The 144,179-nt window shown below is 44.1% G+C and overlaps 3 protein-coding genes across 6 annotated transcripts; 1 reads left to right on the top strand and 2 right to left on the bottom strand.

The window, feature by feature from the left end:
* Positions 1–40,551: 40,551 nt before the first annotated feature.
* On the bottom strand, positions 40,552–96,773 carry CCDC32 (coiled-coil domain containing 32). 2 transcript variants are annotated; one of them, XM_083173289.1, is made up of 5 exons: positions 96,531–96,773; positions 85,520–85,786; positions 82,853–83,009; positions 42,281–42,374; positions 40,552–40,791 (listed from the first exon to the last, which is right to left on the bottom strand). In XM_083173289.1, the coding sequence occupies exons 2-5, from the start codon at positions 85,770–85,772 to the stop codon at positions 40,750–40,752; spliced, it is 546 nt and encodes a 181-aa protein (XP_083029415.1). In that variant the 5' UTR covers positions 85,773–85,786; positions 96,531–96,773; the 3' UTR covers positions 40,552–40,749. The 2 variants fall into 2 exon arrangements, with proteins under 2 accessions (XP_083029415.1, XP_083029414.1); XM_083173288.1 differs by lacking the exons at positions 40,552–40,791; positions 42,281–42,374 and adding an exon at positions 62,975–63,386 and having other exon boundaries at positions 96,531–96,752.
* On the top strand, positions 96,673–115,227 carry UBXN11 (UBX domain protein 11). 3 transcript variants are annotated; one of them, XM_083173287.1, is made up of 14 exons: positions 96,675–96,929; positions 97,239–97,279; positions 97,914–97,982; positions 98,766–98,866; positions 102,046–102,103; positions 102,177–102,256; positions 106,590–106,677; positions 106,831–107,045; positions 107,119–107,196; positions 111,238–111,355; positions 112,224–112,327; positions 113,411–113,481; positions 114,659–114,784; positions 114,859–115,227. In XM_083173287.1, the coding sequence occupies exons 1-14, from the start codon at positions 96,847–96,849 to the stop codon at positions 115,040–115,042; spliced, it is 1,416 nt and encodes a 471-aa protein (XP_083029413.1). In that variant the 5' UTR covers positions 96,675–96,846; the 3' UTR covers positions 115,043–115,227. The 3 variants fall into 3 exon arrangements, with proteins under 3 accessions (XP_083029412.1, XP_083029413.1, XP_083029411.1); XM_083173285.1 differs by having other exon boundaries at positions 96,675–97,116; XM_083173286.1 differs by lacking the exons at positions 102,046–102,103; positions 102,177–102,256 and having other exon boundaries at positions 96,673–97,116.
* Positions 115,228–117,143: 1,916 nt separating this feature from the next.
* On the bottom strand, positions 117,144–122,629 carry SH3BGRL3 (SH3 domain binding glutamate rich protein like 3). The gene is made up of 3 exons (XM_083173284.1): positions 122,471–122,629; positions 121,143–121,310; positions 117,144–117,587 (listed from the first exon to the last, which is right to left on the bottom strand). Exons 1-3 carry the CDS (start codon positions 122,513–122,515, stop codon positions 117,519–117,521), a joined length of 282 nt encoding a protein of 93 aa, XP_083029410.1. The 5' UTR covers positions 122,516–122,629; the 3' UTR covers positions 117,144–117,518.
* Between the last annotated feature and the right edge of the window lie 21,550 nt (positions 122,630–144,179).

Raw genomic sequence — 144,179 nt, 5'->3', positions numbered from 1 at the left:
CTGGGCTTCTGGACCCAAAGGGGCGGGGCCTAACTAATTTAAACCCCCAATGCTATTTCAATGGGTTTAGGGGCTTTTAGGCAAAAGGGGCGTGGCCAAAAGTATCTCAACCCTCAGCTATGTCGAGGTCTATACTCTGAATGGTATTCTGGGCTTCTGGACCCAAAGGGGCGGGGCCTAACGAATTTAAACCCCCAATGCTATTTTAATAGGTTTAGGGGCTTCTAGGCAAAAGGGGTGTGGCCAAAAGTATCTCAACCCTCAGCAATGTCGAGGTCTATACTCTGAATGGTATTCTGGGCTTCTGGACCCAAAGGGGTTGTGCCTAACGAAATTAAACCCCCAATGCTATTTCAATGGGTTTAGTGGCTTTTAGGCAAAAGGGGCGTGGCCAAAAGTATCTTAACCCTCAGCCATGTCGAGGTCTATACTATGAATGGTATTCTGGGCTTCTGGACCCAAAGGGGCGGGGCCTAACTACTTTAAACCCCCAATGCTATTTCAATGGGTTTAGGGGCTTTTAGGCAAAAGGGGCGTGGCCAAAAGTATCTCAACCCTCAGCCATGTCGAGGTCTATACTATGAATGGTATTCTGGGCTTCTGGACACAAAGGGGCGGGGCCTAACGAATTTAAACCCCCAATGCTATTTCAATGGGTTTAGGGGTTTCTAGGCAAAAGGGGCGTGGCCAAAAGTATCTCAACCCTCAGCCATGTCGAGGTCTATACTCTGAATGGTATTCTGGGCTTCTGGACCCAAAGGGGCGGGGCCTAACGAATTTAAACCCCCAATGCTATTTCAATGGGTTTAGGGGCTTTTAGGCAAAAGGGACGTGGCCAAAAGTATCGCAACCCTCAGCCATGTCGAGGTCTATACTCTGAATGGTATTCTGGGCTTCTGGACCCAAAGGGGCGGGGCCTAACGAATTTAAACCCCCAATGCTATTTCAATGGGTTTAGGGGCTTCTAGGCAAAAGGGGTGTGGCCAAAAGTATCTCAACCCTCAGCCATGTCGAGGTCTATACTCTGAATGGTATTCTGGGCTTCTGGACCCAAAGGGGCGGGGCCTAAAGAGTTTAAACCCCCAATGCTATTTCAAGGGGTTTAGGGGCTTCTAGGCAAAAGGGGTGTGGCCAAAAGTATATCAACCCTCAGCCATGTCGAGGTCTATACTCTGAATGGTATTCTGGGCTTCTGGACCCAAAGGGGCGGGGCCTAACGAATTTAAACCCCCAATGCTATTTCAATGGGTTTAGGGGCTTCTAGGCAAAAGGGGCGTGGCCAAAAGTATCTCAACCCTCAGCCATGTCGAGGTCTATACTCTGAATGGTATGCTGGGCTTCTGTACCCAAAGGGGCGGGGCCTAACTAATTTAAACCCCCAATGCTATTTCAATGGGTTTAGGGGCTTGTAGGCAAAAGGGGCATGGCCAAAAGTATCTCAACCCTCAGCCATGTCGAGGTCTATACTCTGAATGGTATTCTGGGCTTCTGGACCCAAAGGGGCGGGGCCTAACGAATTTAAACCCCCAATGCTATTTCAATAGGTTTAGGTGCTTCTAGGCAAAAGGGGTGTGGCCAAAAGTATCTCAACCCTCAGCCATGTCGAGGTCTATACTCTGAATGGTATTCTGGGCTTCTGGACACAAAGGGGCGGAGCCTAAAGAATTTAAACCCCCAATGCTATTTCTATGGGTTTAGGGGCTTCTAGGCAAAAGGGGTGTGGCCAAAAGTATCTCAACCCTCAGCCATGTCGAGGTCTATACTCTGAATGGTATTCTGGGCTTCTGGACCCAAAGGGGCGAAGCCTAACGAAATTAAACCCCCAATGCTATTTCAATGGGTTTAGGAGCTTTTAGGCAAAAGGGGCGTGGCCAAAAGTATCTCAACCCTCAGCCATGTCGAGGTCTATACTCTGAATGGTATTCTGGGCTTCTGGACCTAAAGGGGCGGGGCCTAACGAATTTAAACCCCCAATGCTATTTCAATGGGTTTAGGGGCTTTTAGGCAAAAGAGGCGTGGCCAAAGGTATCTCAACCCTCAGCCATGTCGAGGTCTATACTATGAATGGTATTCTGGGCTTCTGGACCCAAAGGGGCGGGGCCTAACGAATTTAAACCCCCAATGCTATTTCAATGGGTTTAGAGGTTTCTAGGCAAAAGGGGCGTGGCCAAAAGTATCTCAACCCTCAGCCATGTCGAGGTCTATACTCTGAATGGTATTCTGGGCTTCTGGACCCAAAGGGGCGGGGCCTAACTAATTTAAACCCCCAATGCTATTTTAATGGGTTTAGGGGCTTTTAGGCAAAAGGGGCGTGGCCAAAAGTATCTCAACCCTCAGCCATGTCGAGGTCTATACTCTGAATGGTATTCTGGGCTTCTGGACCCAAAGGGGCGGGGCCTAACAAATTTAAACCCCCCAATGCTATTTCAATAGGTTTAGGGGTTTCTAGGCAAAAGGGGTGTGGCCAAAAGTATCTCAACCCTCAGCCATGTCGAGGTCTATACTCTGAATGGTATTCTGGGCTTCTGGACCCAAAGGGGTGGGGCCTAACTAATTTAAACCCCCAATGCTATTTCAATGGGTTTAGGGGCTTTTAGGCAAAAGGGGCGTGGCCAAAAGTATCTCAACCCTCAGCCATGTCGAGGTCTATACTCTGAATGGTATTCTGGGCTTCTGGACCCAAAGGGGCGGGGCCTAACGAATTTAAACCCCCAATGCTATTTCAATAGGTTTAGGGGCTTCTAGGCAAAAGAAGTGTGGCCAAAAGTATCTCAACCCTCAGCCATGTCGAGGTCTATACTCTGAATGGTATTCTGGGCTTCTGGACCCAAAGGGGCGGGGCCTAACTAATTTAAACCCCCAATGCTATTTCAATGGGTTTAGTGGCTTTTAGGCAAAAGGGGCGTGGCCAAAAGTATCTCAACCCTCAGCCATGTCGAGGTCTATACTATGAATGGTATTCTGGGCTTCTGGACCCAAAGGGGCGGGGCCTAACTACTTTAAACCCCCAATGCTATTTCAATGGGTTTAGGGGCTTTTAGGCAAAAGGGGCGTGGCCAAAAGTATCTCAACCCTCAGCCATGTCGAGTTCTATACTATGAATGGTATTCTGGGCTTCTGGACCCAAAGGGGCGGGGCCTAACGAATTTAAACCCCCAATGCTATTTCAATGGGTTTAGGGGCTTTTAGGCAAAAGGGACGTGGCCAAAAGTATCGCAACCCTCAGCCATGTCGAGGTCTATACTCTGAATGGTATTCTGGGCTTCTGGACCCAAAGGGGCGGGGCCTAAAGAGTTTAAACCCCCAATGCTATTTCAAGGGGTTTAGGGGCTTCTAGGCAAAAGGGGTGTGGCCAAAAGTATCTCAACCCTCAGCCATGTCGAGGTCTATACTCTGAATGGTATTCTGGGCTTCTGGACCCAAAGGGGCGGGGCCTAACGAATTTAAACCCCCAATGCTATTTCAATGGGTTTTGGGGCTTCTAGGCAAAAGGGGCGTGGCCAAAAGTATCTCAACCCTCAGCCATGTCGAGGTCTATACTTTGAATGGTATTATGGGCTTCTGGACCCAAAAGGGCGGGGCCTAACGAATTTAAACCTCCAATGCTATTTCAATGGGTTTAGGGGCTTCTAGGCAAAAGGGGCGTGGCCAAAAGAATCTCAACCCTCAGCCATGTCGAGGTCTATACTCTGAATGGTATTCTGGGCTTGTGGACCCAAAGGGGCGGGGCCTAACAAATTTAAACCCCCAATGCTATTTCAATGGGTTTAGGGGATTCTAGGCAAAAGGGGCGTGGCCAAAAGTATCTCAACCCTCAGCCATGTCGAGGTCTATACTATGAATGGTATTCTGGGCTTCTGGACCCAAAGGGGCGGGGCCTAACGAATTTAAACCCAAAATGCTATTTCAATGGGTTTAGGGGCTTCTAGGCAAAAGGGGCGTGGCCAAAAGTATCTCAACCCTCAGCCATGTCGAGGTCTATACTCTGAATGGTATTCTGGGCTTCTGGACCCAAAGGGGCGGGGCCTAACGAATTTAAACCCCCAATGCTATTTCAATGGGTTTAGGGGCTTCTAGGCAAAAGGGGCGTGGCCAAAAGTATCTCAACCCTCAGCCATGTCGAGGTCTATACTCTGAATGGTATTCTGGGCTTGTGGACCCAAAGGGGCGGGGCCTAACGAATTTAAACCCCCAATGCTATTTCAATGGGTTTAGGGGTTTCTAGGCAAAAGGGGTGTGGCCAAAAGTATCTCAACCCTCAGCCATGTCGAGGTCTATACTCTGAATGGTATTCTGGGCTTCTGGACCCAAAGGGGCGGGGCCTAACGAATTTAAACCCCCAATGCTATTTCAATGGGTTTAGGGGCTTTTAGGCAAAAGGGGCGTGACCAAAAGTATCTCAACTCTCAGCCATGTCGAGGTCTATACTCTGAATGGTATTCTGGGCTTCTGGACCCAAAGAGGCGGGGCCTAACGAATTTAAACCCCCAATGCTATTTCAATGGGTTTAGGGGCTTCTAGGCAAAAGGGGCGTGACCAAAAGTATCTCAACCCTCAGCCATGTCGAGGTCTATACTATGAATGGTATTCTGGGCTTCTGGACCCAAAGGGGCGGGGCCTAACTAATTTAAACCCCCAATGCTATTTCAATGGGTTTAGGGGCTTTTAGGCAAAAGGGGCGTGGCCAAAAGTATCTCAACCCTCAGCTATGTCGAGGTCTATACTCTGAATGGTATTCTGGGCTTCTGGACCCAAAGGGGCGGGGCCTAACGAATTTAAACCCCCAATGCTATTTCAATAGGTTTAGGGGCTTCTAGGCAAAAGAAGTGTGGACAAAAGTATCTCAACCCTCAGCCATGTCGAGGTCTATACTCTGAATGGTATTCTGGGCTTCTGGACCCAAAGGGGCGGGGCCTAACTAATTTAAACCCCCAATGCTATTTCAATGGGTTTAGGGGCTTTTAGGCAAAAGGGGCGTGGCCAAAAGTATCTCAACCCTCAGCTATGTCGAGGTCTATACTCTGAATGGTATTCTGGGCTTCTGGACCCAAAGGGGCGGGGCCTAACGAATTTAAACCCCCAATGCTATTTCAATAGGTTTAGGGGCTTCTAGGCAAAAGGGGTGTGGCCAAAAGTATCTCAACCCTCAGCAATGTCGAGGTCTATACTCTGAATGGTATTCTGGGCTTCTGGACCCAAAGGGGTTGTGCCTAACGAAATTAAACCCCCAATGCTATTTCAATGGGTTTAGTGGCTTTTAGGCAAAAGGGGCGTGGCCAAAAGTATCTTAACCCTCAGCCATGTCGAGGTCTATACTATGAATGGTATTCTGGGCTTCTGGACCCAAAGGGGCGGGGCCTAACTACTTTAAACCCCCAATGCTATTTCAATGGGTTTAGGGGCTTTTAGGCAAAAGGGGCGTGGCCAAAAGTATCTCAACCCTCAGCCATGTCGAGGTCTATACTATGAATGGTATTCTGGGCTTCTGGACACAAAGGGGCGGGGCCTAACGAATTTAAACCCCCAATGCTATTTCAATGGGTTTAGGGGTTTCTAGGCAAAAGGGGCGTGGCCAAAAGTATCTCAACCCTCAGCCATGTCGAGGTCTATACTCTGAATGGTATTCTGGGCTTCTGGACCCAAAGGGGCGGGGCCTAACGAATTTAAACCCCCAATGCTATTTCAATGGGTTTAGGGGCTTTTAGGCAAAAGGGACGTGGCCAAAAGTATCGCAACCCTCAGCCATGTCGAGGTCTATACTCTGAATGGTATTCTGGGCTTCTGGACCCAAAGGGGCGGGGCCTAACGAATTTAAACCCCCAATGCTATTTCAATGGGTTTAGGGGCTTCTAGGCAAAAGGGGTGTGGCCAAAAGTATCTCAACCCTCAGCCATGTCGAGGTCTATACTCTGAATGCTATTCTGGGCTTCTGGACCCAAAGGGGCGGGGCCTAAAGAGTTTAAACCCCCAATGCTATTTCAAGGGGTTTAGGGGCTTCTAGGCAAAAGGGGTGTGGCCAAAAGTATATCAACCCTCAGCCATGTCGAGGTCTATACTCTGAATGGTATTCTGGGCTTCTGGACCCAAAGGGGCGGGGCCTAACGAATTTAAACCCCCAATGCTATTTCAATGGGTTTAGGGGCTTCTAGGCAAAAGGGGCGTGGCCAAAAGCATCTCAACCCTCAGCCATGTCGAGGTCTATACTCTGAATGGTATGCTGGGCTTCTGTACCCAAAGGGGCGGGGCCTAACTAATTTAAACCCCCAATGCTATTTCAATGGGTTTAGGGGCTTCTAGGCAAAAGGGGCATGGCCAAAAGTATCTCAACCCTCAGCCATGTCGAGGTCTATACTCTGAATGGTATTCTGGGCTTCTGGACCCAAAGGGGCGGGGCCTAACGAATTTAAACCCCCAATGCTATTTCAATAGGTTTAGGTGCTTCTAGGCAAAAGGGGTGTGGCCAAAAGTATCTCAACCCTCAGCCATGTCGAGGTCTATACTCTGAATGGTATTCTGGGCTTCTGGACACAAAGGGGCGGAGCCTAAAGAATTTAAACCCCCAATGCTATTTCTATGGGTTTAGGGGCTTCTAGGCAAAAGGGGTGTGGCCAAAAGTATCTCAACCCTCAGCCATGTCGAGGTCTATACTCTGAATGGTATTCTGGGCTTCTGGACCCAAAGGGGCGAAGCCTAACGAAATTAAACCCCCAATGCTATTTCAATGGGTTTAGGAGCTTTTAGGCAAAAGGGGCGTGGCCAAAAGTATCTCAACCCTCAGCCATGTCGAGGTCTATACTCTGAATGGTATTCTGGGCTTCTGGACCTAAAGGGGCGGGGCCTAACGAATTTAAACCCCCAATGCTATTTCAATGGGTTTAGGGGCTTTTAGGCAAAAGAGGCGTGGCCAAAAGTATCTCAACCCTCAGCCATGTCGAGGTCTATACTATGAATGGTATTCTGGGCTTCTGGACCCAAAGGGGCGGGGCCTAACGAATTTAAACCCCCAATGCTATTTCAATGGGTTTAGAGGTTTCTAGGCAAAAGGGGCGTGGCCAAAAGTATCTCAACCCTCAGCCATGTCGAGGTCTATACTCTGAATGGTATTCTGGGCTTCTGGACCCAAAGGGGCGGGGCCTAACTAATTTAAACCCCCAATGCTATTTTAATGGGTTTAGGGGCTTTTAGGCAAAAGGGGCGTGGCCAAAAGTATCTCAACCCTCAGCCATGTCGAGGTCTATACTCTGAATGGTATTCTGGGCTTCTGGACCCAAAGGGGCGGGGCCTAACGAATTTAAACCCCCAATGCTATTTCAATAGGTTTAGGGGCTTCTAGGCAAAAGAAGTGTGGCCAAAAGTATCTCAACCCTCAGCCATGTCGAGGTCTATACTCTGAATGGTATTCTGGGCTTCTGGACCCAAAGGGGCGGGGCCTAACTAATTTAAACCCCCAATGCTATTTCAATGGGTTTAGGGGCTTTTAGGCAAAAGGGGCGTGGCCAAAAGTATCTCAACCCTCAGCTATGTCGAGGTCTATACTCTGAATGTTATTCTGGGCTTCTGGACCCAAAGGGGCGGGGCCTAACGAATTTAAACCCCCAATGCTATTTCAATAGGTTTAGGGGCTTCTAGGCAAAAGGGGTGTGGCCAAAAGTATCTCAACCCTCAGCCATGTCGAGGTCTATACTCTGAATGGTATTCTGGGCTTCTGGACCCAAAGGGGTTGTGCCTAACGAAATTAAACCCCCAATGCTATTTCAATGGGTTTAGTGGCTTTTAGGCAAAAGGGGCGTGGCCAAAAGTATCTCAACCCTCAGCCATGTCGAGGTCTATACTATGAATGGTATTCTGGGCTTCTGGACCCAAAGGGGCGGGGCCTAACTACTTTAAACCCCCAATGCTATTTCAATGGGTTTAGGGGCTTTTAGGCAAAAGGGGCGTGGCCAAAAGTATCTCAACCCTCAGCCATGTCGAGGTCTATACTATGAATGGTATTCTGGGCTTCTGGACCCAAAGGGGCGGGGCCTAACGAATTTAAACCCCCAATGCTATTTCAATGGGTTTAGGGGCTTTTAGGCAAAAGGGACGTGGCCAAAAGTATCGCAACCCTCAGCCATGTCGAGGTCTATACTCTGAATGGTATTCTGGGCTTCTGGACCCAAAGGGGCGGGGCCTAAAGAGTTTAAACCCCCAATGCTATTTCAAGGGGTTTAGGGGCTTCTAGGCAAAAGGGGTGTGGCCAAAAGTATCTCAACCCTCAGCCATGTCGAGGTCTATACTCTGAATGGTATTCTGGGCTTCTGGACCCAAAGGGGCGGGGCCTAACGAATTTAAACCCCCAATGCTATTTCAATGGGTTTTGGGGCTTCTAGGCAAAAGGGGCGTGGCCAAAAGTATCTCAACCCTCAGCCATGTCGAGGTCTATACTCTGAATGGTATTATGGGCTTCTGGACCCAAAAGGGCGGGGCCTAACGAATTTAAACCTCCAATGCTATTTCAATGGGTTTAGGGGCTTCTAGGCAAAAGGGGCGTGGCCAAAATAATCTCAACCCTCAGCCATGTCGAGGTCTATACTCTGAATGGTATTCTGGGCTTGTGGACCCAAAGGGGCGGGGCCTAACAAATTTAAACCCCCAATGCTATTTCAATGGGTTTAGGGGATTCTAGGCAAAAGGGGCGTGGCCAAAAGTATCTCAACCCTCAGCCATGTCGAGGTCTATACTATGAATGGTATTCTGGGCTTCTGGACCCAAAGGGGCGGGGCCTAACGAATTTAAACCCAAAATGCTATTTCAATGGGTTTAGGGGCTTCTAGGCAAAAGGGGCGTGGCCAAAAGTATCTCAACCCTCAGCCATGTCGAGGTCTATACTCTGAATGGTATTCTGGGCTTCTGGACCCAAAGGGGCGGGGCCTAACGAATTTAAACCCCCAATGCTATTTCAATGGGTTTAGGGGCTTCTAGGCAAAAGGGGCGTGGCCAAAAGTATCTCAACCCTCAGCCATGTCGAGGTCTATACTCTGAATGGTATTCTGGGCTTGTGGACCCAAAGGGGCGGGGCCTAACGAATTTAAACCCCCAATGCTATTTCAATGGGTTTAGGGGTTTCTAGGCAAAAGGGGTGTGGCCAAAAGTATCTCAACCCTCAGCCATGTCGAGGTCTATACTCTGAATGGTATTCTGGGCTTCTGGACCCAAAGGGGCGGGGCCTAACGAATTTAAACCCCCAATGCTATTTCAATGGGTTTAGGGGCTTTTAGGCAAAAGGGGCGTGACCAAAAGTATCTCAACTCTCAGCCATGTCGAGGTCTATACTCTGAATGGTATTCTGGGCTTCTGGACCCAAAGGGGCGGGGCCTAACGAATTTAAACCCCCAATGCTATTTCAATGGGTTTAGGGGCTTCTAGGCAAAAGGGGCGTGACCAAAAGTATCTCAACCCTCAGCCATGTCGAGGTCTATACTATGAATGGTATTCTGGGCTTCTGGACCCAAAGGGGCGGGGCCTAACGAATTTAAACCCCCAATGCTATTTCAATGGGTTTTGGGGCTTCTAGACAAAAGGGGCGTGGCCAAAAGTATCTCAACCCTCAGCCATGTCGAGGTCTATACTATGAATGGTATTCTGGGCTTCTGGACCTAAAGGGGCGGGGCCTAAAGAATTTAAACCCCCAATGCTATTTCAATGGGTTTAGGGGCTTTTAGGCAAAAGGGGCGTGGTCAAAAGTATCTCAACCCTCAGCCATGTCGAGGTCTATACTCTGAATGGTATTCTGGGCTTCTGGACCCAAAGGGGCGGGGCCTAACGAATTTAAACCCCCCAATGCTATTTCAATGGGTTTAGGGGCTTCTAGGCAAAAGGGGCGTGGCCAAAAGTATCTTAACCCTCAGCCATGTCGAGGTCTATACTCTGAATGGTATTCTGGGCTTCTGGACCCAAAGGGGCGGGGTCTAACGAATTTAAACCCCCAATGCTATTTCAATGGGTTTAGGGTTTTTAGGCAAAAGGGGCGTGGCCAAAAGTATCTAAACCCTCAGCCATGTCGAGGTCTATACTATGAATGGTATTCTGGGCTTCTGGACCCAAAGGGGCGGGGCCTAACGAATTTAAACCCCCAATGCTATTTCAATGGGTTTAGGGGCTTCTAGGCAAAAGGGGCATGGCCAAAAGTATATCAACCCTCAGCCATGTCGAGGTCTATACTCTGAATGGTATTCTGGGCTTCTGGACCCAAAGGGGCGGGGCCTAACAAATTTAAACCCCCAATGCTATTTCAATGGGTTTAGGGGCTTCTAGGCAAAAGGGGCGTGGCCAAAAGTATCTCAACCCTCAGCCATGTCGAGGTCTATACTCTGAATGGTATTTTGGGCTTCTGGATCCAAAGGGGCGGGGCCTAACGAATTTAAACCCCCAATGCTATTTCAATGGGTTTAGGGGCTTCTAGGCAAAAGGGGTGTGGCCGAAAGTATCTCAACCCTCAGCCATGTCGAGGTCTATACTATGAATGGTATTCTGGGCCTCTGGACCCAAAGGGGCGGGGCCTAACGAATTTAAAACCCCAATGCTATTTCAATGGGTTTAGGGGCTTATAAGGCAAAAGGGGCGTGGCCAAAAGTATCTCAACCCTCAGGCATGTCGAGGTCTATACTCTGAATGGTATTCTTGGCTTCTGGACCCGAAGGGGCGGGGCCTAACGAATTTAAAACCCCCAATGCTATTTCAATGGGTTTAGGGGCTTCTAGGCAAAAGGGGCATGGCCAAAAGTATCTCAACCCTCAGCCATGTCGAGGTCTATACTCTGAATGGTATTCTGGGCTTCTGGACCCAAAGGGGGGGGGCCTAACGAATTTAAACCCCCAATGCTATTTCAATGGGTTTAGGGGCTTCTAGGCAAAAGGGTCGTGACCAAAAGTATCTCAACCGTAACTATGAAAAAATCCCCCCCCCCCCCCCCGCCACAACTCTTTTGCTCGCCCCCCCCCCCACACAAACACACACACATCGACCCCCCCAACCCCCTTACTCCTCCACATAGTGCCGCTGCGTCTGCCCCGGGACCTTCCGTCTGCGAATCAGTCTGCGCTGCGGCTCTCCGTCTCCCTGCTCTCCCGGCTCCTGCTGTAATAAAAAACATGTCACTCAGAAAATGGCTCCCCCCATACAGCAGACTGGCCTCCTCTAGCATCCTCAAAAACAGTCTGCATTAAGGGGGCAGCCATTTTCTGCATACATATTTTTTATTGCAGACGGAGCCGGGAGAGCAGGGAGAGGAGTCAGAGAGCCGGCGAAAGGTCCCGGGGCAGATGCAGCAGGTAACAATAGCCCCGCAGCCCCCTCCCCGGCGACCTCACCTTCCCCTCCGCAGCGGGGGCTGCGAGGCGATAGTTACGCCACTGGAACAGACATTGTTAACACTTAAGAGATCTACAAACTCCTTAAGAGTGCAATAGATACAGTATAACATAATACATTGCACATATTTAACGCCTATAAAAATAAGCAGGTTTTTGGGTAAGGAGGCAGATGATTCCGTGACGTAACTATAAATTTTGCTCCCCCAAGCCAAAATAGTTCCCCCCCCCCCATAATGCCCCTTACACATTACACCACACACCGTAATTCCACATGCCGTAATGGTTACGTACTACTACTACTATATGCCCACTGCCACCAATGTATTCATTTAAATGCATCAACAATATATTATATTATATAATTTATATATACAGAATATATATATATATATATAAACAATATGTGTGTGTGTGTGTGTATATATATATATATATATATATATATATATATATATATATATATATATATATATATATATATATATATATATATATTGTGGGGTTTTAGCATCAAACGGGTAGGCACAGGTGAGGATTTGGCACAGACTTAGACAGTGACATCACGGCTTGGGTCCAAAACAGGGCTTGCCTGAGTTTTATTGCAGCACTCAGAGCAAGAAACTAACAACAGCCTTTACACTTCAGGCAAAACAGAAAACAAAAACCTGCTCGTCTGAGCTCTAACTAAACAGAATAAACGTCCCTCTCTATACCAGGGCCACACTATGTGACACTGGACACACACAGCAGATATAGACCAAGTAATGCAGTACTTACAGCCTTGTCTCTCTCTAGCAGCAGCTTACTGCCTCCAACACCCAGGGAGAGAGAGAGAGCTCTAAGGAGAGGGCTGACTCCTTTTTAAAGAATCAGGTGTTCTCCTGATTACCAGCCCAGGACAGAACACCCTTTGTAAGCCGGAGCTTACCACACAGATTGAAATAGCCTGCAGTCTATATGCCATAAGACAGGATTCTAGGGGAAAAGTACCTGCCGTCTATGACTTTCCCTGCCACTGTCTTACATACCCTCCCCCTCTGTTCGAACCTGTGGGGTCGGACACTGTCTGCCAACTGGCAGTATGTTCGGGATAGGGCATCGGCATTACCCTGAAGCCTTCCTGCTCTGTGTTCCACTGTAAATTTGAAATTTTGCAAATTGAGAAACCATCTCATGACCCTTGCATTTCTCTCTTTGGCTTGGTACATCCATGTAAGTGGGGAGTGGTCAGTGATTAATCTAAAGGAGCGTCCTAAGAGATAGTACTTTAGGGATTCAAGGGCCCACTTGATTGCTAAGCACTCCCGCTCGACTATACTGTAGTTTCTCTCCGTAGGTGTGAGCTTCCTGCTCAAATATGTTACCGGGTGTTCCTCTCCACCAACTTCTTGGGAGAGGACAGCACCTAGTCCCACATCAGAAGCATCAGTCTGTACGATAAACTCTTTTTTAAAATCTGGAGTGATCAGGACTGGTTGATTACAAAGGGCCACTTTTAATTCTTGGAATGCCCTTTCAGCCTCTGGGTTCCAGCTGACCATAACTGCCCTACCTCCTTTGGTAAGATCGGTTAGGGGCGCTGCTATGGTTGCAAACTGGGGAATGAACCTACGGTAATACCCCAGAATTCCCAAAAAAACCCTGACTTGTTTTTTTGTCGAAGGACGAGGCCAGTCTTGAATAGCCTCCACTTTATTTATTTGTGGCTTTATTATACCTCTCCCGATAACATACCCCAGGTAACGTTTTTGGACCTCCCCAGATATGGCCTGTCTACGCGCTTCTGGTACTCTATAGGGTTTTAAGCGTACCCGAACTCCAGGTTCGGTGACAATGTCATGTTTTATGGCTGTGGTGCGCCCTGGAAGTTCTGAGAACACATCATAATTCCTTTGTACTAACTCTTTAGTTTCCTGCTTCTGGGATTTGGACAGGGTCTCTGACACCCGCACCTCTGGGCTATCACTAGAGGGGGCACTTACAGCTGTCAGAGTCTCTCTGTCTTTCCAGGGTTTAATTAAGTTCACATGGTACAACTGTTCTGGCTTCCGTTTACCTGGTTGATACACTTTATAATTTACACTTCCCACTTTTTTATCTACCCGATACAGTAGATCCTGGTTAATGGCCATCTTTGGGAACTCTTTGTCAGCATTGGGGTATTGGGGCTCACCATTTATGACTTTAGGATTTTCCCTAGCTCTTAATAAGGTGGGATCTCTAAGTTGAGCAGTCCCAAAATTATCACGTGACATCTCTAGCTCAGGCATGTCACACGCTTCTTCCTGCTCCTCAGCTTCACCTGCAAGAACAGCTAGGGGAAAACGGTCAGATTCAATAGTGGTCACCCCTACCGTTTGAACCTCAGTATCCTGATCAAAAGGCTCAGGACTAATCACAGGGCACACACTCTCATTATTAACAGCATTTCTAGTGCAGTGTACATTCTGTTTCCACAAGTCCCAGAACAATGGGAAGTCTCTTCCCAGGATCACACTATGCATCAGGGTCTTTACCACGCCCACTTCATGGGACACAGTTCCACAAGTACTCTTTAGCTGGACTAAAGCTGTGGGATACTCCTTGGTGTCCCCATGTATGCAGAAGACCCCTATGTAACGTCCTGTGAGTGTCCCAGGGTCTACCAAGCTGGCATGGACGAGAGTAACTAAACTCCCAGAGTCCAGTAGAGCCCTCCCGGGATAACCATCCACCTTTACATGACATATTTGCTGTCCAGTTTCTGACACAGTCTCAGCAGAGAAAACAGAACGTGCATATAAAGAGCTTCGCCAGGCTGTATCCCACTCCATTGGCTCAGAAGTAAGGAGGCAATTGGCAGCAATATGCCCAGGTCCATGACAACGCCAACACTGTATGCGGCCCCAGTCTTTTTGCGACCCAGGTTTGGACCCTACTGTCCCTTGGGAACGCCTCTCCACTGTTTGTTCCCCATCTAGGCCACCTCCCTTTACAACATTATTCACCCCTCTAGTAAACGGAACAGTCTTACCAGATGATCCGGCCGCTTTGCTGTTCTTGAGGGTGGAATGTCCAGGAGGCACTTCTTGGAGTAGATTTTCAGTAGCTCTGTACCTCTCAACCAAGTTGACAAGCCCCTCGGCATCATTAGGGTCGCCCTGACCGACCCAGCGCTGAACCACGATCTGCGCTGGTGTAGACTCCTCTGGCTGTAGCCATTTCCTTACCAGGTGGACCAGGTCATACATTTGGGACCGCGCAGGTAACTGTTCAGAAAAAGTCCAGTTATGCACCTTCCGGGCACGCACACTCATGTTTACGCCTAAGCGAGCAAGGATCTCTCCCTTGAGTTTCGCGTAGTCCTTAGCATCCTGCTCACTCAGATCAAAATACGCCTTTTGTGGTTCTCCAGTTAGAAAAGGTGCTACCACACCTGCCCATTGATCCATGGGTAACTGTTCACGCTCTGCTACACGTTCAAACACCGCAAGAAAGGCCTCTACATCATCCGTGAGAGTCATCTTTTGCAGAGATTTCTGTACTGCAGCCCGTGTGTTTGGAAGCAAGGGTTGGGGTGTTTGCACACTCTGCGCCACACTCTTAGCCACATTCTGTATTTGCTCTTGTAATTGCAGATTAATTTGCTGCTGTTCCTTTAAGGCTAGTCTGTTGGATTCAAGCAGTAAAACATTGGTTTCAGCCTGGGCACGCATGGCCTCCTCATGCACCTTTTGCTGACATGCGTTTGCCTGCACCAAGTGTTTTAAAAGGTCCTCCATTTTAACAGTCTCCTGTTGCAGTGTTACAGCAGCCTTTAGCCAGGACATGCAAGTATCAGTGCACTCCAGACACTCACTTGTGGCTGGTTGCCTTTAGCAACAACTTCCAGCTTGCTGTAGCAAAAGTCCTATAGTTCGATGTATGTCTCTTTAAGTGAGATGCTTGCTCGCATTCTCCACCATATGTGGGGTTTTAGCATCAAACGGGTAGGCACAGGTGAGGATTTGGCACAGACTTAGACAGTGACATCACGGCTTGGGTCCAAAACAGGGCTTGCCTGAGTTTTATTGCAGCACTCAGAGCAAGAAACTAACAACAGCCTTTACACTTCAGGCAAAACAGAAAACAAAAACCTGCTCGTCTGAGCTCTAACTAAACAGAATAAACGTCCCTCTCTATACCAGGGCCACACTATGTGACACTGGACACACACAGCAGATATAGACCAAGTAATGCAGTACTTACAGCCTTGTCTCTCTCTAGCAGCAGCTTACTGCCTCCAACACCCAGGGAGAGAGAGAGAGCTCTAAGGAGAGGGCTGACTCCTTTTTAAAGAATCAGGTGTTCTCCTGATTACCAGCCCAGGACAGAACACCCTTTGTAAGCCGGAGCTTACCACACAGATTGAAATAGCCTGCAGTCTATATGCCATAAGACAGGATTCTAGGGGAAAAGTACCTGCCGTCTATGACTTTCCCTGCCACTGTCTTACAATATATATATATGTATATATATATATATATATATATATATATATATATGTAGTCCAGGGGGTATCCACACCTGACAGGTTGTGGAATGTCAGGCACTCGCCTAATAATAAGTCCAGAAAAATATGTAAAAAAAAATCCAAAGAATGTTTTTTTCTTTTTAATTCCTTATTCAATCAGTCACGCAGGTTTTATCACAAGTAGAAATTGGTTATGCCCCGAAGTTTTGGTCCTGCATGGACCTTTTTCAAGGAGCTTTATCAGCAAAGTTCATCCCAATCAACGGTGTGAAGGAGGACAAACCCCAAGGTAACTGGAGCAGCTGCTGTATGTATATATATATGTATATATATATTATATTGCTGGTGCATGTAAATGAATATATTGGTGACAGTGGGCAGAAAAATATAAACATTGGTGGCCAGGAGGCGGGGCTAGCAGGGTGCACTGTGTTGCGGGCAGGGAGCAGTGCTGTCCACTCCTGTGTTGAGCAGGGCGGGGGTGGGGCAGGGCACCGGGGAGCAGGAACAGCAGCAGCAGCCGGCCGGAGAGAAGATCACTTGAGTGGCGCGTTGCAGACCAGCTTGGTGAGTATGACAGGCGAGGGGGAGGCAGCAGGGCGGTCTGCCGGGCTGAAAGTGGTTAATCTTTCAGCCCAGCAGGCAGAGCCGGCCTTAGGCATAGGCAAACTAGGCAATTGCCTAGGGCATTTGGAATGCCTAGGGGCACCAACAGCTTCTGCTGATTAAAATGATATGCAGCATGCCTATATTCTGTGTGTGAGTGATGATGTATCTGCATATGAAATAGTGTCATTATGGAAATCACTGTAACATAGCATTCCGTATGCAGTAACAGCCACAGTCGCACACAGAATATAGGCATGCCACATATCATTTTAATCACCGGAAGCTCCTTGTGTGTCCTGGTCACATAACAATGAAAATAAGACAAATTTTTAGCAAAAAAGGCACCCAACGTTAGCAGAACTGGCCAGGAGCTGCATGGACTATTGAGGCAAGATGTATGAGGAAACATCTGTATCCAAGCAGAGGCAGAGGTCACAGTGCTATTGGCTGTGCGAGTCCTGTCTGCGGGTGGGTTGGTTGTGCAATAGTGTTCAGCATATGTGTAAGGGGCATTATGTGTGTCATGTATAAATGCATTAATAATGAGTGACATATGAGTAACAGGCATTATGTGTCATGTGTATAAGGGCATTAATAATGTGCAACATATGTGTAATGGGCATTATGTGTGTCTTGTGTATAACTGCATTAATAATGTGCAACATATGTGTAAGGGGCATTATGTGTGTCATTATGTGTATGAAGGGCATTAATAAAGGTTGGCACAATGTGTAAGGGGTATTATGTTTATAAGGACATTAATAATGTGTGTCATGTGTAAGGGGCATTACTGTGTGGTATTATCAGGGGTGCAGAGAGAAAGGGGTAGGTGGTATAAATTACCCAGGCCAAAGTCTGATGGAAGGCCCAGTGGGGGCCCCGGGCCCCATCCCCTTAAGTGACAGCAGCAGCTGCAGCTCTTCTCCTCTGCACAGCAGGCATTGCTTTGTGCTGGGTTGCAGTGTGGCCATGGAGGTGCTTAGAATACAATATTTTCTGAGGATTTTTTTCCAAGGGTATAATGTGAATAATGTGAGGAGTAGTGTACATAAGGTAAAGTGGTACTACTGTGTGATGTAACATGAATAAGGGACACCATCGCATGATATAATGTGAATAAAGTTGCACTACTATTGTGTGGCCATGCCCCTTCCCAGCAGGAACACAGTCGTTTGGGCTGCGACCGAATGTGTGCGCTGTTTCTATTTATAATATTGCGGGTAGGAGCACCAAAATGATGACTGCTATGATGAGGGTTGATGGTACTGGGAAAGGGGAGCAGGGTCAGAGGTGGAACTAGTGGCGGTGCTAGGGGGCACCAACCAAAATCTTGCCTAGGGCGTAATTTAGGCTAGGGACGGCTCTGCCGGCAGGCAATGATGGATGAAAAACCATCCATCATCGCCACATCTGCTGGTAAAACCAACAGATGAACCACTTTCCTAGCGATGATGCGGGAGCGCGCATCATCGCTAGTCGGCAATCTCTGGGGCATACACAATGGGCGATTTTCATCCGAAAATCGCTCAAAATGGCAGTGTGTATAGGCCTTATCTGTTTTTTTTTATGACAATTATGTACCTGAGATTTTCCCCTTTGATTTATATAGTCAGAATTATTCATATATCCCTGTGGATAAAGTGACCAGTGGAAAAAAAGAAATAAAAAATAATTCTCTGGATGCTAATATTTTATCTGATTTATCAAAACGGTATTTTGTTGAAGATTTTTATCCTACATGTTTTGTTAGTTTAGGATGTTTATCCAATTAATATGAACCTTTTGCCGCAGAGCTCTCTATGTGGATCAATTAAAAGGACATTGTTGCTTATGGATAAAGAGGCTCTTAATATATTGGATATTATTGAGTTTGTGAATCCTCCCTTAGCATTGCCAGCTTAAATATATTTCCTCTATGAATATTCCTTACCACCCCAATATGTACAGTATTTCTTTATTTGGGGGAATATTCAATTTATAACTGGAGCTAGGGCATTGTATATTAGGAGTTGCTGTTATCTACGGCTATCACTTTATATTCTATAGCGCTAATATCAAAAGTGTCAGTTTATTGCTCTGGAGTAGCTGATCGGATTTAAATCTACCACTAATGTACAGTAGTAGTAGTAGTGTGCTGTCATACTTCATCTTCCTCGCAAAGGACTGTTGGACAGTCAAATGCTTGGCTAAAGTAGTAGAGTTGGTATACCAACATTTGACTCACAGCAGCAACAGTAGGTGTAGCACTCAAATATCCTCTGGAGGAATTCTGGATAGGAGGTCAGTCATGCCAGTGACATGGCTTGCAGGACTATTTTCAATCCTGATCAAGGAGGAAATTGATGATAAGAGAATTGGTGATGTGGATTGTAGGTGCTTGGATACAACAGGAAAAAGCGATATAGGTATCACTGGACTGCTTAGGCTCTTAGCTAAAGTTTCTGAACTTAACAATGACTTATAATGAATGCACTGCTGGTGAAGTATAAGGGAGGATGTTCCTAGGTGGTTAGCATCTTTACCCCCTACTTATTATGCTTCTACAAAGACTACATTTTGCGAGACAGTTGTCCGGATTTGGATAGAAATAATTCCAGAACGAAGAGGTGGATCTTTTGACCAGGCTTTTCCCTCCCACGTTTTGTCCCACTGATTTAGCAGTCGGTGCTATTTCCTATATTTTAAAGGTAGTAATTGTGCACAATTTCACTTCTGATCATTTTAATTGTTGTGTATTGTATTGTATGTGGATTTAGGGCTTATTCAGATCTGCGTGCATCCGCACACAGTTCCGATGTTGGCCGTCTGCGCATGCGCAGGCGGGTATCTGCGCATGTGCAGGCACCCATGGCAGCATGGGGAGGGGGGGCGGAGATGGGCAGGGGGCGCCGGGCTGCCCCATTACCAAATGGGAATGCCCAGAGTTCCATGGGCATTTCCATGAGAACGCTTGGCGTTCTCATGGTAATGAGGCAGTGACGCGGGTGTCGGGGGCGGGTAGCTGACATCACCGGATGTCAGCTGCCCGCCCATATCCACGCCAGCATGCACGCAAATGTAAGTGACTGAAAAGTCACTTTTATAGGTGTGCACTCTAAACATCATTCGATGGTCGGTGGCCATCGAAAGATGTGGGCGGTTACTCGAGCAATGCGAATGGATGTTTATGCAAAACATCCATTCGCAGCTGGTTGGGCGAAGCCGCACTTTGAGGGGGTGGCGGGGGGGGGGTCGTTCGCCGGGCGGGGTTTGGTGGACTCGCAAGGCTGCGAATTCAACCTGAATAAACCCCTCATTGTATTAATACATTTTATTTAATATTATGTGTACATTTGAGCGCCCCACGTTTTCTTTTTCTTGTTTTTCCCTCCCACAGCCAACAACTGTCTCCACTAGTTCCTGATTCAAACAAACCCCATCACAATCAGAGTCTTCCTCATCAACTTCCTCCTCCGCGCCAGCTACACCAATATCCTCATCCTGGTGTACTTCTACAGTGACATTCTCAATGTTAATATTAGCAACTGCACTGGCGGTGCTCCTCCCAGCACTTACAGAGGGCATGCAAATGGTGGAAGGAGCCTCCTCTTCCCGTCCAGTGTTGGGAAGGTCAGGCTTAGACATTGCAACCGCGGGCACACTTGGACTGGGGGATTTGTGATATCTCTGTAGAACGCACAGTTGTTTCCTGTGCTTTTGCCAGCTTAATTTTTTTTGAGATGGAGGAGGGCTTTCATCTGCATGAGAAGCTGAACCACTAGTCATGAGCATTGTCCAAGGCCTTAGCCTTTCCTTACCACTTCGTGTTGTGAATGGCATATTGTCAATCTTTCCTTTCTCATCAGATAATTACACTTTTCTTAGGGTTATTAATTTTATCTTCTTGGATTTTACATGCCCTCTATGGCATTGGGCATCAGCCTTAGTAGATGACATTGATGGAATTGCTTCATCAATGTCAAGATAGCACACCTTTATTTTTATAGCACACAGGGAAGGACCCCTTTACAGCACAGGACAGCACCCTTTTACTCAGGACAGTACTACTATATCTTTTCCAGGACATTGCAGCGCCCCTTTATTTATTCAGCATACAGGGCAGCGCCACTATATATTATTTAGAAAAGGACAGCTTTCTTTTAATTTTTACAGCACACAGGACAGCACAATTTTATTTTTATTTTTTACAGAACACAGGACAGCACACCTTTATTTTTACAGCTCACAGGGCAGCACCTCTTTATTTATACAGCACACAGGGTAGCTCCCCTTTATTTTTACAGCACCCCTGTACAACACATGAGGATAACAGCACCCCTGTATAGCACAAGACAACAGCTCTCCTGCAGAGCACAGGACAGCAGCACCCCTGTACAGCCCAGCACAACACCCCTTTACGCACAGCACATGAGGACAGCAGCACATCTGTACAGCATAGCACAACACTGCTTTACACAGAACACAGCAGCACCCCTTTACACACAGCACAGGAGGACAGCAGCAGCCCTGTATAGCTCAGCACAACACCCCTTTACACAGAGCACAGCAGCACCCCTGTATATGACAGCACAACAACCCTTTTACACTGAGCACAGCAGCACCCCTGTATAGAACAGGACAGCAGCACCCCTTTACACAGAGCACAGGAGGACAGCAGCACCATGTACAGCACACCCATACAGAACCTACCCCCACGCCACCTCCGAGTCTGGCAGGAAAACCCGGGTCGGACTTGCATCACACATCGGATCAAGAAGTTCGGGGGGGGGGGGGGGGGGGCCTGTTCGAATCTTGGAGATCTGAACCCACTCATCTCTTGTTTAAAGCAGGTAAAAAAAACTGGCTAATATGATTTTAGTCTGTTATGATTTGGCTATCTTATTGTAGCCTGTTATTTTGCCACGCATTAAAAAACCTGCTATTGCCCAGTAACAAATGGGTTCTCGGATAAGTTCCCGGACCGATTTGTTTTAATCACAAAAAAGGGTATCCAGTGGCTGCTAATTGGGGGGGGGGGGGGGGGGTGGGAATCCATCCTTTGTGCGCCTGAGGCATGCAAAGCATAATACCCAATAAGTGCTGGCATCATTGGAAAATCACTCTGCATCGGAGAGAAAAACTGTCCCCTGGCGAATCGATAAGCAGCGGTAAACTACCTATGCGAATTGGATACCCCCTAAATTAGTATTTATAAAGTTAGAAACATGTCTTGATATTTACTGCCCTACTAGTGGTTCACCAACGCTGTTTGTAGTTTTGTTTTCAGTTTGAATAAGGAGAGGAAGTAAGATTTGGAGATAAGGTAAATATGTAACCACCATAGCAGAAGTGGATACAGCTGCTTTAGGCTGTCTTTCCTGTCAAAGCTCTAATATATATATATATATATATATATATGGAAAAAAGTACTTGTGAGCTGCGCTCAGTATAAAAAGTCCAAATTTGGTCCAGCAAATAAATCCTTAATAGGAATTCCAAATAAAAAGTCACCAAAGTCCACAATTAGACCTGCAGCTCCCTTTGAATAAATGTGGCATCCAGGGTCAGGATTAATGGATATCTAAAAAATACAGAGAACAAAGGGGCGCTCCATAGTGCATGTAAATGATGTTTAATAGAGCATACACACTCCAACAACGATAAAAGCAGTTGCTTGTACCATATAAAAAACTGCTGTGGGCTGGTTACCACAAGATGTTAAACAAATACTCCAGGCACACAGGGGCAGATGTACGAAGCAGCGTTAAGTGCATAAGTAGCACTTAACGCCACTAAATGGTCTTTTTAACGATTTGGGCAAATGTATGAAAGTGACTTTTTACGTCACCCTGAGGCAGCCCTGAACTTAACGTTCAGGCGCTGTCCTCCTTTTTGAAGATATGGCTTTTATGTCGCAGGCAATGTATTATTGCCTTCCCCGACGTTAAGCCTGCTGTTTCTCTTCGCCAGCCTTAGGCTGGCGTTAGGTGGTTTTTACCACCACCACCCCCGGAGCTCTCCGGCCACCGCCGCATCTCCTCCCATGCCGCCAGCATGCCGACACCAGTAGACGGTAGACCCCTCTAACCCGGCTTCCCTGCACCCCTTCCATTTGTTTATTTTTATTTTTTATTACTCCCCCCCCCCCTTCGATCCGCCAGCATGCCGACACCAGTACACAGCATGTTGCTGCTGCCGGCTTCCCTGCACCTCTCCCCCCTTCGATCCGCCAGCATGCCGACAATTGTCTCCTGTCAGCATGCTGGCACCGGCGGCTGTCCCGCTCCAGTCCCCCGCCCCCACAGCTCTCGCGCATTGGACCCCGCTGTTTTACTATACTGTGCCGCAGGGTCCCCAAGAGAGCGGGGACGCGGCGGGAGGGTTGCCACTCACTTACATATGATTTAAAAGACCGGGCGGCAGATGCGGTCTAGTTGCTAGCGGAGGAGACGCGGCGGGAGAGCTGTCAGATACCACATTCAAAAGACCGGGCGGGCGGCTGATGATTGGCTGAGAGCTCAGCCAATCATCAGCCGCCCGCCCGGTCTTTTGAATCTGACAGCTCTCCCGCCGCGTCTCCTCCGCTAGCAACTAGACCGCATCTGCCGCCCGGTCTTTTAAATCATATGTAAGTGAGTGGCAACCCTCCCGCCGCGTCCCCGCTCTCTTGGGGACCCTGCGGCACAGTATAGTAAAACAGCGGGGTCCAATGCGCGAGAGCTGTGGGGGCGGGGGACTGGAGCGGGACAGCCGCCGGTGCCAGCATGCTGACAGGAGACAATTGTCGGCATGCTGGCGGATCGAAGGGGGGAGAGGTGCAGGGAAGCCGGCAGCAGCAACATGCTGTGTACTGGTGTCGGCATGCTGGCGGCATGGGAGAAGATGCGGCGGCGGCAGTGACTGGAGAGCTCCGGAAACCGATCGCAGAGAGGGGTCCCTGCGGTGATGTGTTTTCACTCGGCGGGGTCCCTGCAGTGCATTGGAATTAACTACTAGCACTATCCCCCGGGCGGCGCGGGAAGGCTGGGCTTGAAAACCACTTGCTGCACGCTGATTGGCTGAATCTCAGCCAATCAGCGTGCAGTGAGTGTTTTTAAACCCAGCTGCGCTTCCCGCGGGGATAGCGCTGCTACTTAATTCCAATGCACTGCAGGGACCCCGCCGAGTGAAAACACATCACCGCAGGGACCCCTCTCACCTCGGCTTCCGAACATCGCCGCAGGGACCCCTCTAACCCTGGCTTCCAAACATCGCGGCAGGGACCCCTCTCACCGCGCCGCCACGGCTTTTAATTTACACACTGCTGCACTGACTCCCCTGCCAGCTCCAATAGCTGGGGGGGAGATTTTTCACTTTTCTTTTGTAAAAGATTATTATGCAGCCTACCGTGGGGATGGGGGCAGCTGCTGCGGGCAGGGGGATAGTGGCGGCTGCTGTTGCCAGGGCAGCGGCTATCATGTCCCAGGGAAAGGGAAGGAGCTGCCTCAGGCAAGGTGAATGGGAAACCGTGACCGCGGCAGACATGCGCATTGCATAGGAAAAGGAACGTAAAAAGAGAAAAACAAAAGAAAGGACAGAGGTGAGTTAACGATTAACGTTACTCACTAGCGCCATCTTAATACATTAGGTTGAAAACTGTCCCTTCTCCTGAGCGTTATGCCAGGAGAAGTGTGACACGTTAAATTACACACGTTAAGGGCAGATTAATACATCTGCCCTACTGATCCTGATGATATGCTCACCACCACCGATGGGAGGGATTCCGCACACGCTGGGTTGCGCTGCCGGGACTCCTGACCACTCGTCGGGGACACAGACACCAGGCTGGAGACAGGGTATGACAAGACGCGGGTATCACAGGCCACGCCCTAACGCGTTTCGTCAGGGACTTCGTCAGAGGGCGTGGCTCTGTGAATACCCGAGTGCAATATAACAGGCAGAGCCTCCAATGAGCTTCGAGCCTGACGGATGACATCACCCGCCGGTAACAATGTACATTTAAACAAACCACACACAGTTTGTAACATAAAAAAGCAACAAAGTGACAGCAAATGGCAAACATACACAAGTGCCAAAAAATACTGTACATGATACATATCAAATTATGAATGACACGGATAAAACAAAAATATAGTTAAAAATATCGAATAAAATCGATAGATCATAAATATCCATTCATCCTGACCCTGGATGCCACATTTATTCAAAGGGAGCTGCAGGTCTAATTGTGGACTTTGGTGACTTTATTTGGAATTCCTATTAAGGATTTATTTGCTGGACCAAATTTGGACATTTCATACTGAGCGCAGCTCACAAGTACTTTTTTCCATTCATTCTGTGTTCGTTTGTGGGTCATTTGTGTGAGCTCAGCTGCTTGTGCAGGTTTCTGCTAATTGATATTCATCATGTGGCGTAATGGAGACCTTACAAATAAGAGGTCAATTGAGTGTTGTAGTATATTTAATGAAGATAGTAATGTTTTATTATCAAACGTTAGTCAGCCACAAAAAACTGATCTTTTACTTAGCCTAGAAAAATTACATGTTAAAGAGGCTAAATTGTGGTGGGATATAAAAAGTTTGAGCAATTATGTTGATTGCAGGAGAATCCCTAGGGGCCTGCGTCTGCTTAAAACACCCACAATAGGTAATGATTGTGAGCAATTTTCTAAAAGTTGGTTTCACATTCTTGATGAGTGTTCGTTTGAGCTCATGCGGTTATTGGTCTCAGAAAATAAAAAGATGCTTACTGAGACTGAGAAACAATTGCAAGTGACTTCTACTGAATTGGAGAAAATTCTTGATAATGAGAAAATTGCACTGGCTAAAATTGAGATTGAAAAAAAGGTCTCTATTATAGAAAGTAAGGTAATTGAAACTAAGCAGAAGAAATTTTTACGAGACAAATTAGATTATGAACAAAATATGGTGCGGTCTTGGTCAAGTAAAAACAATGATACTGCTGATGTTGATTCTGGTAGACCTGTTCCTGCTGCCACCAAACATAATACACAGAAGCCTGTAAACAGGGCGTACACACGTGGCAATCGGAACCAGTTCTATCAGAAAAATGACTATGTCGACAGAAATGGTGTAGACTCTCCCCATAGAAATGATTGGACGGTTGTACATCCTAAATATAGGAAAAAATAATCTTTTGGGGATCCCAAGAAACACTGGGATAAACCTGTATTTGATGAACCTCGGGGCTTTATACATAATAATCGTTTTGAGAGGTTACGCTCAAATAACGACAATAGCGACCAACGTCATCATTTTTTAGATCAAGGTTTCCAGCAAAATACTCATGCCCAACCAACCCCTGCCCGGACCCCTATAAGGTTAAAAAGAAGATTAGAGGTGGGAGGGGATCTGGAATTACCAGGAAGGCAAACAAAAAAACGAATTTTGTAGGAATATCGACTTCAGAGACCCCAGTAGATCTTGAGAAAAATGGGATCTATAATCTCTCAAAGAAAATACTTACCAACCATGAGAAATCTTTACTCTTAAAGGGGCTGTCTTTTGCACCGTCAGCGCTACCTAAAAAAGTCGACCTTCAGGTAGACCTTAAATTTATTTGTGAGAAAAATGACGCTAAAGCGCCATTTTTACAAGAAAGACGGTGAAAATTCCCCTCCTACACCAACATCAGGAGTTCAAAATAACTCAGGGTTAAAATTAAAATCCACCTTTTACCCTGTGGAGTCACGGGGCCCCTACTTAGAGATGTTCTCTGAGTTGGTTAAAAATGATCTTGATAAGCTAGATTTGTCACATAGAGATTGTTCCAATTTATCCTTTAAAGAGAGAAAGGCTCTCAAAAATCTAATGGAGGATACATCCGTTGTTATTAAGAACGCAGATAAAGGCGGAGGTATCGCCATTTTAGACCGTGATGCATATATAGAGGAGGCTCATAAATTGTTAAATGATGAGGTGTCTTACAAAAAACTTGACAAAGATCCCACTCAACAATTTTTAGGTGAACTCCAGGTTTTACTAAATCGTGGTTTAATGGATAAATCAATTAATATGGATGAATTCAAATATCTAAATAATGTGATGCCAAACCTAGCCACATTTTACCATTTACCAAAATTGCACAAGAGTAAGGTTCACCCATCAGGGCGACCCATTGTGGCCGGTGTTGGTTCACTGACCGCCCGGCTGTCAGAATTTGTTGATTCATATATTAAACAGTTTGTACCACTACTGGACACCTATGTGAAAGATTCCACGCATATGTTGCAGATTTTACAACATCTTGAATGGGAGGATGGTTACAGCTTCGGTACCATCGATGTTTCATCGCTTTACACGGCGATTCCACATAAGAAAGGTGTGGAGGTCATTGAGAAGGTTCTTAGAAAGAATAGTGCATTTTCTGAGCCCATAATTAATTTCATCTGTGATTACTTATTGTTTTTGTTAAAGCACAATTACTTTGATTTTTTAGGGACTTGGTACCTCCAGACTTGGGGCACGGCGATGGGGACGATCTGTGCCCCAAGTCTGGCTAATCTGTACCTGGGTGACTGGGAGACCAGTACATTAACCCCTGATGTCATGGAGAAGGTGGTTATATTTAAAAGATATATCGATGACATCATTATAGTGTGTAGAGGCGATGAGTCATCTTTTAATGCCTTTGTAACTGGTCTCAATATTAATTCATATAATTTAAAGTTCACTTCTAACTTTAATGAAAAACATATTGAATTTCTTGATTTATATTTGAGCGTTGACAAATTCCCCATGTCACGCTCTATAGAGACATCCACGTTCTTTAACCCCTTCCCGACATTTGACGTATATATACGTCATGGCCGGGATGTACTTCCCGACACATGACGTATATATACGTCATGACTTTAAAGTGCCACCGCGTCCAGAGACGCGGTGACAGAGGGAGGATGTCTGCTGTCCCTGACAGCAGACATCCTCCCTCATTGCCCAGGGGGGCAGCTATGCCCCCCGTCATGGGCGATCGCTGTGATTGGCTGTTCAAACATGAACAGCCAAAAACAGCGTTAAACTGCGTGTTGTGTAAAAATTAGACGCTGCTGCCCCCTAGTGTCCAAAAAAATTAAAGGAGGTTAAAATAATGATTTTTTAATAAAGTATAGATATGGTCTTTGTTAGTAATTAACTATTTTGAGTGGTATGATTATTTGTCTCACAAGCAGAAAATGTAACATTTTGCAAATAGCAAAATGTTCCATTTTTTTACGACATTTTGGTATTTTTCACAAAAAAAAAAAAATTGTATCGACCAAAATTTACCACTAATTTAAAGTACAATGTGTCACGGGAAAACAATCTCAAAATCACTGGGATAAGTAAAAGCAAAAAAAAGTTATCCCCACTTAAGTGATACATGTCAGATTTGAAAAAAAGGCCTCTGTCAGGAAGGCAAAAACATGCTGCGTCGGGAAGGGGTTAAATCTGTTGATTGTAACAGCTATTTACAATTTGAAAGCTGTCATTTAGAAAATTGGAAACAGAACATTCCTTTCTCTAAGTTTGTGCGCCTGAGACGGAATTGTTCTGATATTACTTTGTTTGATTCCCAAGCTACAACATATACTCATAGGTTTAATGAGAGGGGATATCCTAGTAATGTTGTCACCAAGGCACGTGAAAGAGCTCGTGCAATTGAACGTAACAGCTTGTGGGAATATAAACATGCTACACCAACAGCTAATTCGACTAACAGTTTTGAATGCCCGTTTGTCACTCAATTTAATGATAAGGATCATGAAATCAAGCGCATATTTGAGAAAAATTGGCATATTCTCAAACTTGACCCTTTGATGAAAGAGTGGCTCTCAACAAAACCTAGTATCGTATATAAAAAAGCTAGAACGTTGAAAAATCGATTATCCAAGAGTCAATTGCAAGAAGTGAACATCAGACCTCCTTCATCCACATTTTTGGATTTAAAGGGGTGTTTCCCATGTAATCACTGTAAAGTCTGTAAGCATATTACTCGTGGTTCAGATTTACAGAATCCTAAACTTTCCTTGATCAGAACGCACAGTTTTTTAAATTGTAATTCCTCTTATGTAGTGTATGTACTATCTTGTACTTGTGATTTGCATTATGTAGGAAAGACAAAAAGGCCGTTGAAAATTAGGGCACTTGAACACTTAAGAAACATTAAGAATGGTGTGACCAATCATAGTGTCCCCAGGCACTTCAACTCCTTTCATAATAAAGATCCAAGTGGGGTGAGGATTCGAGCAATTGAACATGTGCTGCCCCCACTACGTGGGGGTGATAGAGATAAGTTGCTCATTAGACGTGAAACCCATTGGATCATCACACTTAACACACTGGTGCCTTTTGGATTAAATGAAGGCTTTGAAGTCACCCCTTTTATCAACCAATAGATGGCAGCTATTTGATATGCTTCGCTCCTTGTGTTTTGATTGATTGTTTTTTCATGTATATTTTTAAAGAAATTTTCATACCATAATATGAAATTTTTTTATGATCTATCGATTTTATTCGATATTTTTAACTATATTTTTGTTTTAACCGTGTCATTCATAATTTGATATGTATCATGTACAGTATTTTTTGGCACTTGTGTATGTTTGCCATTTGCTGTCACTTTGTTGCTTTTTTTATGTTACAAACTGTGTGTGGTTTGTTTAAATGGAATGGGATCATTCGTCAGACTGCATTTAGGTCTACAGTCATTAGGTCGACCCCACTAGGTCGACTGGCAGGAAGGTCGACCTGACTTAAGGTCGACATGGGCCAAGGTCGACATGACTTAAGGTCGAATTTGCATAAAGGTCGACATGAGAAAGGTCGACTGGTCATAAGGTCGACATGTGTTTTTCACTGTTTTTTTTATCTGAATGTCGACACAGTCGACATAAACACAGTTGGCAATGAGAATCGGACCCTCGCATCGCTCGCTTCGCTCGCAATGCTTCGGGCACGGTGCCTCACTGCGCTCGGCACACTATTTTATTCTCCCACCACGCCCTAGTGGATGGTAGGGCATGAAATACCGCCTGTCGGCACATGTCGGCTCAAAAAACAGTGAAAAACCCATGTCGACCTTATGACCAGTCGACCTTCCTCATGTCGACCTTTATGCAAATTCGACCTTAAGTCATGTCGACCTTGGCCCATGTCGACCTTAAGTCAGGTCGACCTTCCTGCCAGTCGACCCAGTGGGGTCGACCTAATGACTGTAGACCTAAATGCAGTCTGACGAATGACCGCATCCCGTTTAAATGTACATTGTTACCGGCGGGTGATGTCATCCGTTAGGCTCGAAGCTCATTGGAGGCTCTGCCTGTTATATTGCACTTGGGTATTCACAGAGCCACGCCCTCTGACGAAGTCCCTGACGAAACGCGTTAGGGCGTGTCCTGTGATACCCGCGTCTTGTCATACCCTGTCTCCAGCCTGGTGTCTGTGTCCCCGACGAGTGATCAGGAGTCCCAGCAGCGCAACCCAGCGTGTGCGGAATCCCTCCCATCGGTGGTGGTGAGCAGATCATCAGGAGCTGTGTGCCTGGAGTATTTGTTTAACATCTTGTGGTAACCAGCCCACAGCAGTTTTTTATATGGTACGAGCAACTGCTTTTATCGTTGTTGGAGTGTGTATGCTCTATTAAACATCATTTACATGCATTATGGAGCGCCCCTTTGTTCTCTGTATTTTTTATATATATATATATATATATATATATATACATTTACACACTCTGTGCCCGTGATGGCTAAACTATGACACGCGTGGCACGCCAAGGCACTTTGAGTGACACACGTCTGACCAACCGGTGTGTGGAGAGGAAAACCCAAAAGTGCGCAAGTGAAGCAGCTAAGCCAGCACGCATGCTGCGCTGCCACCTGGAAGGGGACAGAGGGCGTGTCGCCTGTCCACTGGAGGGAGCAGAGCTAGCTCCCGCTCTCTATAGTCAACCCCCGCTGCTGTAGTCGGGCCTGTGCTGGGGACTACAGACCCACCTCCTGCCGCAGAGTCCTGGCACCTGATCGACAGAGGCTACCAGAGGAGCTTTCAGTGATTGTATTGGCACTGGTAGCTGCCTTTTTGACAGACAGTGGGCGGTATTCAATGAGGCTGATTCGCCAGGTTTTTATGGCGATTTTGTGCTGTTAGGCGAATTTTTGACTAAAACGGTGAATCACCCTATTCAATGACCAGATGGCGAATACATTTCAAGGTTTTTTCCGCCATGATTCACCGAGTAGCAATCGCTATCTTTTTATGATGAAGTGAAATGTGAACTCTTTAAATAAAGTGTTTTCATTTTTACATTTGGTGTCAAAAAATCAGGAATTTTATTCTGAGGAGGGGCATGCTATTTTTATTCATGTGCTGTAAGCACATGAATATATATTTAATTTAAAAAATATATATATATATATATATATTTTTTTTTTTTACACAGACCAGCCAGCAGTGGGCCGGAGCCGAGCCACTCATTAGATATTCATATATTCACTTCACCCGATCATTACATATGCATGATCGGGTGTAGTGAATATACCCGGTCCCCTGCTGGCACCCCCGGGAGGCAGCCTGTGCTGCCTGGCACCCGGGGAGCCCACCTCCCCCCCACACAGACTTCCATCTCCCTGCCTGCCACCGTCCTCAGGCTCCATGCGGCATCGCCGCAGGAGTTAAAATTCGCCGGTCAGGGACAGCGAGCCCCTGACTCGTTGAATACTGGAGCCGGCGAGACTCCAGAACGCGGCGACCAGTGGCGAATGTGCAGCGAATCCTAAACAGGATTCGCTGCACATCGCCAAAATCCTCATTGAATACCGCCCACTGTATTAGTGCAGCCTTCTTCAATTATATCTTGCTCTTTCATATTGACTTTCATATTTATAATGGGCATCACGGTGTGGGGCACATGTAAAAATCTAGGAATTATTATTATTATTATAATTTTATTTATAAGGCGCCACAAGTGTTTCGCAGCGCCGTACAAAGGAACAATACAGGGAGACAAAACTTGGCATAACATTGAATAAATAACAAAAATACAGTACAAATAAAGAGCACCACAGTTCAATACACATTACAGCTTAAATGTAAGTAGTGAGGACCCAATCAACATACAACTAGAGGCTTGAGGCCAATGATGGAGATGAGTATGCAGACGAAGATGGTCACTGAGTGTTGGAGTAAAGGAGAGCTGTGAGTGAAATGTGAAGAGAAGTGGGCTTTGACAACAGGAGGGAAGAGGGCCCTACTCAGAGGAGCTTACAATCTAGTAGGAAGGGGAGACAGACAGATTACAAGAGGTGCAAGCGAGGGGGTGGTGGTTAGATAGCAGGATGTAAACAGGCAAGGGGTCGGAGAACCAGCTGGTTTATGCAGTGGAAGGGTACGCTTTGATGAATAGGTGAGTTTTCAGTGCCCGTTTGAAGCTTTGCAAGGTCGGGGAGAGTCTTAAGGAGCGAGGGAGTGCGTTCCACTGAAGGGGTGCAGCATGGGAAGCAGTGATCAGGGTGGAGGAGAGACTCTAAAGTCACTTATTATATGCACGGATGGGCAGCTGACATCCAGTGATGGACATTAGCATGGGAACGCCCAAGAAACGCTGGGCATTCCCATATGCTAATGGACAGTCTGCTGCCACAACCCCCCCTGGCACTCCACACGCAAAGATGGGTGCGCAAACAGATTGTTCACCGTAGACGCACACACCCAGCGCATGCACAGAAATAACAAAACATGCGAACGAGCGGCCACAGTGAACAGACCTGAGTAAGGTCCCATGTGTACTCAGAGAGTTAAATTTGGGTGGGGTGTGCTGAAACTGAAATCTAAATTGCAGTGTAAAAATAATGCACATGAAAGAAAAACGTGGGGCGCTCAAAGGTGAACAAGAAGAATAACAATTTATTAATAACAAAGAAGCAGCACAAAAAACACATATAAATCTCTAAAACCACATTATATCAATAATACATAAATTTGTAAACACTGGATATGTAAGCACATGTATAATGGGCCTTCTTCCCTTTTAAATTGGGGAGGGATGGCGGAAATGAATCAGTACAAGTCCAATTCCTTTTGAGACTAAAACGTCCACTTTTTATTTTTAGACCATATGGATTTTAATAGGATGGCTGGTGTGCACACTTAAAAATATGCGGCAATAGCGCCTTGCTTTGATATGGGTTTGGAAACAAAGACTTCTGTTTTTAGATAAATATCAACAGTGTCCGTCCTGTTTCCACAGGTAGCTATTATCGCTCTGTAGAATAGGCAGTTTTAAGGGTAATTTGCAGAATGATTTGCGCCGCAGCGCCTGCTCTCTCCATACCTCTCGGCTCACCTGTGACTTTGAAGAGATCAGCCGGCTGTAGTTTCCTGACAGAAGCGGTCTCCTCACTGCAGCCTTTCTCTGCTGTCAGTCCCGCACGACGCTCTGCCACAGCGTCTGTGATGTTGGGTAGAGTCTGCGGCTAGTGGAGGAAAAGCAATTCCGGCTCTGTGTGAAGTGGGTGGTCAGATTACAGGGGCAAACCTTCAGATGACCTTTGGAACGCGTTTCGCCGCACACTGGGCGGCTTTCTCAACCAGATATTGCAGCCAGTATTTACCCTGCACAGAAACAAAATAACATACACAAATCTAACTCTCTCTATACAGGTTACATCTGCCTCACCTGCAGTGCACATGGTGGTACTTGTTTCCTAGCACGGCGCCCATCGGGTCCCATCGCATACCTTAAGTTAAGGTATGCGATGGGACCCGACTGACGTGATTTCGGGCTTTTTTTCACCTTTCCCGACAATTGTAAAATCGGGTCCATCACATGCCATTATAATGGCATGCGATGCGACCGAAGCGTTTTTACATTGTATGCATTGTACTCCATGTTAAATTCCTATGTAAAATCGGGTCCATTGTATGCCATTATAATGGCATACAATGCAACCAATGCGATGGACCCAATTTTACATAGGGAACAATGTTATATGGCCCACCATACCCGATTTTGGATTGTATATCCACCCTGATGGGTAATTTGTATGTAAAATGCCCCCCATTGTTAACGCCACCCCACGATGAACGCCAACCCAAAGCGTGGTGAGCACAGCGAGCCCGCGAGGGGCGGCGGTACGCGTCCTCCGACCTTTTCATACCCCCACTATCCATGTTGGCGCGGAGTTGTTTTTATATGGTGTGGCGAGCCCGAAGCGTGGCGAGCGCAGCGCGCCCCGCGAGGGGACACGTAATACCTGTGAAGTAAAGCGCGGGGCACGCTGCACTCGCCACGCTTTGGGCTCGGTGGCTTGCTGCGCTCGCCACACTATATAAAATCAACTCCACGCCGACGTGGATAGTGGGGGTACGAAAAGGTCGGAGGACGCGTACCGCCGCCGCTCGCCACGCTTTGGGTTGGCGTTCATTGTGGGGTGGCGTTAACAATGGGGGGACATCTGACCCATCAGGGTGGGTATACAATGAAAATTGGGGTCTGGGGGGCATTTAACATTGGGTCCAATGTAAAAATCGGGTTGATCGCATCGCATGCGATTTGGTTGCATGCAATGCGATCGACCCAATTTTTTCGGACCCGATGGATACAGTTAAAATCGCTGGCGCCGTGCTAGGAAACAAGTACCCACGTGGTTTTGTCCATTTTCCAAACAAATTTATACTGAGCTCAGATCTGCATAAAGCCCTATGTGTGGACACCTTAAGGAAGAGATTTATCAAAGCTTGGAGAGGTAAAATACTAAACAAATTATTTTTTTAAAAACATTTTTTTATTGAAGCAAATGCATAGTTGTAGACATTGAAATTGGTAAATACAGTAGGAAATCAGAATAGAAATTCAACATTAAATCAAAAGGGCTGGATTGCAAGATACTTCAGTTTTGTTAAATTGCACAGAAATGAAATCAAGCCGATTAGCTACAAATGAAATACAATTTAAGATTAAAATAGCAAATAAACATTAAAGCAGATGGAATTAAGTTACAGATTTCAATTTTATTAGTTCCTACATAAAATAAATCAAATCAATTATATAAACATATTAAGTTGTCGGTCAAACGCATAATAAACGCCTATGCATTGCTTCTAAACCTCTTATTTTCCCAACTTTTCAAACCCTAGGAAGGAAAGAACAGGGATTGTGTTAACAATCCATGTCCAAATAATTTGCTAATAAAGTATAGTAAGTGCTAAACTATATTGTGTATGTTACCTGTATGAAAATAAATGTTAGTGGACATTGATCTATTACAATCCAGTTGTTACAGGGTTCGCTATGTCAGGGGGATGCAGTCAATTTGCCGGCGGTCGGGATTCCGGTGGTCGGAATCCCGACACTGGAATCCCGACCGCCGAAATCTCGAAACTTTCTCCCTCCGTGGGTGTCCACGACACCCATAGAGGGAGAATAAAATAGCGTGCCGAGCGTAGCGAGGCACCGGGCCCGCTGCGTGGCGAGCACAGCGAGCCCGCAAGGGGGGGGGGCGCTCCACGTCCCCCCCATGTCGGGATTTTGGCGGTCGGGATTCCAGTGTCGGGATTCCGACCGCCGGCATTACATATCGGATCCATGTCAGGTGATATAAAGTGTAGTCATATGAAATTTTGGTTTCAAACTAAATACACTAAAACTGGAGGAAATAATATTTCTATCTTTTAAAGAATGAATTCAGGTGCATAGTCAAGTGTGAGAAGTGTGTTCGATGATCGAGAGTCAATTGATAACAATTGAAGTAAAAATTCACTCATGTTACTGCCCCTATGCAGGCAGTGAGTAGGCGCAGAACCCACGTGATGGGGGTTAAAGGTTGAGGACTGTACCAAGCAGATTTGTGTTTGCCATCTTTCACCAATTCTTTCAGGGGGATACAATATGGATTCGTTTCTAAGTAAACCTCCCACTCATTCTGTACCATTTGCATTGCTAGTGTGTCTTTAGTGAATAAGGACTGAGAGCTATGCAGAGCATAGTGCAGTACATTATCCTTAACTATCCCAGTTTGGGGAATACAATGGGGAGTTATCCCCAGAGAGACTTCCCAATTGTCATGCACCTTCAGTGTTGCTGATGCGTGTATCTGATCCACGTGGTGAGTAAGCGCTTCAGGAGTATCTGAAGCGTCATCAATGGTATATGTGAGATCAGTGTCATAAAGGTTGTCAGTGTCAAAGACAGTCTGAACAAGACCAGGTATGTCTACCCTATTATTACCATCAATTAGAGGAGCCGGTTTTTCATTGAGAAGTTCAGTAATCTGACAAATTCTCTTTTCAAGATAAGGCAGTAAGATTTTTGATCTTTCAACTGCCACTTGAGCTGCAAACTTAATGGGATCCTGAGTTACCTGTCTAGCCATAGTTTCCTTACCCTATTGTATTTAGTGTGATAATAAATCAAAATGAATACAAAATGTAATAATGCACTAATTTATCCCATTAAAAAATGGAGCTTTAGGACAAGATAAATTGTTCTTATAGTTACATTAAACTGAAGTGGTGAAGTCTGTCTATGAATTATTCAGTAGATTACAGTGGAAATCTCAGCAATCTTCGGCAAGCCAATGATACATTAGTAAACAGTAATTTTAATGCAACTTTCAGAAGAGAGCACTAGCTGTCAGCCTTGCATCACTCTTCACAGATAACACTTACGTGGTGTAATAGATAATTGTTATAAGCTGCAGAGAGAATGGAAAATATTGAAGTCTCTCCATAATAGAGAATAATATGCAACTGGTATAGCAGTCCACAGTAAACCGTTTAGTAGTCCAAATATGTCAGCATTGAGAAATAATAGGAGATGGGAGTTCACATCCCCTCGTTCTGATGGTGATAGGCAGGAAGAATTGTAGCCTGTCAATGATGCGGCCACCTCGGCTAAGTCCCTCAGGGTACTGCACTGTAGGAATATGGGAGGAAAGATGAGTCAACCCTCCCTGTCTCCCAGACACATTTACCGCAAATGGAGCTGTCCTGTAAATTAGTATTAGGATGGGGATCAACTAATAGTAGAGGTACAAAAGTCAGTCACAGCCCTATGATTTCCCGGCCAGGCAATGATTAACTGTCCCCACTACACGCCACCAATTCGATGCTCCTCACAGAAGGTGTCAGGCAGAACAGACCTGTGGGTGTCTGTTTTATATCCCACCAATCTAAATCCCATAAGGTTAGGCACTATTAGATAAAGGGGGAGAGAATGGGAGAGTGTTACCACTTTTTTGGCTGCCAAGTTATTGTCGCGCTTCTCCAACTGCACCCAACTGAGTGCTACTCAGTGCTCCGGGAGCCGCTGACTCTCTTTATAAGCACTATGCTGCCACTTCTCACCCGTGATATCTAAGTCTTGCACACTGGATTTCACCTGTGCCTCGCGTGGTGTCTCTGCTGCAGCTCTGCCACCCTGGTTGCACAGTCCATTGCCAGGCACTGAGGCTATCCAACCTCCTCGCACCAGAGAGCCCAAAGAGCTCTTTCGCTGGGATTGAGCAGCCTTCACGTCCCCGCCGATCAGCCGATGCTCCCTGCTCTGACACCCTAAATACAGGTGAGACTGTCAAGTGGGTCCCACAGTCAGGTCACGCAGCAATCTCCTAGGGGATTTACAGGGGGCACGAGTAACTCCTGTAAGGCCGAGTTGCAGGGGTCGTCTCCTCCCGGACAGTCCTTCCGATTTGTAGGACATGGGGTGATCCGAGGGTTGCCCGCTTCTCTACATGTGTGTTGCAGCCAGCTAATAGAGCGGTCCCATGTCAGAATGGGATGTTAAAAAGGTCCAGAGCAGTTTCTTCAGCACCCACGTCAATAGCATGGCGGTCATGCAGGCCGCCAACATATGCGGCCAGACATCAGTGGAAAAATGTGCTCCGTAGCAGAGAGAGGTATCTATAGACTCCTCAGAATTTGGGCTTTGCGGTGAAGAAAATATAACCACTAAATTTTACCAATGAGTAAGGATAGTTGTGGATTCTCTAAACCTGCCACGGGAGCAAAGTTAAAATGCGGCCATGCTAGATGCCCCGCGAACCGGAAGTCTACTAAACAAATTCTATTAATTTACAGGTTGTGTTTGAAAAGTAACAGGTAGAAGATGATTGGTTAGTACTTTATCTCTCGCCAAAAAATGCTGATACTGTAGGGTACTTACGGTGCACATAGATGCATTGCTGTACACTGTAGCTATATGCAATTTTTTCTACTTAAAAAAATCTACTTAAAAAGAAGTGCTGCATGGTGTGGTGAACTGTGTCTTCATCACCCTGTACCACGCTAATCAATACAGCAGTTTGAGACAGCAAAGTGCAGACCAATGATGACAAGGACCCTCCTCCTTCTTACTAGCGAAATCTTCCCAGGAACGTTGGTGCTGGAGCCAGGTGGAAAATATGTCTACACCTGTGTGTTTAGTACAGTTCTCTGAAATGTGACAATCTCCTGGAAATTCCTGATGCAGAAGATTAGGGAATGCATTCTATTCAGGTTGCTGCAATATAAACCATAACCAATACACTGTGGGTGCAAGACAGTTAGCAGGTTTGCCTGTGAATTGGGGGGTTATTTTGGTTAATTCGCTCAGAAGCTAATTTGAATCTTTGCGAGTAAACCAGATACCGCCTTGCGAATGGTGGTACGCCAGTGTTAAAGCCTAATAGATCCCAAACTGAATTCAATAAGTGACTTGCGCAGTTTATGTACTGTATCTGCAAAGGTATTACCTTTATACCTAACTACGGGTGAACCAATGCATAGTGCCACGTAGTGAACCTGATCATCTTTTCACTCACGCTGAACCGATACCCTTATGGCGGTATCCTTTCGCAGTAATAAGTACTTAAACACACAAATACACCAGGTATAATTTCCTGAAAACCCTTCCACTTATTGCGAATAAGTACACGAGTCTTGGTATAAATTCTGGAGTAAGGGTACAAAGTCCTTCACCGTATATTTAGTCCCTAATGGACAAAGGGGTAACAGAGTATGAAATAACAACACCATATACAATTTTCTACACAATTCTTAACAATAACTAAATGAAAAAGGGGGAAAAACAGATGCAAACACAATCAGCCACAGTACAAGTACAATACAAAAGCACAGTTACCGTCTCTCAACACACGGCGCGGTACTTGTGTATTATCACGGCGCCCCCGATATTTAGTTGCACGATTTTTTATCGCATCGCATCACATGCCATACACCCGATGCACTGCGATGCGATGTAAGCCCCTTATACGATGTTAAATTGTATAAGCACCATAATGGGTGCTTTTAAGCACCCTAATGGGTGGTTACAATGTTAAATGCACCCCCACACCACCCCCAGTATGAACGTGAACCCGAAGCGTGGCAAGCACAGCGGTACGCGTCCTCCGACATTTTCATACCCCACTATCCACGTCGGCGTGGAGTTGATGTTATATAGTGTGGTGAGCGCAGCGAGCCACCGAGCCCGAAGCGTGGCGAGCGGACGCATATACTTGTGAAGTAATGCGCGTCCCCTCGCCACACTATATAAAGTCAACTCCACACCGACGTGGATAGTGGGGGTATGAAAAGGTCAGAGGACGCGTACCGCCGCCCCTCGCGGGCTCGCTGCGCTCGCCACGCTTCGGGTTCGTGTTAATAGTGGGGGTGGCGTGGAGGTGCATTTAACATTGTAAGCACCCATTCGGGTGCTTATAAGCACCCATTAGGGTGCTTATACAATTTATAATTGCATCGCATTGTATGCCATATACAATGCCATACAATTTTAACATTGTATGACATTGGAGGGAACATTGCGCGATATCGTATCGCATACCATCGCATGCCTTATGGTCTGCGATGCGATGGGCGCCGTGATAATACACAAGTACCCACGGCGCTACTCGGTCCGAGTATCTGTATTCAGTCCTTAGCACAGTCCAAAATAAAAAGTTAGAAGAGAGAGTCCTGATTCCGTGCACAGCATTAAATAGGGTCCAGACAATTGGGTACAGTAAAGTTCTTCATTGGCCAAGAGTTCAGGTTTTGCTTTTTCCTGATTATTACAGTAAGGATGCACAGCTGTGTCTTTGTCCAAAGCTTCGTCGTATATCTAGGGGTCATGCTGTGCATCCGGTTTCAGCTGGATCTTTCAATTAACCCATTCCCATGGCAATGTGTAACATAAGATAAGTATTTTGTCCATAACTCCTGACTGGTAAATGTTGCGCACTTCAAACAAACACCGGAGAGCTTCAGTTGAGATACTGAATACATAGATACTAAATATGTATAGGGGTCATTGTGTGACATATGTGTACCGATTTTAAACCATATAACTATATCTTATTATTTGTGAGTGTCAGTATGGGTTTATGTGTAATAGTATGGCTGCATTTAGGGTTCGCACAATTATTCCTACTTGTTTCTATATTCTATTTACGTAACTATGCAAACCAAAATGGCGGCCACAACAGCAAAAATAAAACTGTCACATTTCAAAATATCTGGGAACAGAAAAATTGGTACTTATGTAGTATCTGGGCTGCCGATTTTTTGATTGTATGCCTTAAGTTAAGGCATACAATCAGATGCGATGCGATGCGATATCGCATCGCATCGCATCCGATATCGGATGCGATGACCCGATTTTTCCATAGGAATCAATGTTAAAATGATTCCTATGGAAAAATGGGTTCTTTTCATACCCCTACTATCCAAGTGGGCATGGAGTTGGATATAAACCTGTGGCGAGCGTAGCGAGCCACCGAGCCCGAAGCGTGGCGAGCGAAGCGAGCCCCGCGAGGGGACGGTATTCGTCCCCTCGCGGGGCTCGCTTCGCTCGCCACGCTTCGGGCTCGGTGGCTCGCTACGCTCGCCACAGGTTTATATCCAACTCCATGCCCACTTGGATAGTAGGGGTATGAAAAGGACCCATTTTTCCCATTGAATTCCATGTTAAAATGGACTCAGTCCATTTTAACATTGATTCCTATGGAAAAATCGGGTCATCGCATCGCATCGCATCGCATGGTCGCATGCGATGCGATCTCCCGATCCGACCCGATTTAGAAATCGGCAGCCCAGATACTACATAAGTACCGAAAAATTTATAACATTACTGAGGAGAGAAAAAAAATGTATGAGATATATGGTTGTATATTTAAGGAGAATGAATCATTATGCGCTCTGGCTAATCCTAGATTATGGATAAATAGGGAGCACATTTACCTAATGATTTATTCATTGGGGACATATGAGTGGGAAGGGGAAACAACTCTTATATGCATGGCGCGATACCTAGTATCATTGATAGGATGTGGGGACTTCACCTAACCTAAAAGAGATGTTGGGGACATGGCACATCAAGAAACAGATTCTGGAGACAAAAGAAAAGAATAGGGGTGTTACAATTATATACATTTTCGGTACTTATGTAATATCTGGGCTCCCGTTTTCCTTATGAGACTGCGTCCCCTCGCGGGGCTCGCTGCGCTCACCACGCTTCAGGCACGGTGGCTCGCTGCGCTCGCCACACTATATAAAATCAACTCCATGCATAGTTGGATAGTAGGGCTATGAAAAAATGGGGTGCATTTAACATGGGAGCCCAGAAAAAACATAAGTACCACATTTTCTGATATGGTATCCCTCAATGGATGATGGTTTCGATCATAGGGTCATATACTAAACCCTCACCTTTCTTGGTGTCTCTCGTCCTTACACTCATGATTTCTGTATGTTTGGTTTTTCCCCGGGTCACCACTCTAACACACTTAACAACATGATAATTATGATAACACCACAAATACAGAGAAGCAGCTTCCCCACACTGGCTGATTTCTTGTGCCCATTCTCCTAGTCCAGAGAACCATTTCATGGGATTCAGCCAGGATGTCCATTCGCTGACCTTGTCACCTATCTCTGCCAGACTGATATTGTGTTCCCTTGTAAACTCCCATTTCAGCTGAAGGATCTCATCTATCTGGTGATCGACGATTTCCTCCGGGTCTTCGGTGTTGTTGGTAATGTAAGTACAACACTTTACCCCATACTGAGGGGAGAGGGTGACACAATATTCTCCTGTCATGGCCGTCAGATAGTTTAATACGTTACTTGTGTAATATCTGGACGCCTGGTTATTTGATTGTATGCCTTAACTTAAGGCATACAATCAGATGCGATGCGATGCTCCGGTAAAATTGCGTCATTCGCATCACAACGCGATTTTCCTTAGGATTCAATGTTAAAATGGTCCTGTTCATTTCCCCACTGTCCAAGTGTGCATAGAGTTGATTTTTTATAGCGTTGCAGCGAGCCACTGAGCCCGAAGCATGGCGCGCGTATCGCGCCCCGCGAGGGGACGCGGATTACTTAAAATGCATTCTGGGTCCGCTCGCCACGCTATATAAAAACAACTCTATGCCCACTTGGATAGTGGGGAAATGAACAGGATCATTTTAACATTGAATCCTATGGAAAATCGCGTCGATCGCATCGCATGCGATTTGGTTGCATGTGATTTTTTCCGACCCGATCTCAAAATCGGGCGCCCAGTTATTACACAAGTACCTTTAATACCATCTGATGTTGCACTAACTCTCTCTTATAAGCTCCTTTCTGGTGTATCTGAAGGTGTCATCATAAATTTCCGTTATGTTGTCTATCAAGCTTGCTAATGTTTGAATATACTTAAAGTTTATGTCTCCTCTGGTGGTATGGGTGATGTCTAATGCAATGAGGAGCTGGATCCCAAAGGATCCATGGATCAATTCTGAGGCTACGGGTTCCTTTCTAACTGTCAAATCCCTTTTATGAATTTGGTCATAATGGGTGTGAGTGCAAGGAGGAGGTATATGAATATTTACCATCACATCATGGATAAGGGTCATCTCTTCGGGCAACACTCTGCCCAAATAACACACTCCGACGTAGTTCATGAAGAGCCATTTGTATGCCCGTCTACCACAAATATAATAAATGTCATCAGGGAGAAAATAAGGGACAGAATACTTCATAATCTTTTCACATAGTATCCACAAAAACATTCCTGTCCCCTCCTCCCTTATCTGTTCCGCACAGGTTTCTGGCTGCAGGGTGTTTGTACAATAGCCCGCTGATACTCTGCCAGCCATCACCTTTTCTCTCTTTACCGTGTAAATATACTTATGGGGCCTCATTCAGATCACATCGGTCCTGCGTGCATTTGCACGCAGAACCGATGTTGCGCGTCTGCGCATGCGGGTATCTGCGCATGTGCAGGCGTATGGTGCGTGCACCCACGGCGACCTTTCGGTTCACCGGGTGCACACACCCATGGCAGCGTGGGGAGGGGGGGGCAGAGATTGGCGGGGGGTGCCAGGCTGCCTCATTACCATATGGGAACGCCCAGCGTTCCAGTGAGAATGCTGGGCGTTCTCATGGTAATGAGGCAGTGACGCGGGTGTGGGGGGCGGGTAGCTGACATCACCGGATGTCAGCTGCCTGCCCATATCCATGCCAGCGTGCACGCAAATGTAAGTAACTAAAAAGTCACTTATATATGCGTGCACGCTCAACGTCATTCGATGGTTGGTGACCATCGAAAGATGTGGGCGGTTACCCGAGCCATGCGAATGGATGTTTATGCAAAACATCCACTCGCAGCTGTTCGGTCGAAGCCGCACTTTGAGGGGGTGGCGGGGGGCAGTTGTTCGCCGGGCAGTGTTTAGTGGACTCGCAAGGCTGCGAATTTGCGAATCAACCAGAATACCCCCCATAGTGTCTTCCACTTGTACGGTCTTCTTGCAGTGGGACTAATGTACCCAAGTCTCTCTCTCTCTGCGACTTTTGTTGAGGTAGTGCTGGTCAACAAGACTTGGTATGGCCCTTCCCAATGGACTATCAAGCAACCTGAGCATAGAAAATTATAGATCATAACAAAATTCAAGATTATGACAGTTCTCAACAGGCATGTCAGGTGTCAACAAGTTCAATTTCTTTTGCTGGATTCTCAGCTTTCGGTTCATCTTTCAAATATATTGCACAGTCAGTTTGTTGTTACATTTAAGATCATCCTGCGGATCTATCATAACGTGTGGCTGCCGGCCAAACAATATTTCGAAGGGGGTCAAGTTAAGCGGAGCTCTGGGTGTGGTTCTTATACTATACAGCACAATGGGCAGTGGCTCTGGCCATAGTAGCCCTGTTTCAGCCATAACTTTACCAAGTTTGTTCTTAATAGTACCATTCATTATCTCAACCTTTGCACTTGCTTGGGGTCGATAGGGAGTATTAAGTTTACTATTAATTTCCAGGAGTTTACACATGACTTCTCCTGTGAAATGAGTGCCTCTGACACTCTCGATAACCTTTGGGATACCATACCTACAAACAAATTCTTGACATATTTTCTTTGCAGTGAAGGTAGCAGTGTTGGAGGCAGCAGGGAATGCCTCTACCCAATTGGAAAACATGTAAACACAAACTAACACATACTTTAAATTCCTACTGGGTGGTAACTGTATGAAGTCGATTTGTATTACCTGGAAAGGGCCTTCTGTAGGAGGGATGTGGGATGGCTCTGTTGGAATGGTTTTCCCAATGTTCTTTCTCAAACAGGTGAGGCATGACATTGCCACTCTACTTGCTTGTGATGTAAACCCTGGGGCACTCCAGTATGCTTTGACCAATTTGCAAATACCTTCATTGCCAAGGTGGGTCAGCCCATGGGCCACCTCTGCCAGGCCAGGACAGTACACTCTGGGGGCAAATAGTTTTCCTAGCCCATCTCTCCAGAGTCCAGTAGACTCTTGTCCACATCCCTTTGACTTCCAAACTGCCCTCTCCTGTGGGGAACACAAATTCTGCATCTCTCATCTGATACCAAGGGACACAGGATCCTTAACCGATGTATGGGCCTTCCATTTGATAACAGCCACCCTGTGTGGTAGCTGGATAGCCACCAGAAGTTTCTTAATGTATGATGCATGCGCCACTGGTGTGCCAGCTCCCATCATGAAATTTCTGAGGTGCCTAAGGGCCCCGAAATTGTGCACAAAAGCATATCTAGAGTCGGTATATATATTGACTGATCTCCCTTTTGCCAGTTCACATGCCCTGGTCAGTGCCACCAGTTCACAAAGTAAAAAATATAGGATATGGCCACCTACTGGCGCCCTGCTGCCTAGGGTCTGTACTGGCCCGCAGTTATCACCCAATAACAATTTTACCATACAAAACAACAAATTGGGGGTTCCAGACTTATAAGGCGCAGGAGGTTGAGAAGGTGTTTCAAACGTTGATATTTCAAAGGATCTTGTATTAAGTTTTGAATGTCCTCTCTCAGTATGTTCCCAGAAATATAGGAGAAACCAACAAAGGAGACCAACGATTACATATCATTCCATGTGGGTGGAAATATTTATAATCAATAGGCATGAGTGAAAATGATATTCAAGATGGGGTTGGGGGGTATGGGAAGAACCTCTGCACAAGATGCACCTATCGATGGTAAACTTTTTATGATATGTAAGTTTTAGAATCCACAATAACAAAATATGTATATATTGATATATTTTCGAATGTATCACTCTTGTGGAGGTGCACCCCTGAGAGTAGAAAGCGTACAATTTTTAAAGGGAAAGAAAAAAGTACTCCCCTTTGTTTGGGGGCACGCTTGTCAGAAAAAATAAATTTTGGTTATGATTGTAAGTTATAAAACGTAACTTTTAATTGGTAATTCTAAAAAAGGCTATAATATGAACAAAAGACACAGACAAACTACACATAACATAAATAGTGGTAAGGAACCACTTATCGGACTCAATAGAGTCCCTCCAGCGATTTATCGCTGGTATCAAGTATGTATATTGCCGCACTAATGGGCAAGTATTAGATATGTCCACAAATGTGGGTCACTTCAGTACAAAGGGTTACAGTGAAGTGAAAACACTGGTAGCGAAATGGTTAAAAAATATTAACAGGTTACATCCAATAAGTTGTATGATGTGTGTCCAGTTCACAAATGTATAAACCATGCAGAATCAGCATATAGTTTGGTAAAAAATTGGACAGAGGACACAAACAGACTATACAAAAATTAAATAAGTGGTCAGAGCCACTAGTTGTACTTCAGTTGAGTCTCTCCAGTCATTTGTCTCTGGTATCTCAAATGTATATAGCCACAGGTGTGTGTTTTGCATAGGACACTGGTAGCAAGAGTAGGATGGATATGTAGTCATAGGTAACATCCAATAAATTTGTGTAGCTTATGTCCAGTTCACAAATATGTGATGCCTACAATAGATTGTATGGTGTGTGTCCAAGTCACAGATGTATGGTGATATACTGAAACAGTATTAATTTGTGTGACAAATTGGACACAGGACACAAATAGGCTACAAAAATTAGCTTGCAGTAGTCAAAAAAAAAACCTTATCTGGGCATCAATTGAATCCCAACCGTGAGTGGTCTATGAAATTACAAAAATATGTGACCACAGGTTTGTGAGTCAAATTGATATATGTGTATGCCCACAGTTGTGGGTCGCTTTGATACACTAAATTTCAAAAATATATATATGAAGACACAGATTACAAAGATAGGATGATTTGTGAATTGTGTACAATAAATTGTATAGTGTGTGTCCACTTCACCGATACATAATAAATAATAATGCGCTCAATCGGCGTAAATTTAAATGTGATAGATGCAGAGCTCCAAATATAGGCAAACAAAAGGGTAATGCAGTGATAGCCACCTACAAGAAGTGATACTGAAGTTTTAATTGGATTAAGAGTAGTATCAACATAGGGACTCCACAGGAATGCACACAATTACTACTGCTGTGTCAAACGACTAGTCCTAGTCCTGTGTTGACACAGTGAGCGGATTGTGTTGTCAGACCATCAATGGGGAATAGAGTTGGGAACTATATAGAAATAGCATCTGCTGTTTCTTCCCCAGAAATAAGGTGCCCTGTTGTCACCGACAGTGCAGGGTCTAGCCGAATTTTCTGGGTGGAGATGAGAGTGCTAGAGAAAAGGTCATATATGGTGCTATAATAGTGCAATACAGGAGACGACTTCTGCCTAGTGGGTTAGTAGGCTGCTGCTTCCCATTGATAATACATTGGTGGGAAGTGAGCGGTACTCACCACTGGCTGTGTTTAAAGTATAGAGTAGAATATCAGTAATCACTTTAAAAGGGTATATGGTGCCCTGTTGACTGATAGTCAGAGCAGGGTCCTGCCAAAACCTCTTGCACTGATCCGATAATTCACGATAATGCACTCTTTCTACTCATTAATCTTTGAGGAGTGTCCAGAAAATCTTACACCTCTTGTGCAAGATTCCCAGGAGCACCTAAGAATACACCATCTGGAGTACAGTATATGACACAGACCATTTTACAAAGCAGGTCTCTACCTAAAAGGTTGGTCTGGGCTGCTGCAGCCAACAGAAAGGAATGTCTGGTATGCAAGGGCCCTATGGTAACTTCTGCTGGTCTCGTCAATGAGTGATGCTGCACTTTTCCTGTTACCCCAATTGCTGCTACCATTTGGTTTGTACAACCTAAATTAAGAGGAGTGTTGAGAACAGACCTGGATGCCCTTGTATCAACCAAAAAGGTTAGTTTTACACCTGCTACACTTACCCGCACCTGAGGCTCTTCCTTCAGATGTTGAGTTAGTCTAACCGGCTGTAGGATACAGGTATGACCTGTTTCCTATTGGGGCATCTGAGTTGCCCTTAAGACGCTGTCTGCTAACAGGTGAGGTGGAGGCATGTTTTGTGACTTATCTGTTTCCTCCCACAGTCCCAATGTGGTTCCCAGTCCCTTCTATGTGTATCAACTTTCCTGGGGTTCCCGATATGCAGTTTCTGGCTATGTGTCCCTCTTTTTTGCACCTGAAGCACACTATCTGCTTCCTGCCAACATCCTAGGTGCTGTGTATTGTGTGCGTTTGGTTGAGGCACTACTAAAAGCCAGAATGCTAACAATCATCAAAGTCTGCAATTCTTTGTTTTTCAATTAGGAAAAGAAGTATGTTCTCTGATCTTCATGTTTTCCTTAAGACCATCCACTAGTACAGAGACAATCATTTCCCTCATGTGTGGGTTGTCCTTGGGGTGAGAGACACCAGTGTGTTTTGACACTGCCTATAATGCCCGGTTGAAGTATTCACTAGCAGATTTGCTATATTTTTGTTTGATATTGAATATTTTAGTATATTCAACTGCCACAGGAAAATGTACACCCAATTGTAGATTTATTAGGCATATATTTTCCTGGTTGCCTTCATCAGTCATTTCCTTATCCTCCTTCAAACCACTATCCTGAATGACTCATTAACCCTTGTAAAACTGAATGTTCTGAATAAGAAGCTAGATCTTGAATAAGAAGTGGATAAGTTAGCTGAATAAGAAGCTAACATCTGCCTCATTTGTTCAGCATATATAAGCTGGGCACACAAAATACCATCCAAAGTGCTACACTTCCCTCCATTTATTTTTTCAACTCTCAAATAAATGCTAATAACTGCACCCAGGGCTGGCAACAGTATTCTTGGGGCCGGTACACTGATATCTCTGGGGCCCACTAACAACACCCCCTTGAGCAGAACATTTTTTGTATACCGCTTATTGAATGTGTTTTTTTATTATTACAAAAGACACAATTAATATTCACTAATACTGGAGGGGTGTCTGGGTAAGTACCCTTACAGGAATCCAGGTGGGTGCCTTTATAAACCATTTCTAGGCACTGCCGCAGCTATGCTTACAGACCGTCAGAACTTTGGGGCCCCTCATAAGCTTGGGGCCCGGTACAGGTGTCCCCCTTGACCCCCCGTCACCTGCCCTGACTGCACCGGAGACAGAAAGATAAGCCATGCATTGTGCAGACGAGCAAGTCACTACCAGAGTCAAAACTCAAGACCAAAATCTCCATTGCACCTAAAAAACTAGAGACCGTAAATAACTATGACATGATGCAGCAACGAAGGACAAATGAGTCCCTATCTACCATGAAGGGATTCCTTGCATTATATATGTGTATACTACTGGCGGCTATGGAGGAGAAACATGAACAGGACACTGGACACCAGAGGACCGGGCGGTAGCCACAGCCATATTACATCATACATAGCAGACTCGCTCTGTACATAGGTGCCACAATGAGCGGGCAAACAGCTCCCTGAGTGGCAGGAACAGTCTACAATCATGGTGTGGACTTGGAGGTGTGGCCAAGGCTCAGGCAGTTAAATTTGAAAATGGAAGGATATGCTGTTGTGTAATAGTCACTGCTGGTGCTGAGAGACCATCTAGTAGTGTGCGGCTAGGGACACAGGGACTGGTGAGGTATAATGTCAGAGCAGCAGGCCTGAGTCAGCCTGCTGCTACGTTATCCAGCAGGTAGTTGTTCTACTAATATTACAGCCATAGCCATACACCTCTCCTGTGTGTAATAATAATACTATTACAGCCATACACCTCTCTTTGTGTGTATACTGCACTCATTATGGCTGCCTTCGAGCCACCGAGCCTGGCGATGAATAAAACAATGCAGATTAATTGACGTGTATTCCGTGTCCCTCGCTGGGCACGCTGCGCCCGCCACGCTTCGGGCTCGTTTTTCGCGGCCCCTTTGGTGGCTAGAACTTGGATGTCGAGAATAGGCCCTGACATTAATAAATGGATAGCACTAGTTATCTACACAGAGATGCACAAAAAATATTTCTATATTAGTAGAACCACAAAAGAAAAACAGATAAAAACTTAGTATAAATGGAAAATGTCAGAATATAGCAAACAAGAGTATATAATATGTATTAACTGTTAGGGATGGCACCTAAGTGGTATAGTTGGTGCTATTGCACTTGCCCCGCAGTCCTAAAAGCCTCCTGCAGGCTAAAGCTTCACCTCTAACAGCGATGTTCAAAGGGGTAAATTTGGGTAACCCCAACCCCGGTGTCACCAGGACTTTTGAGGGCACAAGGCTTCTACAGGAGGCTGGGCAAGGCAAACACAGGACTGGAGTCAGACTGGGACAAAAAGAAAGACCAGAAACACAAGACAAATACAAACTTTAGCACATTACCATGTGTGACTAGCATGGGACCACTGCAGCAGATGGTATACACGAGCACCACAGCACTGGAGATGGGATTACCAAGCACTGGGTACTGAACCGCAATGGCATTAAAAGTGCAGTCCCAAGCAGTGTCTAAATGCAATATTGTACTGACATACAAGTGACAGGACCAGATTGTGGAGCGGGTACATACAGACAGTACATTATTTATTTATTTATTATTTATTAACAGTTTCTTATATAGCGCATACATATTACGCAGCGCTTTAAAGAGAATATTTGAACATTCACATCAGTCCCTGCCCCAGTGGAGCTTACACTCTATATTCCCTACCACATGTACACGCACACACAGACATTCTAGGGTTAATTTTGTTGGAAGCCAATTAACCTATCTGTATATTTTTGGATTGTGGGAGGAAACCAGAGTACCCAGAGTAAACCCACGCAAGCACAGGGAGAATATACAAACTCTGCACAGTTAGAGCCATGGTGGGGATCGAAGCCATGACCTCAGCGCTGTGAGGCAGTAATGTAACCATTACACCATCCGTGCTGCCCAAGAGCAGGACCAGACTGTGGTGCAGTTCTGGTTACAGACAGACAAAATTGGTGAAAACACAGGTACATAATCAGAAGCTCTATTGGAGCAAGCAGAAACTGGGACAAACAGGACCAAACACAGCACAGGCACATGAACGGTCAAACAAACTTTGGAAAACAGGATCCAGGTAGGTACAAACTCAGGTCTGGGGCAGATAGAGTATACAAGCAAGGACTAAGTACTGGAGATAAGCATAAGGATTGGTAAGGAAAGCATGCATGTGCTCTGCTGCAATGGCTTGATACAAGCAGTACAACCAGCACAGCGCTTAGAGCAGGCTGGGTAATATAAGGAGCAATGTCCAATCAGAACAGCTAGAATGGACGAGCCCCCTTAATGAGGAAAGTCACTGCAGGTGCACAGCCTGACACAAGGCAGAGTGCTAATTGCCTAATTATAAGACAGGTGAAACTGAAAACAGAACAAATACAGGAGTCAGGCTGCATTTACACAGACCCGCCAGTCGGCTCCTAACAGTAACAGCACTGAGACAGTAATGAAGGGGGTGTAAAAAGATAATCCCACAATATATAAATAAGGGTAAGATCAAATAAATTAATGGAGAGGGAAAATTGATTCAATTAAAAATATAAAAGAAGGATAGTGGGAGATCTTAATAAATAAGTTATTTGAAAAACGTACACAGTTCATATTTTAGAAACAAAGGGATGAGAATAGAGTGCGGCTGTCCGTCTGTCAGCAAGCGGCGCCAGACCCCGCCGTGAGTCTGTGAGTTCCTAGCTGTTCCTGCTGTGATTGTTCGGATGGCGCTAGCGGGGACTCCCGCTCTGCTACCCGCCCCACACTACATGGGATTCACCTTCATTGCGCAGTACTAGCGGCACCTATTAAAAGTTAAAGCCGACAACAGGGACACTCCAATGCTCAGAGGAGGACAGCAACCAGCACATGGATAAATTCCTGTCACCAGCGACACCTGTAAAAAACCCTCAGAGAAAAACGCTGTGCTGAGCAAAATATGGCACCGGGCAAAGAAACACCATCTTCCTCCCGGCCTCAAAGAAAGTTGCTGCAGCTTCAAAACATTCTGACACCCCTCAGGTATGTGAAGCCCAGGAAACCCCTCTGACATATGCCGACATGGATGACCCAATCAAGTCAACAGTAGGTCCTCTATTAAACCAAGCAGTGGCAGATATTACTTACAACTGCAGAATTTAACTCATAGAGTCACAGAGGTAGAGCAACATATTGGAGGCTTATCTCACAGCATGGCCACAGCGAAGACAGACATATTAAAACTCCAGAAAGAGAACCATCAGCTTTGAAATAAGCTTGGCAATATAGAAAATAGGGCACATAGAAATCTAAGAATTGTAGGTATACCTGAAACAGTTAAAGATCAAGCTCTTCTTCAGCTTTTAAAGGTCACCCTGCCCAAACTTCTGGGAATCACTGCTCTGACTTAGTGATCGAACGTATACATAGAATTGGTTCCATCAGACCTAATGACAGGCGTCCTAGAGTAGTAATCTTCCAAAGTATGAACTACTTACATAAACAAGCCTTTTGGTCCGCTTCTAGGAAAATACGTCCAATTGTTTGGGATAACAATAAGCTACTATTATTCCAAGATTTCTCTGTAGAGTTTACAAGATCCAGGAAGGCATTTGCGGAGGTGTGCTCTAATCTAGCTCCGAATAAAAAGAAAATTTGCCCTACTTTACCCGGCGAAACTGCGCCTTTATGATGGAGATTCCCATCACGATTTCTCCACACCCTGTGATGCAGAAGAATTTCTAAAAGAAAAAGAATCAGCCACTGAACAAGACAATACTGACCCCTGATTGAAGATACATTTCTGCAAACATTTTGGTCCTTACATTACCAGGTTTTAACGTATAGTTTATTTCAGTGTTTTTTCAAGTCAATCTTTTTCAGCAGATGCAAATTATCTGGTCTTACTATGTATGGTAATAAGTTTGACACAAATCTTGTTATATTTAGCCATGAGGTTACCGTTTACCATATAAGGTCTCCCTACCCTTCTTAATTGTTGTTTTATTGAGTTAGAGGTGGTAACTTTTAAAAATCTTTCATATTATAGATGGGGACTTAACCGGAGCCCTCATATCCCTTTCCCAGCTCCTAATCCCCAGTCTCCCTTTACCGGAATATAGAAAGACATTTTGTCCTTCCTTTATATTTTTGAACATTTAATTCCCCTGAAGTCACCAATTCTTTATGTTGTAAGTTTTTTTTCAGATTGCTGCAATCTAGGCAATATATGTATGCTTTTTCTTTCTCTTTTCTCTCTAGATCCTTTTCTGTCATGACTCTTTCCTTATTTCCCGCTAGACAGGATATTTTTAGATTTGTGATGGTTAAACTATGTAAACACCCTCATCCAAGATGGGCGCCTTAAGTTTACGTATTGGTTCTCTTAACGTAGGAGGGTTTCACTCTCCAGCTAAGAGACGCAATGTTCTCCAATACCTGATGGCGCAGAGAATAGACATAATTTTCCTTCAAGAAACACACCTCACCCATAAAGAAACATTAAAACTTTCATTGTTCGGATGGATGGTATTAGCTGCTTCCCCATATAATTCTAAATCCAGAGGAGTGGCTATTTTAGCCAGAAAAGCCCTACAATTAATTCTGTCCCAAGTTATTAGGGACCCGGAAGGACGGTATGTCTGTGTGAAGGTTGACCAGGCCGAAAATTCCTTTAAACTTTGTAATATATATGCCCCCAATTCTTACAAAAAAAAATAAAAATTTTTAAGAGTACTCCTACGCATTCTTTTTCCATTCACCAGTGAAAATGTAATTATATGTGGAGACCTTAATTTGATTTCCTCATCTTATCTAGAACGATCTATCCCAACTCACAGACATGTAACCTTACCAAAACTAGGTATACCCTTCTTCGCCTCCCAATTACACGTTATTGATATTTGGAGGGCTCTCCACCCCACGGAACGTGAATTTTCATATTTGTCGGCTGCACATTCTACACTGTGTAGGATTGACTACACATTTCTTTTGGCCCACCTTCTTTCCAAAATCTCAGAATCAGAAATGGAACCTATTGCGGTCTCAGACCGTGCTTTAGTTTGGTTTACCCTTCAATTAGGAACCCCCACGAATACAATAAAACCATGGTGATTTCCTGTCTCTTTAGCTAAATCCTTACATTTCCAGACCAAATTAATAAAAGATTGGGAACAATTCGAAAAAGACAATCAGTCGCAGGCTAATACCAACCCTACCTTAGGGTTGACGGCTAAAGCGGTCTTAAGGGGTAACATTATTGCTTACTCCGCTTCTATACAAGCCAAAAATTCCAAATCATATATCTCATTACAAGTTTCCCTTACAAACTCTTTTACACAATATAAACTATACCCAAAACCCAACAGAAAAACAGAATATCTCAGAGCTAAAACCCAATTCGATGACTTTTCTTCAAACAATTGATTACAGATTTCATAAGTTCGGAAATAAGACGGGCAAATTAATGACCAATTTACTGAAAGGTTTGCGACAAAACATGTTATTTCATCCCTTGAAATTAGTAGACGGAACAATCACTAACGACTCTACACAAATAGCCCAATTAATGTCCTCCTATTATACAACTCTGTACCAACACCATCAGCCGACATAAACTCTCCCCATACTCCTTTAGACTCCCTCAATGTCCCTTTTGATTCTATAAATGCAACCCTTTCTTACCCACAAATTTCGCCATTGCAGTCGGAAAATCTGAAAGCCCCTATTTCAACTGTAGAGGTCTTCAGGGCCATTAAACATATGAAACCTTTAAAAGCCCCTGGCCCCGACGGTTATACAATTGCATTTTATAAAATTATGACTCCCTACATAATAAGTCACCTCACCGCATCTTATAATCAAATTCTAAATGATGGTAACTTCCTTCTCTATTTCAATTCTGCCATAATTAAGCTGATCCCCAAAGCAGGCAGAGATCTCTTTTCCCCTAGTACTTACCGCCCCATTTCTTTATTAAATTTAGAATATAAGATTTTAACAAAAATTCTGGTACTTGTTTCCTAGCACGGCCACAATCACGTCCATCGTGTACCTTAAAGTTAAGTTACGTGATGGACCCGATTTCCTTTGAAATCAGGTCCATTTTGCCGGCAAAGGCAAAATCGGGGGCATCGCGTCGGTCGCGTGCATTAACATGGCCCCCGACGCGACCGACGCGATTTTGCCATAGGCTTCAATGTTAAAATATTATTAACATTGAAATCGGGAGCATCGCGTCGGTCTTGTGCCATTATAATGGCACAAGATGAGATGGACTTGATTAAGTCCATTTTACATAGGAAACAATGTGAAATGGGCCAATATGACCCATTTCACATTGTATATGGCCCCCGTCATGGTGTAAAAGTTACGCAACACCATTGTGAGCGTCACCCCACGATTGACCCGAACGTCGGCGTGGAGTTGAGAATACAAAGTGTGGCGAGCGCAGCGAGCCACCGAGCCCGAAGCGTGGCGAGCGCAGCGAGCCCCGCGAGGGGACGCTTATACCTGTGAAGTTATACATGTGCGCTCGCCACGCTTCGGGCTCGGTGGCTCGCCACACTTTATATTCTCAACTCCACGCCGACGTGGATAGTAGGGGTATGAAAAGGTCGGAGGACGCGCACCGCCGCCGCTCGCCACGCTTCGGGTTGGCGTCAATCGTGGGGTGACATTGAGGGGGTAAAATTGGGGGTCTGGGGAATACTTTACATTGAATCCAATGTAAAATAGGGTCCAAAGGGCCCTATTCACATTTGATTCAATGTAAAAATCGGGTCGATCGCATCGCATGCGATTTGGTCACATGCGATGCGACCGACGCGATTTTTCCGACACGATCACCCCGATACAAATCGGTGTGGCCGTGCTAGGAAACAAGTACCAAAATTCTTTCTGAAAGGATAAAGCATATCCTTCCGTCACGAATACACCCCGATCAAACGGGATTTATTACTTAGTGCCACTCTGTGGTAAATGTCAGAAAGGTACTTTCGGTCATCCAACATTCAAATTGTATCTCACCTTCCACAAGTAAAGTAATTTTAGCACTAGACGCCGAAAAGGCATTTTATTTGATCTTATGGCCCCATTTACTTTCCACCCTTTCCCGTTTTGGTTTCCCTTCATATTTCATTTCCATCCTCAGAGGGCTGTACAGTAATTCATCATCACAGATCTTCTGCAATGGACATTTATCCACCCCCTTTCCTATTGCCAGAGGAACGAGGCAAGGTTGCCCGCTCTCGCCATTACTATTCGCTATTGCAATTGAGCCACTGGCAAAGGCAATACAGAATACTTCCTCTATCTTGGGCATACAGATCAGAGATTCTGTTCTCAAACTTTCATTGTTTGTAGATGATATGCTGCTCTTTATCTCTGACCTCTCAAAAAGCATACCTGTGGTGATGGATCTGATAGTCCTTTGAGAAGATTTCAGGCTATAAAATAAATCTTGAACAATTCGAACTACTCCCACTTACACCGTTACCTAACTCCCTTCTGCTTGCCCTTTATATATCATCCTTTAAAATCGTTCATGATTAAATATTTGGGCATATATATATCAGCGGGCTGACGGGCGGCACTCGGAAATAATACACCTCAGCAAAGTGGTTTAAAAGGTCAATGTTTCAAAGCCTCTTTATTATGGCTTCGTCATCAATACATGTACTGATGACGAAGCCATAATAAAGATGCTTTGAAACGTTGACCATTAAACCACTTTGCTGAGGTGTATTATTTCCGAGTGCCACCCGTCAGCCCGGGCAAGCTGCCAAGCCGAGGAGTCCGCATCCGTGTATAATTATATATATATATATATATATATATATATATATATATATATACATACATACATACACACACACACACACACACACATATATATATATATATACATATATATACATACATACATACATAAACACACACACACATACATATATATACACATACACACACACACACACTGAATTTCAATCCCACCCTCACAAAAATCCCATCTTTAATTGATACCTGGTTTTATTTACCCTTGTAAATTCTGGGCCGTGTAGCAGTAGTTAAAAGCATCTTATTTCCTAAAGTTTTTATTTGATCCAAATGCTTCCTATAAGCCTATCAAGATCCGATTTCATCCTTTTCGACAGACTTATATCTAGGTTTATCTGGAAAGGTATGAAACCGAGGATCGCTTTAAAAAAGTTACAACTTTTACGATCTGGAGGAGGTTTAACCCCTTCCTGACGCAGCTAGTTTTTGCCTTCCTGACAGAGCCATTTTTTTCAAATCTGACATGTATCACTTAAGTGGGTATAACTTTTTTTTGCTTTTACTTATCCCAGTGATTTTGAGATTGTTTTCCCGTGACACATTGTACTTTAAATTAGTGGTGAAATTTGGTCGATACAGTTTTTTTTTTTTTGGGGAAAAATACCAAAGTGTCGTGAAAAAATTGAACATTTTGCTATTTGCAAAATGTTCCATTTTCTGCTTGTGAGACAAATAATCTTATCACTCAAAATAGTTAATAACTAACAAAGACCATATCTATTCTTTATTTTTAAATCATTATTTAAACCGCCTTTATTTTTTTTGGACGCTAGGGGGCAGCAGAGTCTAAATTTTACACTACATGCATTTCAACGCTACTTTTGGCTATTCACTTTTTAACAGCCAATAGCAGCGATCGCCCAAGACAGGAGGCATCGCTGCCCCCCCTGGGCAATGAGGGAGGATGTCTGCTGTCAGGGAAAGCAGACATTGTCCCTCTGCCACCTCGTCTCGAGACGGGGTGGCAATTTAAAGTCATGACGTATATATACGTCATGTGTCGGGAAGTACTTCCCGGCCATGACGTATATATACGTCAAATGTCGGGAAGGGGTTAAAACTACCCAATATGGAATTATATTCCTAATCGGTCTTCTTCAGATACATAAAGGACTGGCTTTTAAACTCCTCCACTTACTCATGTTCAGCTTTAGATCAAGATTTATTCTATCCTTATTCTCCTGCAGGGCTACTACACTCCGATCCCAAAGACATACCCGACAATATTCTTAAACATGTTATTTTTCAGGATACATATTATGCCTGGCTCTCCTGTAACAAAAAATTACACAGGGACTCCCACAACTCTCCCTATGTACCATACTGGGGAAATCCAGCCTTCCCACCATCCTTAACAAATCCTCATTTTTACACTTGGAAACACAAAGGTCTAACTAATATAACCAAGGTATTTGGCCCAGGTGGACAGATTGTTTCTTCCTCTGCGCTTCAGGATAAATATGCAATTATATCTAATCAATTTTATATGTACCTACAAATCCACCATTATACACGCTCTTTAAATAAGAATGGGTATACACTGAATTCTCCTGATATTCTGAATACTATCTTAAGAAATCATTTGACCGTCCCTTTCCGTGCTAGAGATCTGTATATTCAATTGTGAACCCTTTCAGCACATATTCTATGGATCTCCATTCTCTCAAACTGGAAAAAAAGACTCTCCAAATGTTCAAACGATATCCAATAACTCCAAATGTTATACAATGTCTACAAACATCTTCAATCGACCTATTTGCAAGAGGTCCATTTCCAATTTCTACACAAGGCATATATATCCCCTGCGCAAAAGAAACACTGGGTCCCGGAAGGAACAGGAGGAGCTTGTCGTAAATGTTTCCACTCATCTGCCACCATGTTTCCACTCATCTCCACTGTGTCTGGGAATGCCGGAAAATCAAGCGTTTCTGGTGTAAAATATTTTCATACATAAACCAACTTCTGAAAACGGCTTTAGTTCCAGACCTACGCGCAATAACTTTTCTTCATCTTGATACCTCAAATCAGACACAGAGAAACTTTCATCATATCTAAATACCTTCACATATATTCACATTCTTTATACTTAATCATCCTGTCTAGCTACCATTACTGTCTGTATCCCCTCTTCTTCCCCTCCCCTTCCTCTTTAATTCCTGGATTCCTGCACCCCCCCCCCCATTCCTCTCTTTCTTCCCCCCATTCCTCTCTATTTACTCCTTTATATTTATTATTATTTATTTGCAGTTTCTTATATAGCGCAGCAGATTCCATTGCGCTTTGCAATTATATACTTTCCTTTTCTTCATTTAAAGGTTTACAGTTCTCTAGTCCTTTGTTTTTTCTGGTTAAGCTAAGCATTGAGATACATTATTTTACCTAACTTCTATGGATTGTGGCTGTGTTTGATTGGATGAGTTTTCCAACATATTTTTAGATCATCTATTTTTAAAACACAGACTGGTCAATAATCCATATGTATACTGAGCCTTCATATCATGTGATGTATGTATGTATGTATGTATGTATGTATAGGTGTCCTTTGCCGAGCTTTGTTCATATTTGTGTGTATGGCAAAAAAAAAAAAATAATAAATAAAAATTCTATTGAAAAAAATAAATAAAAAAATTGAAGGCTAAGGATAGTGAAGGGACAACCCCACGTTAATCATAGTCAGGAACTGGGTAACAGTCTAAACGCCACATTGCAATGAATTTTCTTTATGTATATGTGAATTAAGAATTAACTGCTGCAACTGTATTTGTTGTATGTCTTATTTATGTGGATTTAGTGTGCCTAAAAACAATAAGGATGTAACAAATCTATTTTAGTTGAATGTGCATGCATTGTACTTGTTAAAATGTAAAATATTAAAGAAGAATTTATAAAAAAAAAAAAAATTCAGCAATAAATCAGGAATAGAAACTTGGCCAGCACTTAGCTAAAGAGATGATATGCATTTATGATTTTAACACCGAGTGGCCTTATATTAGATTGTGAAGTAAAATGGTTTTTAGAAGTATCCTTCTTTTACCCTTTTCTTATTTTCATATATCAGATTTGATCTTTTAACTAATAATGGCTATGCTAGTTCCTTATTTTATATATTTGTATAATGTGTTTTGTACACACGATGATTTATGTTTTTTTATCATTATGTTTCTCTTTCTGAGGGCATCATTCTATGTTGGAACTAGATTCCACTTCATGTTGGGAATGGATCAGGAATATACCCTGAAATGGGTTTACATGGTCTTAATGACCCAACAATAAATGGGATTGCCGTGACCGGAAGTGGGGCACTATAGAACTGCCTTATGTGACATCTTAAATCATCATAGCTACTGGAAGTGGGGCATGGTGCGGCAAACTGGGATTAACATTAATGCTACTCACCTACGGCGGAAGTGACCCCAACCGGAAACTGACATGTCGGACCAGCGTCATAGCATATAGAGAGCCGCAGACCGTCGGGAATGTCGTATATTAGTTTGGGGATGGGCTTTTTTTTTGTCCACACATCATTGCTTATGTGATCTGTCTTTTAGGTTTGTAGTTTTTTTCTCATTGGACATCACTGGTATATAATCTACCAGCGTTTTACTAGAGATATTCTCCTTGAGAAAGACCACAGGCATGGACTTGTAGTGTGCGATCGTGGCTGGAATTTGGACCTTTTGCCTGCTGTAGATGGTATATCCTGGGTTATCACCTTCCTCTGGTAATTGGCCATTTGGTACTTGGGTAGTTTCACGGCGCACAATATATCGGATGCGATATCGGCCGATATATCGGATGTGATCAAACGCGATTTTTTACCTGTTCATAAACCCACTATCCACTACGCACGGAGTTGATTGTATATAGTGAAGCGAGCCACCGAGCCCGAAGCACGGCGAGCCCCGCGAGGGGACGTGGATTACTGCGCTCGCCACACTTTATAAAATCAACTCCATGCGTAGTGGATAGTGGGGTTATGAACAGTTAATAAAAAAAAATCGCTTTGGATCGCATCCGATATATCGGGCGCCATGAAACTACACAAGTACCGGCCATTTTTTATCATCTGTTCCACTCTTTTATTATGTGTGCTATGTTTATGTGAATAAAATGGTATTACACATATACCATTTCTTTGTTTATTTATGGTACCAATCTGAGCCTCCTTGGGATATCCAAGTCATATTGCAGTCGGTTCAGGGGGATCACGTTTTACCTTCATTTTTTTTACGAGTTGTTGCAAGTAGTGGTCTATAAGTGGACAGGTTGGATGTGATGCTATTTGTCCCAGAGATTAACCCCTCAAGCCTCAACATGCAAACAAAAGATGCCTGACCTGATGAAGCTGCCAGGTTCCTTGCACCTCTGCTAGCATTGGGCGCCTTTATTTTTGCAGAAAATGTTTCTTAACTGCAATGCAATGCAAAAAAATTACACAGCAGGAGACTGTGCTGATTAATTTGATGTGACACTTGTACAAAGGGTGACAATCTGTATGTGTAGCACAATGGAACTTGCAATACCAAAACTTTACCTGTACATTTAGCACTTTGAAAACAGATTCACTAAAGCTTTAAAAATGAAACCAGGTGATGTTGCCCATAGCAACCACTCAGATTCTGTCTATCATTTTCTAGGACTCAACAGGGAAATATAGACAGAGGGGAGTATTCAGTGTTGCCGAACCATGGCAAAATGGCGTCCATTTTTGCAAAATAATAGTTGTCATTTTCATTCCATCTATTCTATGTTTATTTGTTTACAATTGTACCTAACAAATCCATAAACCGGAAAAAACGCGGATTTGCAGATCCACATAGTTTTTTGTGGAAACGGACACTAATTTTTACATCTTGTGCCCATTTTCGTGACATATTCGACATTTTAAAAGAGCCGGATCTGCAGACGTGAATCCCAGCCGTTTCCCTGGCAAAATATTAAATACTCAAACCGTGAAATATCATGAAATATTAAATACCCCCCAGAATCACCTCTTCTAATTCCTCTTTTTTTTTTTTTTTACCCCAGAGACTCGCACACAGATATACTCTACAAGTGCCGCATATCAAATTAAAGAACCGTTTCCTTGTCCAGTATTTGCTGTTTAATGCCCCTTTCCCACTGCAGGTCTAAAACGGTAAATTGCCGATTTTTCAGCGCAATTTACCGTTTAAGGCTGCAGTGGGAAAGTGCCAGAGTTGAAATACCGGTTAAAGATAACCGGTATTTCAACCCGTTTTAAAAGCCTACACGGTTAAATACCGTATTTGAGGCAGTGGGAATGCCTCTGAAACGGTATTTAGTTATCGGCGTGGGGTCCCCCCCACTGCCATAACCAGCTCCAGGCTGAAAGAGCCGGGGCTGGCATTAAAAAGTCAGGAAACCCGACAAATAGGGCTTCGCTGATTTTTTAAAACCAGCCCCAGGCTCAAGGGCCAGGGCTGGTTCCCAAAATACGGGGGACAAAATGAGTAGGGGTCCCCCGTATTTTAAGAACCAGCCCCAGGCACAACCAGCCAGCAGGGTAATGCCACAGCCGGGGGACACTTATTATATAAGGGCCCGCGGCCAAAGCATTAACCCTACCGACCAGTCAGCCTGGCGAGGGGTCCTGGGGGAGTGGGGACCAAAGGGCCCCCCCCCCCCCCCTCCAGGACTTACCTGACCAGGCTGAAGCCTGGTGCTGTCCCCGGTGGCCCTGTGCGGTGGCCACCGGGCTGATCATTGTGTAAAAAAATAGATGAAAAACCTATTGTTTTAAACTGTGGAACTATGAGTCCCAGCAAGCCTCCCCCGCAGGCTGGGACTTGGAGAACCACAAGTCCCAGCCTGCGGGGCATTAAAGGGCCCGCTGGGTCTTGTAGTTCCACAGTAAAAAAAATAGATAAATAAATACACACTGACACATTATAAAAATAAAAGTTTAATACATACATTACACAAACACACTGATACTTACCTATCTTGAGCCCGTAGGTAGGTCCCAGGGTCCAGTCCGGTGCCTTGGTTCTGGAGCCTTGGTTCCGGGGCTGGTCCGGGGATCCAGGGCTGGAGAGTCCGGGGTCCTGGATCCGTAGTAATTCAAAGGGGTACCTGGGGAAAGAAATCCTACTCACCTGTCCTCTGGCGTCCACCCTGGCATCTTCACTTCAAGACGCGCTGCTCCCGGCTGCTGTGGTACCCGCTCCGCTGTATACTAGAGACGCAGAGATCCTTCTTCCTCTGCATCTCTGCTCAAAATGATTTCTGGCCAATCAGGAGCCGAGAAAGTTGGCTCCTGATTGGCCAGAAATCATTCAGCCCATGATCAGCCCGGTGGCCACCGCACAGGGCCACCGGGGACAGCACCAGGCTTCAGCCTGGTCAGGTAAGTCCTGGAGGGGGGGGACCCCTTTATTGGGGGGGGGGGGGTCCCCACTCCCCCAGGGCCCCTGGCCAGGCTGACTGGTCGGTAGGGATGAATGCTTTGGCCGGAGGGACTTGTATAAAAAGTCTCCCCCCGGCTGTGGCATTACCCCACGCTGTGTTTTTTTTTTAACACCCCCCCCCCCCCTCATATTTTTTTTATGGGTTAAACGGGTTTTTAAACGGCAGTGTGAATGTGCCAAAAACGGCTTTTAAACGGTAATTTACCGTTTAAAAGCTGCAGTGGGAAAGGGTCTTTATGGCTCTTGCCGTTTAAAAACCCGTTTAAAAAAAACGGGTAATGACCCGTTTCAGCAGTGGGAAAGCAGCATTAATGGGGTATCCTGATTGATTATTCAGAACCACTGTTTATAGTTTATCCATATTTATAACTGCCAATAACACAGACAACTCTAAGTAGGGATATAAAAAGGTTCTTATAGGAAATGACACAATTATAGCACACTGAACGTATGTGATCTCTTTGGACACTTGCATAGTTGCCTGTGGGTGATTTTTTATTTTATTTTTTAAACCAAATACTTTAATAAAAACACATTTCTGTTATTTTTGTAGGCTTTAAATAACACACAAATTGTAACAAAGTTAATACTAATAGAAACAAAGTATAATATTTTGGTTTTATTAGTCTAATGTATGACATTTGTTTGACTGTAAGACAGTACCTCACCCACCACAAAAACAAATATAAAATGGACGGATGCGGCAATTCATATGTTGTCCTTGATAAAGAATACTTGGACTTAGAAGAAGTTCAAGTGGGATATCTGAGCGGGAAAATGAGTGTCTTGTCGATTTTTTAATTAAATGTAATTACCTCCGCTACAATGGACTGGTTATAGGGACCTTGCAATGTCCAAAAGGAAAGACGATCTCAGTGTTCAGTAGTGACAGAGTCCTGGTCACTTTCAACATTTACCGGGAGAGATTCACCAGGAATTAGATGCTGCACTTCCTCTGCACTTATAGCAACTTTCTCTGGCTGCAGCCACCGCTTCAAATGTTCTAGCGTGCTGAAAATGTGAAAAAAGAAAAAAAAAATGTAATCAATAAAAGTAAGCAGCTTTAAAAAAGCCAGAACAGTAAGACTTAGCAAGAGTAATGAGCCCTCACTTAGGCCCTTATTCTGGTTGGTGCGGTAATATCCGCGTGCGTTCGTGCCGCCAATGTTTTGTGTCTGCGCATGTGCAGATGCGTCTCTGCGCATGTGCGAGCCGGACGCACGGCCACATTCTGCATGAAATGTGTACACTACGAACATGGGGTGGAGAGGGGTGTGAAGGGCTGTTTGGGCTCATTACCATATGTTTACACCCCGCGTTTCATGGGCGTTCCCATGCAAACGCTGGGCGTACGTATGGTAATGCGGCCGTGACGCACGTGTAGGGGGCGGACATATGACATTGCCGGATGTCAGCTGCCCACCCAGATCCCTGCGACCATCGAATGATGGGGGAGGTTCCCTGAGATGGAGGAGGTGAAAATACAAGTGCGGTCCGTTCGGACAGCTTCTTACCGCGTACGGACGGAGTTGGCGATCCGTATGGAAGGCGGGGTTTAGGACGCACGGTGCTGGCCGCATATTCGGATCCGGCCGCACCGATCAGAATAAGGGCCTTAATGTCATGAGATGCCATGCTGAGATAGGGGATTTATTTAGGAGCAAAACGGGAGCATCCCAATAGGAGACGGGAGTATAAGAGAGGAATCTTTTCCTGCTCCATTTATGTTGTTTAAATCGCTAAATTACATAACAGGAAAATTGTTGACACACAACATTTATATAATTTGTAACATTTTGGGGACATCTATTTGGGGGAGGACCACTGTTGCTAGTGGAGAACACATATCCTTATATGACAGTGAATAGATTGGCATGTAGTCACAGGTTAACCCATGTATAGGTGAAGCATAATAGAGCAGCACAGTTAAATCAACAGTTATTCAAACTATAAATCAATTGCCATTATTGAAGCAGCTTGCTTCCTTGCTGTGTATCTGTATAATATGTCTTTTCCAGAAATAGCATCCGACTGGCTTGAAATATTGACACTGTTTTTTTGTTTATATGCTGGTATTTACTAAATATATTTTCTGACAGGTATCTGCAAAAGCGATTATCATACAGATTGTCTTAAGGTGCCCATACACGAACCGATTGCATCTAGTTCAAAACGCATGCGATGGGTTAAAATTTTGAATTAGATATGATGCAATCTAGTACTAAAAGCACGGGCAGCACATACTTTATGTGCTGTGCGATGGGATGTGCCCCTATACAACTACTGTGGGTCCTGACAAATTAATCTTCTGGATTTACGTTCAAATAGTTTTCTGTTATTTATTTTTCATGTGTATCTTTTATAAGCTATAAAAGGTGGATATTATCAATGTCCTTTTGGGTTTTTAATATACATGTGCATAAAAAAACGTGTGCAACTGTTCTGAATTATTTTAGCACCACAGTTTTATTCCACATGCCAACAGAACAGAAATTATATATAACCAAAAAACATCAAAATAGGAACAAATATAATACACTGTACGCATGGGATATGAAAATGATCTACAATACAGCAAACATCACATTAAGGCAATGGAAAAGCAGTAGTAGATAAAAGTCATAGGGGGAAATTTACGAAGATGTGTATTCTACTTCACATGTGATGTTGCTATGGGCAAACAATCAGAATCTACTTCTTATTTATTTAGCACCCGTCTAGAAGATAGTAGACAGGATCTGATTGGTTGCCCATAGCAACATCACATGTGGAGTAGAATACACATCTTAGTAAATTTACCCCATAATGTTGACATTAATCATGTAGACACTGATGTTGACATGACAGAAAGTTACCACAGGAATCTACAAAAATCTGGATCTCTGGAGGAAAATGGTCCCTTCTAATGGCTGCAGAGGCTCCAGTGTTTCTGGGTCCCACCTGTCATATAACCTTCACTGGCAAAATCATCTGATCCTTTAGGATTCTCTTTAATCCTTCCTCCTGGTGCCTAACCATCCAGACCTTCAGCCTAGTCTAGATTTACTAAGAATTATGTTTTTTGACCGAGATCAAACACGGCTGATTTTATAAAACTAAAATAAGGGAATTTACTATGTTTCGGTGTTTCAATTAATTGTGTTTTTCAATAGTGTACATGCATGTGGTTGGCTGCTTTGTTTCCTGGCACCCGTACATGGGGCCCAATTCAGACCTGCACGCAGGTCTGTGAATTCGAGCCCTGACTGTTATTGGATGGCTGCGCATGTGCACGGTATGCTTTGCGCATGCATGAGCCGCCCCTGCGAAGACAGCCACCGATGGCTAGCTATGTAATTGACACCCTGTGACCATTTGGGGGCGGTAACCCGGTGTTTACTAAAGGTGCCCATACAGGTGTGATGCGCTTTCCCCTGCACATCCCATCGCACAGCACATAAAGTATCTGCTGCACATACTTTGGGAACTAAATTGCATCGGATCTAGTTCACAATGCATGGTGCTTTAGCATATTGCATGCGTTTTGAACTAGATGCGATGTGATCTAGTTTAAAATGAAAAGTGCGCATCGCACCGTATACGGGCACCTTAATAGTGTTGGGAGGCATTCCGCGGCCTCCTTTTCCCCATGGCCCTCGCAGGGTCATGCCCTGGCTTACTCGCTGCTGCAAACAGAGGGAAAACCATTAGATGGTAAGTGGTTCTGAATGGTTTTTCACTCATCTGCATGGCTGCATATTCACAGCCATGGTTGGGGCAGCGTTTACCTAATCGCTGGGGTGAAAAGGTTCACAGACCAGTGATCATGTCTGAATCAGGCCCATGAAGATCACAATGAGATCTGTACAGTGCTTCTCTGTGTAAAAAAAAATAAAGAAATTGGAAAACATAATAAAGGGCCCCGGGCTCTCAGACCAGTCCTGGTTCCAAAGATACTGGGGAAAAACAATGTAGGAATCCCCGGTATTTCTTCAATCAGTACCGAGTTCCAGGAAGGTAATGCCACAGATGGACACATTTATATTGTACCCAATGACTAGCACCACATTCCCCCCCAGAAACAATATTGTATTATTCAGGTCATGAAAACAGTGCAAAACCCCATGTTGACCCTTTAACTGTCAACCTAATGCTTGTGTCGACCTAATGACCTATCGACCTAAACCCATGTCGACCTTTCTCCATGATAACCTAATTCTTGTCGACCAACCGATCCCAATCCGGACTACAAGTACAGGTTGAGTATCCTTTATCCGAAATGCTCGGGACCATGAGCATTTTGGTAAGGGATTTTTTTCGGATTTTGGAATATTTTTTACATTTTTTTTACATAGTAGGTGAGGCTGAATGAAGACTTGCGTCCATCTAGTTCAACCTATGTTTACAGTAGCTTATCCCTTGTTGTATAGTATGTTCTGATATTTTAAAGACAGATTATGTTACTTATTCATACCAGTGGATGTTTTTAAGCAATAAATGTTTATCCAACCTTATTTTAAACTTATTTATAGTGTCTGCCGACACCACTTCTCCAGAAATGAGAGTTCCAAAGTTTGACTGCTCTGACTGAAAAATAAATTTTTTCTTCTAGATGAACAAAATCTTTTTTCGGTACTCTTTACCTAGAACGGCGCCCACGATTTGGATCTTGGGCATCGCAAGGTAAAAAAATTGCGTGCGATGCGACCGACGTGATTACCGCGATTCTACATAGGGAACAATGTTAAATGGCCCAATTGACCTGATTTTACATAGGGAACAATGTTAAATGGCCCACAGACCCCAAATAGCCACCCTGAAGTGTGAAATGGCCCCCCCAATTGTTAACGCCACTCCACGATCAATGTCAACCCGAAGCGAGGCGAGTGCAACGAGCCCACGAGGGGCGGTGGTATGCGTCCTCCGACCTTTTCATACCCCCACTATCCACGTCGGCACGAAGTTGAGAATAGAAAGTGTGGCGAGCGCAGCGAGCCCAGCGAGGGGACGCGGATACCGTCACAGGTATCCGTGTACGCTCGCCACGCTTTGGGCTCGGTGGCTCGGCGCGCTCGCCACACTTTCTATTCTCAACTCCACGCCGACGTGGATAGTGGGGGTATGAAAAGGTCGGAGGACGCGTACCGCTGCGCTCGCCACGCTTCGGGTTGACGTTGATCGTGGGGTGGCGTTAACAATTGGGAGGGCCATTTCACACTTGAGGGTGGCTATTTGGGGTCTGTGGGCCATTTAACATTGTTACCTATGTAAAATCAGGTCAATTGGGCCATTTAACATTGTTTCCTATGTAAAATCACGGCAATTGCATCGGTCGCATCGCATGCGATTTTTTGGCCGCATGCGATGCGACCGATGCAATTTACATTTTAACATGCATTTCTATGTGAAATCGCAGGCATCGCATGCCATTATAATGGCATGCGATGGGCGCCGTTCTAGGTAAAGAGTACCCTTTTTTCTTCTAATCTAAACTCGTGCCCTCGCGTTCTAGATTCCTTTCTAGCAGAAAAAAGGGTGTTTGACTGTTCCTTATATTGGCCCCTAATATATTTATACATGTTGAGCATGTCCCCTCTTAAACGTCTTTTCTCTATTGTAAATAGTCCCAAATTGCTTAATATTTCCTCGTAGCTTAAATTCTCCATTCCCCTAATAAGCTTTGTTGCTCTTCTTTGGATTTTACTAATTCTATATGTCCTTTTTATAGTGTGGGGCCCAGAATTGTACTCCGTATTCGAGGTGAGGTCTAACCAATGATTTGAACAGAGGCATAATTACTTTTGAGTCCCTAGTTTCCATGCCCCTTTTAATACATGCTATAATTTTGTTGGCCTTTTTTGTTGCTATATTACATTGACCATTACACCACAGTTTGTTGTCCATTTGGACTACTAGATCCTGAATTACAAAATTCCCCCCTGCTTAGGTTATAACTAGCACACTGGTTATGTCTTCCAAGGTGCATGACCATTATCCACATTGAACCTCATCTTCCACTTTTTTGCCCACTCATCTAGATTGTCAAGATCATTTTGAAGCATGGTGACATCTTCTGATGATTTAATAACTCTGTTCAGTTTTGTATCTTCCCCAAAGATGGATACATTGCTGAGTAACCCCATCCCAATATAGTTAATAAAAATGTTCAATAAAATGGGCCCTAGAACCGAACCCTGTGGCACTCCACTTAGTACTGATATCATATTTGATACAGCACTGTTCACAGCCACTCGTTGTTCTCTATTACACAGCCAGTTCTCTACCCATCTACAGATATTTGCTCCTAATCCCAGGTCCTCCATTTTATTTATCAACCTCTTGTCTGGTACGGTGTCGAAGGCTTTAGCAAAATCTAGGAAAATCCCATCTACAGCGTTTCCATTATCAAGGTTTTTGCTAACCTCTTCATAGAAACCAAGTAGATTAGTTTGGCATGAACGATTTTTCACGAACCCATGCTGGTTATTACTGAGTAAACTATGAAGGTCTAAATATTCCCGGATACCATCTCTTAAAAACCCTTCAAATAGTTTACCCACTATTGATGTTAAACAGGTCTGTAATTGGATTCAGTATTGAATCCCGGCGGTCGGGATCCCGGCGTTCAGAATCCCGACGCCGGAATCCCGACAGCCGAAATGCCGACAAGGGGGGGACGTGGATCGCCCCCCCTTGCGGGCTCGCTGCGTTTGCCACGCAGCGGGCCCGGTGCCTCGATACGCTCGGCACACTAATTTATTCTCCCTCCAGGGGTGTCGTGGACACCCCAGGAGGGAGAATGTGTCGGCATTTCGGCGGACGGGATTCCGGCGTCGGGATTCTGAACGCCGGGATCCCGACCGCCGGGATTTTAACTGCATCCCCTGTAATTAGCGGGATCATACTTTTTTCCTTTTTTGAATAATGGCACTACCTCTGCTATTCTCCAGTCTTTTGGTACCTTTCCTGATGATCGTGAATTATCAAAGATATAATGGGGAAGTTAATTCCTCCCTTAATTCCATTAGTACCCTAGGATGAATCCTATCTGGCCCAGGTGATTTATTTGTTTTGATTTTGCTGATCCTCAATATTATTTCCTCGGTAGAGAAATCAATATTGAGGTCCGGCTTGTTCATCCCATTTGTGGTATGTGTGCGTTCCACAGTCTGCTCTCCCTTAGTAAGCGCTGATAAGAATAACTCATTTAACAGTTCTGCTTTTCCCTTATCCTCCGTAAAACTTTTTCCAGTGATATCGGTTAGTGGGCCTATGTTGTCCTTAATTATACATTTGCTATTTATGTATTTGAAAAACTTCTTGAGGTTAGTTTTGCTTTCAGTGGCTATGCGCTCTTCATAATCCCTTTTAGCTATTTTGATTGCCCCTTTGCAAATTTTGTTTGATTCTTTGTATTTTGTGAACGCCTCCTCATTTAAGTTATTTGTATAGAATTTAAATGCTCTTGTTTTATTGTTGATTGCTGTCCTAACTTTTTTGTCCAACCAGGGTGGCTTTTTTTTCTTGAATTTACCCTTATTTACTTTAGGAATGTATTTAATAGTTAATGATTCTAGTTCATTTTTTAGAGTATCGCACATTTCCTCAGCATTTTCCCCCTCAAAAAAAACAGTTTCCTACACAATTCTTTTTAGGGCTTCTCTAAATAATTCGAAGTTAGCTTTTCTGAAGTTTAGTATTTTTGACGATCCTTTATGATATATAGAATGTGCTCATTTCTTTCTCACACGATGTTAAGTTATTTTTTACATTTAGACACATCCCCGTCCTTTCTATTTTACCTGTCTTTTCTGTAGAGTGTATATCCCTCCATGCTTAATGCCCAGTGGTGCGACTCGTTACACCATGTTTCTGTGATACCAATAATGTCATAATCTTCCCTAGTGACCACAGTTTTTAAAGTTGCATCCCTAACATTGTGTTTAATTTCTCCTCTGGGCTTTTGTATTCCTTACTAACTTCCTCGTACCCACCTCCCCCTCAGTAGTCTCTCTACAGCCCTCCCCACCATGGCCACTGCCCGACCTATTTACAGTTTTGAAACTTCTTCCTATGTCATTTACTCCTTCCCATACCCTAAGATCATCTGTACCTAAGAGCTGTAATGAGGTAAGATTACGGTTATTACATAATATTCCTGGAGCACCCTGGGAATTACCCACTTTATTACCTTTATTAGTACCCCGGACATTGCATGTAACTATGTCCTCCCCTCTCCTCCTCACCCAAATTGATTATTGACCCCAATCCTACTATTCTCACTACGGGTCCCATAGTATCTAACTACCCCACTCCCCCATCACCTAGTTTAAAATCTCCTCTAACCACCCCCCCCCCCAGCACCGCAGCCCCCTCCTCATTCAGGTGCAATCCATCACGGCAAAAAAGATGGCGCCTGACGAGAAGTCCGCCCAGTGTTCCATGAACACAAATCCCTCCTTCTTACACCAGTCCTTTAGCCACACGTTTACCTCCCTGATCTCCCTCTGCCTCCCTGGGCTATCGCGTGGCACTGGTAATAATTCCGAGAATATTACCCTAGATGTCCTCGCCTTTAATTTCATACCTAATTCCCTATACTTTTTCTTGAGGACATCCCACCTACCATTAACTTTGTCGTTGGTACCGATGTGTACCAAAACCGCTGGGTTGCTCCCAGCCCCTTCCAACAATCTGTCTACTCGGTCCGCGATGTGCCGTACCCGAGCACCCGGGAGACAACAGACTGTACGGCGATCACGGACCCAATAGCAGATTCCCCTGTCTGTTCTCCTGACGATAGAATCCCTGGTACTCTTTACCTAGCACGGCGCCCACGATTTTGATCATGGGCATCGCAGGTAAAAAAATCGCGGGCATTGAATAGGGAACAATGTTAAATGTCTCAATTGACCCGATTTTCCTGTTCAATGCCTCAATTGACCCGATATTTCCATAGGAAACAATGTTAAATGGCCCACAGAGGCCAAATAGGCACCCTGAAGTGTGAAATGGCCCCCACAATTGTTAACGCCACCCCACGATCAACGTCAACCCGAAGCGTGGCGAGCGCAGCGAGCCCGCGAGGGGCGGCGGTACGCGTCCTACGACCGTTTCATACCCCCACTATCCACGTCGGTGTGGAGTTGAGAACAGAATAGTGTGGCGAGCGCAGCGAGCCACCGAGCCCGAAGCGTGGCGAGCCACGCGAGGGGACGCGGATACCTTCACAGGTAAACGCGTCCCTTCGCGGGCTTCACAGGTATCCGCTGCGCTCGCCACGCTTCGGGCTCGGTGGCTCGCTACGCTCGCCACACTATTCTATTCTCAACTCCACGCCGACGTGAATAGTGGGGGTATGAAAAGGTCGTAGGACGCGTACCGCCGCCGCTCGCCACGCTTCGGGTTCACGTTGATCGTGGGGTGGCGTTAACAATTGTGGGGGCCATTTCACACTTCAGGGTGCCTATTTGGCCTCTGTGGGCCATTTAACATTGTTTCCTATGGAAAAATCGGGTCAATTGAGGCATTGAACAGGAAAATCATTTCAATTGAGACATTTAACATTGTTCCCTATGGGAAATCGCGGGCATCGCGTCGGTCGCACACGATTTTTTAGTGCATTCAATGCCCGCGATGGCCCCGATGAGCGCCGTGCTAAGTAAAGAGTACCGAATCCCTTACCACCACTACTGACTGGTTGAGGGGGTAACGCTATGGCTGCCAAGACCAATATGTACATGTCCCCCAGCTGTTGCATTACCGGTACTTATGTATTATCTGGGCTCCCATGTTAAATGCACCCCATTTTTTCATACCCCTACTATCCAACTACGCATGGAGTTGATTTTATATAGTGTGGGCGAGCGCAGTGAGCCACCGTGCCCGAAACGTGGCAAGCCCCGGGAGGGGACGCGGTCTCATAAGAAAAACGAGAGCCCAGATATTACATAAGTACCTCATTACCTAACTGGCTAGAAGAACGAGGTGCTGAGGAAGATCTATTTTCTAAGTATTTTTGGAACCAGGACAGATCCAAGAGCCTAGTGCTGGATCTTTAAATACAGGATGACCTCACACATTCTTTTCCCATGCATTTTTAGAACCAGTACTGGCTAAAAACTCCTGGGGCTAGTAATGTTGAAGGGTGGGGGCCACAGGTTTTGTTTCTGCTTTTTAACCATTTCAACACATTTTTACAGAGCACACAACATATCTTATTGAACATGCTGCTGAATGGGATGTCTGTTTGAAATTGCAATTTATTTTTATCAATTCACAAGTGTGTTTGCTGAAACATTCTAGGAAAATTCACGTGTTTCAGAGTTCTCTATGGAAATTAAATCTAATGGCCAATGGTATATTTAATTGTATTTGACAAAACGTGTCTGTTCTTTGGTAACTTTTCTAAACACTGAAATCCACCAAGTAAACACTCACGTTTGCCAACTCTGGCAACCGCGGGGCTTAGTAAATTTACACCCTAGTGCAGTGGTTCGCAAACTGTGTGATATGGCACCCAGGGTTGCCTCAGGACACATGCAGGGGGTGCCCTGGGTTGGTGGTCACGGACCAATTAAAACTATTTACCAAAACCAATAATGTTCCTTATCACATAATTGAACCACATAATTGAACCTAAGAATGACATATAATAAATACACACACCACTTAATTCAGCCATTTATTTAAAAATTCATCAATAAGAAACTTTTGGCCTAAGGGTGCCGTGAAAAGAATTCTGATTCTCTAGGGTGCCATGATTCTAAAAAGTTTAGGAACCTCTGCCCTACTGTAGTGTCAACATTTTGACAATGTGGACATATTGCCTTTTCAAATATTAACAATGTTGAAATTGTAACGGTCATCCTAATGGACTACATCCCTGTGGACAGGGATAATTCCTTTAAACACATATATCCACATCATCCAAAAGGTGAATTGTAATTTTACGGGTTATTCTTTGTCCATCAACGTTTCGGTCTGTGTAAGAACTTTGTCAAGATAGGAGTTCAGGAACCATCATGGTACAGGTTGAGTATCCCGTATCCGAGTATCCGTTATCCAAATTATTCCGAAAACCATACATTCCAGAAAGTGAAAAAAAATTTTTTTTTTTGCTAAAAACTCACTGGGGACATTTGTAACAGCACTACTGGTGACATGATATGTAACTGGCACTATATATGTGCAAGAAAATGATTGCTTGGCATTCAAATTCAATATCTGAGATAGTACACAAATTTTGTTTCATGTTTTGAAACCTTGTTTTTTGAACAAATAAAATATATTTGTGTATATTTTATGTGGTAATAAAATATATTTGTGTGTATTTTATGTGTTTATACAGCATACATGCAAGATACTTCAAAATACATAATTGAAATATTAAAATATTCCGAAATACGGAATAATCCGTTATCCAAAATTCTCCTGGTCCCGAGCATTTTGGATACGGGATACTCAACCTGTAGTATAAACAAGACAACATCCCAAGGGGACAAGTGAACATACTGAACTAGATGTCAGGACTGTAGACTGAACTGTAGACACTCACACTGGCATTTTGTGGGTACCATTTAATGAAGCTGCCAGTGAGGCATTTACTTATCAAACTTGAGACTCTAATGTATTTGTCTTCTGGCTCAGTTGTGCATTGATCCTCCACTTTTTTCTACTCTGGTTAGAGCCTATGTGTGCTGTTCTCTGAAGGGAGTAGTAAAGAACAAGAATAGACTGTCAAGTTTCACATGAAAGTTTTTTTTCTATCCATTTTAAGATTATAAATCGAACCCCCAGGTGTGATGCTCCAAATACTCAACTAGCTCAAAGGAATGCCAGTTTCATAGCTACTCTAAGGAGCATCCCATTTTGTGCTAACATAATTGCACAAGGGTTTTCCAATCATCCATTTGTCTTCTAATGCAATTAGCAAACACAAAGTACCATTAAAACACTGGTGTGATGGTTGCTGCTGGAAGTGGGCCTCTATACACCTATGTAGATATTTCTTTAAAAAGCAGACATTGCTGCTAGTATAGTCATTTACCATAGTAGCAATGTATAGAGTAGATTTTTGATTATTTTATTGTTATCTTCACTGAAAAAAAATTAAAAAGTGATTTTCTTTCAAATATAAGGAAATATCTAACTGACCCCAAACTTTTGAGATATATATATATATATATATAGATATATATATATATATATATATATATATATATATATATATATATATATATATATATATATATATATATATATATATATATATATATTCCTGGAAATTCCGCACCTATCACAAACGAGTCACCACTGTGGTGCTCACTCCAAGGATGAAGTATCCAAATAACAGAGAGCAAAAAAAAAAGAGGGCACTCACCAATCGTTGAATAAATGTGAAGAAAAAGCGATTTATTGTTGCTTACATGACAGGGCTAATGTTTCGGTCTAAACAAAGACCTTTGTCAAAGCCAAGCAATATCAAGAGCAGGTCCTTCCACCATGAACACTATATATATATATATATATATATATATATATATATATATATATATATATATATAGATAGATAGATAGTGGGTTGATATATAGCGCCACTTGTAAGTACTGGTTGTATATATAAAAACACACCTTACTTCTAAGGGCATCTGCTACACCTTAAATATACAAAGTAGTGGTAAATTACTAAGATAAAAAAATATTTTTTTACAAGAATAAGGGTTCAGCGACTGCCTGTGTTATAAATGATAAAACCTTTAAAAATAAATTAAATGAAAGAAATATATGGTAGTAAGTAAATATGGTACTTATATGTTAGTTGCCCAGTAAGCTATTTGCTTAGTTTTATGCGTACGCTAGCCACGCTTCGGGCTCGGTGTATCGCCACCACAGGATCCAACTCCTCCTCTTCCATATCCTATATAACTGAGCACCTCCCTCCTGATGATAGTCTTTTGAATGTCTCCGCCCAGATCCTAGGGAAGAAAGAAACAGGGAAGGCTAAAAAATATAGGCTGCCATGAAGTATTCTGAAGAAAACGTATTATCGTGAGTATAATCCTTGCTTTCTCCTTCATACTTCATGGCAGCCATTACATTGAGATGTACCAAAGCAGTAGGGAGGGTTATACAATACCTCAAGCCAACGCTTGTCTCAGGACTTCACCTCTAAACCGCAATTCCGCCACATCCAGGGCGTAATGCTTGGAAAACGTGTGTAGTGAGGACCAAGTGGCTGCTTGGCATATCTTTCTGGCTGACACATTCGCCTCTCTCGCCCTTGTTGAGTGTGGTTTAATACCCTCAGGCACTGGACGCCCTACTTTTCTGTAGGAAAAGGAAATAACTTCTTTAAGCCATCTCGAAATTGTTTGTTTTGCCGGAACGAATCCTTTCTTCGCACCCTGCGGAATCACAAACAAATTCTCTGACTGTCTGAAAGCTGCAGACCTGTCCAAATAAATTTTGATGGCTCTAACTACGTCTAAGGTGTGTAAATTATCTTCCTTCTTACTTGACAGATTCTGATAGAAACAAGGTAATATAATTTCTTGATTTAAATGAAAAGAAGATATTACTTTTGGTAAAAAAGAATGTTGTTTGGTCCTTAGGACCACTCTGTCTGGAAATATTTTCAGATACTGATCTTGTATACACAGAGCTTAAAGTTCACCAACGCTTTTGGCTGAGGTGATTGCCACTAGGAAGGCTACTTTCCATGTCATAAACTTGAGACTTGCTCTATCTAATGGCTCAAATGGTGCTGACATGAGTCCATTCAGGACCAGATTAAGATCCCATTGGGGAACCATAGATCTAATTCTAGGACGAATACTCTTAAATAGCCTGGCAAAACCTTTTTATCAAACTATGATCAGCAAGCTTTCGGTCAAACAAAACACTTAATGCTGAGATGTGCACTTTCAGTGTAGACACTGCCAATACCTTGTTGAAGCAGTCACATAGGAATGTCAGTAAATGCGACATGTTCGCCTTGAGAAATTGAAATTTATCTTTGGACCACTTCGCAAATATTCTCCAGACTCTGTAGTAAATAGCGGATGAAACTTTTTCTAGCCTGAAGTATTTCAATTACCTCTGGCGACAAATGTTTTTCTCTTAATTGTTGCCTCTCAATTTCTGAGGATCTTGACATCTGACTGGGCTCTGGGACAGAAGATCCACTGATACTGGCAGAAACAAAGGCTCTGCCACCGTCATACTCTCCAGCATCGGGAACCAAGCCCTCCTGGGCCAGAACGGCAGGACTATTATTACTTGACACCTTTCTGTCCTGATTTTCCACAGTACCCTGTGGATGAGGGAGAAAGGTGGGAACACATATGCCAGGGCAAAGTCCCACCTTTGAGACAGGGCATCGACTCCGCATGATCCCTGAGTTGGGTACCTGGAGAAGAATTGAGGAACTTTCTTGTTGACTGAGGACGCCATGAGGTCTATTTCTGGCCCGCTGAAATGCTCTACTATCAGCTGGAAGACTGATTGCTTTAGTTCCCATTCGCCTGGAATTAATGTACTGCGACTCAAGAAATCTGCAATTTGATTTTCCTCTCCTGGAATGTGCAATGCTGATATAGACTGGAGATTTGCTTCGGCCCATGACATTATGTTCTCTACTTCTTCTATCAATACCTGACTTCGTGTCTCCCCTTGACGGTTGATATAAGAGACAGTTGTGAAGTTGGCTGAAAACACGTGAACATGAGACCCTTTGATGTCTTCTGCGAAGAATTTCACCGCCTGCCACACTACTCTCAGCTCTCTGTGGTTTGACGACAACTCCTTCTCTTGAAGTGACCACCTTCCTTGGCACGATATTCCCAAGCCATGTACCCCCCAACCTGTGGCGCTGGCATCTGTAGTTATTACTTCAAACCTTGGACTTTCTAGCGACAATCTTCTTTCTTTCAGCAGTTCGTACCCCCACCACGTCAGGGATTCTCTTACTGCATCTGGAATTTTTATCATCTGATCCAGTGATGTGTGATTTCTGGAAAACCTTAGAAGAAACCATTGCAATGGCCTCATCCTCCATCTTGCCCAGGGAGTTACATCCACCGCGGAGGCCATCATCCCCAGCAGACTCATCGCGGTTCTTAGGGATACAGGAGGGTCGTCGCAAATGAACGTAACCAACTGCTGGATCTTCTCGCACCTTCTTTCTGAAAGGGATATTTGAAATGAAACCCTGTCTACCAGGATGCCCAGGAATTTAATATTTTGTGAAGGAACGAGCCGACTTCTCCCAATTGACCAACCACCCGTGGTCTTGAAGAAACTTGATGGTGTAATCTCTCGCGACAATACTTTCCTCTTTGGACTGAGCTGCTATTAAGATGTCGTCTAAATACGCCATATCATGATCTTCTGTTTCCTTAATCTTTCTATTAACACCACCAGAACCTTCGTGAAGACTCGAGGGGACGAAGTTAGGCCGAACGGCAGACATGTGAACTGGAAATGCCTCTCTTTTATGGCCAACCTCAGATACTTTCTGTCGCTTGGAGCAATGGGAATGTGAAAATACGCATCCTTTAAAATCGATTGCTACTAGATAATCGTTTTTTCTGATTCCCATCAAAATAGATTTGGTTGTTTCCATATGAAACCTCTTTTTTCTTAGACGGTCGTTCAGATTCCTTAAGTCAAGGATAGTTCTGAACCCGCCGGACACTTTGCTTATAACAAACAAACAGGAGTTATATCCTAGCCTCTTTTCTACTTCTGGGACTTCTTCGACTGCATTTGCGTCGATCAGAGCTTGCAAGCTTAACTTTAAGACCTCTTTTTTTGTTTCTAGTAGAGGAACTCTGGAACTCAAAAATGTCGCCAACCTTGGCCTCGAAAGAAACTCTAAATGGTAACCTTCGGTTACCATCTCTAAAACCCATTTGTCCCTGATGCTTTGTTCCCAGATATGAGCAAACTCCAAGAGCCTTCCTGCTACTAGGATCTGCTCCATGGGACATCTGGTGTCACTGCTTCTGACTTGCACTGGAACTTTCTCCCCTCTTCCTGATGGACTGGCGAAAAAATGCATGCGTTGTACCTGAGGTGTATCTGTCACGAAACGGCCTACCAGGCCTGTATGATCTGGCTTGTCAGTATGACTGCCTACTGGAATAAGAAGGAAATCTGCCTCTCTTATCCTGAGGCAACCTCCCAGATTTGCTTCCCGACATCCTCTGAATCATCTGATTGAGTTTACTTCCGAATAGAAAGGCACCTTCAGCTTATTCTTAGAATGAGAGTCTGCCGCCCACGATTTTAACCACAGGGCCCTTCTGGCCACTACGCCCGATGTCAGGGATTTGGCAGAAAAATCCAATACATCTAATGATGCCTCACAGACGTAATTCACTGCCAACTGGATTTGCGCCAGACTTTTGCTAATCTGGTCACGTGAGGTTCTGTCTTGCAGGTCATCTTGCAATGAGGCACACCAAATTCTTAATGCCCTAGAAAGGGACGCTATGGCCACTCCTGACTTTATAGACACAGATGTTGATATGTGTAACCGTTTTAACGCACTCTCTATTCTCTTCTCCATGGGGTCCTTTAAGGACGCACCGTCCTCCAATGGTATGGTTGTGCGAGTGGTGACTTCAGAGACAGCCGCATCTATCTTAGGGATGCCACACCATTTTAAAAAGTCCTCATCCTCAATAGGAAACATCCTATCAATCCTCTTAAAGGAACCAACTCGCTTGTCCACATTACTCCACTCCTTTGTTAATATATCCTTAACAACTTTATGGACAGGGAAGCACCTGCCTTTTTTTGATCTGTCCTCAAATAAGGTATCCAACTCTGTCTTTTCTGGTTGCTTATAATTAAGTCTTATAGAGGTTTTTTAATACCACTTCCACTAACTCCAGATTAAATAAACGCTCATCTTCGATGACTTCCCCTGACTCCGCAGTGGAACTACCTGAGGTGTTATCATCAGAACCGGCAATCACTGACCCGCAATCATCATGTCTGTCCAAGCTAGTATGTGACCTAGACCTTTTACTACTAGTTAACTCATTTTTAGTCACAAAGGGCCTTATTTTAGTTCACTCTTTCTGACAAAATCCTTCTTAGATGGGCAAAACCATGTGCACTGCAGGTGGGGCAGATGTAACTTGTGCAGATATAATTAGATTTGGGTGGGGTTTTACTTCAAAGTGAGATCTATATTGCAGTGTAAAAATAAAGCAGCCTGTATTTTCCCTTCACAGAAACAAAATAAGTCACCCAAATCTAATTCTCTCTGCACATGTTACATCTGCCCCCCTGCAGTGCACATGGTTTTGTCCATCTAAGAAGGATTTTGTCAGAAAGAGTGAACCAAAATAAGGCCCAAAGTTCTTTTCCATCCAATCTCTAAGCTCAGAGATTTGAAAAGATCCAGAAGCAGCCTCTTTCTTCTTCAGACAATCTTTACACAACACATCTTCACCAATAAATGATTTGTCACATGCCGGGCAAATTTTATCCACTCTCTTCTTAGAAGTTTTCTTTTGGGCAATTACAGGCACGCTAAAAAGAGAGAATAAACAGACTAACTAACTTTTCCTAACCTCAGGAAAAGTAAAGAACCAGTCCTCACAGAGGACTTACCTGGGCAGCGGTTCATTAGGTTTGGGAGAGGCATCCTCCATGATGTGCAGCGCTTTTCCAATGTCCAACTGTGAATAACAACAGCAGCGCCTGTTACACCGGCCAGGCGCTATAAATACCGGCACTTCCGGTATTTGGAACGCACGCGGCCTGGCTGTGGAAACAGACCGCGTGCAAGCGTGCCGGAAATACGAATCACTTACCTCCGGCGCTACTGCACAGAGCAGCTATAAACAAACGCCGGGAACAGTGACCACGCCGGACATGCTGCCCCTGCCTCTCCCACTGCTCCGGACAACCACCACTCTAACCCCAGCCAGAACCGCTTCTTGGGCATACATTTCGGGTGAGTCCTACGCACAGAACACCCGGGCAAGTTTTACATGTTCTGCCATGTCTTCTTTAGGGTAAGGCACCGCCAATCCCCATAATATTTATAAAGCAGAAAAAAGATCCATGCCGCCGGCCTAGATCAATATTCAGGGTAAGGCACCGCCATCCCCCCGCTGCCAGGTCACCGTATATAGCTTCACCTATACTAGTAACCTAACTACCTGTTTACAGATAGAGGAGACAGGAAAAAAGACTATGGTCAGGAGGGAGGTGCTCAGTTATATAGGATATGGAAGAGGAGGAGTTGGATCCTAGGGGGAAAAAAAAACTACCTGTCTAATTGGGAGAGAGAGAGGGATGAACCCAATGTAATGGCTGCCATGAAGTAGAAAAAAAAATAATATATATATATATACACACACACACACACACACACACACACACAAACACACACACACATACATACACACTTGTGTAAAAGGTCACTATTTGCGCTAAGGGGAGGGGGTAATGGATAGGGCTGCAGGCAGACACAATGGTACTGCTGTTGTAGAGAAAGAACACTTCTTTCTGAGACCAATTTGAAAACAGGTCAATTTATTCACCTGAGATAGATGATTTTTATTATCTGTTTCATAAAGAAGATTATCGGACATTCTGAATTAAATACCAGAAAGTCTTGTTTTTGCTTTACCCCTGATGAAGTCATTAGACGAAATGAGTTGGATTCTCACTAAAGCAACTAGTTTCTATATGAACCATGTTTGAAATCACAACGTGTTAACATCGGATATACAGTAAACTCCACCTTGAATTGTTTATATCAGAATTATTAAAATGTTTTTTATGCACTTATTGTTTTTGTCGGTACTTCTTTACTTTCACGGCGCCAGCATGGCGCCGCGCGTCTGAGTCCCCTTGCGGGGCTCGCTTTGCTCGCCCATGCTGCGGGCTCGGTGGCTCGCCACACTATTTAAGATCAACTCCATGCCAACATGGATAGTGGAGGTATGAACTATCCATGTTGGCATGGCGTTAAGTTCCTTTATTTGACATAGTTTGTGGCGAGCATACAAGCCGGAAGTAGCACGGCGCCATGCTGGCGCCGTGAAAGTAAAGAAGTACCCTTTTGTCTTTTTACTGTCTGTCTACAGCATTTCGGGCCGTTCATGTCCTGAAGACGGGCTACAGCCCGAAACGCTGTAGGCAGACAGTCTGTTTTGGTGGTCCAATCACCTTTATCAAGTGCGCTTGATAAAAAGGTGGTTGGACCACCGAAACAGACTGTTGAGCCATTAGCCATGGAGCTTTCTACAGGCCGGTGCACCAGTACCCATGTGGTGTCTCCTCATGATAAGTAATCTCTTTCTCTTTTTTCCATTATATGCTGCCTTGTGTTATACTATTTTTGATACAGGCATGATATAAATAACTTTTTTGTTATTCAATATGGTGGTGTACATATCTCTTTTTCCTTAGGGGAATTAGGTATATGTACTTTTAGGTGATTTAGCACCTACAAAATATCATTGGAAGAAGAGTTTTTCCTCTACATCCATCTATCTATCTATCTATATAGCATCTCAAACGTTACTACACATTGATTTTTTTAATTATTATTTTTCCACATATGGAAACATATATGAGAGGAGGATATCTCATATATCCCCCCCCCCTCCCACCACCACCACCACCACCACCACCACCACCACAGAAGAGGGAAAAACCATAAGGAATATATGGTATTGTATTTTGTAGTGCCTTGAAGTGTTTATTGTCTAATTTCTTTCTTATTAAGTAGCATTAGTTGGTGTGGTTACACCGACAGGACATATTGACACTTGTAGAGGATACTTCTTATGTATAAATATTATTTCAACTCTGTAATAAGAATCTAATTGGTTGCTATTGGGCAACATCACCTCTTTTCATTTTTAGAAACTTTAGTAAATTTACTCCCAGGTATGAATCAAAGTGACTGTACAGGAAATATGAAAATCCTGTGCCATCAGTGTACACTCTCAGTTGACATATAAATGGTGGATGCACATCTTCAGAGAGATAGATAATGATGCCTACTTTTGCTCAAGCAGTTAGTATAAGATAATGGCCCTTATTCAGATCTGATCGCATTACAAATTTGTTCTCAAAATGGGCAAAACCATGTGCACTGCAGGTGGGGCAGATGTAACCTGTGCAGAGAGAGTTAAATTTGGGTGGGGTGTGTCGAAACTGAAATCTAAATTGCAGTGTAAAAATAATGCAGCCAGTGTTTTCCCTGCACAGAAACAAAAATAACTCACACAAATCTAACTCTCTCTGCACAAGTTACATCTGCCCCACCTGCAGTGCACATGGTTTTGCCGATTTTGAGAACAAATTTGTACTGCGATCAGATCTGAATAAGGGCCAAAGTCATCTATTCTAGAGTTGAATAGACCAGTTCAAATAAAGTTGTTAAGGTTTCTTTTATTTTGGAATTTATCTGTAACTTGGGTATTTTAATAAATACTGTACTGCTTTTTTTTCCTCGGTACCTGGAATCAATTTCACTTGTCCCAACGTAAGCCTCAGTCTCAAAGGTCTCCTGTAAAAATCGGTCCCAGCATTCCTTCTTCGCTTGGCCTAAGGAAAGTAACATATCCTTGGAGGTCACTTCACAAGAACGACCTTGAATTTTCTGCAATCTGCGTTCTGAAGTGAAAACAATAAAATAGTTTAGAAAATAGAATGGTGTGAGGTAAATGTCCTGTGGGTGTCCTAATTACAGAATCCTGCGCTAAATACAAATTGAAACCACCCTGACAATGACACCCTAGTGGGTTTCTGCCTTCAAAACTGTAATATTAGTGTAAGTTTGTGACTTATTATATAACATTAATACTGCTGGCTTGGCTACCATGTAAATTGAGTTTTTGTTTTGTTGTATATATCAACTAGAGAAATGCACCACAACTGGATTCATCAGAGATTTATAATTCCAATTCATGACATCTCTTCTATCTTTACACTTTTCTGGTACTTAGCTTTTTAATTTCTTAGTTTTCACCATAATTACAAAAAAAATATTGATATATACTTTTTGCTATGGATCTGACATTAGCCATACTACATGTAATAAATATACAGATAAGTACTGGTCTTCCTCTTTTATTCTTTGGATGATGTCAAAGAAGGCTTCTCAGTGTCAGAGCTGGCTTTATATGGTGGGAATAACAAAGATGCCATTTTTCTGCAATACATGGATTTTTTTTTAATAACAAATACTTAAAAACTGTCCTTGTAACACCCACCACCCTCTTTGAGCTGTGACATTCTTGTGAAACCTAAATGAAAGACTAACAGGCAGTTATGCTTAGGGATAACATTGACAGCTCTGCCATTGATGCCTAAAAACAACTTATGGTTTAGCCCTGACAGTGCAACGATGTAACTAAGCAACTGGAGCACCCACTACTGCTCTCCAGTGGGGATTTATAGACAACAGAAAATCTTGTTTCAAAAATATACAAAAAAATGGCTTTTTGTGTAAATAGAGATTGTCATATTTATAAACATACTGTCGTGTTACATATAATAACAAGGTTTATCCAACTCTCTAGTTCAATTAGGTGAGCTGAAAATGCATAAAAAAAAAAAACCAAAACATTAAATAGATCATTCATTGAAAATGTTGTTGATTTGGTGTGTAGTAACCCACTTCTAAAAAAAACACAGTTTAGTAAATACACACTTAGCAGATACAGTAGCAGGTGATTGGGTATAACTATACAGAAAATATTTTGGTACTTGTGTATTATAGCGGCGCCCATCGCATCGCATACCAAAGGGCATGCGATGGTATGCGATGCGATATCGCGCGATGTTGTACAATGTCATTCAATTTAAAAATTGAATGACATTGTATATGCCATACAATGCGATGCAATAAAAAATTGTATAAGCACCCTAATGGGTGCTTACAATGTTAAATGCACCCCCACTATAAACGTGAACCCGAAGTGTGGCGAGCGCAGCGAGCCCGCGAGGGGCGGCGGTACGCGCCCTACGACCTTTTCATACCCCCACTATCCACGTCGGCGTGGAGTTGAGAATAGAAAGTGTGGCGAGCGCAACGAGCCGCCGAGCCCGAAGCGTGGCGAGCCCGGCGAGGGGACGCGGATACCTATGAAGGTATCCGCGTCCGCTCGCCACGCTTCGGGCTCAGTGGCTCGCCACACTTTATATTCTCAACTCCACGCCGACGTGGATAGTGGGGGTATGAAAAGGTCGTAGGACGCGTACCGCCGCCCCTCGCCGGCTCGCTGCGCTCGCCACGCTTCGGGTTCACGTTTGTAGTGGGGGGGGGGGGGGGGTGGCGTGGGGGTGCATTTAACATTGTAAGCACCCTTTAGGGTGCTTATACAATTTTTCATCGTATAGGGGGCAAAAATTGCGTCGCATCGCATGCCATCGGGTGTATAGCATGCGATGCGATAAAAACATCGTACCACCAACATCGGGGGCGCCGCTATAATACACAAGTACCAGTTTCAATATTAGTAACTATATATACTTTTGTTAACTGTTCAAATTACGTTAAATTAGAAGGTTATAAACCAGCTGGAATCCTTGTTTAAAATTATATTATAAAATATAAAAAAAAAAAAAAAAAAAAGAGCCAAAATGTAATATCCCCTAAAACTTCCTCTTACACACGAGCAATTTATTCAAATATATTCTTACACCCTTCGGTTTTTTAGGTGAATTCAACTTTTGCTCAGTTTGGTCACGATCAATGCGGATGTCCATTTTCCTCTGCTCGCCCTTCCCGACATACCCTATAGCTTAGACAGGTTTATTTGGGCGCAACCAGAGCAAAAAATTATGTGTGCCAAGTTACTTGCAGTTGTTAGCTCAATGTATTAAATGATTTTAAAAAAATCAGGTGAAAAAGTAATTGAATTACCCCCCATAAGTTTTGACATACTCAAATCTGCCAGCTACACGAAAGAGCAGCCACAGATTGCCCATGCCTGTTTAAGAGAATCCAATTCACTTTAAGTCATCTTATTGCTAGCAATTACTATTGTATTGTACAAAGTTTTTCAGACCCAGGAAAACTCAGTGTAAATTTGTGACCTGGGTCCTCCAACCTAGGTCCCATTTAAAGCCTATGAAGAGCTAGCTATATCAGTAGATGAAGAAATTGAATATTTATTTACCTAAAGATGCTAAATACACTTCAGAATCTTGCAAAGGAGCCCAAGGTTTTTGGGAGGAACAAAGGGTGTCATGGTCAGTATCACATACACGAAGGTCCTGATTGGTTCCATTAGAAGAAGGGCAAAGAAATGAGTCTGAAAAGGTTTCAGTCAGGTTAATTTCTTGGATGTCTGGCGCACAAGGACAAATCTCATCCCACATATCCTGACCGGATGCTGTGGTTCCAGAATCTACACTTTCGAACATCCTCATGGGTGCAGCGTACTCTGATGAAATAAGACAACAAAATGTTTAACACTAAGATTACAGAAAGCAATGTATATGGAGTGCAAAATATATTATATATATATATATATATATATATAAGCTATTTTCAAAAAAAATGAAAACAGGAGGCGGCACTCAAAAAAAAAGTGATCAACTTATATTAAAGCATACATGTGCAAAAAATGGTCAGCATACATGGTCGACAGTTTCGGAGCTGACGCCCCTTCCTCAAGACCACTGACACATCAACTGAATCAACCAAAACATAAAGGTAAAGTGCAGAAAACGAAAAACACTTTACCTTTATGTTTTGGTTGATTCAGTTGATGTGTCAGTGGTACCTGATGATAATATCGAATTGATATTGAAACGTTGTTTGGAAATTAAAGCTTTTTTACTGCTTTACTGCCGTGGAGTGCTGCACTTTCTTGTTATATATATATATATATATATATATATATATATATATATATATATATATATATATATATATATATATATATATATATATATTTTACAATTAGAATCCAAATGGATATACAGATGCTTAGGAAAACTATACGTGGGCAAAACTAAAAGACAAATAAAAATCTGTATCTTGGAACATACTAGCAATATTAAAAATAAGGTTTCCCTGCATAGTATCGCACAACATTTCATGCAATGTTGTAACTCGGATTTAACCAATTTTACTTTTAAAAAGGTATTGAGCAAGTGGCTCTTGATAATTGAGGTGGGGAGTTAATGAAAAAATTAAGTATGAGGGAGACCTATTGGATTTACACATTGGGTATGTTATCTCCCGATGGATTAAATGAGGGATACGATATCACTCCCTTTCTGCACTAATATCGTTTCGGCTGCGGGCTATGTACTGGGTTATCAGATGCTGTTGACCTGTGCTCAGTCTGTGAGCCCTATAGTGCTAAGCCCTGCGCGTTATAAGGTGCAGTAGTGATTGAGCATCCCGTTTATCTCCATATTATTATTATTTTGTACTATTTTATAGTATCTGTATGAGGCTATTTAATGTATTTGTATTATATATAGATTATGCATTATGTTTTTGTATTTTTTTTTTTTGTGTGTATGTATTGCTGCTAATTATGTCTTTATCTTTGTTGATCCCAAACATATATATGTTGGCATATTGTGATGTTATCACATTATATGATTTTTTTGCTAGATATCCACATGGTTGGACATGTGGTTATATTACATCTATATGGATATTTTATTACTGATAATATTTATTATGATATGCAGATGTTTTTAGAGCTGTGAAGCCTTTATCTTTTTTCGGATGATTTTTTTCCTTATGATTTTGTACATATATGATTGTATTTGTGCTTGTATCTCCGTTTATTTCTTATGAAAATTGCCTGCACCTGTGAGGGGCTTGTTAAGGTGTATAAAAACCACCTTGGTAATGTTAGAGACACACCCCCTGATGAAGTCCATCCGGTGACTAAACTAGTTAGGCGTGCCAGAGTCCTGACGTATTCGGCTGTCCGTCCTGTGGCTTTCCAGCGTATCCTGAGTGTGACGGTGTGAAGTTGTGATCTACTCGGTGTTGGCCGCCGTATCCAAAGGTGTCCTCCTCGCAGTATCCACCGTTCCTCCACACTGATGTGCTGTTACAATGTGTTGCTGGCAAGCTGATTATCCCTTTCTTTGATGTATGTGAGCTTTTATTTCCCAGTAAAGTTGTTACTTTTAAATACTCACAAGTACGCTTTTCTCCTTTCTTCTTTTGCAAATACACACACCAACCCATGGTGAGGGTCTCTGGAGAAAAAAGCTGCACTCATCGCTGTGTTATATCTCATGCAAATCAGAGGACATTGCGCCTAGTATCTCTGGATAGATAGATAGAGAGCGCGAGAGAGGGAGTCTGCTGGGGTGGGGGTGGTGTAGCCGGCAGATGCTGGATGCACACTTGGTTGCCTTGTACAAAAGACATGTAACAGATATATGCAAATATTCCCTCTCACTCAGAAATTCCCAAATTGCACAAGAAGAGCAGTTTTGATCCTGTTTCCAATAACATCTCCATCAAAAGCTTTCTCGCCTACATGGACAGAACTAGGTCTTCAACTTATTCTGCAAATGAACAAACTCGCAACAATCTTCCACAAGCTGAGTGGAAAGCTCTTAAAGACTTAAGTGACTACAATGACATCATTATTCGATCGGCGGACAAAGGGGGAGCTATTGTAGTGCAGAATCTCTCTGCATACAAGGAAGAAATCTACAGGCAATTAGCCGACACCTCCACCTACCGCTTATTACCCAATGATCCCACAATTGTGTTTAAACGTTCACTTGACAACCTGCTAGAAGAAGCCGTTCGTAATAACATTATTCCTGAGGACATCAGAACTGTTCTGTCTATTGATCACCCCAAGGTACCGCTGCTATACACTCTCCTCAAGATTCACAAGGATCCCTTAAATCGCCCGGGGAGACCAATCATTGCAGCCAGAGACTCTCTCTTTTATACCGCCGCACAGTTTTTGGATATGTTCCTACAGCCGATTGTGCAAAAGCATCATACCCACTTGAAAGATACCACCAGTCTCCTTTTGCGTCTACTTGATCTATCACCACTACCCAGCAGATGTTTGTTATGCACAATCGACATGGTGTCTCTTTATACTTGTATTCCCCATGACAGAGGTGTGGAATCAGTAAGAAGGGCAGTCCAGAGCTGTGGTCTATACGCTGGACCAGATGTGTATTTCTTTAGGAGCTTATTGGATCTGGCCCTCTCCAACAATTATTTCCTGTTCGATGGGAAATTTTACCTACAGACAGCTGGTGTAGCGATGGGGTCTTGCGTAGCACCCAGCGTAGCTAACATCTTCATGCAGGAGGTTGAACGAGATCTTTTCTTTTCCAACACTTGTCACTCATCAAAAATACTGGCATACTTTCGATATATCGATGACATCCTGCTGATCTGGTCTGACAGCCAAGAAACATTCATCTCCATGATGGACTCTATAAATCAATCTGATAAAGATGTCAAATTCACTGTTTCTTTCAGCTACGATAGTGTCAATTTCTTGGATGTCTTGATCTCACAAACTGAAGATTTCCATCTAAATACCAAAGTCTTTCATAAACCACCGACAGAAACATTATTTTACTTAGCAACAGCTTCCATCCCGCCACGTCCAAATGGTCATTAACTTACTCCCAATTTTTTAGGACACTGCGCATTTGTACCTACCAATCGGATGCAGAAGCCAAACTAGATCAAATGACATTGAAATACCTGAACAGAGGATACCCCATGAAACTTCTCCAGAATACCAAAACCAATGTCCTTGCCATGGACAGGATGAAGTTGCTAACCTCAGCTAAAGTCAAGTCTGATAGAAATACGGTAGTTTGGACACAACGGTATTCAACTGCCAGCGGTGACATCAATACTACAGCCAAGAAAATCTGGCCGCTTATCACCTCAGACACAGATCTGCCAAGTCTACAAAACTGTAGATTTAGGCCTTCTTTTAGGTGCAGCAAAAATAGCAAAGACTTTGTAGTGCATAATGATGTCACGAAGCTAAAACCGACACGTCCCTCTACTTTCCTTCAATGCAGGAAACTACCGCTGCCTCAGATGTGTAACCTGCAAAAGCCTTGAAGTTGTCGATCACTTCTTCCATCCCAAGAAAAAAAGATCCTCATCCACCATCCACTTACCTGCAGCAGCAACCATGTCGTGTATTACATCAAATGCCCTTGTGGTCTGTTATACATAGGCAAGACTATAAGGCAATTTAAAGAACGGATTGCGATGCACAAATCAAGTATTCGAGCAGCACTCTGCAACAAAGGATCTGACCAACCCGTTGCAAGACATTGGAAATCATATAATCATACCCTTCCCAATTTACGCTATAAAATCATAGACTGCATCCCACCAGGCATTCATGGAGGAGATCGTGGCCGGGCATCGTTAAAATTGGAAGCCAGGTGGATTTACCGTTTAGGTACACTTCAACCCAATGGACTGAATGAAACACAACCATTCTCTTGCTTCTTGTAGATTTTCTTCTTTTTCAGATTGTGATTGCAGGATTGCATTATGTTGGTTTTACATTCTATATATACACATTTATTTCATGTCCATGATTCTAGTATTATGAACATCACCTTTTGCCTGGTACTTTATATCCTGTCTCCTTGAATACTCTGTGCACAACATTGGTTGCCATTTAATTTATTACAATTGCCTCATGTGTATGCTGTGCGCATCACAGCCCAAGTTTGGACTGCTCATTATGTATCTTTCATACATGTTTAGTTGATTTATCATTTTGATGCATATATCTGTTACATGTCTTTTGTACAGGGCAACCAAGTGTGCATCCAGCATCTGCCGGCTACACCACCCGCACCCCAGCAGACTCCCTCTCCGTCCCTTCCATACACGCATCTTCAGGTTGTGCTTGACACGGTGGTCCACGCCCCCCTGCCTCTCTGATGAATGCTGGTGCTCATTGTGCCGATGACGTCATCAGCCACTCGCCGGGAGCTGGTCAGGTGCTGGTCGCACGAGGTGTTCTTCACACTGTATATATGTAAGTACTGCACACTTTTATTTTATGTCTTGATAAAGGGCATTGCACCCGAAACGTTGGCACAAGTCTTGTGTTTTGTCATTTATTATTGCTATTTATACACCTATTACTCAAATCTTTGGAGTGCCGTCTCCTACATCTCTATATGCTGTTTTGTCGGGCGCTCTACCCGGCAAGGTGCACCCTGCCGACCAGCATTCCCCGGGCTGGTCAGAGTGGTGTGCTTGGATATGCAGAGCGGTGGACAATCCTGTCAGTAAGGTACACTCTGCACCTGTCTTCTTTTATGTGCAGCAGCATCATCCAGCAGGCTGTATGTCCCTCTGCGCTCCCCATCCCTGCTTGTAGGCTTTCTCCAACGTCTTCCCGCGCACTGCAATACTGAGTGACAGTGCAGTGTGAGCCTTTTAGTTAGCGCTCCCTTCTCTGAGGTGATCCCGCGCTGTGTGGCATACAAGCACACAAGGACCCTTATTCAGATCTGATCGCAGTACAAATTTGTTCTCAAAATGGGCAAAACTATGTGCACTGCAGGTGGGGCAGATGTAACATGTGCAGAGAGAGTTCGATTTGGGTGGGGTGTGTTGAAACTGAAGACTAAATTGCAGTTTAAAAATAATGCAGCCAGTATTTACCATGCACAGAAACAAAAAAACTCACACAAATCTAACTCTCTTTACACATGTTACATCTGCCCCACCTGCAGTGCACATGGTTTTGCCTATTTTGAGAACACATTTGTACTGCGATCAGATCTGAATAAAGGCCAAAGTCTGCAAGGCTTTGAAGATTTATTCTTCCCTGCACATAGACTGCCATCATCTGGAACGATAAGTACCTGCACCATACACTATGGCACTTATTCTGGTTCACTCGCAAAGGAAATTCTTTCTCAAATGGAAAAACCACATGCACTGGAGGGGGCAGATGTAACATGTGCAGAGAGAATTAGATTTTGGTGAGTTATTTTGTTTCTGTGCAGGGAAAATACTGACTGCTTTATTTTTACACTGCAATAAAGATCTCACTTTGAAGTAAAACCCCACCCAAATCTAATTCTCTCTGCACACATTACATCTGCCCCCCCTGCAGTGCACATGGGTTTTTCCATTTGAGAAGGAATATGCCTTTGCGAGTGAACCAGAATAAGGGCCTATGTACACCTGCCTGTTAGATCTAATATTGCATACCTGCAGTTAACATACATCGATACATCTTTTTCCATTTATCTTGTGCAGAACTATATCCCCAACCCCTTTCCCCTTATTTATATACCTGCAGTTAACCCTTGACTACCTGTTAACTCTGTGCTTATTACAATAAACCTACATTCCTGATTAAGCACCAAAAACAGTGTTGTCTAACTCTGCCAACAAACCCAGCAGGTCCGCAGCTATTTCAAAATGTGTGCTGGCTCAACCATGAGCCAAATGGAGCTTGCGGTCCTGCAGTAAATCAGGAGTGGCAGTGGTGGCTGCTGATTGGCTCGCAAGCCTACACAAGTTCTGAAATAGTCGCTGACCTGCCAGGCGGTTGTCCACCGCACTGCCTGGCTCCCTCTCACCGCACCGGGGCTTCCTTCTCTTCAGCCCAGTCTCTCCCATCCCACCTGGATGTGGCTCTCTCTCTCTCTCTCTCTCTCTCTTTGGTGCGGTGAGGAGGGGGGAGAGGTAATTCTCCCTGTCAAAGAGCCTGCAATCCCTGCACTTATGTGGCACAACGTGTAATGGGCATTACGGCGTGTGGTATATGTACTGTAACTGGCATTACGGCATATGGTATAATATGAAATAGGTATTACGGCTTTGGCTTAATATATATTGTGAATTACAGTGTGTGGCATAACTTGTAATGGGCATTACGGCATGTAATGGGTGTGTGACGTGTAGTAGCCATTACAGTATAAATTTTCAACGCGCACTGTATGTGTTTGGTGGTGTGGGCTGAGAGGCTTTTTTGGTACTTGTGAGTTATCCGGGCTCCCGATTTTTTGATTGTATGCCTTAAGTTAAGGCATACAATCAGATGCGATGCGATGCGATATCGCATCGCATGCGACCATCGGATGCGATGACCCGATTTTTCCATAGGAATCAATGTTAAAATGGACTGAGTCCATTTTAACATAGAATTCAATGGGAAAAAGGGGTCCTTTTCATGCCCCTACTATCCAAGTGGGCATGGAGTTGGATATAAACCTGTGGCGAGCGTAGCGAGCCACCGAGCCCGAAGCGTGGCGAGCGAAGCGAGCCCCGCGAGGGGACGGTATTCTGTGTCCCCTCGCGGGGCTCGCTACGCTTCGGGCTCGGTGGCTCGCTACGCTCGCCACAGGTTTATATCCAACTCCATGCCCACTTGGATAGTAGGGGTATGAAAATGACCCCTTTTTCCCATTGAATTCCATGTTAAAATGGACTCAGTCCATTTTAACATTGATTCCTATGGAAAAATCGGGCCATCGCATCCGATGGTCGCATGCGATGCGATGCGATGTGCCCGATCCGACCCGATTTAGAAATCGGGAGCCCGGATAACTCACAAGTACCGCTTTTTTTAACTGCAATGAATGCCAATAGGTGTGTTAAACATGCCCCTCAGACAGAGTAGTGCACCACTTTTTTTTTTTTTTACGGTGAAGACCACCACCCAGCTACTTCTTGATGCCACCTGGCTGGAAATTTTTTTCTCGGAAGAACACTACATACACCTGTCTGTGGTGGGCCCACAGTGTAACCGGCATACACCTGTCTGTGGTGGGCCCACGGTGTAACCGGCATACACCTGTCTGTGGTGGGCCCACGGTGTAACCGGCATACACCTGTCTGTGGTGGGCTCCTGGATCTGAGCACAGTTTTTTTCCTTAAACCCCCATGTCCTCTACCCCCTTTATGTTATCCAACTCTGCAATATCTTATATCCCACTTTGAAGTGGCCAGACCACTTTTTGGGCCCCCGGTTGTGTCAGGATTGCGGGTTTTAGTTGCTGTGAACTTAATCTAGACCCCATCATTGTCCTCCCCTCTCTATGTTATGCAACTTTCCCATATGTTGCTTTCCTGACCCTATTTATGTAGTGGCCGAAAGATTGTAAGTAATATGTGTAGCAGATTATGCTGGAAAATAAATACATACATACATTATACTTGCCTACTATTGAAAACTAGTTTCAAGGAGAGTTGGTAATAGAAGGGGCATGTCATGCTCCACCCAAAGGGCATCTCTAGATCTATATATGGAGAAATTGTGACGCGTGGGTGCGTACTGCTCTGAGAGTAATCTTTTAAAATGACATATTCAAATGTAGATGTGCCCCAAAGCAGTTAGAAAGAGCTACTATACTCAGTAAAGTGCTGGGAAATGGTGCTGATTCAATGTAAATGTATCTGTCTCTCATTCCTTTTTTCCCCCAAAATGTTACAGTATAATGTGGGCTAGGTGAAATGAGGGAGATTGATAGACTAATGCCCCTTTCCCACTGCAGGCTTTACACGGTAAAATGCCGTTTTTTTAGCCTTTTTAAATGGCTAGAGCTGCAGTGGGAAAGCTCCAGGTTGCTTTACACGGGTAACAAATACCGGTTTTTGTTACCCGTGTAAAAAGCAGTGTTTTTAACGTGTAAGAGCCGTTTTTTCGGCAGTGGGAAAGGGGTAGCCCTTTACACGTTTAAAAAAAAAACGGCATGGGGTCCCCCCGCCACTGCCGTAACCAGCACCAGGCTGAAAGAGCCGGGGCTGGTAATAAAAAAATCAGGAAACCCGACAAATAGGGGTTCCCTGATTTTTTACAACCAGCCCCAGGCTCCAGGTCCGGGGCTGGTTCCCAAAATACGGGGGACAAAATGACTAGGGGTCCCCCGTATTTTAAGAACCAGCCCCAGGCACAACCAGCCAGCAGGGTAATGCCACAGCCGGGGGACACTTATGATATAAGTTCCCGTGGCCAAAGCATTAACCCTACCGACCAGTCAGCCTGGCCAGGGGCCCTGGGGGAGTGGGGACCCCCCCAATAAAGGGGTCCCCCCCCTCCAGGACTTACCTGACCAGGCTGAAGCCTGGTGCTGTCCTCGATGCCCCTGGGCGGTGGGCATCGAGCTGATGGTATGGTGTAAAAAATAGAATAAAAACCATTGTCTTTTACTGGTGAACTATGAGTCCCAGCAAGCCTCCCCCGCAAGCTGGGACTTGGAGAACCACAAGTCCCAGCCTGCGGGGCATTAAAGGGCCCGCTGGGTCTTGTAGTTCCACAGTAAAAGAAAGAGTTAAATAAACACACTGACACACGTGAAAAATAAAAGTTTAATACATACATAACACATACATACTGATACTTACCTATCTTGAGCCCGTAGGTAGCCCTGGTCCTGATGTCCTGGTCCGTGTCGGCGGTCCGGAGTCCGAAGAAATCCATTTGGGAAGCTGTGGAAGGAAACCATACTCACCTGTCCCAGCGCGACGTAGTCCAGGTAAGGTCTTTGCAAAAAAAACAAACCGAACACCCGAACCAAGCGAACAGGCAGAGAGCCGCACGGTGTTTGTTTACATCGTGCGGCTCCGCCCCCGAATGCCGCTATTGGCCGCTAGGCGGCCAATAGCGGCATTCAGGGGCGGAGCCGCACGATGTAAACACACCGTGCGGCTCTCTGCCTGTTCGCTTGGTTCGGGTGTTCGGTTTTTTTTTTTTGCAAAGACCTTACCTGGACTACGTCGCGCTGGGACAGGTGAGTATGGTTTCCTTCCACAGCTTCCCAAATGGATTTCTTCGGACTCCGGACCGCCGACAGGGATGCCGACATGGATACAGACGCCGACACGGACCAGGACATCAGGACCAGGGCTACCTACGGGCTCAAGATAGGTAAGTATCAGTATGTATGTGTTATGTATGTATTAAACTTTTATTTTTCACGTGTGTCAGTGTGTTTATTTAACTCTTTCTTTTACTGTGGAACTACAAGACCCAGCGGGCCCTTTAATGCCCCGCAGGCTGGGACTTGTGGTTCTCCAAGTCCCAGCTTGCGGGGGAGGCTTGCTGGGACTCATAGTTCACCAGTAAAAGACAATGGTTTTTATTCTATTTTTTACACCATACCATCTGCTCGATGCCCACCGCCCAGGGGCATCGAGGACAGCACCAGGCTTCAGCCTGGTCAGGTAAGTCCTGGAGGGGGGGGGACCCCTTTATTGGGGGGGGACCCCTTTATTGGGGGGGTCCCCACTCCCCCAGGGCCCCTGGCCAGGCTGACTGGTCGGTAGGGTTAATGCTTTGGCCGCGGGAACTTATATCATAAGTGTCCCCCGGCTGTGGCATTACCCTGCTGGCTGGTTGTGCCTGGGGCTGGTTCTTAAAATACGGGGGACCCCTAGTCATTTTGTCCCCAGTATTTTGGGAACCAGCCCCGGACCTGGAGCCTGGTTGTAAAAAATCAGGGAACCCCTATTTGTCGGGTTTCCTGATTTTTTATTACCAGCCCCGGCTCTTTCAGCCTGGTGCTGGTTACGGCAGTGGGGGGGACCCCACGCCGTTTTTTTTTTTAAATTCTCCCCCCCCCCCATCTTTACACTGCTTAAACGGGTTTTTAAACGGGTAAGTGTGAATGAGACAAAAACAGCTTTTAAACGGTAATTTACCGTTTAAAAGCTGCAGTGGGAAAGAGTGTTTATGGCTCTTACCCGTTTAAAGACCCGTTTAAAAAAAACGGGTCATTACCCATGTAGGCAGTGGGAAAGCAGCATAATGAGGGAGAGAGAGATTGCTGCTATTATAGGGAGTCGCCTGCAGAATGCAGGAGTGTAGGAAACTATGACATACATTCACATACATAGATTAGAAGAGATATAAGGCACAATTAAATCGATTAGTGTAAGCATACTTTGAACCAATATTTCAGCAGTAAAAAAAAAAACCACAGTATGAAGTCATCCATAATAAACCAGTAGATGTCCTGCAAGGAACGTCTCAGGCACAATTCCCTGGTATATATGCTCTGAACACTGCTAAGCCATTACATGGCCTAATGTACAACACATAATATAGAATGTAACACGTGACATGTCTCTAGTCTTTACTACACTGGACGGATAACCAGCTTCACACAATACAAACTAGTTGCAAGATGCTAAACCCCATTAGACACAGTGTCTGTACCACTCACCCTTATCTACTTGTTCCCTGAATCTTTTCTCCACACATAACACTTCGGTAGGTGTTAAAACCTAGTGGGCTAAAGGACATCTGATGACGTCACACCCACGTGACCCGCTGTCCTCATCAGTGGGAGGTGGAGACGGAGTTTTCCTTTCCTACCAGTGCCTGGAGGGACATGGTCCTTTAGGCCGCTAGACAATAGACTCAACCATAACAATAGCACAAAGACACTAATATAACGCCCTCCTTTTCCCTTCGCACTCATTTTATCCCCCCACCATCATCATACCCCATACTGACGTCACTTTGGAGACGCTGTTACAATGCGTCATCACGTTCTTGCCAGTACGCGCTGCCCAGATGTTCCTGTTGCCAGGTTACCGACTCCAAACAATATGGCGGCACCGTGAGTGCAGAATGAGTAGCCCTTTAATGACGTTAGGGAGACAACGAAGAACTAGTATTCTCCACGGGCAACGCTGCCACCACGGAGGGCACATACACCATGGGGAGGGAAAAGAAATAGCACAACCTTTACTAAATAAGATAACTAAAGGAAATGAGATGTCACCGTGTGAATCAACCCAGACTGGGTAACCCCCGACTCCCGTGCACATACTTTTCACCTCATGAATCAGTCCAGGCCATTTAGTACCTCATAATAACAGCTATGTTTCTCATTCTGTATAATGCAGTATTTTTTGTTTACTTACAGGAGACGATCTGCACCATTTAAAGACTTGCCAGGTTACCTAGGTGAGGAGGTTCCCCACTTATAGAAGCAATGAGGATGCCAGAAGTAAAAAAAAAAAATTTAATCTTGTCATATACTTCTACTAGCATTGTACTTACTCTGTACTGATTAAAACATTCGGTACTTTCACGGCGGCAGCATCTCAGTCGCAGCAGCGTCTGTGTCCCCTTCGCTCGCCCACGCTACGGGCTCGGTGGCTCGCTGCGCTTGCCACACTATCTTAAGTCAACTCCATGTCAACGTGGATAGTGGGGGTATGAACTATTCACGTTGGCATGGACTTTATTTTAGAAAGTTTGCCTAGTGCCAAACCCGGAAGTAGCGGGCGGCGATGCTGCCACCGTGAAACTAAACAAGAACCAAGCATTCTACTAAAGTTTGTTCAAATGCATCTGAAGTGTACTGTATATATGTTTGAAATACAATTACATTGATCTTAAGGAGCAATATGAGATGTAAGTAATTTTTCTAATTTGAACCAGTTTGGTAATATTATAGTCCATTCTCAATGTGTTTTACATGCAAAATTTTATCATATGGTTCAAAACCCTTCTGGATTGCAATGCTTACATTCTTATGGTATTGCATCTTCTAAAATTATTCTTTATGCCACACTTATTTTTAATAAATCTGCAGTGACAAGCCTTCCATCCAACAATATGTTCCTGCAAGAAAAAGGAAACCCTTCCAATGGCAAAGGACTAGGTGAGTCTTGCAAGTATTTTTCATAGACTATTGATAGAATGTATCTACTGTAAGTGTTTGGGGCAGTGGTTCCCAAACTGTGTGCCTAGGCACCCTGGGGTGCCTCAGGACACTTACAGGGGTGCATTGGGTTGGTGGACCAGGATCAATTCATATTATGGCTGGTACACACCAGGACTACTAGGGCCCGTTTCCCATCAATATAGATCCAATTCCGACCAATTGGATGTAGATTGTGTGGTGATTGGGCCCTTTTCTGTCCTGGTGTGGACCGATACCGATCTGATGCGCGGTCCCGCGGGTCGGTCGGTCGTTATTCAGATCCTACCTGCTGCAGGTAACATCTGAATAACGACCATACTGCCGGGTGCGGGTCGCCATCGGATCGGACCCGCTCACGGTGCACATCGTGAGCCGGTCGTGGCCCCCCCGCATCATCGTGAGAAACACTGACAACCCGCTCACAATGTGCATCGTGAGCGGGTCGTCGTGGTGTGTACCCTACATTAGTTATGTGCAATATAACAGGCAAAAGCAGTGCTAGTGGCAGCCAATCATAACATATGTGGATAAACTGGAGCAAATCCTGCCCCTCACCACATAACTTTAACATATAAACACAATGTACTTACTTTTATATTTTTTCCTGAATTTTTCAATAAGAAACATTTGGCCTAGGGGTGCCTTGAAAACATTTTGATGCTCTAGGGTGCCGTGATTCAAAAAAGTTTGGGAACCCCTGGTTTCAGGAATTGTTTTGAAAGATTTTTTTCTTTGTTATAGGTTCAGTCCCAAGTGATTTCGATCTTTTAAGCACCACAGTAAAACGAGTGAGTGAACTGGAGACAAGAGTCCGATTACAAACACGAGAAATTCAATTAAAGGTTAGCAGTACCACCCTTTTATCTGTGCTTAGAGTTTTTGTTATATATATAAATAATTTGATTTTTCAACATTGTTGTGAAGACTGATGAGTGCCATCTTTATCCAGTAACTTATATAGGACTACTTGTCCAAGGACGGCACCGGAGCAATCCACAAGTGAGCGGCTTAAGGAGTGCCGGGTTTCCAGACTGTATATATATATATATAATATATATATATATATATATATATCTGTCACTTGAGGGAAACGCACACTTCTCAAAATGCAAGGTTGAGTGCCAGGTCAATATTTCAAATAAAGCCTTATACCACCAGCATTGTTGCAAATGCAAATGATAAGACCAGCACATCCATGAATTGATGCAAATTCAGCACATTTATTCAAACAATGTGAAGTAGGTCAATACTTATCCACGGGCAGCAGCGGATCAACATGGGATGTCACATGGATCAAAGCAGCACAATTGTAAGCCGTGGAGAAATCTGGTGCCCTGACGGGCCGTTTCGGCACTTCTGCGCCTTTATCAAAGGGTATCACACAGAATGAGCCCCAAATGACCTTATTTAAAGCAGTGGAATATGCCATACTTACCCATGATTAGGGGTGATCAGGACGCCATCTGCACACTGCCGCCGCCATTCCATCGTCTCCCCCCGTCCAGCGCCACAGCTACCGCATCCGGAATAAAAAAAACGGAAACGGAACTATGTACAGAAGACGTGGCGTGCGGAGGAACGGTCAGACTGCCGCACAGCCTGGATGTTGTCACTGTTACACCTCCGTCGTCATGGGAACCCGGCAACACACACCTCAAACGTAAATAGAATATAAATCATATATAAACAAACATAATATAACGGATCCACATTGCCCATCGTGTATAGTCATGTAAATGAATCTCAGCACAGGTGATAATATCCCTCCTATATATAAACCATATTTAACGGGACCTGTACATACTGGATCAATGGCTAACACACTGCGCATGTATGATCATGAAAAAAGAAACCATTAAGCCAAAACATATAAAATAAAGGAAACCTATAAAAGTACACAACTATATATCAAGATGGTTCAATCAAATAAGCAGGACCGTCCGTTCTGTACTATGAGATGCGCGCTCCCGCACATCTCATCGTATGGTACAAAAAGTATGTGCTGCACATACTTTTTGTACTAGCTGTTCATCGCATCGCATTGCATGCACACTGCATGCACAAGGCATGCAATGTGATGAGATGTGTACTATATACAGTAAGTGCCGAACGGATCCAATGAACGGACCGTCTATGGGCACCTTAAGAGTGATTTTGACCCCCCTTCTCCCAATGCCTCCATTGAAACTTTCATGAGGTTAGTGAAACAAGATGTAATGCCCATCCTCAAGAAACCCCAAAAAATATCATTCCAATTTGACCAGGGATGAGACTTTAGCTGTACAATCATTGCAAGATAATCCTGAGATCATAGTTCGCCTTGCCAATAAAGGCAGGGGAATTGTGATCTTGGATAGGGATTGCCGAAATTGAAGGGCAATTAGCGGACGTTGATTGTTATCTTAAGCTTACCTATGACCCCACTCAAAAGTATAAGAAGGAATTTAATTCCATTATTAAAATGGGGTATGATAATGCTTGCATAGATGAGACCACCATGCATTTTCTTATGCAGGATTTCCCTATCACTCCGCTCCTGTATTGTCTCCCTAAAATACATATGTCATTGGTCTCCCCTCCAGGGAGACCGATCATCTCCTCTATGGGTTCATGAAGCCAATTTGTAGATTTTTTCTTGCAACCTGTGGTGCAAGCTAGTCCTTATTTTTTAAGAGACACAACAAACTTTCTGAACAAATTGCAAGCGTTTGGTCAGCCAGTCAAGGACTGTATACTGGTGACACTTGATGTCACCAGCTTATACACAAATATCACACATGAGGAGGGCATAGATGCAGTGCGAGATATCCTCAGTGCCAGTCCTTTTTATAAAGGGACGCCTATTGAATTTTGGATTTTGTTGATGGAATTGGTTCTGAATAAAAAAAAAAAATTATTCAATAATTCATTTTTTTTGCAGCGTCGTGGGACGGCGATGGGGTCAAACATGGCCCCATCGTACGCCAATTTATTTATGTATCAATTTGAAATTCATTAATTGTTATGTTAGATACATAAGTGATTTATTTTTTGTTTGGACTGGCACTGAGGATATGCTCAAGAAGGAATTTGTTCTGTATTTGAACTTTATTCCTGGTAATATCAGATTTACCTGTAATTTCAGCAACAGCTGTATACAGTATTTGGATGTGTCAATCGATATCCAATGGAGTATTCAAAACCTCACTGTACAAGAAATTGACGGATAAAAATACATTGCTAGTAGCGACCAGTTTTCACCCCCAACCCCTCAAATGAGGGCTACCATATTCTCAACCGGTATATATATATATATATATATATATATATATATATATATATATATATATATATATATATATATATATATATATATATATATATATATATATATATATATATATATATATATATATAAAACCAGTGCTGGAAATACACATTTTGGTGCCCTGTTCCAGAGTGGGAATTGGTGCATCCCCCCCTCACAGATCCAAAATATGGACAGTGCATGGCGAAGGCATGCCTCATTATAGTACCAATTCTAATTACTTCACACTTTTTTGGTGGCGATTTTTCAATATTTTGGTGATCTCTCGATATTTTTAACTGTGAAAATTTGTGATGCGTTTTCTCTTCTAAATGTCTTTCTCTGTATTTTCTGGTGTGTTGTTTTCAGTGCAGCAATTTCTGCAAGCCCACTGAGTTTTTAAACTTGCCTGTTAGAAAATACAGACCCTGTATATCCTAAAAAAATTGGTAACTATTATGAGTGCACCACCCTTAATTGAATCAGCCCCTAAAAGTGGCATCACAATATTTAGTGTACATCTATAGATGTCATCAAGGAACACCACTGAGATCACTAAAGCCCATGAGTATGTAAGCCTGAATACTGAAAGGCAAATCACTATACAAGGGAAGGTACTTATGAAGTTTTAATACATATATCAAATTAAATCAAGATTATACAGACAGCTATAGCAACATAAAGTTTACAATGTTGTGTATGATAAGTGCAGCTCTCATAAAGCAGTTGTTTTAGGATCAAGAGATTGCCACCTTGGAGCAGAAGATCAAGAAATTGGAAAGGCAGAGGGCAGGTGAGATATTATTTGGTAGTATGGGTTGGCTTAAAGTAAGTGCTAAGGTAACTGACAAGCCTCCATCTTGCAGACCATTCAGTAGAGGAGAAACATGATCAGGCACTAGAGAAAAAATGTCAGGAACTACAGAAAAGGGTCTCTGATATGGAGGTAAGTATTTGGATTCCTCCTTGACCGCCTCAGAGTACTGTAGTGTACTGAAGAAGTATGTGTTTCAGCATGTAATATATGTCTCAAGTGAAATTAGTATACCACAGTCTAGTACTATATGTATACAGATTAATGTCTAATACATATATTGTGGTGTACAGTATGAGGCAGAATTCTTAACATTACTTGATAGCAGAAATATATTATTATTATGAGATCCCTATGTTCTATTGCTGTAATTTGTACCTCCACTGATTTACCCTGCCAGCGGTGGCTTACACAGTGCACTCCATATGGTTGCCTCAGATGGTTCCCTGTGGACTGAATGTCCTTCACATGGATCTTTCCATACAGGGTGCATCATACTACTACAAAAGTATCAGTATTTCCATATATGCATTGGGCTCTTGTAAGACTCACCTCCTATTCTGAGCATTAGGATGCTGTATAATTTTTTCTAGAGGTAGACTATTCAAACCATGGTAAGACTACACATTGCACTGAAGATGGCTTCCTCACCTGGTACCTTGAGAGGGTGGAATACATAACCTGTGGAAGTATATTACCCAAAATGCTGACTATAATCCTGCATTATACTTACTGTACGCGCAAGGCTTACTTTTTATGCCTGTGCGCAGTGGTTGTTGTGGTGGCAAGGCTGCAGCCCCTCCAGGTAAAATCCACCACTGTTATCTGCCTAAGTCAGTGGTTCCCAAACTTTTTCAGTCCAAGGCACCCTTTGCGTCTTCATGACTTTTTCAAGGCACCCTTAAGCCAAAAGAATTACTGATCTGTCCCTTTTTTAAAGTAGTTAAACTGCCCAGCCCTCTGACTTGGCACAACCAGATGCTCTGCTTCCTGCAATCAGGGGTGGATCTAGCCTTTTCTTCTAGGGTGGGCAGTTTACTGTTTAATCTTACTACAACATACCTCCCAACTGTCCCGGTTACCACGGGAACATCCTGGATTTTGGGGATGTTCCCGTGTCCCACCCGGGGCCAATGACAGTGCCCCCATTGTCACCCGTGAATAGACGCTGTGCGCACAGCGTCTATTCATGCCCCACAGTGGCACATGTGTGAGCATTCCTCAAGCTCCTGCAGGATAGTTGGGAGGTATGCTACCATTCCCAGCATATGAATCAACACATTTTAAACATTCAAAACTTTTTAAACTATAAGTGCCCAAGTGCCCCATTGGACTTCTATGATGTAACTAATTATGGGGGGGGGTTAGTGCTCTGTCATCCCCTACAGCTGGACCCTAGGCACCTGTACTACTACTACCCCCCATTCTACCATGTCCTGCAGCCAGCTCCCCCTCTATCACCCCCCAGCATGTTGGAAGTACTTACCGCAGACAGTCAGGTTGTGCACGGCCCCGGGTAGCAGCAGCCGGGAGTCCAGCACATGGAAGGTTGCCCTTCTTCTCTGCCTGCAGACCAGGTTGGCAGTGTCACATAGCAGGGTTGAAATGCTGGGGCATTGCTACTGAGGTTTTGGCCCGGGACTCAGCACTACACCCGAGTTGTTCCGGGGGCCAACCCAGAAAGACAGGCTGGTGTGAATGTGGTATAACAGGCTCTTCACAATGTGTGGCCAGGGAAAACCACAGAGGAAGAAGAGAGGGGACATAGGCTGCTAGTGTGAGAACATAGGGGAGGTTACAGTGTGAAGTGGTAGTAATATTCCCTCATCTCCTACATTACAACCCATACAGAGGGCTGCTGGGAGGAGGCCTGACTGAACATCAGTGACCGCAGACAGCCGGGCTCCTCCCCTAGATAGCTTCAAGCTCTCCGTTCCCCAGATCCGTCCTGCTGCCCAGTCATCCTGGTGCCGCCACCAGGAAAAGTGTCAAAGGAGACCAGGGGCGGATATAGACTAGGGGGCACCCACCACTGTATTGCACTGACCCCGCCGGCGACACAGGCATACACACTGCCCGGCCTGCTGACTTTGAACAGGCAGCCGCAAGCCAGCGGCTCTGCTCCCTGCACTCCCGCCCACCCCACCCCCACCCCCCCCCCAGCTCCATACACACTGCCCGGCTGTTTATATTTTAAAAAAGGCATGTGGCTGCAGCTTCCCTGTGACATCGCTGCGGCACCCGAGAGAGCCGCGGCGCACAGTGTGGGAACTGCTGGCCTAAGTGAAGCCAGATGCAGTATGTTACTGGCAGTGACTTCCTGTTGGAAGTCTGACCTGCCAGTCACTTAAGGCAGTCACATTGGGAGGTGTTCCCGCCAGTGGTGCAAGTAGGAAAAAGGTCTTAGTGGTACTGTGCCGCGCGCAGCGAAAAATGGGCGTGGTCAGGGGGTGTGACCAGGGGCGTGGCCATATGACACTAGGGGGAGTGGCTGGAATATTGCACGCCGAAGGCACACGGCCAAAGTTTACACAGTAATGCCTGTTACGCGTCACACACCCAATACATATGACCCATGCCATAATGCCCATTACACATTATTCCCCACACCATAATGCTCATTACACTGCACAACTGATGCCCATTACTAATATGCCCACACAGTGCCAGATATGCCCCCACAGTGCCACACATATGCCCCCAGTGCCAGATATGCCCCCACAGTGCCACACATATGCCTCCAGTGCCAGATATTCCCCCAGTGCCACACATATGCCCCAGTGCCACACATATGCCCCCACAATGCCACACATTTGCCTCCAGTGCCAGATATGCCCCCAGTGCCAGATATGCCCCCACAGTGCCATACATATGCCCCCAGTGCCAGATATGCCCCCACAGTGCCAGATATGCCCCCACAGTGCCACACATATGCCCCCAGTGCCAGATATGCCCCCACAGTGCCACACATATGCCTCCAGTGCCAGATATGCCCCCAGTGCCATATATATGCCCCCAGTGCCATATATATGCCCCCACAGTGCCACACATATGCCCCCAGTGCCAGATATATGCCCCCACAGTGCCACACATATGCCCCCAGTGCCAGATATGCCCCCACAGTGCCACACATAAATGCCCCCACAGCAGCACAACTCACCAGTGCTGGCTGTGTCCGGTCCAGTCAGGTCCTCTCCCCCCTACAGTCCCCCGCTGTTCTGCTTCCCTGGGGAGGGGAGGGGGAGGGAGCACATCTCCTGTCTCTTCTGCCTGGCTTCACTGACTCTCTCTATCTCGCGGGCTGGCTCCTGATTGGCTGCCAGCCCGCGAGCTCTGATTGGCTGTCATCTGACAGCTTAGTCTGAGTGACACAGGGAGGGGAGGGAGAGAAGCGTGATGCGCTCCCCTCAGCTCCGAAAGCAATCAGCTGTGGCAGGGCGGCGAAAACCACGCCCCCGCCACTTACATATGCACGCATGCGCATTAAACACTTTGGGGCAGAGTTGTTATGGCGGTACAGGGTACCAGCAGTATTTCTTTTAACGGTACGCCGTACCACCCCGTACCGCCATACTTGCAGCTCTGGTTCCCGCCCTCTGGGATGCCAGCGCATGTGCAATATGTATGAAGTTACTGCGCATGCGCTGGCCCCATGCAGGTAGAGGACAGGTGGCTGGGGCCAGCAGCAGTGGGAAGCACAGTGGCAGCTATAGGGGGAGGGGCACATCGCAGCAGCCCCCCTCACCACAAGGGTAAGAGCCGCCACCGGCCGTGCAGCTTGTTTTTTGCTGTATTACTTGAATCTTCTGTATTTTTGGGGTTATTCTGGTTGCTTCACTCGGATGCAAATTCTCACCCTTGCAAGTCAACCAGAATCCACCCTGCGAATGCCCCCTCCCCCCATTGCGTGAGTTTGCACATGTTTAACATAAACATCCATTCACAGCCTGTGGAATAATGGTCGCCGACCATTGAATGACGTGGAATGTGCATGCATATCTAAGTGACTCTCAGGTCACTTAGATTTGCGTGCACCCTCAGGAGGAAGTGGGCTGGACAGCTGACATCTGGTGATGTCAGCTGCCGGCCCCTGACACCATGGTCATGGCCCGATTACCATGGGAACACCCATGAAACACTGGCAGTTCCCATGGGCGCGACTGTCTGTTGCCACCCCACACCCCCTGGCCGCAGCCTTGGGTGCAAGCACCCAGTGAACAATCTGTTCTCCATGGCTGCATCCACCCAGTATATGTACATGTGCAGAAATGCGGCTGTGCTTACGCAAAACATTGGTCCCTGTGCGAATGAACGCTGGCTGCGAACGGACCAGAATAAGATCCCATGTGCATTGTTTTTGATGTCTGTAAAGCGCCTGTAGTCTTGTTAGAGAAAGAACAATATTAATTATTATCATTATTATATTCATTATCTAGAAAAACAATGTTTCTTTCCTGTACTTTAGCGTTTCCTCTGTGATTATGGACTGTACTGGGTTGGTGATGAATATTTAGCTGATGCTTCGAAGCAAGAGGCCCACAGTAGCAGCACTGGTAATAATAATAATAATAATAATAATATAATATTACACTCCTGGGAAACCTACATTTTCCTTTCCAATTAAATTCTAGACATTAAAAATAAAACAATGCTAGGACAACAATGCAAGGACAACAACAAATACATGGTTTTCTCTATGTCTACAGGGCACTCTTCTCACACTTTCCACGTGGACTTTGACTTGATCCTGGAAAACATGAAGGACTTGAATGTGCTTGGAGGAGACGGTGTATCACATATAGAGTATAAAGGGGGAGCTGCCCGACTGAGACCCCCTGAACCTATCCCACTCACCTTATATAATAATGGGATCATTATGTTTCAGGGACCATTCCGTTCCTACCAAGAAGCATCAACACAGGTAATCACAGTGAGCTTAAAAAGAGTGAAAAAACAGTGTTGCTTAATGAGGGCTAATGGTTTTTGTTTTACAGCAATGCCTTAAGGACATTATGGATGGATACTTCCCTTCTGAATTGCAGACACGCTTTCCTGACGGAGTAACATTTCAGGTGATTCTCTACAAGAAATGTGTGAAATGAAACTCTGATTATAGCATAAGGTTTATCTTTGGAAAACACTTTTAAATTGCCTTTATAGAAATTAAGTTACCCCAATTAAGTGATTTTCTGCAACTTGTATATTGGTTACAAACTTGTTGATATAAATTAGTATAGAGAGAATTACTGGGCTGTGAAAGTTGTAAAACACCTATAGAAAAGGATACAGGTTTGAGGTAAAAAAAACGGGATACGGTCACTAGGTCTACAAGCATTAGGTCGACACCACTAGGTTGACATGACTGAAGGTCGACATGCACTAGGTCGACATGGGGAAGGTCAACAGTCAAAATATGGAAATGGGTTTTTTTAACTTTTTTTTTTTTTGAGCTGACATGTGTCGACCAGCAGTATTTAATGCCCTACCATCCACTAGGGCATGGTGGGAGAATAAAACTGTATGCCGCTACGTTTCAGTGTCCACATTTTGGGGGGAAAAAAAGCGCAAAACCCCATGTCGACCTTCTGACTGTCGACCTTCCCCATGTTGACCTTCAGGCATGTCAACCTTAATGCATGTTGACCTAATGCTTGTCGACCTAGTTGCTGTCTGTGTAATGATCCATACCGAAAAAAAACACAACCATAAGATTCACATGTGATTTGGGGTCTTTTCATGTGATTGCGGTGATCAATTACATGAAAAGCGTAAAAATTGCATGTGACTGACAGCAGGTCCGATGCGATGTGCGGTCCCATACACAATGAATCAGCTGCTGGAGCGATCTGTTGGAACGCATCCAAGCAGGGTGGGCTTGGCTGGGATCGCTTGTGATTTATTGCATGCAATCCTGTAGACTGGGAAGGTCTCGGGTGACTCGAGGGGGATTGCAGATGAATTCTCCAAGGGGAGAAGCCACACAATCTTGATATTTAAGCTGCACTACCAGATAGGTGAGTGGGTTTATGTTTGCCACTGAAAAAATGGCTTCAGCTAACCCTTCCTCTCTAGCACCTCTCTTGCTACCTGTCAGTTAGGGTCAGGGGAGCCAAATTTCTTATCCATCTACGTACTTCTCTTACCTGCTCTGTTTGGCTCATCTGTGCCTGAAGTTTTCATCTCCCCACTTACCCCATTATGGGATAATCCTGCTTTCTCTCCAGGTTTCTCAAAGACGCACTCACATTCATGGTACCAGATCCCTATTCGTCCTAGATATGTTATAGATTTAATCAAGGTCACATCTTGGTGTACATTAGATACATAACAGAAATTTCATATTCCCTGCCCCAGGCCTTTTGAATGTTTTCAAATGAGATCTTTCCTAAATTCTCTGCACAAATCAAATGTTTTTAGATACCTGACACATTTTGAAAGGATTTGTTACTATTCTCCCATTCGTAGGGGCATTATTTCTATCCTATATTCGATGCTCCTTTCTTCGGGTCTTCGTTCCACATGAAAGTCACTGGGAAAGGGAGCTGGGCCCTCCAGCAGGAGACAAAGCCTGGCAGAAACACCGCTCAGTCATCCATTTTCTCTCTTATTAAAATAAATTCATATAAAATATATACAAGATGGAAGCTGGTATCATCTAGGCTTCATAAAATATACCCAACATCATCAGCTCAGTGTTGACCTGGTTGTGGTTTCACTACAGACTTAATTCATATTTAGTGGAAATTACCAATGTGACGTCCTTATTGGGATTAAATTAAATCTGCTTTGATTTTGATTTCATTTTAGTTTAGGTTCTTTTTTGGCAGCCATTTTTTATGCTCTTACTTACTTTGCCAAAATTTGCTTTCCATCAGTTCAGGAGGTAAGGGACCTTGTCCACACATTTAGACAGTTTCACTTCACATTACTGTCTGGATGGTTTTGCCCCCTACTTTATATACCTGGCTTAGCATGCCTGGTGGACCTCAGTCTTTCACTTTTTTTCTCTCTCCCCCCCCCTCCACCCTTCTCCCATCTTTTTCAATTTATGTTAAATTGCATTTCATTTATATTGTCAGTTTTCTCTACTAAGCAATATTCTGATGACTATGTATAGTGCTTTTATTACTGTTGGAAGTCTACATACATCCATTTCAGTTTTGTATGGTTATGTATGATGCTTTCCAAATAAATTACTGTTTAAACAAACTACATTGCAGAAGGGGTGGGTTAGGGGAGAATCCCCATGACTGCTGCACAGAATACTATTGGGGTGTTGTTGTATTGCACTCTTCCTGGGGACGGGTGGAGTGTAGCGGGGCTAAGCAGGGAATGGGATGGGTTGGTGCTGCAATTCCAGGGTTTGTCCACCACCCTTACGATATCTGGTAGTTTGGAGAGGAATGTGCATTCTGCATGGGGTTAGGCTGAAAGGGGGGTGGTTGTACAGGTTGTGTCTGTGTGATTGAGAAACTTGACGCTTGGTGTGGTCAAATAAAAATGTTTTATTTTTTAATTGGGATAAATGTGGGAGCCCCAAATGGGGATGAGGGTGCCATCCCTGGGGGTTTGGGTCTGTGGTTTAGACATACACACCTTTAGACATTTGCACTGATGTGTGACCCACACCCCAAAATTAAGGCCACCCATCAATCACCAGGGGGAACATAGGGTCCAGGCTAGGCTTCTATGACAAAGGGCTCCCTAAAGGATTACCCTTTCCCCTCTCCTAGGTACCTCAAGTGTGACACTGTGGAAACCACAGACCCAAACTCCCACATTTATCCAATTTAAAAATAAAACATTTTTATTTGACCACACCAAGCGTCAAGTTTCTAAATCACACACACACACACACAACACACCTGCACAACCACCCCCTTTCACCCTAACCCCATTCAGAGTGCGCATTTCTCTCCAAACTACCTGCTGCACAGAATAAGCAACCTGTGTGTTGAAACAAACTGTATAATGCTTCTATTTACATACTAGGAACTGATTAATCAACAAGTTTTATCACCTTGCAATGGATATGTTAAATGTAGGAGCTGATTGGCTGGAGCTCCAGTTATCAATGCAATGCCTTTTAAAACTTTGTGTATGATAACACTTGTTGATAAATCGTCCTTTTAGTACGTGCATATAAAATTGTCCACCCGTGGCTATAGGCCTGTCCTAACTTTTTATTATGACCGACTTTTACACTTGTGCATTTAATAGGTGTACTGCATCACCTTTCAGACTTTTATGATGTTTACAGAACAAGGTGTTCCAATGCTGGAACTTTTATTACAAACGGGAAATGTGTTTGATTAGGAGGGAAGCAGGTAGACCTTGGGCTATCTGTTTTACATCTCTAATCTACTTTCCTGGTCCTACACAGTGTAGTAAAATTTAAACATAACAAATGCGGTAGGTTAGGTTTAGTGTATTCCCTCTACCCTGTTTTTAGGTCTGATATTGAGAGTTTGTTTAGACAGGAGTGGTATCAAAGCTTATTTCCTCTTTTCAAACCATAAGCTCAAGGTTCACGCTTACAAACATTTTTTTTAAATATGTGATTTTATTTACAATGACAGACTACTAAGCTTCAACGTGCAGCTGCTCCTGGTCAGTGTTAGAGAAGATGATTTAGGTACTTGGGTAGATAGTTGAGATACAAGCACTGAGAGGAACTTAGTGTTGGTGCACATTCCTACTCAGCACCAAGGGTGTAGGGGTAAGACATTAGCATTAGTCCTAGAGTTGGTACACTCACCTTGACTTTAAGTAGCAGCAGACATTGTTTAACTCCAACAAACTGAAGAGGAGTGAACTAAACCATAGTGTAACCGTAGTACTGTATATTATTCAGATCTGTAGAAAAACATATTGATTTTGTCTTTAACCTTTTTTCCATAGTCTAGAATGTCCGTCCATTCTCTACTCACATACTTCACACTATAAAGCTGTTCCAGTAGGTGGCACTATGATAAATTACTTTTTACAGGTTTTTTTTCTTTGCATGTACTCCAAACTGCCTTTTATGCTTCATAGTAACAATCATTAGGAGGATATGGAGCATTATATAAAAACTTGACATAAACACACTATTAAACACATATTCCTTCTAGGTTACAGATATGCGGAATGTGGTATTCCGTGAGCGAAGGCCGTGGGATGAGTTCCCTGGTACTGGTCAAAGTGTTGGAGGGGCAGAAGGTAATTTAAGAGAGACCAGCAACATGAACGGTAAGCACAGACTTACTATAGATAAAGTAAGTGTACAAGGAGCACACTATTGCATTTTTGGTGGTGGGTGGAAGGGGCAGAGGCTTGTTTTTATAATGCCATACTCAGTGGACAACTAAAACCAGCATTTTTATTTACATATAAGAAAACAAGTATTGTGCAGCACCCATATAATGTTTAAGGTAAGTTGGTAATAATAGGTGAATTACAAAAGGCACATAGTAGTGACTTAAAAAAAAAAAATTATTAGGTGTAATAAAAAGGTCACTCCTTTGAATAAAAAAGTGTCAGCTGTCACAAAGGTGAAAATTCTGTGAAAAGTATAATGGGCACATTGCGGAAAAATAAAATCAATTCCAAACTTAATTCACTTGAAAGAGGTAAATAACGAAAGTGAATTGCTTATTTGTTCAATTTAGGGGTGAAGCAGGTGCTATTTACCCAGGCTTGCACTTGTCTGGTGGCCCTAGACAAGCCATGGAGGAGGAGGAATGACCCCCACTCTGTCAAAGTATTCTAAGTCCAAGTTGTAGCAATTGTGCATGACCACACCCCTCTGCTTGGCCACTCCCCCCCCTAGCACCTAGACCTGCTGTATGTTGTGATGTCCTTGATAACTGCTTTCTCATGATAAACTATTTTAATAGTTAATGGATACAGAATTGCTTTTTTATAATGCAAACATTTACTAGACCGGTTACAGCTGTTATACACTTCACTCTCTACAGACACTTAGTTTATCCTTTATACTTTATATTAATTTCGAAATGTACTGAATAAGTATCTATAGATTTGATCATACATACTTTCAAAGGTAGGTATTAATTGGTTTTATCTGTGGTATTACTTGGATTTTATCCATTTTTAGGCCCAAGACTTTCTGTGGAACAGTTTTTGAGCAGACTGCCTAAATCTATTGTACATGGTGGTCGTGTTCTGGATATTCAGGGACCAATCAGAGAAGCATTACAGGTAGATATATAGCTCTCACGGGCTCTAAATGTGTTTGGCAGTTGTTCCCAAACTTATTGAAATTGCAGTGCCCTAGAGTATCAACATTTTTTTCCACAGCACCCCTAGGTTAAAAGATTCTTATTGTGAAATTCAGGGAAAAAAAAATATTTAAATTAAGTAAATTGTGTTTAAATGCCATCCTTAGCTTGTTTTGTGGTGAGGGCAGTGGCAGATTGGCTATTGAAGTTACCGGGAAATTTCCTGGGAGGCCACCCACCCATTAGGCCACTGGATTCCTGGCCCGACTCCTTACATTTAAATAAAAAAAACCTCACAGGAGCTAGGGAGCGTCACTTTAGGTGCTCAGAGGCTTTGTCCACATATAGGAAGTGACCCTGTGCCTCTACAAGGATGGCTGGCACCTGGTTGGGGACAAATGCTAGAGGTGATCCTGCACCTCTAGCATCTGACAGTGGAGTGCACTACCCGGAAGTGCGGATTCCTGGAGCGCTGGTGCAGTGTGCACGCCCGTGTTTATCAAACAGGTATCAACCCCTGGGCATTGAGCATGAAACCCCTGGCATCGAACAAGTAATGTAACTCCTGATAATGAGCATGTAACTCCTGGCAATGACCATATAGGTCAGCGGCAGTTATGTAGAATAATATGTAATAGGCATTATAGTGTGTGGCATAATAGGTAATCAGCATTACGGTGTGTGGCTTAATATGTAATCGGCTTCAAGGTGTGTTGTATAAAATGTAATAGGCATTACGGTGTGTGGCATAATATGTAATAGGCATTATGGCATGTTGTACAATATGTAATACGCATTACGGTGCGTGGTATAATATGTAATAGGCATTACGGTGTGATATAATATATAACAGACATAACGGTGTGTGACATAATATGTATTGAGCATTATGGTGTGCGTAATCCTGGTACAGTGTTGTAATGTGAATTGGTACTAATCTGTGGCAACGCCCTTCCCCACACCCTGCATTTTTGCCTATAGTCACTTGAATATGCCCCGAATCACCCAGTTTGGGAACCACTGCTGTATTGTATTTATTTCTTACATGTAATTCTGTATTTAGGGATCCAATGGAGAAGAGATGACAAGTGAAAGCATAGTGGATTCTCCCCTTGTGATGTCAGTAGAGAAGATGTAAGTATAGTTTTGGAATAGAACAGACACTTATCGTGGTGTATTTTGCTATGTTTTATGCTCTACCTGTCCACAACCGTCATTGCACAGTGGAGTAGATGATGGACACATCAAGCTTTATGATCAGTAAGACAGAATGAGGGTGGTAAGTGCTTTTCCCATATAGGTAAAGTTATGCAAACAAGCAATTAGTCAGAAACGTACAGTTTGGCACTTCTGTGGATTGATGAAAACGTACCTGGCTACTGTGCCATCCTCAAGAAGTACCAGCGGTAAAGGCATACCTCCCAACATGACCCTTTCCAGGAGGGACACAATGCTCTGTTTCTGAACTTCCCTCTTAGTTTATGATTGCTGGCATCTGTTTTAATCAGGTTCATTGATAAGAATGGTGGTTCAGCACAGGTGATGGTAATCATAAATGAAGAGGGAAGTCCAGAAACAGAGCATTGTGTCCCTCCTGGAGAGAGTTATGTTTGGAGGTATGGTATAGTTCTGATTAAGCGCTCCTGAGTCCATGCCTCAGCTGCAGTTTCCCTTCTGTTCTCTCCTCTAATCAATACTAGGCAGGGGATTTAAATATCCGTTACCTATCTACTCCTGCTGTCGGATTCTGATTTATATTGCCAAGTAGGCATTCTCAATTATATAGCCAGAAGGCATCCTTCAGTTGTCTCTGTGCTGTCTTTTACTGGCATCCATATTTTAATGCTAATTTCTTAACTTGGGTAGTAGTCTTTGTAACCCTATTTGGTGTGAAGACCCTCTTTTTAAACAATGCACCTTTGCGTGTAGCAATGTATTTGTGGTAACTCCATTGGGACCCCCTCTTTTAACCTAATCAGAGCCTTATTGTGCTATTTGCACACCAGGGAAAACAAGACTTTCCTTACCGGAATGGGTAACATATTTGGCATGCATACAGCCCCTGAACAGGTTGCCACATACAATTGCTTTAAAAGATATTTACAGTTTTGGTTTGTTGCCTTAATAGAACATGTACATAGGTGCACAAATATGTTGGCTGAATAGAGATCCATTTTTTTGGCCAAGATCGCAATTAGCATAATGTGATATTGATAGTCATAGATTATACACAAAGCAGGAGAAAGGAGGGTGTGTACTGCCCTTTTTTGGTTTGTGATATGTGATATGGTTACATATTTATTAATATCAGGTCCCAGGCAAATACAGTGTTCTCCAACTTGCGAATCAAGTCTGAAAATGGAGATCACACATACAAGGTGCGAATGCTGCCAACTGAGACACTTGGAGATCTGCGGACCATCCTGGCACAACACAGGTGAGAAGATCATTTTATATTGCCCTGCATGTGCTCTGCTTTCACCATACTGATTCTCTTTATTTTGCCCACAGAGTGCCCGATGTTGCGTCCTACGAAATAATTAGCAGTTTCCCTTACCGTGTTTATGACAACACCACCTGCACTCTCCAGGAGGCTGGCCTTGTACCCAATGCGTCTCTGCTTCTGCGAAGAAAAAAACTGAAAGCGCTTGGGGAATTGGAAACTATTTCTGTCAACCAAATCCATGGACTGTAAAATTTTAAACATTAGTGTAACAAGTAAAACATAATTTGTCCATAGTTTTTGTAGAAGATTTGATAGTCATGGACTGCCACTTTTAATTTGATGCAACCCAACACTGAGTTGCTGCAATGTGCTGTGTGATTCGTATAAAGCTGACCTGACTGTATCAGTGGATGATTAAAAGATCACACATTCAATTTGCTAAAATTGGTCATATTTAGATTAACGGAATAAAAATCAGAGCAGGATATCATGGAGTAAATATAGTTTAAAAGAGCAGCATATACATAAAAACAGTAACTGGATTTTTCCAGAAAAAAGTATGACTTTCCAGAGAAACTTCACACTTCTAGATTACTAGAAGTGGATGAAAGAGAAATCCATCTTAAAGTGAGCTTGTAAAAGAGGACTTCCATTGCTATAAGCCAGTATCACAAACTACCTAGGTATCCGGACTCATGATAGATTGACTCTAGGTCAACCACTATTGGTCGACAGTGAAAAGGTTGACAGCCAAAAGGTCAACATAGTAAAAAGGTCGACATGAAACAGGTTAACAGGGAGGTAAATAATAGTGCGCTGAGAGCAGCGAGCCCAAAGTATGGCGAGCGTAGAGAGGGGACCCGGTACACTTAGATGGTGTCCATTTCGACCTCTGTCGACATAGACACCAAAACCTATGAAAAACCTCACGTCGACCTAGATGTTGTAGATTTAAAATACCATAACCAACTACCTATTCATACCAGGAATTCTAAGGATGGCCAGACATTGGCCAAAGTATTTATCAAAGTAAACATTGGCTCCTGATCCTTGTGCAATTTAGCCTCAGTGATACTTGAAAACAGGCCACTTTTATAATGTAGGTATAGGATAACAGTTTCGGTCAACTTCTGACCACATATACAGTAACAATGTAATAGTGATGATCAAGTCCCTTGTTGAGGACAGTTTTTCGATATCAACTCCTTTACTACAGTGATTGTGACAAGCATTACTTTAGCTGACAGATTAACTATCATAATATGCTGAACAAAGATGAGCTAAAGATATCAGGCATTTTAAAGATGAAAACACATGAATCAGCTCTGCCAGGCAACATATTGACTGAGCATTAAATTGGCCAAAAGGCGCAGTTTGTGGAGCGAATTAGACTGCTAAGGCAGACCAGCATCCATTTCAGGTTCTTGAAAAGCTACTTTAGAAAGTTGGCATACCCAAACACAATCTTTATGTGTGTTGTCATAAGCAGACTACCCCATTTAACCCATAAGATCCATGTGTTGAGTATATCGTGAAGTTTGGTGGCACAAATTAGAAAAGATGGAAAGATCTATCCATGTTTCGGTAAAGGTGCCCATACACGTTACAATTATTGTATACAATATCGCATCTCGGTTTTGCGATGAGATGAGATCTAGTGCAGCACATACTTTTTGTACTAGATCTCATCTGATTGCAAAACCGAGATGCGATATTGTATACAATTGTAATGTGTATGGGCACCTTAAAAGGCACAGTAAAGTGGGGTACACACTTGAACAATGTTACTGCCAACGAACTTGATGATTTTCCTAACAATTGAGAACATATTGCACATACATACAGATGTGTCCATGTGCATCTAGCCTCCTTTCATCTTAAAGAGTCCATCTGGTCATGCCCGGTACATTGGCCATCTTTTTATGTGACCTGCTCCATGTAAATGCATCCTATTTACAAAATTGAGCACATGCAGCTTCTGCTGATCAAAATGATATGTGGCATGCCTATATTCATTGTGCAACCACAGATGTCTCTGCATATGAAATGCTACGTTACAGTGTTACGTTCCATTTGTTATGCAGATACAGGTCACAAATATACATATTTTTAAGGCGTACAGGAAAAAACATAACTTAAATGAACTACCTGTGCGAGAGGGGTTAAACTAGCAAAACTGCTTTTTGGGATACTCCAAGGGCAGTTTTTCCCCATTCTCCTTTAACTCGCACACAATTTGAAGTTCTGCTACTTTTCGCACATTTCCATGTCTCTGAATTAGCTTCATACAATTGACCACTACAGCTAATGCTACCGCTGTTTGCTAAATTTACAAATAAAGAGAACAGAGTTAATGTGAAACAAATTTATTAAAATCGGCTGGAAGACTGACTTCCTCTTTGGCAGGAAACAGACAAATTGAATTCACAGTTACGATAGGAATGAGAGACCATCAAACTGCCAGAAGGGAAAGACAATTCTGTAACATCACAACGCAAAAATGCTCTCTATGCTTCCAGTTAAATGGTAATACTTTGGAATGTATGGTGGTAAAATGACCCAGGAATGTAATTTTATAAAACTGGAATGACCAAAAATTTCATGTAAAAAAAATAATAACAAAACATAATAAATTGCTACACTACTGGGCTAGCAATTGAGCGTAACATAGGAAATGATGGGCAGAATAAATGCAGCGTGATTTGACTTTCATTGCAGAGCAGGTTTATTCTTTCCCCTCTAAAAACGTATCCAGGCATTCATCCTCCACAGCAGCCATAAGCTGTTCATGGCCCTGCAAATAAAGAAAGAAAAGAAGGGTTGGAGTAATCAAGGAAACATGTTAAAATAGGAACATCCTAACATTAAGAAAAAAAACTGCAGAGAAATACAGTATGCAGTGATTTCTCAGGACACATAGACCGTTAACAACAAGTGTATGGGGCTGGATGCAGCAAGTTGTGGTCTGTTGGTTCCAAAGCAGACTGCATAACAGGGAGGATTAAACGTTGATTAAAACACAGTGACCAGGTTCATGCAGAGTTTTTGCAGGGCATTTTAACCTTAACTATCCACTTGGACTCACAATTGCAAACAGAACATGAGGGGACATGGTACACTAACTGGGGGTCCATGTGCTCAGGTGTCAACATTGACACTTTGACCTTTCCTCTTCACAATCTTTTGAAGTCAAACTAGACATGGTCTGTAAACCACTTCCAATTTCTTCAGAGACACCCCCCATTAACTTCAATAACGTTTATCAAAAGAGGAATGCTTATATGAACTCCTCCTCTTCTTACCTTTCCTCTTCTTGGTACTGTTTTATAGCAACTAGGAAGCATGCAGTATGGGTCATTGTGTCGACCTATATTAGGTCAACATGCATTTGGTCAACAACAGAAGGATAACATGGCTTAGGTCGACAAATTAAATATATCGACATGGCTAAGGTTGACAGGGTTGGGCGGTGGACACATGCATTAGGTCAACATGAGGTTTTCACGGTTTTGTCCTGAATGTCGACATTGGAACCGTCAAAGTGTACTGCTACGCTCGGCACATTATTTTATTCTCCCCCTACGCTCTAGTGGATGGTAGGGCACGAAATACCACCTGTCGGCAAAAAAAGTTTAAATAAAAAAAATAATGTCGACCTAGCCATTGTGTACTTACATTGCTTGTGTCAACCTATTTCATGTGTCAACCTTTAGTGGTTGACCCAATGCAGGTCAACGACCATATCCCTGCAGTATATGGAATCTGAGCTAATGTCAGGTGGAATAACAGCATATCTCAAGAGCGTTCTAATTGCACTAGCCCTATTAGGCTCAAAAGACAGAACCAAGAGCTACAACTACTCAGTCTCCAATATATCGGTTGCAAAAATACTGTACCGAACACCTGGCAGCTCAGCATTTACTGCTGCAGCTCCCAATGGTTATGTATAGGGGTTGACACCTAAAAATGGTCTTCATTCAAAAGGTCAAAACAAGTTTGTTATTTTGTTTTTGTACTCGCTGTGCTGGGCACACTATTATATTCTTACTATATGCCCACTTGGATAGTAAAGTATGAATCAAGTCGCTCTACACCAAAAAAAAGTCAAAAAAACTGTGTCAACCATGTCCATGTCAACTTTAAGCTGTGTACACACGGTGCAATATTGCTGGCTATATGGTCACTGTGTGACCATATTGCCAGTGATTTGTTTGTGTTGCAGTGATAAATCGCCAGATGCGCGCTCCGTGTTCAGCCCACTAATGGTTGCAGGAGCATGCACCTGCGACCAGCTGTTTCCCTCTGCGGCTCCCCCGGCAGAGTCTCCTGTTCATCAGCGACCATCTCTGGTCGCTGATAAGCAGGAGACACTGAGCAATATATTGATTAGCAATATATTCCACCGTGTGTCCAAAGCTTCAAACTTGTGTCAATCTTGCCAATACCGACCTATGGTAGGTCAACCATTTTCTGGTGTTGACCATTAGTGGTCAATCTAGTGACCGTTGACATAATCGACCCTGGGACAGGATAAGCTGCCTATTGTGACAGGAATTATTAATGCATCTATGGGTCAATTCACAGATGCTGATCCACCAACTGAGATATTCATTGATTTCTCAGGGGACCATCAAAATCCCTCATTGTTAACAATCCCTGACATATAATTTTTGAGCCAGAACCGACAAGTTCAGCAAATTGAGATAGTCAAGCATGTCATATTTTGCCAATCACCTGACCTAGGCGAGGTCAGCCATTTTTTGGTTGCAGCGACTGTGCGTGGTGTCTGCAGCAGCTGACCCAGGGCCGGCGCTACCTGCTCAGCACAGCCTACCAAGCAGGTAGGCGCCGGCCCTGTAAGGTGCTCCCCCTTCCCATCTCTGACACCACTGCTTCCTGTTGCTGCAGCCTGCTCCTGTCAAAATATGACCGGCAGCGGGCTCAGTGCACTGTGCATACAGTGCTGCGGCGGCTCTGAACAGGCAGGAGCCAAGCACGCCCATTTGCACCGCTGCAGTGACTGGAGACAGGAGCCGGAAGCTGCTGCTGCGCGCTCCTGCTACAGAGACACGGAAGATGTAAGGAGTAGCTGTCTGACGGGAGGAGAGCAGGTAACTATTAGGGGAGGGAAGGCTGCACATTTAAGAAAAGGAAGGGGTCATACAGTAGGTATTGGGCACTATTCTGGGCATTATGTGCAAGCACTACTACTCTCGGCATTATGTATATGTGGCATGATTGTTTGCATTATTTGTTAGCAGTATTACTGTGGGTATTATATTTATAAGGGGTACTACTGTATGGTGTAACATAAATAATGGGCTTTGAATGTAAATAAGGGACACTAGTGTCTGTTGTAATGTGAATAAAATTATGCCACGGTGTGTGAGAATACACATCTTTTTTTTGTGCAGCATGTCTCTGGCATGGGCTGTTTCCTTTATAAGGTATAAAATGAAGGGCACAAATTTATAGTTTGCAGGGGGGCGCCCAACACCCTAGCACCGGCCCTGAGCTGACCCCCACCCCCCATTGCTCCATGGACTGCGGTCGCAATGCAACTGCAGTTCACGGTCTTGGGCTTATTTGAAAAATCAGGATGTGAATGAGGGCTTTTGTATGTATTAATAGGTTTAGTCTACCTATGTATATTCAGATCTAATAGGAATAAAAAGCTCTAAAACATTTTTTTTTTACTGAAAGACGTAAAATAAACATGATTAATGTTAGAAAGCAATAAAACATGGTTGATGAAGGTTTCGTATACATCAGTGGTCAGGGAACGGGTAAATTACCCCAAAATGGGTAAAAATTAAACGCATGGTGGTAATGGACGGTCATGCTGCCACGACCATCCATTACCCCCAGGAATTTAATTTAAATATAGATCCTATATACATGCCACACAACTGTGTGTGTGTTACAGTCCTGTAGTGTACAAGGAACTGACACAGTGCAGTGCATCAGGCCCTTGTGTATAGCAGGCTTCCCTGTGTGATCCCCCGGCCACTGCCTCCAAGTTCGCCTGCTTCTTTAGTAGAGCTGCTGTGCCATCTCGGCAATGCGCAGTCTGTACTGCCTGCCGCTGTAGCGCCAAGATTCTTTGCCTGGTTATAGGCTCTTGTTAAGGTATACCCATCTCTAGTCTAGTGGAAAAAATATACTATACTATATTATATATCACTATATCATCTTGAAATACTGGCAGTAAAATGTGTCTGGACATCACATTATCAATGGCTATACCACATACAGCCTGGCAGCCATTGATAATGATTACCATTTATGGCTGTGTGCGGTACAGCCAGTACTGCAGAGTAGTTCTTTATAAATAGATAAAATTGCTTACCCCAATGCACTTGTCACCACGGAACAATAGAGGAGGAAGTGCAGCGCTGTTTCCAGACTTTTTTCTCATTTCCTCAAGAAGACCCTTGTCTATAGATATATCCACTCGCTCATATTGAATTTTATTTGTTTCCAAAATTCGTGTCATTTCATTCTGATCAGACTGAATCTGGGTGGAGAGGGGATATTTTTTTTTTTTAGATGATAAAGAACAAAGATGATCAGAAGAAAAAATAAATAAATACAAAAGTAAGTAAAGGTGCCCACAGACGCATCAATTATCGAATGCATTTTGTACTTTTTAAGCACAAATTGCATCTTATGTACAATTATTGGATGGTGTTTATGGGCTTGTGCAATGCGATACGCGTTCCCGGGAGCCCGATATTGTATGTCTAAAAAAGTACGTACTTTTTAGACTACATCTGAAATTTAACATTCCAAACATGGGTTCATCACATCACATCGCATTCATCCATCCAAGTGCACATTGCATCGCAAGCTGGAAGAAAAATTGTATAGAACCATTGTACAGACAAAAACGCATAGCATAGTACAAGTGTAGCGTCTGTGGGCACCTTAAGTAAAAAAAAAAAAACGTCCTTGGACAAAGTAATTTAACATGTGACAGTTGTAGAAAACAGAAAGTTAAAAACATTAAAAAAAAAAAGGGGGGGGGGGGTATGGGGGGAGAAGGGAGGAGGAAGAGGCCAAACAATATTAACAGGAAGCAAAACAACAGTGTTTGCATTACAGCAAAGCACCTGAAACAAGAACCGTAGGAATGTAATATTGCAATAAAAAAAACACCTGGGGGCGTTTAAAAAAAAAAAAAATTGCCACTGATTATATTGTTGTATTACTATTTCACAATCACCTGCATACCGATTTACCTAGGTAATGGTATACTAGTTGGCAAGCCAGAGACGGCATAAAAACTGCAAAGACATTAATGAATCACCAACATATCGGCAAAATGCCAAAGAATGATTAATAACAATGTACCTGCAGTAATAAATTGCACAAGCAATAGCATATGTATCGTACGTACTGTGCACACAACATTGCAGCGATGATCTTCCTCGTCTACATTATAACCATGACATCCGATCATGATCCTTTAATCTTTCTATGGGGTGTCACAAAATAACTACTATGAACTAAAAAACATAATTAAACGTTAGGGCCACCAAGATATGACTGGTTTGCAAGGACCCTACACTAGTACTACCAGAGCAGCTACCCCTGTAATTAATTAGTATAAACTATATAGGATGCAGCAGGTACCAGAGACACCAATAGCCCACGCAGCCCCCCAGCAGCTCTTACCTTCCGCGAGCTAGTCACTGATGTCCAATACAGCGTTAGTGCCATTCTCTGCACTCAGATCCTCTTCTTCTGCAATGTGAAGACTTCCGACCTCTCCCATTACGTGTCTACACACAGACCAATCAAGGTCCGCCTCCCGCCACGTGACCGATAGCCGTGAACTACTAATCCCGGCGTGCAACGCTGCTCCTCTTGTATTTTGTCTCTTCAGGCAGGGACGGGTGTATGTAATTACCACACTCACTCACACACTTTGTTGTGGTATCTGTGTACGAGCTAGAGATGGGCAGAACGTGTCACTGAGCGGACCCGGGTCGACCCGGGTCGGTCAGTGAAAAGAACTAGATCCTTTGGGCGGCTCTGCGGCTCACTTTGTGTAAAAAAGACAGTTATTTATGGTTTGAGTTAGTGTACCATACCTCCCAACATGACCCTTTCCAGGAGGGACACAATGCTCTGTTTCTGGACTTCCCTCTTAATGTTTGATTGTTATTACCTGTGTGGAAACACCTTTCTTACCCATTTACCTGTTTAGAACAGGTAATAGCAATCATTCGTTAAGAGGGAAGTCCAGAAACAGAGCAAAGTCGTAGGTCAGAGATGGGGAACCTTTGGCCCTCCAGCTGTTGTTGGACTACACATCCCATCATGCCCTGCTACAATTTGCTATTTGGCCATGATAAAACTGTTGCAGGGAATGCTGGGATGTGTAGTCCAACAACAGCTGGGGCCAAAGGTTCTCTAACCCTGACCTAGGTGGTGCACTTAACATAGATTGTTCTCCACAGTATTAGCCAGCAGAATCTATGGTTTTACACACAGGGGAAATTGACTAATAATTGAATAGCCCTGCGTGGTAAACACAGTAGATAATTGAATATTGAATACGTTGGGTTTGCCCCCTTATATATCTCAGGGTCCCTTCCTGTGGGGCTACCGGTCTCTGTACTACTACTACTACAATTAGCCTGTAGCCCCTCCCCTTGAATATCTCCCCAATAGGCCCTCTCATCCGAGCCGGGCAGTGCGATGTGTAGGCATAGACTACAATGGGCTATCGCCATCTCAGAATGGCGGTAGCCCAGGGGTGCGAAGCCGGACTGCCCGATGTTGGTACATCGGGCAGCTTCGCATCCCCCATAGAAACCTATGGGGATGCGGCCGGCGGCGCTGAAAGGGGGATCGCAGCAGGGATCGGAGATTCCTGCAGCGGTTCCCCGATGATACATTTAGGGGATACTGGCTTACTAGAGTAGAAGATACCATGTCTCTGGTACATGTACAGCTGCTAGCCAGGGAGTACACGGAGGGTGTCAGAAGGAGAAGAGGAGCTTACAGCGGGATGCGGCTCCTTAAAGCGTTCTGTACATTGCACATTTTAGAGAAATGTAATGACATCATCTCCAAGCGCCAGGCCCGCGGTGATCCCCGCCGGGACCACTGATCGCCGTGCTGGGGACAGCCCAGCACCAAGGTAAGCTGCTGGGCTGCCCCCAGCCCCCGTGCACCCCTCCAGCCATAGACCTGGAGGTGAATGGATGCCTCACACCGGCATCCATTCAACTCCTCCGCTGCTGTCTGCTGAATATAGCAGACAGCAGCGCAGGCTGTCTGTGCCCCCCTGTCCAACCTGCGGATGCTGCGGTCCCCCATTGATGTAAATGGGAGCCGGGTCGGATGACCCAGTGTACCCATTTACACCGACTGCCCTCTACCCAGGTCATAGTCATGTTCTACCCAGGTCAGGACCTGGGGAAACAGTCGTTTGGTCGACTGAACTAGGTCGACATTAGGTCAACAACACTAGGTCGACATGCTGAAAGGTCGACATGGTTTTAGGTCGACGTGGTTTTAGGTCGACATGGAACAAGGTCGACGTGGTTAGTAGTAGTAGTACGTTTATTTATAAAAAACAAATGACAAGGTAACATACAGGGTGTGTTGAAAAAGTCGGCGTGGTTACAGGTCGACGTGGTTTTACGTCGACATGGAACAAGGTCTACATGGTTATAGGTCAACATGAGGAAGGTCGACAGGTCATAAGGTCGACATGGGGATTTTCACTGTTTTTTGAGCCGACATGTGCCGACAGGCGGTATTTCATGCCCTACCATCCACTAGGGCATGGAGTGAGATTATAATAGTGTGGCAAGCGAAGTGAGCCACTGTGCCCGAGCGATGCGAGGGTCCGATTTCACTTCCAACTGTGTTGACATTCGGGTCAAAAAACAGCGAAAACCCCATGTCGACCTTATGACCTTTCGACCTTCCTCATGTCACCCTAACGTCCATGTCGACCTAAAACCACGTCGACCTTGTTCCATGTCGACCTCTTCCCATGTCGACCTTTCTGCATGTCGACCTAGTGACTGTCTGACCAACGCTTGTCTGACGAACAATCCAGTTCCCAGGACCTGGGTAGAAGTCCCGTGTAAAGGGACACGGCGTGTCCCATTTACACTGCTGCTGACCGGAGTCTGACCCGCTGAAGACCCGGGGTTTTGCGGCGGTGTAAAAGGGGTATTAATTTTGCTCGTTGCCAAGGGGGATTAAATTTGTTCATTGCCAAGGGGGACTAAATTTGCTCATTGCCAAGCCCCCCCCCCTCCAAATGAAAGTTAAAAGAAGGCCCCCTCCCCTCCAAATTAAAGTTAAAAGTACTACACAGCCCAGCAAACACAGATCTAGTAAAAAAAATAAAATAAACATGTGCACTGCCTAACTAAAGTCTGTGTGTCTGTGAGAATGTGTGTTCATACTTCTACACAACTTTCTGTGATACTGTACTAGTAGAAAATGGTGAAGCAATCTTGCAATGCCTCTGCTGAGTCTGCTGTTGACCTCCTTCAGGGCTTCAAAAAGAATCTAGATCTGCACATGACACAGCTGCAGCAGCAGCAACAGCACAAGCAGGCTTGTTTTTCTATTCACTCAGTCTCCAATTAGAAGAAAATATCTCAGCTGCCAAAGGTGGCAGTGCTGAGCTCAAGCAATGCATTGTATTGTATGCAATGTAAAACGAAACTGATCCGGATCACTATTTTGGGATCAACGGATCCCTCGTTCTTTGTAAGGAACCGTTCAAAAGAACCGGATCGTTCACGAACGACCCATCTCTAGTACGAGCCACAACTCGCCGATTATCTCGCAAACAACCAGGAAGTGCTGCTGTATGCCCAGTTACAGGATAATAAATAATAAAAAAATGTATCTACATTTCAATACAGTCGTTGACGATATAGGAAAAATGTTACTGCATGTTCAGACGAAGGAAGCATTAACGACCTGCAAGAGCGCTAATTGTTAACAACATCATTATCATGCATAGTAGCGTATCAAAAAAAAATCTTATAATGTGTACACAGTTATACTCCTTTACAACATGGTTGCCTACACTCCCGAAACGGCCGTGAGGCTCCCGAAAAGAGGCAAATTGCATCATTTAACCCCATCCCCTCCTCGAAGACACAGAAATTGCTGTCCTGGTGGCGTCTACATAGGGTTGCCACCTCATGCATAACCGATTCCTGGAGATCCACCCCCACACTCCCAACAACAAGTGAATGGCTAATTCAGTAAGTGGGCGGAGCTACGATCACAACGCGGGGTCAGAAAAAAAAACATTGAGTGAGAATACCAATTCCCTCACTGCAAATCTGTCAAAACCACCATCCACCTCGACACACACACACATACACCAGAATTAGGAACAGTACACTGTAATGCCTACTACACATTATGCCACACACTGTAATGCCCATTAATATTCAGCAAAAATGTACACTGTAATGCCTACTACACATTATGCCACACACCGTAATGACCATTATAAATTATACCACATGCCGTATTGCCCATTACATTTTATACCACATGCCGTATTGCCCATTACATTTTATACCACAAACCCTAATGGCTAACATATTATGCCACATCAGTACTGCTTACCTACATGCTTGTTGCCAGGGTTTGCATGTTTGTTGCTAGGGCTTTCATGCTTGTTACCATGATAGATTACATTCTAGTTGCTCAGGGGGAGTTTAAATGCTCTTTGCCCGGGGGGTTAAATGGTTATTGCCTGAGGGGTAAAATGCTCAGTTCCCAGGGGATTATATGCACGCTGCCATGACGGATTACTACTTGCAGCATCTAGAGAGCAGAAAGGGGTGCATCTGTAGAGGGTGGAAGGGTGTTTGCAGCATCTATAGAGGGGTGCACTCAATCAGCTCCGTAGCGGCAGAGTAATTGAACGCATTGTAGTCTATCAGTCACTCACGTGCAGTTCTACACACAGCCAAAATACCTTCCCGGCTCCTTGCCCCTCACGCTCGATGACAGTCACGGCCGGCGGCAACCCAAACCGTGCCGCAGCAGCCAGAGCGCAAAACTACTGTATACTCACAGACACAGCCGAGAACCTCCCGGCTCCCCCCTCGCGCCCAATGACAGTCACCGCCGGCCGAAACCTGGAGCTTTACCGCAGCAGCCAGCAGGCCAGGCAGCGGCAGTGCCGCAGAGGGAGGCTGTCAGTATGCAGGCTTTTCCAGTCACCCGGATTCCGGGAGAATCCCGGAATTCGGGTGACTGGAAAAGCCTCCAGGAGGGTTGCCACCAAATCCGGGAGAATCCTGGAAATCCGGGCGAGGAAATCCCTATGTCTACATCAGGCCCGACAGTCTCCTCTCTATGTCCCCCCTTAAACGTCTCTTTTCTAATGTAAATAGTCCCAAATTGCTTAATCTCTCCCCGTAGCTTAAATTCTCCATTCCCCTAATAAGCTTTGTTGCTCGCCTTTGGACTTTTTCTAATTCTATGATGTCCTTTTTATAGTGTGGGGCCCAGAACTGTACTCCGTACTCTAGGTGAGGTCTCACCAATGCTTTATATAGTGGCATAATTACCCTTGAGTCCCTAGTTTCCATTCCCCTCTTAATACATGCCAGAATTTTGTTGGCCTTTTTTGTAGCTACATTACAATGGGCACTACATCCTAGTTTGCTGTCTATTTGGACTCCTAGATCCTTTTCAAGTATGGAATTACCCAGTTCCTCTCCGCTAAGGTTGTAACTTGCACACTGGTTGTGTCTCCCAAGGTGCATAACCTTACATTTATCTACATTGAACCTCATCTTCCATTTTTTTGCCACTCATCTAGAATTGCAAGATCATTTTGAAGCATGGTGACATCTTCTGATGATTTGATGACTTTGCTAAGTTTTGTATCGTCCGCAAAGATGGATACATTGCTGAGTAACCCTATCCCAATATCGTTATTAAAAAGGTTAAACAAAATGGGCCCCAAAACCGAACCCTGGGGCACTCCACTTAGTACCGGTATCATATCTGATACGGCACCATTCACAACCACTCTTTGTTCTCTATTACATAGCCAATTCCCTACCCATCTGCAGATATTTTCACCCAATCCTAGGTTCTCCTTTTTATTAATCAATCTCTTGTGTGGTACAGTATCAAATGCTTTAGCGAAATCTAGGAAAATCACATCTACAGCATTTCCATTATCAAGGTTTTTGCTAACCTCTTCATAGAACCCTTGTAGATTAGTTTGGCATGAACGATTTTTCACGAACCCATGTTGGTTAGTACTGAGTAGACGTTGATGATCTAAATATTCCTGGATACCATCCCTTAAAAATCCTTCAAATAGTTTACCCACAATTGATGTTAAACTAACGGGTCTGTAATTAGCGGGATCTTCCTTTTTTGAATATTGGCACTACCTCTGCTATTCTCCAATCTTTTGGTACTATACCTGACGATAGTGACTTGCTAAAGATATAATGTAGGGGGGTAGCTAGTTCATCCCTTAATTCCATTAATACCCTCGGATGAATCGCATCTGGCCCTGGTGATTTATTTATTTTGAGTTTGCTTAGCCTCAGTATTATTTCCTTCGGCGTAAAATCCACAATGAGATCTGGCTTATTTGACCCGTTTGTGGTAAATGTTCGTTCCACAGTCTGCTCTCCCTTAGTAAATACTGAGGAGAAGAACTCATTTAACAGTTTTGCTTTTCCCTTGTCCTCAGTAACACTTTTTCCACTAGTATCAGTTAGTGGGCCTATGTTTTCCTTAATTAAACGTTTACTATTTATGTATTTAAAAAACTTCTTTGGGTTGGTTTTGCTTTCAGTGGCTATGCACTCTTCATATAATATTTTAGCTGCTTTGATTACCCCTTTACAAGTTTTGTTTGATTCTTTGTATTTTGCGAACGCCTCCTCATTCAAGTTCTTTTTATAGAATTTAAAGGCTCTGGTTTTATTGTTGATAGCTGACCTTACTTCTTTGTCCAACCATGGTGGCTTTTTTTTGTTGAATTTACCTTTAGTTACTTTAGGAATGTATTCAATAGTTACTGAATCAAGCACCTTTTTTAGAGTATCCCACATTTCCTCTGCATTTTTTCCCTCCATAACCGTTTCCCACCCAATTCCTGTTAGGACTTCCCTGAATAATTCAAAGTTCGCTTTTCTGAAGTTTAGTATTTTTGCAGATCCTTTTTGATGTAATTTACTGAAGTTGATTTCCAGTGAAACCATATTGTGATCACTGTTCCCTAATTGTTCAATTACTTTTGTGTTTGAAACTAAGTCTGTGTTATTTGTTAATACTAAGTCCAAGAGTGCCTCATCACGAGTTGGAGTTTCCACCGTTTGTGTAATAAACTGGTCTTTAAGTAAGCTTAAGAACCCATTGCTTCTTGCTGATTTACCTGTTTCGTTTTCCCAATCAATGTCGGGTAAATTAAAATCCCCCATAATTAATACCTGACCCTGATATGATGCTTGTTTGATTTGGTTTAAAAGAAGAGACTCTTCCCTTTCGTTTATATTTGGTGGTCTATAGCATACCCCTATTATAAATTTGTTTTTGTTTTTTTATTATTGTCGGTTATCTCTGCCCACACTGTCTCCGAGTTGTCGTCTTCCAGGTCTGTGCTCATATTTTTCTCACATGATGTTAAGTTATTATTTACATATAGGCACACACCCCCGCCCCTTCTATTTTCCCTGTCTTTCCTGTAGAGTGTATATCCCTCCATGTTTAATGCCCAGTCATGCGACTCATTACACCATGTTTCTGTAATACCAATGATGTCGTAGTCATCCCTACTGATCACCGTTTCTAGCTCCCCGATTTTACTCACTAAGCTTCTTGCATTTGCCAGTAAGCATTTTAATTTATGTTTATTTTTAGATATGGCTCTAATATTGTGATTAGTTTCACCCCAGGACCCATTTGAATTCTTTACTAGCTTCCTCTTTCCCCTCTCCCCTTCAATAGACTCTCTACAGGCCTCCCCACCATGCACACTGCCTGCCCTCTTTATAGTTCTGGGAATTCTTCCTCTGTCATTCCCTCCTTCCCGTATACTAAGATCATCTGTACCTAAGAACTGTAATGGGGTAACGTGACTGTTACATTTAAGTAACAGGCCGCCCATAGGCACAACATTGTGCCTGCCCCCTCCTCCCCCTGTACCTGCAGATGTAGCTGTCACTGTCCCAGTCGCAGGTCTGGAAGAGGTACCTTGTCCTCTCCTCCCCGGCCAGTGCTGGAGATGTCGCTGTTGCCAATGCAGCTGGTGCTCTAGTCACTTCCACAGCCGCTGCCATAGTGCTGCTGGGATATGGAGCAGCAGCCCCACCTGCAACCCCCCACCCAAGATTCGTGGACCCCCCCTCCCGCAACCCCCCTTCCCATGATTCACGCCCACCCTTGACCCCCCCTCCCACGTTTCACAGACCCCCGCGAGAAGGGTAGATGCTGCACCGCCCCCTGCAGATGCCGCCCATAGGCACGTGCCTCATGTGCCTAGTGGGAAATCCAGCCCTGTACTGGACCATAATAATGTTTGTGGGTCTCTCTGAGCAACAAAAACCCCATACACACTAGGCTCAGAAAGGACTTCATGAGCAATATGGTTTTCAATACCGCATAGTGTTTACACTCCATAGCATTAACAATGTGCGCTCCCGCGCAACGTTAACAACCCCCTTCCTCACCCGAACATGAAAATTTTGGATGAGAGAGTCTTCATTAACAACAACGTCAGCTCCCTCGTGTCCGGCTTTGGCAAGTGTTTTGCACTTGCTGTTCCCGGCACCACCCCAGGTCCCAGCCTCTGACGTTGGCGGGGACTCTTTAAGTGTGTATGGGGCTTTACTTGTTTAGGCACATCAATAAAATTATAACTCCCTCCCAACTGTCCTGATTTTGGGAAGTGTCCTCTAGGGTATAGATCACTACATGCCTTACTGAATAGATCAAAGTTATATAGGGCCTTATTCTGGTTGACTCTCAGATGCAAATTCCTTCTCAAATGGACAAAACCATGTGCACTGCAGGTGGGGCAGATGTAACGTGCAGATAGAATTAGATTTGGGTGGGGTTTTTCTTCAAAGTGAGATCTCTATTGCAGTGTAAAAATAAAGCAGTCAATATTTTCCCTGCACAGAAACAAAATAAGTCACTCAAATCTAATTAACTCTGCACATGTTACATCTGCCCCACCTGCAGTGCACATGGTTTTGTCCATTTGAGAAGGAATTTGTCTGTGAGAGTGAACCAGAATAAGGCCCATAGTGCATCCAGAAAGTATTCACAGCGCTTAACTTTTTCCACATTTTGTTACGTTACAGTCATACTCCAAAATGGAATAAATTATTTTCTCATCATAATTCTACACATAATACTCACTAATGACAACATGAAAAAAGTTTTTGGGAGATTTTTGCTAATTTATTACAAATAAAAAACTAATGCTGTGTACACACTTGTACAATCTGCATGAGATCCAGATGAGATTACAATTTAGACTATCTGCATACAATTTAGACTATCTACATACAATTTAGACTATATAGTGCAGATCTGCACTATATAGTCTATGCAGCCAAGACTTTCTGAGATATGTGAGCGCGCATCTTGAACGCATCTGGATCGCTTGGGATAAAACCCATACAATCTGCATGAGATCCAGATGAGATTTTGACTATATAGTCAAAATCTCATCTGGATCTCATGCAGATTGTACAAGTGTGTACACAGCATACACAGACTACACATGTGCATAAGTATTCACAGCCTTGAGCTCAGGTGTATTCTGTTTCCATTGATCATCCTTGAGATATTCCTACAGCTTAATTGGAGTACACCTGTGGTAACCTCAGGGCCGTGAAGAAAGCCGCATTCCCTGCCGTTGTCATACTCAGGTACGTGGTGGTATTGACCGCACTCACAGGGGGCACCAGTCACATATATATATATATATATACATATATATATACAGGCAGAATAGAGGTGCACTCCCACGGACTTCACAAAGAAACAGCCAGACACAAATATAGTGCTAACGTTTCAGGGTGTAACCCCCTTTATCAAAGCAAAAATACGTGATAACAAGAAGAGGCAAACAATCTTACCTATATGGCCCTCGATCTGAGTTCATGATCAAACTTCTTAAATTGACATTATTTCGCAATTACTTCATGTTCAACGGAGAATTTTTCCAGCAGCGCACAGGGTGTGCGATGGGTTTGCCCGTCGCACCCTCGTACGCCAATGTATATATGTACCAACTGGAACAAAAGCTCTTCCTGACGTCTGACATGAAGACAAACATCCATTTCTTTTGTCGGTACATAGACGATGTCCTATTATTCTGGAGTGGCACAGAGTCCTCATTTCGGACACACATCGAAGAGATCAACAACCTTAATTGTCCGATCAAATTCACGTACAACATGAGCCAAGTGGCCAACAACTATCTTGACGTGAACATCTACATCAATAATGGAAAGATTGAAACTGACATCTTCTGCAAACCGACAGATAGAAATACGCTGCTTGCTGCTGATAGACACCACCCTGTATCCACAAAAAACAGTCTCCCATATTCACAACTCTTGAGAGTGAAACGCATCACAAGTCAAAATGAGAAATTACCAGATAATCTGAAGATGATGAGCGATAAATTCCTCGCGAGAGGATACAAGCAAGAGACCATCAACCAATCTCTGGCCAAACTGGAAAAAATCTCCAGAGAGGAGACTCTCAAGAAAAGGGTTTCTACTAATGAGGAGACATCTAAAGAGAAAATCCATTGGGTACGAGGCTACACAACAACAGATACGTCAATTAGAACCACTGCCAACAAACTATGGCCCATGGTCCAGGACAAAGATTTAAAGGTACTGTATTAAAGAACGCCAGGATCATGCCCTGCAACACGAGAGGCAGGAATATAAGAGACATGCTCGTGAGGACAGATGTCACCAAACGATGTACCACCGATAAAACTTCAAGGCCTGGTGGGTGCTATCGCTGTATTGGATGTACAACGTGTCGATACATGACACCGGGTAGACATTTCAACCATCCACACTCTGGATTGAAGATTAATATCAAAAGCCCACTCACATGCACCAGCTCACATGTCATTTATCTTATTAAATATCCTTGCGGACTGTGTTACGTGGGCAAGATCATTTGAACTTTTAAAGAAAGAATGGCCGCCCATCGATATGCGATTAGGACAGCCATCGCCCAAAATGACCACGAACAACCTGTAGCAAAGCATTTCGCACTCGCTAAACACAGCCTCGCATCCCTCAGATATATGATCATTGACCAAATCCCTTGGGACATTCGAGGTGGGGACAGAGGCAAGAAACTGTTACAAGCGGAGACCAAATGGATATACAGACTTGACACTGTCAGCCCCACGGGGCTTCATAAACAATTGACATTTAATATGTTTAATTAACACTACAGGTCCATTACAGTATTCATGTGCTCCCTCCTATATAGACTGTGACCGATCGATATACCCAGCATTGAGAGAGATTACAGATCCATGTTCACTATTGTATTCTTTAACGGCTCCTTGTTTAGTACCACATGTCTGCCACATTTTTTTGATTTACACTACACTTGTTTACAGATGCACGTATTGATTTGCCGTTTGTTTGTTTGGTTCCCATGACAACAGGCAACGCTGGATGAGCAGGACCTATCCCAGCACGAGCCGGCCGGAGGACGCGTCGAGGCGGAAGTGACGCTGTCAGGTCCGAACTTCCGGGAGTTTCCTGTGCGGCGGATTGTCAGCACACAGCGGCACCTATGATTGGGACACCTCCTACCTTCACTATATAGGTAAGATTGTTTGCCTCTTCTTGTTATCACGTATTTTTGATTTGATAAAGGGGGTTACACCCCGAAACGTTAGCACTATATTTGTGTCTGGCTGTTTCTTTGTGAAGTCCGTGGGAGTGCACCTCTATTCTGCCTGTACATTTATCTCATCGAGTGAGCACCCCGGCTGCTACATCAAGGAAGGACTAGGAGTGCCGGTCTCTACACTGCCATACACACATATATATATATATATATATATATATATATATATATATATATATATAAACACCACTTTGAAGTAGCACTCCCTTGCTTTAGGATATCGTTCAAGGGTGCCCGCCCAGGTCACCTCCAGTAACCAATATACAAACTCCGTGTGGTGGCACTCCAAACAAAACTTCCTTACACCGCAGGTAACGACAACGTTTCGAGGCTTTTATTTAACGCCTCTTCATCAGGTCACACAAAGGCATAATAAAACATAACAAAATTTATACTCACATATCACCAGTGCCCGCCTCCATGTTCCGGTATTCGCGCCGTCTGTGTCCGACCCCGTCATCAACGTGCGTCGTAGCACGTCACTACGCACGGACGTAGACCCGGCGCACACGTAAGGCGTCGTCCGTTACCATGGAGACCTAAAGAAAATTGTAAACAATACACGTTATTACATGAATCAAGTGCACCAACACAAATAATTGCGAAAACATTAAAAACAGTTACAGACAGTGCGGCTGCTGGGCAACCTAACAGAATCAATAAAGCACGTTACCGGCTATACATACAGAATAGAAAGAAAAACGATCGCGATATTAAAGCATCATACTGCAGTATTATTCTGAGACACATAATAGTGAAATTAAAGGACATAGCGATCTAACAAATGTCAGGGGCCTAATTCAAAGCAACCTCGTATGCCTTGAAAAGGATCAGATGTACACAAACTGAGGAACCAAGTTATACATACAAAACCTAATCAAGATAATAAGAAAATTTTTTACAAATAATGGCGTAATCCCAGTTGCTCATTAAGGCCACGGGGAGCCATCGTCCCGAGGCGGTATATCCAACTGGTTTCACATTGGAGCAACTTTAATGATCTATTACCCCTTCGGATTGAGGGGGGTATATGATCAATCAGGATATATCGAAGTGACGAAATGTTGTGGCCAGCCTGCAGAAAATGTCTAGCCACAGGCTGGTCACTAGACCCGCTTTCAAGTGCATTTTTAATGGAATGTCGGTGGGTGGCCATCCTTTCGCGCAGAGTGCGATCTGTTTTCCCGACATAACTAAGTCCACAAGGACAGGTCAGGAGGTAAATAACGTACTTAGTAGTACAAGTGATCCTATGTCGGATATCAAATTTTTTACCTGATGATGGATGGTTAAATGATGAGGCGGCCACCATAGATCTGCATGTAATGCAGTTGAGGCACTTAAAGCAGCCCATTTTTCTAGAGAGAAAGCTTTTAGTATGGGTCTGGCTGCTGGTTAAACCAGTAATGTCCATCCGGACTACCCAGTCGAATACATTCCGACCTCTCTGATAGCAGGGCATTAACTTGCTGTCACTGAGTCCAATTTTAGGGTCTGCGGTCACTAAGGGCCACCACCGTTTGGACACCTTGTTGATTTTAGCACTATGGTCATTAAAGTGGTTGACCCACGGTAGTCGGTCACCAACTGATTTTTGTGGCTGTATCCTGAGAAGGTCAGCCCTGGGTGTATCCATGGCTCTCTTTTTTGCCAATTCCAGTGATTTTGAATTATAACCACGGTTCACAAACTTTGCCGCCATTATATTCATTTGCATTTCAGCATCCAAGTCTGAACTACACACCCTTTTGGCCCTAAGAAATTGGGAGTATGGTAGTCCATACTTGGATGCTTTTGGGTGGAAACTGTTGGCGTGCAAAATAGTGTTCCGATCGGTCGGCTTCGTAAATAAGTTGGATGACAGTTTGCCCTCACTCAATGTTACTTCAACGTCCAAAAAATGGACTCGGTTAGGATGTATCATATATGTGAACTTGATGGGTCCACCAGATTCATTGTGACCTCGTACATAATTTTCTAACAGCTCTACGGGGCCCCTCCATATCATAAAGAGGTCGTCAATGAATCTGGCGTACGCCACTATATGCTCACAAATGCCTGGTGCTTCGAGGAAAATTTGGCGCTCCACCTGCAGCATGTAGGCATTGGCGTACGATGGGGCCACATTGGACCCCATCGCACAGCCCGACAGCTGCAGGTAGAATGCCCCATCAAATATAAAGTAATTGTGAGTTAAGATTAACTCCAACAGTTGAACAATTAAATCACATGGTGGACCAATGTAATGAGGATTTCCCTCCAGCAAGTTTCTAATGGCATGGAGTCCTTCTCCATTGGGGATCACAGTGTACAGGCTGGTGATGTCAAGAGTTACCAAGACACCACCAGTCGGCACGTGATCCACACTCTGTAACAAGTTAAGGAACGCAGTGGTGTCTCTAATGTGGCCACTACTATTTACTATGCATGGTTGAATGAGAGCATCGAGGTACACGGCTAGAGCCTGGAACAGAGACCCCCTGGCGGATATTATAGGTCGCCCAGGGGGCTGCTCCAGGCTCTTGTGCACCTTTGGTAAGGTGTATAGAATAGCCACCACTGGTTCCCTAGGTACAAGGGCATCAAAAAACTTTTGGTCAATAAGACCTGCAGATAAAGCTGGTGTTAAGATGTTCACCAGTTCTTTCATGTAGCTAACTGTAGGATCACCGGAGAGTTTACAATATACATTGGAATCCGCCAATTGGCGTTGGATTTCAGGTGGAGCGCCAAATTTTCCTCGAAGCACCAGGCATTTGTGAGCATATAGTGGCGTACGCCAGATTCATTGACGACCTCTTTATGATATGGAGGGGCCCCGTAGAGCTGTTAGAAAATTATGTACGAGGTCACAATGAATCTGGTGGACCCATCAAGTTCACATATATGATACATCCTAACCGAGTCCATTTTTTGGACGTTGAAGTAACATTGAGTGAGGGCAAACTGTCATCCAACTTATTTACGAAGCCGACCGATCGGAACACTATTTTGCACGCCAACAGTTTCCACCCAAAAGCATCCAAGTATGGACTACCATACTCCCAATTTCTTAGGGCCAAAAGGGTGTGTAGTTCAGACTTGGATGCTGAAATGCAAATGAATATAATGGCGGCAAAGTTTGTGAACCGTGGTTATAATTCAAAATCACTGGAATTGGCAAAAAAGAGAGCCATGGATACACCCAGGGCTGACCTTCTCAGGATACAGCCACAAAAATCAGTTGGTGACCGACTACCGTGGGTCAACCACTTTAATGACCATAGTGCTAAAATCAACAAGGTGTCCAAACGGTGGTGGCCCTTAGTGACCGCAGACCCTAAAATTGGACTCAGTGACAGCAAGTTAATGCCCTGCTATCAGAGAGGTCGGAATGTATTCGACTGGGTAGTCCGGACGGACATTACTGGTTTAACCAGCAGCCAGACCCATACTAAAAGCTTTCTCTCTAGAAAAATGGGCTGCTTTAAGTGCCTCAACTGCATTACATGCAGATCTATGGTGGCCGCCTCATCATTTAACCATCCATCATCAGGTAAAAAATTTGATATCCGACATAGGATCACATGTACTACTAAGTACGTTATTTACCTCCTGACCTGTCCTTGTGGACTTAGTTATGTCGGGAAAACAGATCGCACTCTGCGCGAAAGGATGGCCACCCACCGACATTCCATTAAAAATGCACTTGAAAGCGGGTCTAGTGACCAGCCTGTGGCTAGACATTTTCTGCAGGCTGGCCACAACATTTCGTCACTTCGATATATCCTGATTGATCATATACCCCCCTCAATCCGAAGGGGTAATAGATCATTAAAGTTGCTCCAATGTGAAACCAGTTGGATATACCGCCTCGGGACGATGGCTCCCCGTGGCCTTAATGAGCAACTGGGATTACGCCATTATTTGTAAAAAAATTTCTTATTATCTTGATTAGGTTTTGTATGTATAACTTGGTTCCTCAGTTTGTGTACATCTGATCCTTTTCAAGGCATACGAGGCTGCTTTGAATTAGGCCCCTGACATTTGTTAGATCGCTATGTCCTTTAATTTCACTATTATGTGTCTCAGAATAATACTGCAGTATGATGCTTTAATATCGCGATCGTTTTTCTTTCTATTCTGTATGTATAGCCGGTAACGTGCTTTATTGATTCTGTTAGGTTGCCCAGCAGCCGCACTGTCTGTAACTGTTTTTAATGTTTTCGCAATTATTTGTGTTGGTGCACTTGATTCATGTAATAACGTGTATTGTTTACAATTTTCTTTAGGTCTCCATGGTAACGGACGACGCCTTACGTGTGCGCCGGGTCTACGTCCGTGCGTAGTGACGTGCTACGACGCACGTTGATGACGGGGTCGGACACAGACGGCGCGAATACCGGAACATGGAGGCGGGCACTGGTGATATGTGAGTATAAATTTTGTTATGTTTTATTATGCCTTTGTGTGACCTGATGAAGAGGCGTTAAATAAAAGCCTCGAAACGTTGTCGTTACCTGCGGTGTAAGGAAGTTTTGTTTGGAGTGCCACCACACGGAGTTTGTATATTGGTTACTGGAGGTGACCTGGGCGGGCACCCTTGAACGATATCCTGAAGCAAGGGAGTGCTACTTCAAAGTGGTGTTTGTATATGGAAGTCTGCCTGGCAGGAGCAGCTATCCAGGAGTTTTAGCACCCGCAGTTTGTATATTGCTTCATCATCACTGGTCATCAGTGCTTTTGACTAGTTTTCTAGCATGGAGCCACAGGAGACGCCTGGTGGGGACCAGTTGGGAACTGTCAACATGTCGTTACAGACACAGGGTTTAACCCTGTCGCTGACTGCTGAGCAAGCAGGATCTATTCTCTATGAAGAGAGGCTTGTGGATGAGGTGGAAGCCCGTCCTGTTGAATACATGTTTAAGGACTGGCTACGACTTAAACAGAAAGAAATCGATTTCTTGTATCATGGGATTACTTTAAGCGATTATTATAAGGAAAAAAGAATACCTAGGGGGTTCAGGATTAAAAATGCGCCGACCATCGGCAGAAACAACGTTGCATTTTGCCGCAAGTGGATCGCGGTCCTGAACAAATGTAGCATGGATTTAATTCTCCTGGTGGTGGAGGAATCCAGCCGTGAGCTTGGAATAGTACGCAGTAAGATTGCGGAATTTGAGTTACAATACAAGCAAACATTTGAGGAGGATATGGCCAATAATTGGATTGATAAGCTGTCAAAACAGGTATCAGCCTATAAAAGGGACCTTATAGCTTTTAAAAAGCAAAAGCTTCAAAAAGTTATTGGTGATTATGAAAATAATCAGGTTTACCAGTGGGTACATGGTGGTCGCTCGGAGCCCCCACAAAGATTCCGTGATAGGGGTGCTAATAGAAGAAGGTGGAAACCACCACAGGACACTGGCTCATCTTATGAGGCTATTACAACCAGTGACTCAGATACTACAACAGGCCCGTCTAATACCCGCGGTCAGTCCCCTTTAGGCGTACCAACCAATTCCCAAGGCCGCACCGCCAACGCAAATATACCCGCCGAGGCGGGAAGGGGCAGAGGACGTGGAAAAGTGGGTCGCCCACCACTGAACAGGAACCGGAGACCACGATAATTAATCTGTCGACACATGTGTTGACAGACTCCGAGAAAAAGGTGCTAAACAAGGGATTGTCCTATGTCCCCACAACAAGATTAAATGGCCTTAAATGGGAAGTGGAAAAATATCGTCTTCAAAGGCAATTACGGCTTAAGGAGCATTTTCACAATAATCCCAAACCCTCGACGACTGACACCATCCCCCATCAACTAAGGAAAATTATTCCACGTTCTGCATTCGATCCAGTATCCTACAATACATCTATTAAAGCATATGGAAATATGTTGGACACTCAGATTCAAATTGATCAGGACCAAGACCAATACAGCAATCTCAGCAAGGATGAATTCCAGGCTCTCAAGGACCTATCCTGTTACAATGACATTGTCATACGCCCCGCCGACAAAGGCGGGGCAATAGTCATTCAGGACATACAACCATACAAGGATGAAATCCAACGCCAATTGGCGGATTCCAATGTATATTGTAAACTCTCCGGTGATCCTACAGTTAGCTACATGAAAGAACTGGTGAACATCTTAACACCAGCTTTATCTGCAGGTCTTATTGACCAAAAGCTTTTTGATGCCCTTGTACCTAGGGAACCAGTGGTGGCTATTCTATACACCTTACCAAAGGTGCACAAGAGCCTGGAGCAGCCCCCTGGGCGACCTATAATATCCGCCAGGGGGTCTCTGTTCCAGGCTCTAGCCGTGTACCTCGATGCTCTCATTCAACCATGCATAGTAAATAGTAGTGGCCACATTAGAGACACCACTGCGTTCCTTAACTTGTTACAGAGTGTGGATCACGTGCCGACTGGTGGTGTCTTGGTAACTCTTGACATCACCAGCCTGTACACTGTGATCCCCAATGGAGAAGGACTCCATGCCATTAGAAACTTGCTGGAGGGAAATCCTCATTACATTGGTCCACCATGTGATTTAATTGTTCAACTGTTGGAGTTAATCTTAACTCACAATTACTTTATATTTGATGGGGCATTCTACCTGCAGCTGTCGGGCTGTGCGATGGGGTCCAATGTGGCCCCATCGTACGCCAATGCCTACATGCTGCAGGTGGAGCGCCAAATTTTCCTCGAAGCACCAGGCATTTGTGAGCATATAGTGGCGTACGCCAGATTCATTGACGACCTCTTTATGATATGGAGGGGCCCCGTAGAGCTGTTAGAAAATTATGTACGAGGTCACAATGAATCTGGTGGACCCATCAAGTTCACATATATGATACATCCTAACCGAGTCCATTTTTTGGACGTTGAAGTAACATTGAGTGAGGGCAAACTGTCATCCAACTTATTTACGAAGCCGACCGATCGGAACACTATTTTGCACGCCAACAGTTTCCACCCAAAAGCATCCAAGTATGGACTACCATACTCCCAATTTCTTAGGGCCAAAAGGGTGTGTAGTTCAGACTTGGATGCTGAAATGCAAATGAATATAATGGCGGCAAAGTTTGTGAACCGTGGTTATAATTCAAAATCACTGGAATTGGCAAAAAAGAGAGCCATGGATACACCCAGGGCTGACCTTCTCAGGATACAGCCACAAAAATCAGTTGGTGACCGACTACCGTGGGTCAACCACTTTAATGACCATAGTGCTAAAATCAACAAGGTGTCCAAACGGTGGTGGCCCTTAGTGACCGCAGACCCTAAAATTGGACTCAGTGACAGCAAGTTAATGCCCTGCTATCAGAGAGGTCGGAATGTATTCGACTGGGTAGTCCGGACGGACATTACTGGTTTAACCAGCAGCCAGACCCATACTAAAAGCTTTCTCTCTAGAAAAATGGGCTGCTTTAAGTGCCTCAACTGCATTACATGCAGATCTATGGTGGCCGCCTCATCATTTAACCATCCATCATCAGGTAAAAAATTTGATATCCGACATAGGATCACATGTACTACTAAGTACGTTATTTACCTCCTGACCTGTCCTTGTGGACTTAGTTACGGTATGTCGGGAAAACAGATCGCACTCTGCGCGAAAGGATGGCCACCCACCGACATTCCATTAAAAATGCACTTGAAAGCGGGTCTAGTGACCAGCCTGTGGCTAGACATTTTCTGCAGGCTGGCCACAACATTTCGTCACTTCGATATATCCTGATTGATCATATACCCCCCTCAATCCGAAGGGGTAATAGATCATTAAAGTTGCTCCAATGTGAAACCAGTTGGATATACCGCCTCGGGACGATGGCTCCCCGTGGCCTTAATGAGCAACTGGGATTACGCCATTATTTGTAAAAAAATTTCTTATTATCTTTTCAAGGCATACGAGGTTGCTTTGAATTAGGCCCCTGACATTTGTTAGATCGCTATGTCCTTTAATTTCACTATTATGTGTCTCAGAATAATACTGCAGTATGATGTTTTAATATCGCGATCGTTTTTCTTTCTATTCTGTATGTATAGCCGGTAACGTGCTTTATTGATTCTGTTAGGTTGCCCAGCAGCCGCACTGTCTGTAACTGTTTTTAATGTTTTCGCAATTATTTGTGTTGGTGCACTTGATTCATGTAATAACGTGTATTGTTTACAATTTTCTTTAGGTCTCCATGGTAACGGACGACGCCTTACGTGTGCGCCGGGTCTACGTCCGTGCGTAGTGACGTGCTACGACGCACGTTGATGACGGGGTCGGACACAGACGGCGCGAATACCGGAACATGGAGGCGGGCACTGGTGATATGTGAGTATAAATTTTGTTATGTTTTATTATGCCTTTGTGTGACCTGATGAAGAGGCGTTAAATAAAAGCCTCGAAACGTTGTCGTTACCTGCGGTGTAAGGAAGTTTTGTTTGGAGTGCCACCACACGGAGTTTGTATATATATATATATATATATATATATATATATAGTCCTGTAGAAAACATACATTACACCTAAACCGTGGAGTGCCGCTGTATGTTTTCTACAGGACCCTAAAAATAGTGCCAGTAGGCACCCACGTATACTGTATATATTGAGGAGAATTCCTGTCTGCACAAGCTGCTGTGTGTGTGTGTGTGTGTATATATATATATATATATATATATATATAGTGGTGTTGCGGGTTGGCACTCAAAATTTTTTGGTGCGAAGGGTCCTGGTGCAGACAGTACAATCAATGTAGATAGCAAATGGTTGCTGGAGGGGACTCCACAAAGCGGCACTCAAAATAGCCCTGAAAACGGACTAAAAATAGCCCTCAAATCGCGTCGCTCGCGTCCATCGCATACCTTAAGTTAAGGTATGAGATCACCTGCGACGGGCCACGTGATAGGAAACAAGTACCGAACAATCCACAGTGGACAGATCCGTAGCCAACAGGCTGGGACATTGTAATAATGTTGTGGACAGTTCCAGTTCTAGTAACATTGCTTCTTTATTTGACTGTTTTTAATATAGCCGCTGCAAGCCTGTGCCCAGGTGGATCATGGAGCCAAGTTGCTTAGCAACAGCAAGCGGGAAGTGCGGTGAGAGCCGGCGAAGCTGGGTGGTAGCTAGCTAATGCTAGAGCAGAAGTGCGTCATCTGGCACGGAGGACGCCTCGGGCCGGGATACATGGCAGCCACAGCTTTATAAGGTGAGGTGTCGGTATGTATGTTTGTCTGTTACCTGAAGACGGGGGCAAGGTACCCCCGAAACATTGTAAGCAGAGGCGGAACTAGCTCATTGTGGGCCCAGGTGCAAAAATATGCTTTGAGCCCCCCACTCAAAATGGGAACAGTGTGCGCCAAAGATGGGCAGTGTGTGTGTATATTTAGGGTTATAGGCTGCAGGGTGTGTGTGTGTGTGTGTGTGTGTGGTTAGTATTATAGGCTGTAGGGTGTGTGTGTGGTTAGGCTTATAGGCTGTAGGGTGTGTGTGTGTATGGTTAGGGTTATAGGCTGCGGGGTGTGTGTGTATGTATGGTTAGGGTTATAGGCTGCGGGGTGTGTGTGTGTATGGTTAGGGTTATAGGCTGCGGGGTGTGTGTGTATATGTATGGTTAGGGTTATAGGCTGTAGGACGTGTGTGTGTGTGTATGGTTAGGGTTATAGGCTGCGGGGTGTGTGTGTGTTTGGTTAGTGTTAGAGGCTGCGGGGTGTGTGTGTGTGTATGGTTAGGGTTATAGGCTGTAGGGTGTGTGTGTATGGTTAGGGTTATAGGCTGCGGCGTGTGTGTGTTTGGTTAGTGGTATAGGCTGCGGGGTGTGTGTGTGTGTATGGTTAGGGTTATAATAGGCTGCGGGGTGTGTGTGTATATGTATGGTTAGGGTTATAGGCTGTAGGGTGTGTGTGTGTGTGTATGGTTTGGGTTATAGGCTGCGGGGTGTGTGTGTGTTTGCTTAGTGTTATAGGCTGCGGGGTGTGTGTGTATGTATGGTTAGGGTTATAGGCTGTAGGGTGTGTGTGTGTGTTTGGTTAGTGTTAGAGGCTGCGGGTGTGTGTGTGTATTGTTAGGGTTATAGGCTGTAGGGTGTGTGTGTGTGTGTATGGTTAGGGTTATAGGCTGCGGCGTGTGTATGTTTGATTAGTGTTATAGGCTGTGGGGTGTGTGTGTGTGTATGGTTAGGGTTATAATAGGCTGCGGGGTGTGTGTGTATATGTATGGTTAGGGTTATAGGCTGTAGGGTGTGTGTGTGTGTGTATGGTTTGGGTTATAGGCTGCGGGGTGTGTGTATATGTATGGTTAGGGTTATAGGCTGTAGGGTGTGTGTGTGTGTGTGTGTGAATGGTTAGGGTTATAGGCTGTAGGGTGTGTGTGTATGGTTAGGTTTATAGGCTGCAGGGTGTGTGTGTGTGTGTTTGGTTAGTGTTATAGGCTGCGGGGTGTATGTGGTTAGTGTTATAGGCT

This window comes from Crinia signifera, chromosome 2 (assembly GCF_055691185.1).
Source record: "Crinia signifera chromosome 2, ASM5569118v1, whole genome shotgun sequence".
Lineage (NCBI taxonomy): Eukaryota > Metazoa > Chordata > Amphibia > Anura > Myobatrachidae > Crinia > Crinia signifera.
This window is presented reverse-complemented; position numbering and strand designations above follow the sequence as displayed.

Coding starts and splice junctions, on each gene's coding strand:
- CCDC32 (XM_083173288.1), bottom strand. CDS start 85,772: ATGAGGATGTTCGAAAGTGTAGATTCTGGAACCACAGCATCCGGTCAG. Junction 83,010..85,519: donor AGTGTATTTAGCATCTTTAG/GTAAATAAATAT, acceptor TTTTCACTTCAG/AACGCAGATTGCAGAAAATT. Junction 63,387..82,852: donor ACAAGTGAAATTGATTCCAG/GTACCGAGGAAA, acceptor TCACATTTTCAG/CACGCTAGAACATTTGAAGC.
- UBXN11 (XM_083173285.1), top strand. CDS start 96,884: ATGTTCCTGTTGCCAGGTTACCGACTCCAAACAATATGGCGGCACCGT. Junction 97,280..97,913: donor AGACTTGCCAGGTTACCTAG/GTGAGGAGGTTC, acceptor ATAAATCTGCAG/TGACAAGCCTTCCATCCAAC. Junction 107,046..107,118: donor ACCAAGAAGCATCAACACAG/GTAATCACAGTG, acceptor TTTGTTTTACAG/CAATGCCTTAAGGACATTAT.
- SH3BGRL3 (XM_083173284.1), bottom strand. CDS start 122,515: ATGGCACTAACGCTGTATTGGACATCAGTGACTAGCTCGCGGAAG. Junction 121,311..122,470: donor CAGTGACTAGCTCGCGGAAG/GTAAGAGCTGCT, acceptor CTCTCCACCCAG/ATTCAGTCTGATCAGAATGA. Junction 117,588..121,142: donor GTGGTGACAAGTGCATTGGG/GTAAGCAATTTT, acceptor CTTTATTTGCAG/GGCCATGAACAGCTTATGGC.